The sequence below is a fragment of the Haemorhous mexicanus genome, chromosome 9, assembly GCF_027477595.1.
Source record: "Haemorhous mexicanus isolate bHaeMex1 chromosome 9, bHaeMex1.pri, whole genome shotgun sequence".
NCBI classification, from domain to species: domain Eukaryota; kingdom Metazoa; phylum Chordata; class Aves; order Passeriformes; family Fringillidae; genus Haemorhous; species Haemorhous mexicanus.
The window spans coordinates 24,401,407-24,544,890 of record NC_082349.1 but is presented as its reverse complement, the minus strand read 5'-3'; the positions used below and the strand labels follow the sequence as shown (position 1 = coordinate 24,544,890).

The 143,484-nt window shown below is 43.5% G+C and overlaps 4 protein-coding genes across 6 annotated transcripts; 2 read left to right on the top strand and 2 right to left on the bottom strand.

Moving 5' to 3' along the window:
* The first annotated feature begins 44,924 nt into the window (after positions 1-44,924).
* IVNS1ABP (influenza virus NS1A binding protein) lies at positions 44,925-61,530 on the top strand. Its single transcript, XM_059854546.1, has 15 exons — positions 44,925-45,064; positions 50,661-50,892; positions 52,046-52,172; positions 52,484-52,653; positions 52,741-52,816; positions 53,519-53,692; positions 54,084-54,209; positions 55,571-55,678; positions 57,748-57,874; positions 58,386-58,610; positions 58,688-58,809; positions 58,979-59,105; positions 59,188-59,319; positions 59,507-59,680; positions 60,106-61,530. Exons 3-15 carry the CDS (start codon positions 52,062-52,064, stop codon positions 60,357-60,359), a joined length of 1,926 nt encoding a protein of 641 aa, XP_059710529.1. The 5' UTR covers positions 44,925-45,064; positions 50,661-50,892; positions 52,046-52,061; the 3' UTR covers positions 60,360-61,530.
* A 648-nt stretch (positions 61,531-62,178) lies between these two features.
* Positions 62,179-87,897, bottom strand: SWT1 (SWT1 RNA endoribonuclease homolog). Its single transcript, XM_059854543.1, is given in 20 exon segments — positions 62,179-63,207; positions 64,462-64,526; positions 65,210-65,276; positions 72,622-72,750; positions 72,972-73,180; positions 74,300-74,445; positions 75,257-75,395; positions 76,648-76,796; positions 77,451-77,587; positions 78,790-78,883; positions 79,216-79,404; positions 80,930-81,031; positions 81,160-81,289; positions 81,882-81,938; positions 82,089-82,160; positions 83,149-83,890; positions 84,583-84,641; positions 86,738-86,812; positions 87,689-87,852; positions 87,855-87,897. Coding segments are annotated over 20 exon segments (2,874 nt in total). The 3' UTR covers positions 62,179-63,101.
* On the top strand, positions 87,896-102,450 carry TRMT1L (tRNA methyltransferase 1 like). Its single transcript, XM_059854544.1, has 16 exons — positions 87,896-88,034; positions 90,444-90,596; positions 91,445-91,507; positions 92,302-92,415; positions 93,377-93,441; positions 93,789-93,918; positions 95,370-95,493; positions 95,908-95,987; positions 96,254-96,500; positions 97,168-97,380; positions 98,174-98,364; positions 99,676-99,754; positions 100,202-100,368; positions 100,571-100,630; positions 100,982-101,108; positions 101,231-102,450. The coding sequence occupies exons 1-16, from the start codon at positions 87,896-87,898 to the stop codon at positions 101,598-101,600; spliced, it is 2,322 nt and encodes a 773-aa protein (XP_059710527.1). The 3' UTR covers positions 101,601-102,450.
* Positions 102,451-104,071: 1,621 nt separating this feature from the next.
* On the bottom strand, positions 104,072-122,445 carry RNF2 (ring finger protein 2). Of its 3 annotated transcripts, none has more exons than XM_059854548.1 (7): positions 122,226-122,445; positions 111,477-111,565; positions 110,669-110,829; positions 109,259-109,474; positions 108,219-108,491; positions 107,172-107,343; positions 104,072-106,475 (listed from the first exon to the last, which is right to left on the bottom strand). In XM_059854548.1, the coding sequence occupies exons 2-7, from the start codon at positions 111,561-111,563 to the stop codon at positions 106,374-106,376; spliced, it is 1,011 nt and encodes a 336-aa protein (XP_059710531.1). In that variant the 5' UTR covers positions 111,564-111,565; positions 122,226-122,445; the 3' UTR covers positions 104,072-106,373. The 3 variants fall into 3 exon arrangements, with proteins under 3 accessions (XP_059710531.1, XP_059710532.1, XP_059710530.1); XM_059854549.1 differs by lacking the exon at positions 122,226-122,445 and adding an exon at positions 121,356-121,589; XM_059854547.1 differs by lacking the exon at positions 122,226-122,445 and adding an exon at positions 121,313-121,334.
* Between the last annotated feature and the right edge of the window lie 21,039 nt (positions 122,446-143,484).

Sequence of the window (143,484 nt, the reverse complement as noted above, 5' to 3'; positions counted from 1 at the left end):
AAACAAATATGAGACAAGAAGGCAGCAAGTTATGTCAAAGCCACACACATTCTTGGTGCAGCAAGTGGCCCAGGGGCAGGAGGGGAAGCCACAGAGGTTTCTTCCCTTCCCTTCCCTTGGGGAGGCATATTGTCACAGGACATTCTGGGAAGGAACTATCACCTGGAGTGTAGCTACCAAACCACAGATGTGCAACTTGCTGAAAAAATTCCTCTCCAAATGTAGCCATCAGGAGAAGATTCACTGTCAGCCCCCGAGGGTGTTGCAACTGGGACTGTATCATTTGGAGTGAGCTTACAAGTCACATCTTCATGCAGTGACTGCAGTGAGAACAGAGAAACTTCATTTACAAAATTTGCAAAGCAATTGCAGATGCTCCGGAAGCCAGGATCAAAACTCAAAGTTGTCTTGACAAAATTAAAATTAGGTCAAAAAGCAAAGAAACAGGACCCTCAAGAGACTAGCTTATCTACCCTCTGACCATAGGATCAGTTCTGTTAATACAATTGATTCCAATAGTTTGTTCAACTTACTCCTAAAATCCTCTAGTGGTATTCCATGTGCTCCCTCTGTTTTTTGGGTTTGTTTCCGAGGTGTAAGTACATTTACTGCTTTTCCAAAATCAACCCAAATCTCCCTTAATGTAATTAGTCTTTTTTTTTTTTTTTTTGTCTTGTCTGCTTCTGGACATAGAAGACATACTATTTCCTTTCTTTTTGCAGCAGCTCTTTAAGACCTTCAGATTTATGTCCCACTCTCCTTCTTTCAATTGCTTTTAAAGTGAGAGAATAGGAGTTGTTTTAGCCTTGCCCTGAGAACTGTATTTCTTAAACCTCTGAGCTCCTTCAGTGCTTCCCTCCCAGTGCTCTCCAGTCAGCCCATGTCTCTCCTGAAATGTAGCATCAAAAGATGGACCAGGTCCTACTAATGCTGACTAGAGCAGACACATTACACTTTTTCAAATAATGCTCCTTCTTGCATACCCTCACATGATATTTACCTTCTCGACCCCAGCAGAGCATTATTGATCAGTACTTGATTGATTGGCTTTTAGACTCCCTCTCCCACCCTCAAGTCCTTCTCTGCAGAACAGCTGCCTTGGAGCACAGGGTCAAACTAAACCTCTTGGAATCAAACTAGAAGCTGAGAGCTCCAAAGCCAGATATCCATTTTTCCAGGGAAAGGCCAAATGACAGGAAAGTTATGAGCATGGTTGGTGGCACAGTTTGGATGTTTTACAGGATTGGCAAATACTGTTGGGTTTTGGATGCCAGTAGGCAGAACGAATTTTCTGTTTTACACACATGGATCCATCACTTTGATATGGAGTTGATTTCCCAAAATGCAGACAGTGCAAGACCAGCAAGATGCCCCCTCCCAGCACCTTCTTGAGCATGACATTTCCTTCTACCACCTGCACAAATGTGATCCTGATCCTGTTGGAATCAAAGTGACAAGTGACACCCTTCTTCCCAAGGAACTCTATTCAATCCCAACGTGTTACCTGACTGCAGTCCCTGACCTATCCCCTGGGGTCCTGCAGGGAGACCTTTGTGTAGGCAGTGCCTCCTTTGATCCCTGAGCTCTGGGCTCTGGCAAACCAGCTGTGTCACTGGGTCAGCTGAGGTGACCTGAACCTTTAGATCTGTTCCTTTGTTGTTGTTTCCAAGAGCATTGTTTGGGAGGCTCCTTTTTAGGCACTGCACTGCTGGCTGGGGCATTTCTTCCCTTTGCCCAGGCCCTGAACAAGCAAGGGAATGCACAAGATATTTCTCCCCATTTTGTCTTCCTTTCCTTACTTCAGTTCCTCTTTTCTTCCCCTCCTCTACTCATCTCTCACTTTCTTCCTCTTTCTCCCTTCCTATACACAGAATAATAGAATGGTTTGGGTTGGAAGGAACCTTAAAGATAATCTCATTCCACCCCCTGCCATTGGCAGGGACACCTTCCATGAGCCCAGCTTGCTCCAAACCCTGTCCAGCCTGGCCTTGGACACATCCAGGGATTCAGGGACAGCCACAGCTTCTCTGGGAACCTGTGGCCTGCCCATCCTCACAGGGTGTTCCTTCCTATACACCCTGCCCATTTCCAGCATACAGCCCAGCTACAGCTAACAAGCCTAAGCCCAGCCCATTAAAGACTCAGTTATTCAGATATTTTCCTTTCACCACAGCAAGCCAGCGTCCCATTTCCCATTTTCAGTGATGTCAGAAAGTCAATGCTTTAAAAGCCCACAGGCACTCTCAGCAAATACCATAATCCCATTACAGATGGGATTTCTATTTAATTGAAAATAAATAAACGGGCAAAATAGCCCAACAGCCCTCCCCTACCCCCAAGCCATGCTGTCACCTACCACTATTCCAGTTTAAAATCCATATCCATTATTAAAGACACTTGGGAAGTGTGACCATGCAAGGCTCCAATCCTACATTTACCCATGGAAAAGTGACATGGAGGAACAAAAGCTTTTCCTCATTGCCCTGCTATGGTCACAGGTAGAGAAGGAAGTCAGCCCCTGTCAGCTGGAGGGGTTTTTGTCAGGGAGAGCACTAAAGGCAGTGCCAATCCTGCTGGAGAAGGAAGGCTGGGATCAGTCACTCCCAGTAATCCCCACTGAGCTCTGCTGCTGACATCTGTCATGCTAAGTCACTGATGGCTGAGGAGATGGAAATTGTGCTGAAGTACCCATGGATGGGAACTGTGTCCAGCTGCCAAAGTGGAGAGAAAATACGTGATGTAAACCACAGAAAGAGCTGCTTCAGCTGGAAGCTTTCCGCCAGAAAAGCGGGATTCCAGACACTGCGAAATACACCAAGTTTTGCATCAAATAAGATGTTAGCAAATCTTCTATTTAAATTTTTTCTTGCCCTCAAAGATAATAAAAATGTCAGTTTGCCACTTTTTCATTTCCCTCTCTTTTCCCAAAAAGTCCTTGTCCAACTGTCTTTCCAATATTTTCTGTAAAAGTAATGATGTCAAAAGGAAAACACGCAAAGGAAAATATGTAAGAGATTTAAACATCATCCAGCAAGCCTCATCCAAAACAAACCAAAAAAAAAAAAAAAAGTAGAGGGAAGGCAAGGAAAAATGCAAGAACGCAAGAAATAGAATATTCAGAAAGTCAGATATATGAATATGAGACCCATAAGATAATTCAGTTCACTTTCAAACATAAATCATAAAAAGCTACACAGGAGAGTAAAAGGAGCACTTTATCCATGCTTCTGTAGATTTTTAAGGGTCCCTTAGCCCCAAGCTGCAATGCCCAAGAAGAGAGTTCATATAATAAATCCTCCCATCTTACTCCATCAGACACACTAAAGGTTTGAATTTTTTTCTTGGAAGCTTCCAAATCCTGCAGCACTGCCATTGCTCGTGTTGGGCTACACAATCTGAAATCAACAGCAGACAGCAAGAAGCACTACCGGTTTTATCTTCCTCTTCATTATAAGAAATCAGACAATAAATAGAGCCTATAAAAATTGAGCCAGGAGAATTCTGCAGCTCTGTGTCACCTAAAAAAAGTCAGGGGCATTGGCTCACAGAGCATCTCATAGAAAACTAAGGGAAAGTTGGAAGAGGAGTCAGGAAGCACAAATCGAGAAGGAGTTTTATAGCAACCTCCTTGCCAAACCTTTCACTTCTCCTTAAGTCTTTAGGCACTGAATCCTGTTTTCATCTATTTTATGATGCTCTTTTGGAACTGAAATAATTTATTTAAGCAAAATGGGGACAGAAGGTGATTTTAGTCTAGGAACAGTCATTAAAATTACTAAAAATACTCTAGGAAAGGTTAAAAACAAACCAAAGGTTAAAATCAAACAAACAAAAATCATGAGATTATCTTAAAGTACAGATCAGCAAGTGCTTGCCAGTGGTGAAATGTTTACAGGAGCTCCACTGAAATGGCAACATTTCTAGCAGCTTTTTTTATTTCTACTAACTGACCAGGATTCGCAAATATATTTGTTTGAAGTTGTAAAAAACTACATGCATTTATGGTTATTTGTATAAAAACAAAATAAGTAGGACCCTTAGCAAGACCCTTATTACTGAGATGAGGAATAAGCAACAACAAAAAGATCCTCTTCCCCAGCCTTTTGGTATTGTTTGTTTCAGTTGGATCCTAAAACACTGTGGACCTGTCAAAGGACAAATATTTTGTGCAGACATTTGAATTGTCTATAATAAGAATGCACTCAAACAACAGAACTGGTATTCTGCATTTAAATTCCCATGAGGACTCAGCCCTTGCTCATGGTAAGTACAGGACACCTTCCTCTGTGCTAGAGTCAAACTACCTAATGAATGGTTAAGAGTGTCCACGTGGTAAATTATTTGTCTTACTTCAGAGTAACTTTCCCACCTAGGGTTCACTCTGTTTGTTCTTCTCTGTGTGAGGGGTTTCAGTGGGGTCTGAAAAGATACCTGGAATAAAAAAACTGTTGTATTGTTTTATTTTATTGCTTGAGAATTGTTTAGAATTTGCTAGAGCAACTTTCCCCTTGAATACAACAAACTCATTTTCTAAGCATGGCAGCTACTCCTTTCCTTACCTGTGTTGCCTTGGAAACACAGACAAAGGTTAATTTTCTTAAGCAGGCCATAGATTTCCTCTCCTGTCTATACTTCCACTATATCACAGCTGCAAGAATTATGCTTCAGTGAAACTGAAAGCTTGCCTCAATGTCATCAAAACACTTGGTTAGCAGTAGGTGCTACTGGTGCTACTTCCTATGCTTCATCCATGCCTGGAATATTAGAACAGAAAAAAAGAGCAATATAAACATCCAAACCTTCACAAACTTGGGGAAAAAAATGAAGCTGAAAGAATTCAACTGCTTGATCCAGCCAGCATTTGCTGTTCCATTTGCCTTTTGCACTATCCTCTCCTTCCTCTAAATATGAACATGAAAAATAGAACAATCCAACCTTTAAGATTAAACTCCACAGATTTTCACGCTGAGTTGACTGAATCTTACCTAACACAAGAATCCACAGCAATTTGTGGATGACACTGACCGTGTTTCTATTTGCAACAGAAAGAGTGAAAGGCCTGGAAAAGGCCAGTATTTCTAGTTTCTCAGGCAGGAGCAAACAAAAGGTTCTTGTACATTACCAGGTCAGCAAACATGACTGAGCAACAGCATTTTAGAAAGCCTGGGATCCATTATCTGCCTGCTGACAGTTGGCCTGCAAAGGATTCCAAGGTTGTCTGCTCAGTGCAGAAGGGCTGCAGAGGAAAACCTCTGTAAATTAGATGAGCATCTACACAAAATATCTGAACAACATCAGCATTTGTTCTTCCTCAACCTTAGCACACTCAAGGCAGCAGAGTTAACCAAAATTTTGCACTGAATGTTTCCCAAAGATCACATCTTTAGTTTCATAGGGCTTGCAGCAAAGAATCACCAAATCTGTTCACAGTATCCTCACAGTAAATACTGGGGACTAAAGAGGAAAAAAGGGCTGTAGGAAAATGGCTGAGATTTAGCCCCTAGGGGCCACAGAACACGTGGGGTGCATGGAATCAAAATACAAAAGCTTTGCTTCTGATCTAGGGAGAGTAATATATAGATGAGCATTTACACCAAGACCTGTGGGCAACCTATGTCTGATCAGGGACGCCTGCAAGAATGAAGAGAAGCAAGGGTGAAGAAGACAAACGCCACTGCAAATCTAGTCCTCTAATCAGGTTTAAGCCCATCAGTGGAGCTCAGGAAGTTCTAAGTCAGTTTGCTATTTTTAACCATCCAACATTAAACAGCAATAAGAGACAGCATTCCAAGGAAACGTTTATCCATGTTAATCATTTCTCATGGAACCACTGACAATTTAGTAGGAAATAACAGTGCTATAGATACCTACGTGCTCACTCATTGCTCACCAGTCATGTATCTTAAGAGCCTTTAAGCAGGGACTCAAAGGGAAGCAAGGCAACTTGGAAATGTTTTAATCTGTCACTAAGAAATACTAATTTATCAAGAAATAAAAACCTGAAAATCATTGTGACTATTAAATTGAATCAATGTGATTATTAAGTGGAATCAATATGATTATTAAATGGTAGCAATGATTCTGTGATTTTTACAACATATCAAATTCTATGATTTTTGTGGGTCCCTTCCAACTCAGGATATTCTGTGATTCTGTGATTATACAATCCTTATAGTAATGTGATATTCATTTACTGGTGACTGGTGTTTAACTCCAATGGCACACAGGGAAACAGTGCTGCATTTTGGGCAAATAGGACTTCAACCATCCAAGGGAGTTTTTTATGAATGGCATTAGGTACTTTGAGAATTAATCTTCTCCAGGTCATTGTTCATCCCCTGAACATGCCCGGTGTCCTGTACCAGCTCCAAATATAGTTCCTGACGTGACAGGATCTCCAAGCCCCATGATGCCCCAGAGAATGGGGACACAGAAAATACCAGCATGTTTTTATTGATTTAGAGTCAGCAGTGGCAAACCAGCATTGACAGCTGGAGATAAATGTAACCTACATCTGGCAGGGGACACACTGGAAAAAGGAACTGGGGCAACAAAAGGCCAATCTCAATTAGCTTTTATTGACCCTGTTGCATAAACAGGCTAGACAGCAGCCTCAGTGCAGAGGTCTAGATGCATTTTTTTCTTCAATTGTTTTCCAAAAGATCTAAGGATATTCCATCCTAACTACATGTGGAGCACAGCATGGAGCAGCCTTAACACATTTGCACACAGAGCAGCCTGGAAAGTAGCTGAGTAATAGTCTGGCCACAGGGTTGAGCAGCTTCTGGGGAAAAATAACAACTACATATTCACAAATTAATCTCAGGAGAAAAGCTTTCATCAGTTCCACAATATTTTAAAATGCAAATTCTATTTTTACCATGTGTTCCCTTACTTCTTACTACAGTGAGTCCACTACCAATTCTGACAATAAAAATGGCATTTCTAAGCAGTTCTGGGTGCTATAGGAGGTAATTTTTTTTCAGAAGAGACTTGGAAAAAAAAAAAAGGGTTTAAAAAGGCACCAAGAAGAGGCTGACATTCATAGATTAATAGAAACATATAATCCTGGCATTATGGAATGGTTTGGGTTGGAAGGAACCATCTCATTCCCACCCCTGCCATGGGCAGGGACACCTTCCACTAGCCCAGGTTGCTCCAAGCCCCGTCCAACCTGGCCTTGGACACTACCAGGGATCCAGGAGCAGCCACAGCTTCTCTGGGCACCCTGTGCCAGGGCCTTCCCACCCTCACAGGGAAGAACTTCTTCCCAATATCCCATCTAACCCTGCCCTCTGGCAGTGGGAAGCCATTTCCCCTTGTCCTCTATTCCTTTCCAACCTGTCCCAAGTTCCTTTCCAGCTCTCCTGGAGCCCCTCTTGGTACTGGAAGGCTGCTAACTAAAACAATTCTAATTAAAAATAGTCCAAGAGGAGATGCAAACAGTGACTGGATGCTAAACTCATCATTATCTGAGGAGCAAACTTCATGACCAGCACAGACACACCATCAATTAATTTTGTCTAGCAAGGGAATGTTCATTGGTCAAAAATCATGCCGAACTGTCATTGAGACCCTCATCTGGCCAGGTGCTAGTGAAAAGCCAGGAGGAGAAGGGGTGATGGTATTTACTGTTCTAAATAGTGTCTGTAACAGATATTAAATAATAAATCTTAACATGGAGGCCGGCAAATAGAGCTGGGAAGAGTCACTGCCACTGCCTTACAGACTTTCTGTTCCATACCTGGAGAGAGCAGCACCCTTCACCTTGTCCACAAGTTCTTTGAGGAAGCTGAATTTTGCTTTCTAATTTTTTTAAGCAATCTTTTCCTGACCTTGCCCTCCTATTTCACAGTTTTTTCACCCTGCTGGTAGGAGGTGCCTTTCTGCTGACGTCCATTCTGACTCATCCACCCCTGACAATTACAGCAGTTGCCACGTTTCAGCTCAGGCACAAAGCCTAAGGTGAGGTATGTCAAGTGTGCTGCAGCCTTTCCCAAGGAGAAACAGCCATCCCTAATGTGCATTTTAAAGGGCACCTCTTTTTCCAGCCTGGCAAGGAATTCTCTTTGAAGCAGAGTTTTAAAACAAACAAAGATAGATTTTAGCCACATGACTATGGAAAATAAACATCTTTAGTAAACACACCTCACAGTTCTGAGTGTGTTAAACATGCCAACTGGCCTTTAATGGAGCTGCAGCACTGTCAGAACTTTGCCTCAGACAAAAGCTGGCCAATTCTAATTCCTTAATCATCTTAACTGAGATACTTTAAGCCTAAAGCCCTGATTTCTTGGCAATATTAGAATTTCTAGGTAATTGCAGTAATAGGTATTTGGAAATCAAATACAGACTTACACTATAGAGGAAGCAATTCTAGAGCCTGATTCTGATGTTGTACCAATAAAAATTACTCTGGCAATAGCTCTTTAATAGCTACTGACTGCTGAAGAACTGAAAATGACTCACACAAAGGACAAGATCAGAATTTAAATCAATTTCATGACCAGCCATAAGAATATCACTTATATGTAGCAGGCAGGTGATGTTTTGGCTCTCCAAAGTGCTTGACATACACATTAGATAATAAATACCATCATCCTGTAAGCAGTAGAAGCATTGTCCATCACATATTACAAGTGCAGAAAACAAATGCTGCAGTAAACCAAAGTTTACCCCAGCTGAAGCACCACAGGCAAGGCACAGTTCAGTCCTACCCTCTGCAAACCAGCCATTTTAACTGTGCCCTCAGCTGACAAATTCAGACAAGTTTAGGCCAGCAGGAGTAGGAAAACTCACCATTTTTCTAGTTTTAGGTCCTGTTATCAGGAAACAAAACCATATAGTTATTGCCACTGAATCTCAGTTGCTGATTCTTATACAGAAAGAAAGGTAAAACCTCCAAAAGCAAAATTGGGAAGGGAATCCAGTATTGGATATCTGTGATCATCTAACTCTGGAAGACACCGCTTTCCCAAATAAGAGCAGCAATAGAAACTAAAGGGCAAAAGAGGTATAAAAAAAAGAGGGGTTTCCTCACAAGTGCTGTGGTCACTACACACCTGCTTACACATTGGGAAATGTCTACCCCAGATGCATAAACCCCAGAAGGATCCCAGGAAGAACTCAGTGGAACTTCCAGAGATTCTTACAGAATTTTCCTTTTTTCAGTATGCATTTCAGAAAAGGTTGTAGTAAGATTTATATTTTTACATCCAGTGCCTCAAGACACCAAATTAAGCTGTGCATGAGCTTGTGCATTGTTACAGCCAAACAGGAAGTGAGACTTGCTCCACACATTTTCTGCTGTGTGTCTCTGCCATAGCACTAGAGGGGTTCATTAAGAGCCAATTTAAAAGCACATCACTTTCCATTAAACTCCTTGATTTTCACAGAAGCTCAATTGTTTCATCCTTATTAAATTCTTGAGAACTTGTCCGTGAGAGTATTCTAACAGAGGCTGACAAACTGTGATTTCAAAGATATTCTAAGCATTAGATTATTTACATCCTTAAGAACACTGTGCTCCAGACAGTGAAATTAATTCAAGCTGGCATGCCCTAAATTTTTTTCCAGCTCCTCAAGAGATTTTGCTACTGGGTTTAACAATATCAACCTGGTAAAGAACAAAGTACCACAAGATTTGTAGAACAATCTGTAAATCTCATGTAGAATAAAAGTTCATGGAATTAGATGTTTTTGAAATAAAGGAATTATAATTCCTTTATATTCAAAGAATAAAGTGGAAAAAAGAGTGATGTTCTTTCCACACAGTAAGTCCAGATATCTAATTGGGTTTCTTCTCTACAAAATATCTTTGGAAAGTATTATTTGACTACTTTTGCCAGCTACAGGTAAGGCTGAGAAAGTATACAAGAAACTTCACACAGCATTTGCTATTTGAAAGCCTGCAGAAGGGTGCCCCAGTATCAAATACATTTTAAACTTGCTCCTTTTTCACTAGGAAGAGCATATCAAAAATCTTTGACACTGAGAACTTCTCCTGGAGCAGCAGCAGCAGTCCTGGAGCCACCACTGCCACTGCAAGTTGCAGTGTCCAGCTGGGTGTTAGTTCCCTTTTTGGGAGATGCTGGAATTCCAGATGTTCTGAGGTTTTTACTGCACTTCTGACTCTCCAGCTGCTGCCTGGCCTCATATCAGGAATAACAGACCTTTCTTTCCAGAGCTCCATGGTGAAGACATGGCAGTTGCCCAGAAAATCTGCTGCAAACTTATTTTATCATGAAATGCACTATACATTTCATAGACAGGGAAAACAAGGTACTATCTTTGCCCTTTCCACAGCCTTTTAGTCCTCAGAAACTTAGGTTCTTCTTCAGTCTCCTTTTCCTTTCTCGTGCTTTTCTTCACAGAAAGGGTTGTAAAATATGGCACAGGCTGCCCAGGGCAGTGGTGGAGTGCCCATCTCCTGTTCAAAAACCATGTGGATGTGGCACCTGAGGACAAGGTTTAGTGGTGGACATGGTGCTGGTGCTGGGCTGATGGTGATCTTTAAAGGTCTTTTCCACCTTTAATGACTTCCTGATGCCTCAGATACCTTATTTACCATATCTCTGCTAACTCCCACCACTCAGCTGGGGCCTGCTGGCATCAGTCCACCTCCATCTCATTCTTGCAAGGCACATTTCAAACACTGAAAACTGAACAACTCCCTTGACCGAAGGCCTTGCCAAAGGAAAAAACTCCTTCCCTGAGACCACTAAGGAAGATTTTGCTATGGGAAAAAGAGACCCAGAGCTTGGGTTAGTAAGGCTGAAGTAAAGACATTATGGTCAGTTCTATAGTGAGAGAATGGCAAAAAAAAAAAAAAAAAGAAACACCAATATTACTTTTCAGCTGTAGATTTTGATGATTAGTTGTAAGTGTGTGAAGATGTTTTCAGTACTTGAAGGTACCTTGTTGATTATCCATTAGAAAGCATGTGGAAGTGCAGATGGCATGGCTCTGTTTCACATATTATGTTACACAACTATGATTGGAGTGACCCCAAACTGCCACAGCAAGACATTTAACCCTCATTTCAGGCCAAATGCAAAAAAAGATATTGAGATGCCTAAAGATGCAGATTGAAATCACTCAAATGATTAAAGCAAATTAAATTCAGCATGCATATACAAGTACGATTTTGTAAATAGTTGTAATGAAAACTGTTCATTAGTTTGGGAATTATTAAATCAACATTTTGAACAGCTTCAGGAAAATAGGCACAGCAAGAACTGAGCTTAGATGAAGACTTACATAAAATCACCAACTCAGTGGCTGGCAACTGTCAAAAAGTAAAGTCTCAGGAGTGGTTACAAAAGCAGTACAGCATGAAACAGGTAAGAAGATTGTACCATTATGTACATCTGTGGATCTTTCATACTGAGTGCTCTGGGAAGCTTTGGTGAAACACAAAACATGCGAAGTGGGAAAGGGTCAAAAGAGAGCCAAGGCAATGATGAAACATATGGACCAACTTCCATATGGGGATTGGCTGAGCAGAAACCCTGCAGCACAGGAAAGGTTTGACTTACAAGGGATATTTTAGGAGGTTATGTATTCTTCAATAGCCTGAAGGAGGTGAGTAAAAATCAACCATCCCTCTCATGCACCAGTTCTTGTGCTGGAAGAGGTAGGGAAGTTAGCAGAAGTCGGGTTCTGAACAAACCAAGGCTGTTGGTCTTTCCAAAGCACTTGTTCAGCTCTTTCAAAGTACTGTAAACTTGTGCATCTACAACATTCTTTGGTGAAGAGTTGTACAGGTCTACCACAAGCTACAACAATGTCTCCCTTTGTATTTTGGCTATGGAGTTCTGCCCAATCAAACCTCACATGGATGTTATTCTGCACCTTTGTTGTCCTTTCCATTTGCTGCCTTTTTCCATTTTTAATAAGTAGAAAGCTCCCAAAGCAACAGGACAAATTCTTAGCAAGGGCTGTCGTTGAATTATAAAAGTGACAAATCCCATCAGCCCTGCCTAAAAATATGGCTGGGAGATCACATGGGATTAGTCAGAGAAAAAAGGAAGAGGGAAAGGTATGATACACACTCTGTATTTTTACTTTTTTCTTGGCATCTATCTCCTTCTGGCCACTTGAGTCAGTCAAAGCAGTGGCCAACTTGGTCCCAGTCAGCATATGTGTACCTATGTTGGCTAAAATCAGAGTGAAATTTAAAAAACAAAATTATTTAATTAGTCTTTTATCCAATAAAGAACTAAACAGTATTTGTTGTTCTGCCTTGAGCTGTTATTTTTATAGCACTGTTAGCGAGGAATTAAGTAGTAGTAATTGGTGAACCCTTACTGTGAATCTTGCTGTAGAGTTTATTGTTTATCAAGATGTTCAGTGAAGGTGCATTCTCATGACTCAGATGTGAGGATAATGTTTTCCTTCAGGACTCCTGCGGGTTCCCTGCCATGACTCAGTGCTGTTATTTATTCTCCATGCTAAGGGCACAGCTGGTTTGTGAGAACAAATGCCCAGACTGATGGATTCTCATCACAACCAAAACCAGAGGGGATGGATGGCTTCAACCTCTCACACAGTTTTAATGCTATCACACAAAATGCCCATAAACTGAGCTAAAGACACAAACAAGTCACTCCAGATTTTGGAGTATGTCTAATCTTCTGACACATAGATGATGTGAAAACACCTTACTCCTTATCTTTGATAGGGCAGATGCCAGAAACCTGTGATTTTGTGTTATAAAAAGCTGATAAGCACACACAGATGCTTCCTGCTTGATATTGTAGGGTTCAGCAGAGCCCTCGATATCAACAGACATTGGCAAACAAACTCTTTTATCTTTGTTGGTATTTGGAGTCCTTTGATCCTCTTATTTCAAATCTGGATCCAAAAATTCCCAATTTATCTTTATTTTAGGCTCCTGAGAGAGAAAACAATCCTTTAAAACCCATGAAACTCCTGAGTAGCGATGAAACTCTGTATTTTGAAAACATTTTTCAATCCCAGCAGCATTCTGAGGGTAAGACTGGGCTCAAGAACAGAATTACTGTTTCTAAAGAAGAGGTGGTTCTCTGTTGTATCAATATAGGCTCAAAGCTTGTTGACCTTTTTTACCCCCTTCCCTGTACAGAAAAGGTTCACTTCAAGCATCAGGCAAGCCTTGGGGCTCCCCTGTCCACATTTACTCTGCCATTTACACACCAAAAATATCCACCTTCAAAAGAGGAGCGCGAACCAGTGCTTTGGTGTTTTTCTGTCAGGAACCCAAATAAAATAAATCAGTGCTTATATTTGCAAAGCCATTTGCTACATCAGATTACAGGCCAACATGCTGCATTTATAAATTCCTTTGCCTGACAATATTTGGGGAGCAGCAGGAAGAAAACTTTCAGTAGACAAACAAGCTCTGTGTAATCAGGAAGTTAGTAAACCCTGTTGTGGAACAGCAGCATAAGCTGCATAACACTTCTACATTTCATGACTGACAAACAAAAGAGAATTCCTAGATTTAAAAAGGGAACAGCTAACAGATCAAAGTGAATTGAAAATGCATTTGCTGCCTCCCCTTTGGAAGTTCCCTGTTTGTGAGCCTGCAGGCACAGCCACCAGCAATCACACACAGCCAGCCAGGTGCCACTATGGACCAGGCAACAGCAGCACCTCAGAAAACAGAGTAATTAAAACCTTACAAGGCTTCATAGATCCCTTTTTTCATAAGGAGACTACAAGAACTGAACCAACCCTTAAACCCATCAGCAGCAAGACCTTATTTTGAATATAAACATCAGCGAGTGACATCATGGAGGAGAGACTTCACCTCCAATGCAATTTGCATTGTCTGATCTGCTCCAGACACAAACGCTCTGAATTCCTGCAGGGGTAACCTCGGAGCAGGTTCCCAGGCTGATCAGCTTGCCTCTGTAGGCCAGGCCGGCTCTGCCTGCCCAGGAGCTGAGATACTGACCTTAGCTGGGCATTTGGGTCACTCCTGGTTGGCCTCGGTGACTCTGCACACAGGAGCCCCACAGGAGGGAGGAGCTGTAAAGCCTCTGTGAAGCTCAATGCTCAGCTTCTCAGCACTGAAGGTAGAGAACAATGTAGGCTGGCAACAGAACAGGCCTTAGCAGGAAAATACATTGGATGGGTTGAGATTTTTTTTTTCACAGAAAGCCTGACTAGTCTTTTTTTTACTTTTTCTTTTATTTTTGTTTTTTAGTGTCATGTGCTATTATAGAAACATAAAAGCTTAAATCTGATTTTTTCCTGAGCTGCAAATACAGTATTTCCCCACCCTTTTTTATTCAAAACTGTTGCTTGCTGTCAGAGACTTAGGAAACAGCAATTCCCAAAAGTCTATGGAAAAGTTTATTTTTACTTTGCCTACTCGGACAGTATTTCCCTTTAGCCCTGTCATACTGCTCTTTCCACCAGATGGTTTGCTGGTTCCTGTTCTAGTTAAGAGGGATTTAACCAGCTTGAATTAATCCTTACAGTTGTCATCGACTAAGTGTTAATGCTCTGACTGCTTTAATCCTTAGGGATTTCTTTCCCCTCTGCCCCCACCCTGCCGTGTGCCAAAGGCGGGAGGAGGAGGGCACTGGGGATGCTGAGCTGACAGAACACCCCCGTGCTCCAGTTCAGTAACAAGGTTACAGGCACTCCCCTGGATAATCCGTCCAGGGACATTCATAAGGGAGATAAACAACTACCAAGGAGCTTCGGTTACTGCAGGAAAACTCAATAATTTCAGTGATTAAATGTGAAGCAGGAGCACATGTACACATGTAAGATTTGGCTTGTCACTTTTTAGCTTATTCGGGGTATTTTGTGTCTTCCACACAGCGAATTTTTTTTAAATTTTCCACTTTAATGTATTCCCTGTTTTCTGAAAAGTAGAATCTGATACAAAGTAGCTTTCACCCTCGCAGGGGGGTTTCCTTCTAGAGTCCATATTTCCTGTTGTACTGCTGAACTCATGAACCCAGCACACCTGTATGCCCTCTGTGTGCATTAGGAACACCTCCTGGAATTTAGGTCATTAGCATATCACTAATCTCCATAAACTCATTATTATGTGCACACCCAATTCACACTGACCTTTTCACCCATCTGCACCAGTGACACACTCCCACCTTCCCCTTCCCACTGTCTCTCAAGAAATCGTGGATTACTGGGTGTTCCCAGGAGGTGCAGGGATCACCTGGCAGGCATTTACCATTCTGGAAGAGATGGTAATGTTTGCCACTTGGTTAGCAACAGAAGCAAATATTCAGGGGGAAAATTAATTCAATTAGAATTTAAGAAGCCTCTTTGCTGCCAATGATGCTCCTCTATGGCAAACCTTGCCTCCAGAAGACATCTGAGCTCCTTCTGCAGGGCTACAGACAGCAGTATGGGGAGCATCCATTGAAAGCTGGGTGGTTATTCAGGGGGCACTGTTCCCACTGTCCTTGCAGGAAAGCTACACACAACAAAGAAATTGTTTGGACTATTACATCAGAAACCATTTACTAAAGGAGTGATTTGAAACCATGAAGCACCAGGTCTAATTGTGACAAAACAAACAGTCAGCCTGCCACCCCTAGGTTTGAAAGTAGCTGTATTTGAATTCTTTTGAAAAATGCTTTGAGACGCTTATAAATTGTTTCAGCAGCACCCAGACAACCCTAGACATGCTACATTCAGTAAACTAAACATGAAGTAATTCAGGAGAACTTAGACCATGATCTCACATCCATTGAGTTTAATAAGCATTCACAAGTATGAAATTAATACCTTTAGACATTTGCAGGGAAAAGGTTTTAAATAAACATTTCCAGGTAGTGAACAATTTCAAAAGAAAATATATGCCTTCTCTGGTTAGGCTGGAATCCCAAAGGGGCCATTCATAGTTCCAATTTTATCTTTTCTGTGCTGGTTTTCTACTTTTTGCATTAGCATTTTAAGGAGCATAACCAAAGTGTTTTTACAACAGAAGTGTATACTTATTCAGTTTTATTCTACTTTTCTGCAGTGCTTTCAAGAAGCGGCAAAGGAATTTTTGCTCAGATTGTCTAAGCTTATTCTTCAAGCATCAACAGGGTGTACCGGAGTTTTACCCAAAAATGAAGCAGGTGGAGTCATGTAGGTATAATGGAAACCTTAGCAAGGCTGCAGCTGGCATGAGCAGCCTCCAGTGTTAGAGTTTGGGTTATATTAATGTTTGTCTGTGTATATAATTTCCAAAGTGCTTTCCTACCCCTCCACATGTTATACACTTTGTGCATTCCCTTTTTTCCATATGCCCAACTTTACCTGGACCACTTTTCTTCCCCAGTGCACATCTGGGCTCTGGCCTCTCAATCTTTCCACAGAGAAGAAGATGAATAAACACAACTTCTCAATCCACTTCTGTGAATCATGGTTCCAGAATTTATACCTCATGTTATTTTAAAGCAAACTCTTGAACAGGGATACTGGAAGATAAAATGTATGTAAAATGCAATTAGAAATGGGGGGGAAGGTTTAGTGTGTTGGGACCGCTTTTATTTTCCATTTTCACACTACACCAAAGCTGCTTGTGTACTTTTGATTGACTGACTTTTCTTCCTCCTGTTTCTCTGTTCCACATAATGATAGAAACATGGAATTATAGAAAGGTTTGGGTTGGAAGGGGCATTGAAGCTCATCTCTTTCCATGCCCCTGCCATGGGCAGAGACACCTTCCAGTAGCCCAGGCTGCTCCAAGCCCTGTCCAGCCTGGCCTTGGACACTTCCAGGGATGGGTCAGCCACAGCTTCTCTGGGCACCCTGTACCAGTGTCTCACCATAATATATAATTATGAATATTATTAAATACATGTTGTAATATCTACAAAATGCAAGGGTCCCAGCACAGCAAAGCAGGACTGATGACTGATGTTAGTGTCTCAGAAGGCCCAGTTTAAACTGATTCACAGCACTGTGGGATGTCTGCGGTGTCTGCATGAGGCACAGAAATCATGAGTCACCTCCTCTCATCATACTGATCCCAGGTTCCTAAAACTGAAAGTATAAATTGAAACATTAAAGGAAAAATTGAGGTTTCAGTCTGCCCTCCAGTTTGCATACACAAAGTTCCCACTATTCTGGGGACAGCAGTGGCACTGCAGCAGTGCCTGTCCTCACCCACCTGCAGCAAGAAACCCGGTTTGACTCAAACTACTGCAGACTGATCCTAAAAGGGACTCATGTCCCAGGTATCAGGCAGCCAGTCAAAGGATTCCCACTTTGGATCAGTTTAATAACACTGACATTTTGCTTGCTCAAAGACACAAAGCCATGTGGGAATGTGAGTTTCACAGATATTCACTGTACATCCTGCCACTGAATTCCCCATTCCATTAAATACTGTAAGATTCTAAATAAAAATTAAACAGTAGCAAATAATCACATTATAAATAATCACAAGAATCGGTGCTACAAAAGTTATCATTTCTACATGAAACCCTTTTTAGTGGTCCTCAGCCAGACAAAAATGTCACAGGTAAATTAAAATGTGTGGTTATTCTATATCCCAATGCAGAAAGCCAGCTCAAGTCTTGGTGGCAATAGTTGAGTCTAATAAAAGTGTTGAACTACTGATTGATTTATGGGCATCTAATATTTAGGATTTCTCCAAAGTGCTTATGGGAATACCTCCCCTGTAGGAGGACTATCCCTCTCTAAAAATGACCTATCTCCTCAGGCAGAGTTCCTGACCCTTGCTCCTCTCTGCTGTGCTCAAGAGGTTGAGCAGATTTATTTTGATTATGTGTAATACCTTTACTTGCTTTTAAAATTATGGCCATGATTCTTATCCCCTAAAGACAGTTAATTAAAAAAAATCCATTCATGGCAGCATTATTTTGCATGATGTCAGTGATTACCTCTGCTCTTACTCAGGACAACATCTTGTGCAAACTTGTGCCCCACAATTAGTAAGACAGTACTCCCAGTCAAAAAAAAAAAAAGGGAGGCAGCAATTGTTTTAATCACATCCTTCAGTGAATTTAAGCCCTGACACATACATCTGCTTATGCTAAATACCCCTGGTTATTGTCTCTTCATAAATTTAAATATGAATGTCTATTACTCTAACCCAACAAAAGCTCTGAGTAGAACATGTAGCAACTAAGATTCTTGGTCATGTTGTGACCTGTAATGATCGCCATATTTTCCATCAGTCTGGTTTAAGGTTTGCTTTGATGAATATTTTCCCCTCCGCTCACCAGTTAAAAGAGCAGGAGAGTTTCCCTGGCCCAGTGGGTGCACGTGGTCTGCACACTGCCTGTCCTCCATGGAGAGGGACAAAGGAGCACACAGCAGGGTTGTTCCACAAGAAAAGCTATTCCCCCATGCGGCAACCTCCCCATCAAGCAGCCTCTGACAGAAAGGAGGAAGAAAGGCTTCACAGAGCAGTTCCCTCCCCTGCAGAGAGGACAGGGATAAAGAAAAAGCAGCAGCAGAGCTGTTCTTGCACTGAGGGGACTTAAAGCCTGTTCCTCTCAACTGGACCTTGTAAATGGAATTTCTGGAGAAGACAAGGGACAGCTGATGTCTTCTCCACTAAACCCACCTGCCTGACCTTTACATATTGATGTAATGGATGCTATCAGGAAGGAAACAGGAATTCTGCACTTGATAGCATAAGCCCCTGTCTGGAAAGTCCCTGTGCCTGGAGTAGCTGGCAGAGCTCCAGGGCAGCCCAGCACACCATTCCCTTCTGCTCAAAGAATTCCAGTGGACTCAGCCAATACTGTTTGATTCAAACTCTTCCCCAGATCTCACCCCATAAGGTTTCAAAGTCTCACAGCCCCAGGGTCTGTTTGGGCTGGCAAGTCCCACATGGCTCTGGACTAAACAGGAACTCACAACTACCCAGAGCCCTTTATAGAGCTCCCCAGGAAAAAAAAAAAATCCCAGGTAAATTAAAATTATGGTTATTCTATATCCCACTGCAGGTACTGCTGGAGAACTGCAAATATAATCTGGTGAAATGTGCTGTGATTAAACTGTGCCAGATTCCTTGTTCTGTCAAGTTAACAACAGGCCTTTCCATCCATGGTTTTATTGCAGGAATTCAGAGCTCTGCTTTCAAAGGAAATAGCTTTAGGCTGCATCACATGTTCTACCTCCATATGGGGAATAGATATAAAACTCTTTTTTTTCAACATATCCAGGAAAACTGAGTTGCTGTCAAGGCTGACATAACAGTCTGCTTTATCTCCTCAGTGGATGAGCAGACTAAAATAGCCTTTTCCTCGCAGAATGCTAACACAGTTCTGTTTCTATATATAAGCCTATGGATTTATTGCAAATCTACTGATAAAACTAGCACTACAGTAACTTATACAGACTACATGGGGATTTTTTCCTCTTTAGAAAATTTGAATATACTAGTATTTTTTTCCTTTTAAATCTTCTAATAAGTTCCTTTAGGAAGACAACTTTATTTCAGTGCATTTCCTAATTTGACAAGATCTCAGAAAGCAAACATGAACCAAACAATGCTAACTCATGTCTTTGAGGTGCCTCTGTCAGCTTGGAAGGGACCTTGAAAATAATCTCATTCCACTCTCTTTATCATACCTTCCACCAGAGCAGGTGAAATTAAATATATGCCTTAACTTATCAAATGTCCATCTAACAATATTGTGGCCAGGTGAATTCCAGCTTTGTTGGCAGTGGTAATGTCTGACCCTGCCTGCTCAGATCTGACCTGGTGGCAAGTTTTTGGGAGGCTGCATTCCACTGCCAGTCACATGCACCCTGCCAGCTCCCAAACACCTTCCTGTTCTTTATGGCTTTGCCTGAAGCAGTAGGGATTCTTCCTTTTAGTCACACATTCTGTATACTGTTAGTAGCTGATGGTATGCCAGCCCCTCTTCTCCTCACCTATTTCCAGTTCTCCATACAAACATTTATGCAAATCTTTTTTAGTAGCCTGCAATTGACCTTAAAGGTGTATTCCAGACTAAATGAGTATATGAAAAAAAGAAAGCAAAATTTATTATTTAGGTAAGCATTCAGCAGTTTTTCTTGTACTTTGGAACTTTTTTCTCTCTGCTATAGTTACTGGCAGGTTTCAACTACTTGTGGATTCAAGTTCAAGACCTGATGTAATTCTGACAACAACAGACCACACCTTTTTAAGGTTTCTAAGAAAGGTGTGGTCTAGACAGTTTCTAAGTTGTGGTAACTATTTGTGTGTCTTGTGCTTGGAGGAATGAGTAAAGGGGTGAAAGGCAGCTGCACTGGGAAGTGCTATTATATAATGCCCCCAGCTTGAGCTCCAATTATCCAGTAATGCAGTTATTTTTTTGTTTTCTTAAAGTTCCTCTTTTTTCTGCTGTTAAATCAACATGGGCTTTAAATGTGAGAATTTTCCTTTAACACTTTTCAGCAACTGGTTTCCATTTCCTGGTAATTAGTAAGTGCTGGCCTAGATATGCCAGAGCTATAGAACAAAGGAGACAGAATCCTTGGATGAAGCCAGAGGGGAGGGGGGACTGGGTCTTGTATTCTAACTCAGCAGCTTGCTCATGCTGCTCCCTTCTTTGCAGTTTCTAAGGGAGATTTTTTTTTTCTTTTAATGACTTGATTTTCCCTAAATGCAGTCAGTCATGCAATGATATTCACAAGCAGCTATGCTGGCCATCAGCTCTCCATGCTCACAGCAGGTGGAAGCCTGCACAGAAAGCCTGAAGACCCAGACATCTGAAGCAGATGGAGATCCAGGGGGAGGTGAGGTGGGAGGGGTCAGATCTGATACAGTGACACTTGCACCCTCCTTTATTACTCACACACTGACTGCCTAGAAATCCTTCCTAAATGGGATAATTATACTGCTCTTCAGTTCTGGTGTTTTCATTTAAATGCTCCTATGTCTTGCTCACCTTCATTTACTGAGATGTCACAGGTTTTTTAAGAAGGTAAATTAAAAATCTGTCACAGAAACTGAAGCTGAGCCACCCAGGAAAGTTCAAGATATTCCCTTCCCTGGGAAACATGAAGCAGAACAAAACTGAAAAACAGATCTTGCAGCACAGTTGGTATTTCCCATTATTATTATTTGCATGTTGGGTACTGGAAGGGAAAATAAACAGCTCTGAAACATCTCTTCATTGCTCCTGAACAGTCTAGCTGGTCTCATTAGTCAGCCAGACACTCCTACTATTTTCACCTCCTTGCTTTGTTTACCCATGATAGCATGATTGAATACATTTCTCCCTTACCATGCAAGTAGGTTTTATAATTTATGCTTTGTTTTCTTAAATAACCTCCTACAACAGATTCCTTCCTCTTCAAAATATAATCTCCAGTGCACTTCTACTTTTTCACAGGCACCAGCTGAGGTCCCACTCATGTTGTCATTGCTGTAACCCCTGAAGTCTGATCCCAACACAAGAAAGATGTAAACCCTTTGGAATGAGTCCAAAGGAGGCCACAAAGTTGATCCCAGGGCTGGAGCCAGGCTGGAAGAGCTGGGAGTGTTCACCTGGAGAAGAGAAGGCTCCAAGAACACCTTAGAGCCCCTTCCAATGCCTAAAGGAGCTCCAGGAGAGCTGGAGAGGGACTTGCGACAAGGGATGGAGGGACAGGACACAGGGAATGGCTTCTCACTGCCAGAGGGCAGGGTTAGATGGGATACAGGGAAGGAATTGTTCCCTGTGAGGGTGGGGAGGCCCTGGCACAGGGTGCCCAGAGAAGCTGTGGCTGCCTCTGGATCCCTGGTAGTGTCCAAGGCCAGGTTGGATAGGGCTTGGAGCAACCTGGGCTAGTGGAAGGTGTCCCTGCCCATGGCAGGGATGGGACTGGATGGGCTTTAATGTCCCTTCCAACCCAAACCATCTTGTGATTCTGTGATTCTGTAAGCGAGGCAGCCTTGCTAGAACTGTGCAGGACTTTTTCAGGGCTCACTGAGAGCTGCCTGTCAGCCTGCCAGCCAAACCTTGATGTAAGAAGCACATTGAGAGGCTGTGGGGAGACAGGAAGAGTTCGGTCTTCAAATGTCTTCCACCCTTGTCCTTTCTATTGAACCTTTTAGGAGAAGAAATCCATGTCTGTCTGGAATAGAACAGAAATCACATCTATCTGCCAGCCCAAATTGTATGGTTTTTAGCCCATTCCAAACCTGAGTGTGCACTGACAAGTTTATAGAGGAAAATAATAAAATGTCATCCTTCAAACCAATGATTCTTTACCACTGAATGCTACACAGAATTAAATCATTGTGCTCTGCACATGTCTGCTCACAATAACTTCAGGTTGGTAGCATTAATGCTGATCTGTGATTCTACTGTTTTACAAGTCAAAATTACAAAAATCTTCATGATACATTACAAGAATTTCCAAACCAGCTAAAAATTATGGACCTTTATAGAAGAAAAAATGTTACTTCAGAAAATCATTACTTACTTGACAATTACTGCTGAATAAAGCAGAGTAAATAGAGGAGGCTTGGTACACTGTACTCACTATTGGATACACAATTCTCAGTCAGGTCTGCTATTTCCCAAATACATGGATAGTATTTACATTACAGATTAACTATCCTTAGAGTGAAAACATTGTCACTAGGTAAATATCTTTAAGCTAAATGTTCAAGGTAAATTTCAAACTCCTTTGTCCAGTTCATTATGTCCTACTGGGCAATGTTTTGCTCTTAAATATCCTTCCGATTTGGTTTTGCTCTGGTTCATTATTCCTAAACAATCTCTTGAGGAAGTTCACAGGATAAGGACTTAGCAGGTCTTTCCAAATGCAAATGCCTCTCTTAAACTGTGCTGTCATAAGAGTCACAAGGTCTCCCAGCCCTGTTAGTGTGCATGTGGTGAGAAACAAGAAAAATATTGTACTTATGAGTTTTGGAACTTAAAAACAGAAGCATAGCTGATCACAGGCTCTCTTAATTCAATTACCCCACAGAGCCTGCCTAGAAAAGACCTGCTCTGCCACAAGACAGTGCAGAGACCTCTGTCAGAAGCAGACATATAGTACTTCTAGTTCCCTTCATCTTCAAATGGAGTCACTTGACCTCCTCAAGAGGGCACTTAATACTCCTTGTGTATAAAATATGTTCAGGTTTACCCAGCGTTGCTGTCTTGTAATGTAACCTCCTCAGCACATTCAAAGAATGAAAAAAAAATGTTGCCATAATAAGTCAGAATCCTTTTTCTCTGACAGAAAGACCTAGCAAGTTTACATTTCTTCATCAATATAAAATAGCCTGGACTCAGCTAAAATTTTTGTAACCCAATCTGTAACAGATCTGTTTTATCAACATAAAATGCCATTAATAATTGGGCACCTCACTCTTCTGACCATGGGAATGAAATTATGTGTACCACATAACATCCTTCTTGCTTCAGAAATCTTTTCATCTCTGTGTTAGTTATCTTTTCATGACTGTCATTATAAAAATGGATGTGGATTTGAAAATGGGTCACACAAAATGAAAATATTCCAGAAATGATGCCCCAAGACATAATCAGAACCCTTACATCTTTATATTTTACTGGGTTCAGTGGAGCTATAGTGACTTAAGTAATTCTTTTCATGGTAGTCAGTGATCAGAAAATACTTCTGCAAATTCAGTAATGCTTCATCACTCATTCTTTACACACTATAGTAGTTTATTTTTCAATTTATACTCACGAGCTTGGTCTCAGGAGGTTAGTGGCAATTTCACATATTCATATAAGCTCTCAGTTTCATAAATGTAGTGTCATGAATAATTGCCATCACCCAAGAGGGATGTAAAGCCTACCAAGATTTTTAAAAAAAATTGAATAATCCTTATCTCACACCAGGGATTTCTTGGTTTTAAGTGTCTCCAATTAATTACTGCTGCCTCATAGATTAATAAGCTATCCAATATTTCCTGGAGAGACACAGAGGCAGAATTCCTTCAGAGAAGCACATCCAGAAAATATCACTCACTCACTTAGGAGAATGCTCCCAACTGACTGTGCTAACAGATAATGTTTCTTACATCTTCAACAGCTACAGTCTTGAAAATATTTACAACTTTTTTATCTTTTCCCTTTCTCATGGTGTCATATGAGATCTAACTGTGTATCATTAACTTTTTGAAGTGTCCTGCATATCATTTGGAGCTGGACTGTTCACATGTGAAATCATTTTAATTCAATTTGAGTAAGAAGCTCTTATTCCATCTACTAAATCTGGTTTGTTTTAGCTTCACTTTTCAAACTGCCCAAATGCATGACATCTCCCAAAAATGTACAGTGTATATACTATGAGGTGATACCCAACTTAGTTTGTGCTATTGAAGTCTGATTATTTGCCATAGAAATAAATTTAAAACATTGTGTTAGTGAAAACTGATTTTGGCCCTAGAAGAGTGAGACTCTGCTTATATGAACTCAGAGAATAAGGTATTTCTTTTACTGTTTAAAGAGAGAATGAAAATTCAGGAGTCTCTTATTAGAGAGAAGGAGAGAGATAAGGACATAATTCCAGTGAAGTCAGCAGAGATAAACTGATAGAACTGCTTTCAGATGAAATCTGATGAATGATGCAAAACCAGAGTAGCTGTTACAGCCTCAGGTTAAAACCAAGACACAAAATAGAGATGTTTCACAAGATAGAGACAGTGCTGTGTTTATGAACATAAAGACATATATTCAGCTCAGCATTTTCATATTTTTCCTTTCATACTTGCATTTATGATCTCATCTGGGTTTCCTGCCCTTGATTTCTTAGCAGTCATAACATGCAGTACTCTGAGCTTAGGGACTCTGTGAGTTGCCCTGGATTGTTTCAGCACCAGTGGGGCACTGCAGCAGCACTGTCACCTGGACTTTTTAAGCTGTTATGCTACAGCTTTCATATTTTGCAAACCATACCTCACGTAGGGCTAAAGAGTTCCCTGAAAAACAAGCTTACCCACCTCAGTCAAGGTTCAGAGGTCTTCCTGTGCTCTGATAGTCTTCCTGAAGTTTCTATGTGCTTTGGCTCCCTTGGATCTTCCAGAGGGAAGGATAGCAGCTGAAAAAGCTGAATTAGTCTGTGTGTGACTGGGCTTTTTGAGGTTCCTGCAGTGAGCTCTGAAACCCTTTCTGGAGGCTGCCATAGAGCAGGGATCAGACTGAAGCTGTTAGCACCTGGTGGGTGTGAAGTAAAGGGGCACCCACTGCTTCCCTGCTTATCTAAAAATTGGCAGCATTCATCTCTAGTAGGAGAATTCCTCTGTATCTGCACCAACCCTGGAACAGAGCTTGGCCTTCAGACGTGACCAATCACCACTGATGAAGTGCTGAAGTAGCAATTCTAAAAGCTTTAAATTCTTTTATACTTAAAAAAGAGCTGTATTCTCACACAGAATCTGGAGTTTTGGAAAAACAGAGTCATAAAGTGGTTTCTGTTGGAAGGTCATGTCATTCCACCCCCTGCCATGGGCAGGGACACCTTCCACTATCCCAGGTTGCTCCAAGCCCTGTCTAAACTGGCCTTGGACACTTCCAGGGATCAAGAGGCTGACACAGCTTTTCTGGGCAACCTGAAATTCTGCCTAAAGATGAGTAACTTTCACTACTGAAAGTAAAGTAGCTGGGCCTCCAGCCACATTAAATGCTTTGTCTCTTTAATTGATCTGGTTTTGCAAGTGAAAAAGTGTATTGGATGTTAAAGCCCAGCTGCCTTTTGGTGGGACAGTTTCCATAACTGGGAAAGAGAGAAAAAAAAATTCCCATGTTCATTTCAACACTGACGTTCTTCATTAAAACAAAAAATACATTAAGTATGGAATATAAATACTAATTTTAGAAGAAAGGGCAAATAAGGCACTGTTAATAAAGACAGTGAGTAAGGAAACATAGCTGAGATGCATTTGATTAATACATTAGGAATGACAAAATAACCCAAGCAATGTTCAGTTTCCCAGCATTAAGTAACCTTAATTACTTTCTACTTCTCTAATATGTGTTTGCCACAGGGCATCAACCTACCATGTTGAACACTAAATTTATGTATTTCTTTATGTGAGTCTCAGTATCAGCAGCCTCTTTTAAAAAGCAAAGTTAAGGTCATGCAATGTTCTATATTTGCAGTCTACAGCCCACTGGAGCCAGATTCAGTCTCCCACTGAATCCCCAGCCACCAGCCTGAGCCTAGTTAATGTGAGATTTTTTACCCTGGGGAGTGTAATTGCTGTTTGGTCTGTCTGTCACCCACTGAAAGAGTGCATTTACCACTTGCTCTAGGTGAGAAAGTGGGTACTAAGATTATGAATCAAGGTCTCTACCAGGTTTTACAGCTGTATGTATTTTTATATATGAACTTTTATCTGCCTTTTCCAGGGGTAGGTAGTGATAGAATGAGGGAAATGACTTTAAACTGAATGAAGTAGATTGGATATTAGGATGGAATTCTTCCCTCTGAGTTTGGTGAGGCCCTGGCACAGGTGCCCAGAGAAGCTGTGGCTGCTCCTAGATCCCTGGCAGTGCCCAAGGCCAGGTTGGATGGGGCTTGGAGCAAGCTGGGCTAGTGGAAGGTGTCCCTGCCCATGGCAGGGGTGTCACTGGATGATCTTTAAGGTCCCTTCCCACCCAAACCATTCTGGGATTCTGTGACATTGCCAGGAGGTTGTGGAGAGCAGCAGTGACAAGGGAAGATGTGCTGCTGCCCAACCCTCATCAGCCCAATCTCAGCCAAACCTGAAGCCAGGGCAAAGTGCTCTGAATTCCCCCCCTTGCCTATGGCTGGCACTGATTTTTTTTGCCCCTGAATGCCTAGTGCAGAGGAGCCAAGGGCTGCACTCGTGCTCCCCAGCTGTGCTGTGTCTTTTCCCCCTTCCCAGGAGAAGGGTGGCCAGCCCAACACTGCTGTCAGAGCTTCTGCCATGGCTCTTTAGACACAGCCTGCTGCCAGGTGGCCAAAGACCCCCAATGAACTCTGAAAGGATAAAGAGGGATAAAGGAAGAGTTAACATGAAACATCTGAAACCACATTCCCCTATTTTCAAATTCTCCATATATTTCTCTCATTGTAAATTATCTGTAGAAAGAAAGAGATAATGGCTGTTTATAGAAGTGCCAATATTTGTTATCACTATGAAATAGCAGCAAATTCTGAAAAAAGTAAAATTATCTAAATTATGAGAGAGGTAGTTAAACCTCACAGCGGTGACATTTCAAACTGTAAATATTGGAATGAAGCAAGCAAGTGAATAATCCCTTTCCATAAAGCATTGCCCATAATAGCTGACATTTTCCAGGCCCTATTTTAGCCCCTTGCTATATGTCAAATACTACTGCCATATTAAAATATAAATTTCAACTTTGAAATGCTACAGAAATAACTCCTCAGTAACCTGAGGAAAGATGTCACTGTCAAATCAAACCAAACTAATTCACTAGCATAAACCAGCTTGTCTTCTGGTATGAATGGACTGCAAAGAAATAGGGTGACATTTGTAAAAAGACAAACAGAATTGGAGTAAGGGGCCAGAGTAGCTTTCTGGAGGAATCTGATGGATTATTATTTTACATTACATTTTATCTGTGTTGTATTGAGCCTATCAATCGCTGTGCATCCAGTTCTGGGCAGGGAACATCTGAGTTTTATTCATCAGAAGCACTTTTAATATTTACTGTCCTACAACCAAAAGCAGTTTTGCATTTCAAAGGGATTGCTTGTGTTTATTCCCTCATTAAACAACCTATTTTTCAGCTGGAGACAGGTTTCATATAGTGAAGTGTTAATATTTAAAACTAACATCTTGTCATGTTGAGCATGCTACCTGCTGATTAAACCAGGGTTTCAGCTCAGCTGGGAAAGTTACTTCACATCTCTGAGATGCCAGCACTCATGGGATCAGATTGATAGCCTCTCCTCTGTGGAAAGATGGGGCAAGGTTTATTAGGGCTTTGTAAAGTTTAAATGAAGGATATTGATCCTGAGATGTGAGGAAGATCTTGCTCTTCCTCCCGAGCCAGCATAAAATTTAGGTTTCACAGTCTGAGCCTGGGGTGGCTGGGCTGTGGCCTGTTGACCCACTGATAAGCAGCATGTAGGTGAGCATTTAAACATCAAAGCCCTGACTGGGAAGGGTGAGATGATCCAGGTTAAGCAGCTTCCATGAAGTTTAGCTTTTGGGCTGCACAATGCCCCTTACATACATGGCAGAGAAGCTCAGCTGGATTTTGGCAGTCAAGGACCCTGAAGGTCAAGGTCCTGCTACTCTGATGCTTTCAGGGCTTAGGAGAATATTTTATTTTTGCATTTGTTCTCAGGAAGAATTTGCTTAAGAGGTTATGAGCACAGAAGTGTACAAGAAATGTCTGGATTTCAGTGCTCTGAGCTGGGTGACATGGTAGGGGATCAGTCACAGACTGGAACTCCATAACTCCATAACTTTGGAGGCCTTTTCCAACCTGAATGATTCTGGGATTCTGTGACAAGACAAGACAAGGTGTGTGAGTTTATTCTCAAATTGCTTTTGAGCTTAGGAGACCTCCTCATGCTCACCAGTTATATCTGAGCTACAGTCCCAATCCCAAGCTCAAGCAGAACAAGCTAATTGCTAAGAGACTTGCTGTACACAGAACTACTAATTGCAATTAGAGTATAACACACAAGAAGATTGACATTAAATTTTGCCATCTGGCCTCCATCAGCTCACATGGACTGGGGTTGTACACTTCATTTCCCATCACATGACTTCCCTGTGTATTCCATGGTAGTCAGCTTTGAAAGACACCAGTTATAATCTACAAGCCCCATTAAATTTTCATAAATATTCAGCTTTGGTGGTGACCTCCTGAACACCCTGTAGTTGATGTTGTCTTTCACCAGGAAATAATTTCCCTTGATATACATTGATGAAAATGAATTCAAAGTTAATTGATACAATTTCCATTTTTCACTCTGAGCATAGTTACACTCAAGTTTGCTCTGTTTACACATGCCAAGGATCAGTTGTCTTAGAGAGGGACTTACTATGCCTGAGTAACTACAGCATCTTCCCACAGGCATTTGTGTGACAGTCTCCTCCAGTCAGCCAGAAGTCTTTTGCCAGCCATTTTCAGTCTCAAGGATAGCATCAATCTTGTGGGGGGAAACCTTATGAAACTGAAAGCTGCTGTCACCAGCAGCAATCCAGATACCCTCCCTCCCTCCCTTTCACACAACAGTGCGATTTCTCCCTGAAGACATGTTTCCCAGAAAACAGATGTTTCTCTTTGAACCAGAATTATTTTAAAAGGTACTTTTTAGAAGTTTAATTTATCTTTTAGGGGCAGTGGTATCAGGAGCATCTTCGTGAAGTCTGGCAGTGTTCCATGTCTCCTAGGCGGAACTGATAGCACTGAACTCCCTCTAATCAAAGCTCACTTGATATTTAGTGACAAAACCACCTTAACTTAAAAATAACAGCACAAATTCATCAAGGCTTTTACAACATTTGATATCATTGGCTCAAAACAGGAAGAGAAACGGCAAACATAGATGTGGTTTTGTATTGCTTTTTGCTTCTGATGGCATCATGTCCACAGACTGCTTTCTGCAGACATGCCTCCATCCTACAGATCATTTCCTTGCTCAAAGCTCTCCAAAGATTAGTGACTATGTCAACATGGGTTTGTACAAGAGCAGCCCTCAGGGCCAGAGCAGGATAGTTGTAAAGTTGGAAATGCTAAAGCAAAAATGCCTTAACTTCCACTATAAAAAGCACCATCATTATATTAAGAATTACAAGTGTTTTCCGTTCCCTGCTGATTTACAGGAAAATCGTCACCCAGGTCCTAAAGATTCAGTGATTGCCAAAAGCTTCTCTGCAAAATTTCCAATTTTGTTCTTGTCCATTTGCCAGGTACCTTTGCTGTTTCCCTTTTCCTGTTCTTGCTGTAGCTGGAGAAGCCAACCTGCTGCATTTACTTTGCATGAACAAGACTGTGCAGAGGGAATCAGACACACAAACCTGCTGGGGAATGGGCAGGGTCAGGGAGCATCGGGAAGATCTGAGGATTCAGTTACCTGATCTCATCTTCCAGCTCATGGATTGCTCCAAGGCCAGCTCTGCTGATCTCCTCCTGCTTTGGGAATTAGGATGTCTGGGCACCTCACATCACTGGGCTCATCATGTGTAGGTTACCTGTGATCAAACTGTAAGGGAAATCAGCTCTGATGCACATAAAGGGAACTAAAAAGACAATTTATCTTTTCATTCTTGTTACTGGAATTGTACAGCAAACTAACCCATTCCCTATTCTTTGCTGTGAGGGTGGGCAGGCCCTGGCACAGGGTGCCCAGAGAAGCTGTGGCTGCCTCTGGATCCCTAGCAGTGTCCAAGGCCAGGTTGGATGGGGCTTGGAGCAGACAGAGATAGTGGAAAGTGTCCCTGCCCATGGCAGGGGAGTTAGTTGGGTGAGGTGATCTTTAAGATCCCTTCCAACCCAGACCAGTTTGGGATTTTGTGATTCTATTGATGGGATTTTGAAAGCAAAGCCACAATTTTAGCATCCAAAGTTGAATTATTTACAATTAAGTCCTTAATACCAGGTGTTTGGAAGTATTTAAGCCTTGAACAAAAACAAAAGCTTCAGGTGCTTATGAAAGGGCTGTATTTTTCACAAGTTGTCCATCGGCCTTTTTCCTTGGAAAAGGCACAGAGTTCAGTCTCTTTGTCCTAAAATTTCCAGATCAGGATATGCAAATAGTGAGGCTTGGCTGTCTTGTTCATCATTTGGGGAGAATTTATACTACTTTACATGGATACTGGGCCATGATGAAGTATATTGCACTCAAAAAATATAGAGAGATCCACAGAAAGAGATCAGTCCCTAGGGATTTACTCTATAAACAGACTGGGATGTCAGTTAGATGCCTAATGGGATTTTCAAAAGTACTTTCATAGATTCAGTATCCAGTTGCACTGAGATTTAGGCATCTCATTTTCTTTTCATTAGATTTTCCTTTGAAAATGTGATGTCTGAGTGCCAACTGCATTTCTAGGGACACAACAATCTCTGGAAATTGGGCATCAATGTATTTGCCAGGCAGCACATGGAATGTCAGAGAGCAAGTGCAAGAGCTCTCCAGGCTGCTAGCTGTGGCTCTGTTAGAGGCTCATCCTTGGGCACTGAAGACATTTCAGTACATGACAACATCTGACTGACATGAACAAAAATACCTGTAAATAAAGACATTGAACTATACCCTTATAGAGCTATATTATGAAATAAATATATATATCTAATACGGATACATTGAAAAATATATCCTAGGCCTCTCCATTCCACATTAAGTGGAAGAAATAACATGTATTTGTAATTCCACCCATGGAGGAAAAAAAGGGAAAATTGTAAATTAACTTAAATTTTGGCTCTAAAAGACCGAATTAAATTATTTTTACCTCCTCTCCAGATCTTATTTGTTTCCTATAGTGGCTGAACTCTTCCTGTGCATTATATTATTTCCTATTTATTTCTTTTTAAATCCCTCTTTTAGGGCTCTGCATCCTACACTCCCTCTTTTTTTTCATGGAAATTTTTACCATGAAAAAAAAGAGGAGCAGACAGAGTTGGGTAAAGAATACTTTATTTAACTTGGCCTCTTCCTGGACCTACATATTTGTTTATGATTTGCAAGATTCCTGCTTTCATCCAGGCAGAAAATAGTTGCTAAGAAGCAACACTGCTTTATAAAAGGCAGAGGCAGGGCTTGATCCTGCCCTGACTTGTGCTTGTGGCTACTCCCTCCTCAAGGGAGGGAACTTGGATATACCTCCCACCTATGCACTAATCTATGTCTCTCTACAGCTCACAGTGTCCTGGTTTGGGCTTGGATAAAATTTGGACACATGGCTATATATGTGTAAATACACACACACACAAATATATATACAGAGATAAAAAGAAATTATATTTATGTTCTTGTGTGTATTTCTGGGTGCGCTGGTACAAATCAACTTAAAACTTAGTGACTGCCTTCTTAAATGCATGTATTTACCTAAACTGTGCTGGTAAATAAAGCTGGTCCACTGATTTTTGTCTTGGAAAAATCCATCTTAAAAACCTTGCATCAGATTTTTGAGTTTCTTGCCAGATTTCAAACACAAAAGTGAAAAGCTTTGAAACAAAGCAGAGAGCTTTGTAATACATACAAAAACTGTCAAATAATGTCTCAGCCTTTCTTGCATTGTCATGCCTCTGCCATTATTTTTACTAAAAACAAGTCTTTCATTGAAATTTATGCAAGTGTGTGAGGTACATAAAACTCTAGAAATGTTTGGACGTTTTGTTCATTAACTCTCACTGTATTTTTATATTTGATCTTGGACACAGCAGCCAGTAGGTTGCTTGTTGCTTCTCAGCTCATAAAACAGACCAAAAGCCTCAGAGGAGATGAGTGCAAATATATGGAGTTTATAAATTTATCATACAAATGTAATAGGATATGAAACGTGTATATTGTCTAATCAGTAATGTGAATTCATCTAAACTGCTGTAAACATCCCACACAGACCCAGAACTTAGACTCACAGAATCCTTCATGCTGAAAAATTCTCTTAAGATGATCATTCCCCCAGCACAAGGCCACCACTAACCCACGTCCCCAAGTTCCACATTCACACATGTTCTGAACTCTCCCAGGGACAGTGACTCTACCTCTTCCCTGGGCAGCCTATTCCAACACTTGATCAGCCTTTCCATGAAGTAATTTTTCCTAAACTGGGGTGCTCTTACTCTTCAGAGTGCTTTACACAGGTTACCTGATTCCTAGTATTGCTCCTGAGACAAGTCCAGTATCTGGGTGCTGGGACCACATGTGGGAGGCCACCCAAAGCACTGCAAGAGCTTTCTTAAATCCATAAGAATGAGCTGGATTGAGGAGAAGTGCCATAAATTTCTGACTTGATAAGCCCCTGACGGTAAATAGGCTGAACTTCAACCCCTAAAACTTAACTCCTGAAACTCCCCGGGCATGGCACAGATTGCCAGGTGTCTTGGGGCAATTTGCAGGGATTCTCCACACTCTGTGTGTAATGCAGAGGTCTGGCTCAGCTGGGAGATGCTATGATCACAAATGGGACAAGAGACACATGCCCAGCTGCTCCTCCTTGGGATCATGGCAGAGACCCAGGAGGGAAATGAGAGGATGTGGCTTCAGGAGAACACAGAGTTCCCCTTGGAGGCACAGCTGGCCCAGGCTAGATCCCTGGCACACAAAGTCAGGGCAAAACAAAACAAGGTTCAAAAGCAAGTACATGGAGACCAGGTTGTTACAGTTCTGAAACACCACAGAGAGGCCAAGGAAAAACTGGGTTTAGTCATCAGTGGTTGTTTTGCTGATCCAGCTGGGATTACACAAGGTACTGCAATGAGAATTCCAGTCGCACCCTCTACCTGTGTTTTTTTTTTTTTTTTTGTCTTACCCACTTTCATAGGCCTTAATATTTAATTGATTAGAAATTAACACAATTCCCAAAGAATGAGAGTGTAGCCAGTGTTTCTCAATTTTTCCCACTGCTGCTAACACTAATTTGTTTCACTCTTGATTAAATAAGACAATTCTAGTACCTTCAACATGAACTTTAGATGTATATAATCAGATGTATATCTCCCATATTCTATAATATCAGGTCAATACCAGAGTTTAACACAACTTCTCAGCACAATGAGAAGTTTCTTAGCATATGAAAACTTAATGTTTTGCCCAAATCTCCAGTTCTCAGGAAAACTTACTCCTTTTTCTCTTCAGTGTTGAAAAGCAAAACTGATTGAAAGTGTATTTTTAAAAAGCCAGTGGGAAGCTAAAAAGAGAAGTCGCACATGACTCGTGGTCCTGGAAACAGCTGTGCTGCTTTTGGTGACAAAGGGCTGGCTTAGGCCTTATATAACTCCAGGAAAATCAATATGCAGCAAACGTACTGAGCCAGAAAGGAATCTGAGCCTAAATTTTAAAAATCATACAAGCTGTCTCCTCTCATGTCTTTATTTTGTCCCCCAAATACCTTACTTGCTGTCATGAGTGATGCATTGGCAGTAGATTTGGTCACTTGTAGGTGACAGGTTCAACATTAATCACTGCTGTATCTTAACAAAAGGAGGAGTATGTTGATCCGTAAAAAATTGCCAAAATCCAAGCTGCACTCTGCCTAACTGCAGGCATCTTCAGAAGAGATAAAAAGGGCTGCATGGTACAGTCATATCATTCCCCTGGAAAGTCAGTCTCCAGAGATCTCTGCAAGTCCTCACAAAACTGTTCCTTTCCACACCTCAAAAATATCCAGGAAACTAGAGTAAGAATGCTAGGCATCTCTTTAAGGCACAAATTCTATTTGATACCAAAAGTGCTAGACCTTGAAAGAGTAAACTCCTCCTCAGCACGTACTTGAAATGGATATTGTTGTGCCTCCAATATTTGCTTCCCAATATTCCTGACAATGTTTTATCTGGTGTTTATGTTCACACTAGTCTGTTCACAAGTTTTTGGTTATTTACTACTCAAAGGTAAAGTAAATCCAAATATCTGGGATACATATTTAGCAACCCCAGGACTATTTATATAGTGCCCTTAGGGCACTGGTCCATCTCAGACAACTGAGAACAGAAAATGATGTCTCAGGCAAGCCCCTGAGCCACTTCCTGTGGCTCTCCTAATGCCCCTAATGAGAGGATCCACCTCTGTATCACTGCACACAGCACTGCAATCCTCACCCCATGGCCCATTGGCTGTAGTAGCAAAAGTAGGTGCAAGAATCACCAGTGCCTGCCCATTCCCATGCAAAATCAACCTGCTGAATTATTCAGGTTGAAAAAAAGAAAAAACTCCTCAGAAAGTTGATTCCTGGGTTTGTTGATTTCATTGTACATTAGACCCTGTCCCAGCACATAACTGCAGTTGTGTGAGGGGTGATAAAAAGCATGGTAGGGCTGTAGGGGTTGCTCTTCCCAACCCTTTGTTTCTTCAGCTGCATTTGCAGAACTACAGAAACAGTGCTAACATGTAGTGTCTGTCATACTTCTATTTTCATAGAAACAGACCTAAATCCTCCTAAAAAACTCTCTCCTTTCTCTGTTATGAACAGAATTACAAGTGACTGTAGAATACATCCACTTTGCTCCCTTTTAACCCTAATCTGCAGAACCCTGTAAATCTGAGTCTAATTGAGATGTGTCTCGAAGTGATTGCCCCATCAACCTTCCAAAGTTACTGCAGGTTTTGGATTTTTTTTTTCCCTCTGGTTTGGCTTGGCTTTTTAATTCTGAAGTTCAAAATCCTGGAAAGCTTGAGAATGTTTCCTCCTTTCATTTGTTTCACCACACTTTTCACTATGAGCATGCCATTACCTATTCTTTCCTCAAATATACAGTTTCTCAGTCCTAACATTTAATTTTTCAGAGAGGTATCTAGGAAATATAGGAAGATACCTGCACAGCAATACCTGCAGCCAGCCAGTTATTTTGGCCATCAGCCTCTATTGATGACTTTACAAAGCTGAAGTTTTTAATGTTATCTAAATCATAATAATCTTTCTAGATATTTCCTCCCTAAAATCATATAGTAGATCATATGGTTAATCATATTCATAAGGTGGTCCTCTTCCAAATGGTCATACAGAAAAGACATGTTACATGCATGAGTCATATTGTTCTGTCCCTCACAACAGAACAGCTTTAGGGTGAAAGTGTTAATACAGGACTTGGATGATTCAGATTTAATTCACAGTTTTGCTCTTGTAACTCAAATCAATGATGTGGCCTTTTTGAGTCTCAGCTTCTTAAGCTGCAAAATAAGGTCTATAAATCTCTCCAAGTTGCTATGAGACTACAACCATTCATCTTGGTGATGGGATCAGAGATTGCACTGGGGAAATATCAAAGAAAATAACTACAGTAGAATTCCAAATAACAACAGGGCATAATCCTGATTCACTCATAAAAAGGAAGTGATCACAAACCCAAGAGGGATTCAGGTTTCACTTACAGATTTTAAACTGGAGTTTGTAAATGGTTCTGCCATTTCCCCTTTCCCATCAAACACAATGAGATACCCTTCATGTATATGTAAAAGGAAAGATAAGGCATCCCACAAAAGTGTCACAAGGTAAAGACACTGGAGATTGTTCTCTCTACTGAAAAGCTGGTAATTTACCAGCTTGGAGTGTGCCAAGTGGCATAAAAGCAGGCAATGGAAATTACTGAAGAAAGGACATTGAGAAGACAAAGCCATTAATGAACAAGAGGCAAAAATTCAAGAGATGAATTCTTCATCCCTTGAATTTTCTCACTTCATCTTCAAGACAGGAAGAGAGATTATCAGTTTTGGGGAAAAGCAAGATAACATTCTCAGTTTCTTTTTAGTACTTTGGGCCTCAGCAATACAAAGTGGACTGATATAAAATGAATATCTGTTTTGTTTGCTCTAGTGCCTACCAGAATTGACAAAAGCTGAATACATTCTCTATTTTTTGGAGTGGCTGTGTGACTTTTTGGTTTGTGACAGAACAATATGACTCATGCATGGCAGAAAACCACTAATGCCTTTTTCTCTTTTCCCTAAATGTATATCAGTCCTAATATAGGAGACCTGCATGGTAATTAAGATTGTAAAACTGTAAGTAAAATGTGCTGCAATTACCTGAGTAATTTGGTCCAAATCAACTCAGAGATTAATGAAGTAAATGCTTCTGCAGTCAATTATTTCCCACAGCTCCACACTGGGCCAGTTCTTGCTCCAACCAAGTTCAAAGGAAGACATGCCTTTAACTCTGACAAGAGCAGAAATTTGCTGTTGACTGGAAGGGATAACAAAACACACAAGGACATCACACACCAGCAATTGTCTTGGCACCACAAACATTTACATATCAGCATGCTACATACTCTTCATTTTATGTGTGACAGTAAAATAACTGACACCTTCATGTGAGGGTCAATGTAGAGGAGTTTATCTTAATAAAAATGGAGTTTATTGTTTAACTTCCTCTCCTGACTATCCTGGTATGTACAAAATGTAAGAAGGGCACAATGAAATGCACAGATACAGATGCTTGAGCATGTCCAGAGGAGGGCAGCTACGTTGGTGAGGGGCTGGGAACACAAACCCTGTGAGGAACAGCTGAGGCAGCTGGGGTTGTTTAGCCTGGAGAAGAGGAGACTCAGGGGGTGTCCTTATCACTCTCTACAGCTCCCTGAAAGGTACCTGTAGTCAGGTAGGGTTGGTCTCTTTCTCCAGGCAGCAACTGGCAGAACCAGAGGGCACAGCCTCAAGCTGCGTTAAGGGAAATATAGGTTGGATAATAGGAAAAAGTTTTTCACAGAAAGGGTGATAAAGTTCTGGAATGGTCTGCCCAGGGAGGTGGTGGAGTCACCATCCCTGGATGTGTTTAAAAAAAGACCAGATGTGGCACTCAATGCCATGGTTTAGTTGAGGTGTTGGGGCATGGGTTGGACTCGATGATCTTTAAGGTCTCTTCCAACCCAGTCATTCTGTGAATATATATTTAAAGAAATAAGCTGGGCATTTCCCCACAGTGTTTGGTCAGCCAACAGCACTATTAATACTCCAGTGTAACATGAGGCAGCCTGTGATAGTTCTCCCTCTCTGTGCTAAAAGGATGGGGCCAGAAAGTCAGATGCATGACCTTATAGTGGAATTTGCAGTCCTTGGGAGAGCAGATGAATTGCACGTGTGTCAAATACTCTTGTTGCATCTAGTCCATCCCCACTGGCAGCCATCAGGCTGAAATTTTAAATCTCTCCCCTCTTCCCTCTCAAGGCTGGGTAGTAATTTAGATTCTGGAAGGGACACTGGTTCTGCAGGAAAAGTATTTCCCACTCCAAATGGGTTCCTTTACACTTTTCCCCTGTGCTGCTCTACCTTCCATAACCCTTCCAGTGCTCATCCTGTTTGCACTCATGTGCATATCTTCAAAGCGCACTGCATTTTCATTATGAAGATGCTCTGTGCCTGCATTACAAGGTGTTGCAACTTGAGTTTGCTTCTATGTAATTAGTGATTCCTGATCCTATAAAAATATGCACTGACTAGCTCTAAAATAAGACCACTTTGTTCCTGTTTACTTGTTTTTAAATTGAATATTCTTGTTAAGGAGAAACTTGCAATTACTCGTGTCCTTTTATTTTAATTATGATGATTTCCTTAGTATAAACAGGTCATACTACAGATATTATACACAAACCTCTCCCCCTTAAATTGTCAGAGATTTGCTCGAATTAGCATTGCAACCAGAAGCTCCCAACAGAATATGAAACAGGAGCTGGAAGCAGTGACGTGCTCTGTTTCCAAAGGCAGCATGCACACAGAGCGGCCTCAGCTGCCCCTGCTCTCCTTTCACCCAACCATTAAAGCAAATCCTGCTGCAATAGGGAGTAAAATAAAGTTCTTCTCGCATTCCTTACATAGCCCCTGTCCCCCGACCCCTTCTGGTGAGCGCTAGCCTCTTCCAGGCTCCAAGGAGAGCAGGCACAGGCAGTTACCTCCCTGCACTGAGGGGGAGAGGTAGGCACTGAACATCTACCTCCACACAGATCTCATGAGGGAGCACTTGGGTTGAAGCAGTTCAGCTAAAAATCAGGTAATTCTGTAACCTGCCCTTAAATAGCATTCACATTATCTGCTTTCTGCTGCAGCTCCCTCTCTTTACTCCCTCCCACGTATCACGATCATCCCACGCATCAGACACACACCATATGCTGCACTTGCAGAAGTCCCCCAAAAATTCTGATGAGTGTAGACTTCCCTCATCTTCCTTTCACCATATTCTCTCTAGATTCAAGAGCTGGAAAACTTCATTTCTGTCAGCAATGCCAGTCCTTGCACTTCGGTGGCATCAACCAGGTCAGACAGCTCTCTCCATGCAGTCCACTCAGCTGTGGAAACAAACACCACTGAAAAGTGAAACATAAATATTAAATAGTTATCATCTCCTATGCATTTTTTTGTGACAGAATTAATTTACATATAGCTTTGAGGTCTTCAAACAGAAAGGGTTACAGAAATGCAAGGTACTGTGAGTATGTGAAAGAAATAATTTCAACACAAACTCTACCTTCAGTTGAAAGAACTCATTTCCATGGAAGCTTTCCTCAGCTCTATCGAAACCTACACTATGATAGGCCAGGTGTGGCACTCACTGATGCTTCTGGAAACAAATCACAGCAATAAAAGACACCTGCCCCAAATGTTAAACATAACCCCACATCAGTGCAGAATGTCCTCCTGATATTGGTGAAATCAAAGAGGATCCATGTATCAGAAGGTTTATTTTTTCAGACACTGCAAACTGCATCATAATACAGAGTGTGCACACAGTTACTATAAATTTCTGTGTTCTTTGGAATAAATTATGAGGTTGAAGATTAATTCATTTCTCTTGATCAAGAAACAGCACAGTTCATCTTTGGCTTGCTCCTGTGCTCATTGGAAAACCAACCCTCAAGGCAGGGTTCTCATTAATCTGCCTTTGTGCAGAGCTAGCAGGGCTATACAGTGGGAAAAGCTTTCCTTTCATGGGACATAAAGGTTCTTCTACTCTTTTTTCTTCTCTTTTTAAAATTAAATTACTCAAAACATTACTATGGCTGGAACACATAAGCAGAGTTAAAGTGACATCAAATCTATTCTTCTGCTTGTGCAGAGATTAAAAATGCACAGTCCAACTCTTAAATAATTTTGTTTGTGTTAGTACTAATTAAAAAAGCAAATTTGAAGGATGCTGGGTTCTTCTGTAAAAGCAGAAATAAGAGTTCTGTCTGAAAAAAAAAAGGCCTCATCACAGGAACTATGGACCTCTCAGTATAAATTTTCAGTTATTTTCTGGCACATTTTCTGAGCTGATGATAGAACAGGATACTTCATTCTCTTTAACTTTCTCAGCAGAGCAGCTAAATCCCTACATGGTCACCCTTTATGTTATTTTAAAAGCTCACCGGTCTCGCAGCAGGGAGGACAGGAAGTGCATCCCTCACAGCCAGGGATGTGTGGGAGCAAGCCTGTCCCCCAGGCTATTGGTGCCCTCAGGCTGCTGATGATGCTGTGTTCTGGTGTTCCTGATTACAGCCATCCCTTAATGACCACAGCAGGGATGCAGGAGGCTGAAGAACACACTGTTGCCAAGGAGCAGCCTCTTCCAGCTGCGGTGGCCTAGCAGCAATTCCTGATGCTTCATCACAAGAGGATTTCCAGGTCTCCCTTTCCTCCTCTGGCATGACCCAGCACAGTTCTTTGGGATAGAGGCAATCAGGTCTCTGTTCATTTGTCTGGAAGATTTCCCACTGTTACCATTCTTTACTAACATTCTGATTTTTCACTAGGACCAAGAGTGAAAGTAATCATGCAGCTTCAGAGGGAGAAAACTAAAAAGAAGAAAAAGCAGACTGGGAGCTACCAGGCTCCAGTACAGCCAGTGAACACTCAGTGAATGCAGCCCCAAGGACAAATAGTACAAAGCTCTTACTTGCATGCACAGTCAGAAGCTGGCAGAAAGCTGAGGGGTCAGGAAGGCAAAGAATTCAAGTGCAAAGTGTTTTATTGTAACCCTCTGAACAGGATGTTTGAGCCAAAGAAGCTATTGTCCTTATGGAAGCAAGAAAGACATTCAGGTGTATGAAATGAGTCAGCGTTTTTGTAATGTACAACTAGAATATATTTGCAAATATCACTGCCCAGCAACCATAAATTAATATAGCTGAGAAGCTTTTAATTTTAACTAGGCTTCATGTCCTAAGGAATCAATAAAAAAATTTCAAGTTCTATAGGAAAGCTACAAACTAGAGAATTTTTTAAAGGCTTATTCCAGATCAGGAGCTCTTGAGCATACATGCAAAGTCTAAAGGATTAGACTTTAGACCGCTCTCCTAAAAATCACAGAATCCCAGAATGGTTTGGGTTGGAAGGGAACCTCATCTTGTTACAACCCCTTCCACTATCCCAGGCTGCTCCAAGCCCTGTCCAACCTGGCCTTGAACACTTCCAGGGAGGGGCATTCACAAATGTGCCTCCACAAATGTTAGGAATCAGATCTGAATATCAACTTTGGATTTGTTTGCTTCAAGAATGAGGACAGGACAAGTACTGCTTTGTGAACACATCCATAGTTCTGGACTGATGTTACATCTTGGTTAAATACTGTCCCGGGCCAAGGAAAAATAACTTTTAATAAAAATAAAGGTAGTATCTCCATGCCTAGAATGGATCTGCTGACAGTTGCCTGGGGAGAATTGTCTTGGAAGAGTTATGGAAGCTGTAATTTTTTCTAAAATTGTAACTGTTTTCTCTGTGCAAGATATATCTGCAGCTGGGAGTTCACATGAGGCTTCATCCTAAAAGCTGTGTCTTTGAGATGGAAAGATTGTTCCTTCAAGGATAGGTAGTCAGAAGAATGGATTTTTTAATGACCTTAATTAGTGGCTCTATCAGAATCCTCTGAACATTTCCTATGGACTTCATCCAATGGAATTAATTAAGGAGACTTCTGTTTGCTTAATGGAAATAAGACAATTTATAGCCTTGGTATGGCAGACAGTCTCTGGCTTTCTGTCCAACACAAATCAAGGAAGGTGACTGTGGTGGAAGAATGGTGTCTCCTGAAATGAAGGAGATAAATTGTTTACATTGCTCAAGAAAGATGAACAAAGATTTGATAGAGAACCTAGCATTAAAATCTAAGGCCGTGGCTATTAAACCTGTGTCTTTTAATACTCCTTCATAGTGCTTATAAATGTCCTACATTCTTTGCTCCTATGTAAAGAATTTGTCCAAGACTATCACTGCTTTGCCACAGGGAAGGAAAGGAGATTAACTGCCCCGCTCAGAGCGACTCTTATCAGCCAGCCAGATGGCAAATGATGTGCCAGAATGTACAGGGAAGAGTCCAACATGGACCACTAATTCCAACCCGGCCCAAACACCATTAAAATGTCACTGCTAACGACTCTGGGAGCCAAGGCACTGACAAAACATGTTCTACACAAGTACTTTTGCAACCAGAATGAATTATCAAAAATCCTTCTGAAGTACAGGAAGGAAAAGTTATGGAATGACTATATTGGTGGAAGTTATAATTACACAGAACACAAACAAACTTCAACTACAATACATATCTCTCTTTATATATTTTTTAAATATATACATGATAAAGCATATTGAACTAAATAGTATTTGGTTTCACAAAGCAATTTTCTATTTAAAATAAGAGCAGGGACTGGATTCTCTGGCTGGTGATGCTGCACTGCACTGAGCTGTGCTAGTTCATGTCCATGGAGAAACACTACATGACTCTGAATTTAAAGACATTTTGCAGAGCAGCTTATGAAGAGAAAAAAAATGCCTTATTCTCACTTCTAAGAGTGACATATTTTTTCTATACTTCCTCCATTTTCAGTGCAGCAATCCAAGCCACATATTTTGCTCTAACCAAATACAGTATTTTCCCCCTCAGGTGGTTTTAATGACAAAGCTCTATAGGAAGCAGAGTTTGATGTTATAACATTAACCCTTTGCAATACCCAGAGACATCAGATCTTCGGATGAGACATGGTGGAAACCAGCAAAAGAGCCACATCAGGGACACCTTCAAACACCTGACTAAGGGGGAACACACCATTTAGATGACAAGCAAGAGGGCTTTCCGGGCATTAGATTGTATTTTCCATGTCAGGAGACAACAGGTATGCAGAACACCCAGAACCTCCACACACATAACAATTAGCTCTGATTCAGCTCCTGGTAACTCAGTCACTAGTCCCTTTCATTAACGTGTTCTTCTTTACAAATCAATTAAGATTTAGCACAAGTTGCATTGGGAAGTTTTGCAAAGTTTCTAGCCATTTGAAATGAAGGTATTTGCATGTCACAGAAGTACCTTCCATCAGCACAGGATTTCATCCAGAGTAAGGGTGTTTTAATGATTTAAAATAATATGATGTTAATTGCAAGGAGCAGAGGAAAAAAAAAAACATTTTTTTTAGTGGGAGTGAGTTTGGATGATCAGAACACAGTTGGGCCAAAGGACAGCTGAGCTCCTGGCCTAGCTCTGCACAAGCGTCCACGGGAAAAGAACAGGGAACACTCATCTGCTACTGTGCTGTAGGGAAGCTGTGGCTCCTGCTCTCTGACATGACATGCGGTGGCTGACAATAAAAATTGATGGTGATTCATAAAGGCATCTCCATCCCTAAGAAAACTGGAAGAACAGCTTGCATAATCTTGAGATTTACTTAATTAAGTAACATCCCAGCACCGGTCTATTTGATCATCATTCCTTTACCTCCTGCCCCCTCCCAGCTTTGCCTTTGATTAACACAGCCCTGATAAGAAACTTCATTCAAAAAGAAAGCAGAGTGGGAAGGCAGCCCTGAGGTGTGGCTGGTGATTTAAAAGCTGAAAAGAAGCAGTAAGAATGTCTCAGGTGGGAAGTTGGGATTGCCGATTGCTGCAGGCGAGGTGAGAAACTGGGGAGGGCTCAGCTGCAGCCGAGATATATATGCTGGTGAGGAATACACCTACAGCTTAATTCCTCTGCCTGCTTCTGATAAGACAAGATCATTATTGTCAGTATTTTAAAGCACTTTATGCATGAAACCTCTGAGTGGCTCAACTTCAGTGTTTTGAAACATGCTTTTCCATTGAGATTCTTGAAGAGTGTTAGAGAAATGGGTAAATTTTACAATATATGACAAAATATCACGTACATTGCACAGTTGAGACACTGAAGGTGTATCTAACGTCATCTACAGGCTTCCTATTGCTGGACCAAGGCAGCCTCTGAATCTGGAGGAAGCACTCAGGGAAGTTGCACAGGGAAGTGTACACTGCCTTCCAGGTGACCTTGGCACTTTAAATCAGGAAGCAAACATGGATCCTCAGACTTTACCCAGCCCATGGATTATTTATGATGATCTTGCAGCAGCTCTCAGGCTCAGCCATGAATCAGGAGTTTGCACGCAAACACTTAACAAACAGACAGGGCTTCACATACTCCCCGTTTATCAGCAGGGATGTTTAAAAATCAATTTCCCTGGAAAGACAGAATTTATCCTGAAGTGTGTGGGTGAATTCCTCATCCAGCTGTTCATCTGGAAGATGGCTTTCCAGAGGGACTCCAGGGTGATGGGGTGAGGTGGGATGAAGCTGTCATGGTCTCACACAGAGAGCAAGCTCCCAGGGAGAGCTCCTTACATTAAACACTGTAATTTTTGGGTCAAACGGATACAACGCCTTGAACTACAGCTCAGATTGATGAGGGAGTGTTGTGGCTGAGGGGGAGCAATGGCTGAGGGGGTTTGTGACTGAGAGGGAGCCATGGCTGAGAGGGCAGCTATGGCTGAGGGGGCAGCCATGGCTGAGGGGGCAGCCATGGCTGAGGGGGCAAGCATGGCTGAGGGGGCAAGCATGGCTGAGGGGGCAAGCATGGCTGAGGGGGCAAGCATGGCTGAGGGGGTCAAACGGGTGAAGGAGAACCGTGGCTGAGGAGGAGTAATGACGAGGGAGACCTGTAGCTGAGGTGCTGACATGGCTATGGGAGAGTCACGGCTGAGGGAGGGTCACGGCAAGGAGGATCTCATGGCTGAGGAGAACAGGCAGCGCTAGGTCAGAAAGAGAAAGCCTACTGAACCAGTTGTGCTCGTGGCTGAGTGCTGCAACCAACACTCACGGCAGCAGCCGGTACGGGCAGAAACGGGCACGGCGCTCCCGCCGCACCGCTTCTTCCGCCCCAGCCCCGACGGGCACGGCGCCTCTTCCCGCCGGCCCTGAGGCGGAGGGGCCGCGGAGGGCGGGGCAGCCGGACTCGTTTCACGTCCGAGCGGAGCACATCGTGGCCGCCCCAGCACCGCCTCCTCCCCTCCCCGCTCTCCTCCCGCCTCCCGGAGGAGGAGGGTCCGGGGCGCAGCGCTCTGCGTGTGTCCGCAGCTCGCGTGGCCTCGTTTACCCACTCCGCTCCCGCCTTCCCTCGGCAGCGCCTCGCCCTCCGCTCTCCGCTCCCTCTGTTCCTCCGCTGCTCCTTCCCGGCCAGTCGGGATTGCGCCTGCGAGTCTTCTTTCCCCGCATTCTGGAGGCTCCCAATATGTTCAGCGCCGTCCGCGCCCAGAGGCACCAGGTACGGCGGGCGGGGGCCGGGCAGGGGCTATGCTGCCGTGCTTTGTTCGGCTCTGGGTAGCGGGCGGAGGCGGCGGCCCGGGCGACCGCCCCGCGCTCGGGGAACCGCAGCCCCTGCGGCGCCGGCGCTTTTGTTGCTTGTTCGGGGCCCGTTTTCTTGGGCCGTGGAGTTGCCCGCATGGCCTGAAGGGCGTGAGGCCGCTCCTCCGTGCCGGGGGAACGGGCGGGCCCCGGCGGCCGGGGTAGCTCCCGGTGTAGCCCCCGGCCGGGAATTCCCGGGTTCCCCATGCATACGGGTGCAGGGCCAAGGTCAGGCGCTGCCTCTTCCAGCGCCACGCTGCAGTTGCGGGGAGGCATCTTCCTAATCCCGTACCGTGAATGGCGGGGGGCGGAAAAAGAATCGCGGGAATCCTGGACTTTGGAGGAAATAGCCGCTCTGGGATGAGCAACGTGTGCTGATAGCTGTTTGCGAATGCCGTGACCCTCCCTGTCACCTATACCAGTTCTAGGAAGTGGGAGATAATAAAGCAAAACCGTGGCTGTCAGCTCATATTAGTGCTGGTGAAAGCTGATGAGGGTGAATGACCAGAGCGGTTTGTTTTGGGGTTTTCTTAGGGTTTTTTGTGGGGTGGCTGGGGAGGTGTACAGTATTTTCTGCCTGCATACACCACTTTCTAGAGTTTTTTAGAATTTTTAGAGGCGCTTCAAGGTAGAAAATGCCTTTGCATTGGCACTTTTGCTGTTTTTTCACCCAGCATTCCCACAGATAATAAAACCTGAATTGGCTGTAATTTCATGCAGGGTAGAAAAATACTGGCAGTGAGAGGCGAAACATCCGAGTTATTTCCTAAGGAGATGTGTGGTGATAGACTAATGGAAATACAATCTCATGTCACTCCTTCTTTGTGTGGTTTGTGAAGGGAGGACTTTTTTTTTTTTTTTCTTGTTTGCAGTGATGGGTGTGTAGACACCACATCTGTTCCTTTCTGTCAGAGAGCTAGAAAATAAGAAAGCAAGCAGGATGTGGTGCTTTGATGGTGAGATCGGTTTAATTTTCAAAAGCAGATTTTTGTAGCCACAAGCCTGACTCCTGAAGCGCAGGATGCAACAGTCAGGGAATACTTTCCAGTTGGGAAGCTGTGGGTTAGCTGCTGTAATTAAGTCTGATTTTATTTTCATCAGCTTGAATTCTTAAGGAGCAGGAGATGGTAAGAAAGGCAGAAACTGCTCAGAATGGGGGTGGAAGACAAGGAGGACATATAAACAAAACTCAGTGATTTGGTTGTGTGACTGATGTTTGGAGAACTGTGGGAAGTCTGTGTTAATAGAAAAAATAGACACAGGGGGTAGGCAAAGGGCAGGAAATAACTCAGATTTTAGTAGAGTGAATGTGAGGCAGAAGGTTGAAAAAGAGATGTAGATAAGGACTGTGACAACAACAGCAAAAGTATAAAGTGGGAAGGGAGAGGGAAAGCAGAACCAGTTTAATTCCCTTTTCAATGACCAGAGTTAGGGCTTAGCAGCGTGGGAGACCAGTCCTGGAAGCCAGTGCTGAATGAGCAGCCAGAGTGTTACAGCTGAGGGTTGTCGCTGGAGCAGCAGTAACATTGAAGCATGAAGCCTGCTGCTTATAAATTTTTAAAGTCTGCATGCATAAATGTGTTTGGAAGAGCTCTCTGGGCTTGCTTTCTATAGAGGGCAGTCCAAGCATTGCACCTTCCCAGGCTGCATGTAAGAGATTTTGGAAAATGTCCACAGCACTCTTGTCATTCCTCTTCAATTCCTAACCAGTGATAGCAAATATTCCATCTTCTCTCTTCCTGTCCTCACTGTTGGCATGGGAGCATGACTAAGGTTGATGTGCAGTGAAATAGAACAATTTTGTCGACAAGTCATAGTTATCAGCGAGACTAAATCTTTAGTGGAAAGCAACTGAAAATTGTTGTAAATGTTGAGTCTTATTGTAGATTACTGGTGTAAAGACGTTGGGCCTCTTCAGTGGTGTAAAGTATGTTAATAAATGTGTTGTCTTTGGTGTTCTGCCCAAATGCAGACTCAGACATGAAAAGATGATGTGGTTTTACCATAAATAAATGCAATGTGTGAAATAAATGTTTTGAAGACCTTTAGTTTTATATTATGATACAGATAATGGACTGTGAGCAGTCGTAGGTGTGACCTACATTTCTTCTGAGCTGGGCTGTCACAAGCCAGAAAGCTCCAGCTGGGTGTTAAATTCCATTTTTGTTTCACAAGTGTCAATCAAGTGTCTGTCATTACATCAGCAAGTATTGATGTTAAATCAAAAGATTATCAAGTATCTCCCCCAAAGTAGGGCTTTACCTGTGAGTTGAAGAAGTAGTACATTAATTTGACTAAAAGTTTGTGCAGAATTGGCATAGCAAATACTGCACGTGGAAAGTGGGCTCTCTTAAAGATGAGAGGTAAAATAGATGGTCCCTGTGTTGTTAGGTCGTGGGCAAGGTGACTGCCTCTGGGACTTGTTATCTTGGTGGTCACCTGAGGCGACAGCTCCTGCAGGAGGCTCTGCGGGGGAGATGCCCGGGGCAGCACTGAGGATCACTGTGTCTCAGCATCATTGCTATTTAAATGGGTTTTCTTAAATGTATTTTTAAATGGGCAGCAGTGAAATAGAGGAGTTTAAAAGGAGGGAATCTCCCTTCTGGAAGTCAGGATGTGCATTTAGTTTATCTCTGAGTGCATGATGAGCTGTGACTCGCTCACGGTCCAGTGGTACACGTACATGGCAAAGGAAAATCTCAGTCTATGCACAACATGAGGCATTCAGGAAACACAGCTACTACAACAAGGTTGTGTTTAAAATCCAGCAGCTGGGCAGACATTTGAGTCCTTGCATTCCTGTGCCTGGGAACAGCTGGGGTGTCAGAACATACCATGTGGATGTTCCGTGACTTCAGGCCTGCCTGAGCCCGGTGTGATCGGCTCTTGATCCAAGGGCGTCTCAGCACCAGTACCAGTCCTTACTGTTAAAATTACAACAAAAATCCAGGGTTTATGCATTACTCTTTAGTTTTTTGCATAATTTTAGAAGTAAGGGAACAGCTGCTCTCAAGTAGGAGTTTTCTCCAGTGGAATGTATTGTTCCCATTCTGGGATGATAATTCTGTAGTTTTAATGTGTTTATAGAAGTGCATTTGGATGGAGCTTGAGCAGTCATGGTGTCAAAGGCACCAGGCTTTACCTGGCTGACAGTCATCTGGGAACATTTCACTTGGCATAAAAAAATTTAAAATCCTGGATAATTATAAAAACAGTCACAGAATTCTTCTTGTGCTGAGCTAAAAGGGAGTATAAGCAAGGAGGGGGAAGTAATGACAAAGTGATTTTGATTAAAAAAAAAAAATTAAAGGAAAGAGTTTTTGCAGTACCTGTTCATGACCTTTAATGCAGAATAGGCAGTGTTCTTGACTTTGCAGTGAATTTTGGCTGATAGTTTGGGTTATGTTCTAGCAGAAGAACTCCAAACCAAAATGAGGAAAATTGTGAATTTGCTTGTGCTATTTAATGCTGTTTTGAGTAATAATATTAGCCATGACACACACAACAGCACTGAAACTCTGTGGCAGTAATTAAGATGTTCAAATTCCAAAATGTTCATATTCCTAGATAGTCAGATTGGACAATACCATTAGGGACATAAATGCATCTGCATGGGATTGGTGTCTCACACAAAGGAGGGTTTTAACAGACAAGTCTTCCATTTCAATCCAGAACTATTTTAGATGACTTCTTAGGTCTTCAAGGTCCCAAGCAAGTACATGTGGCAGAGTTAGAACATTGGAACTAAAACTGATGCGTTACAGCAGAATGTGACAACTCACTCCCAGAGGTGTAAACTGAGCTAGGTTGATTGTGGGATTTAGTTAGAATAGTTTGACTAGCTGTCCTGTGACTTGAAATGTTTTGGTTGAGGTGAATTTTTGGGGAAGGTGTGGACATCAGGCTGTTGGTTCTGTTTTGAGAAGTTTGCTTGCTTTAAAAATTGCAGTGATTATGCCAGTTGTACCATCGGGGGTAGTATTGACTCCCAATTAATGCTTAATTAAACAATATTTGTTAAATAGAGCTTGGTGTCAGCTTTTTAACTTGCCTGTAGGATTACAAGAAGAATATACCTTAATTTATTATTATTTAATCTCACCTCTATGTGAGATTTCTTTTCCCAGTGAAGCATGCTGGCATTGCGGTGTGTTGACAGAATTTGTGTGCGGGGGTGCTGCTCCTGCAGTGCCCAGCATTCCGGGTGCTGTGTTCCCGTGATGTGGGACACTGCTGTGCTCGGGAGCAGCTGTTCCCTTCTCCAGGCTGCATGGCTGTGCCTGCTCCAGAGCCAAGCTCTGCGAGTGTTTGCTCTGCCTGCACGGTTCTCTGCTGGCTGGAATCTTCTGTGTGCCCAGCTGTGGGAATGGAGGTAGTGTCCGTGGAGCTGGTACATGGTGGGATAATGCCCTCTGCTGCTCCCAGGAATCAGCCTCCTGCTGGAGCTACTGGGCTGCACCAGGCACCAGGCAGGTACCACTCCTGCCAAAGTCACCCTGGGCTGAGCGCTGGCCATGCACCACGGTCACAAGGTTCTCTTCCCTGAAACGGAGGGCGCTTTTAGTTTTTGACAAGGAGAAATGAGCTGCACCTATTTTTAGGAAACCCAGTTCCGAATGTGGCATTTATTCTGTGGATACAAATATAGTGTTGGAACTGAAGTGATTGATGTTTTCCTGAGGTGGCACCAGGGTCATGGAAAGTTCCAGAGTGAGTGTTTGTTGCCTGTTCCCTCCCTGCTGCTGCTCCTCCTTCTCTTCTCCCCTCCCCAAAAAATCCTCACATAAAGAGCCCATCAGCATGTGAATTCCCAGCAAAGCCACCCAAGTCTGCACTGCCAGTGCTGAGCTCAACCAGAACCCAGCAGGGTCTGTTCCAGCAGAGAGACCTTTTACCAAAGAAAGCTGTCATACAGATTCCTGACTTTATAATTTCTGGAAGTAGCGGAGACTGGAGACATGCCCAGTCATTTCAGACATGTCCTTAATCCATCTTCAGACAATTTTAGACATTCAGTAGAAGAAGGCTATAAGTAGATAAGCACAAGAAGAGCAGAAGGTAGGAGGCTTGTGGATTGTGTTCTTTTATAAAATGGAGTAATTTCTGTTGCGTTGTGTGAGTTACCTACTTGTGGAAGCAATAATGATAATGGGATGTGCTGAAGGACAGAGTTGGTAAGGGATTGGCTAAAAATGGGATTCAGCTGTTCTGAGTATTTTCCTAAGCACTAATTTAGCTCTTTTCTTGTCTCTGGGGGCGTAACGATGATGTGGTTGATTTCTTATTAGGCACGAGGACATATTGGTGTCAATATGGAATTTGTCAGGCTGTTTGCTTTTTGTGGGGAAAAAAAAAAAACCAAAACCCCCCCAGAAAAACAACAGCCACAATAAAACAACCCCAACTTGTTTGTGAAGAAAAACTTGTTAGTTTGGGTCAGGACCGTGAATCAAGTTTTATGTGAAATACGTGGCAGCACTATTTGTTGTCGTTACTTGATACCTTCTTTATTGCAGGTTATGATGCATGATTATCACAGAAGAAATTCATGTCTATAGCTCATAAGGACTATATTACATCATCTTCAAGCCTGATAGTTTTGGAATCCATATTGCAGCTGCAAACACACGTCTGTTTTTGCACTTCCATAAACATCTTCTCTGTCAGGAGATCCTGAAACTCAAGTGCTCTGTTCTAACACAGTGATACCATTGGGCTATTTTAAATTTACAGTCATATATTTGCTTGGTAAGTTGTACATTAATGTGTATACAGTAGTTAATACTTCTGCTGAAATTATGTAAATTTAAAATCTTGGTGTCTTTTCTTTAATAAAACACAACAGATGGATGTTTGTAAGTAAGATTATTGTTGCCAGTTTAGGGTTGAATACTCGCAGTATAGTAAGTGAATTTAAAATAGATGGATTAACAGTAGAAGTATTTTATGGGAGCTTTAGTATTTTCATTACTGATTTTTGCAATCCACTACTTCTGGTTTGGAGTTTTCTTATTTAGTGTGATCTTCAGAATTTTCTTAAGGTGGAAATAAAAATTGTTGCTGGTAACATTAATATAATCCTACATATACTCTAAGATTTTTTAGGTAACTGTACTTCTGTGTATGTTAACAGCTCAAACTTAGAAATCTGTTTTTTGTTTTAAATTACTATCTCAAATTCGTTAGGTTGTGTAAGGGTAATAGTTAAGTGTTCTTAATTAGCTTCTTATTTGGAAAGTGCTTAACTAAATAAGAATAAATTAAAGGAACTAAGAAATAGCTTCCAGATAAAAAAAATTAAAGTTTCCTGAAGTTATTTTTCCAGTCTTGGACTGATCTCCCTGAGGTGGAATCTTTGTATATGGCTGAGGTCTTCAAAGGAAGTTGTTCTAGCTTTGAGATGATTTAAAATACATGATTGTTGTTCAGAATTTATTAAATTATGTCTGTTTTGTTGGTCATAATGTTTTCATGACTTCCAGCTGCTCTAAAATACTGAGTCATTACTCATAAAATTAAACAGAAAATGTTTATCTTTCTGTTCTACTTCACAAGCTACTTTAAATTCTCAGTTCTTATTTTTTCAGTGTGGCAGAGTTTTGTGTCTGCAAAAAATTCAGCTGGACCAGAGTGCTAGGGAGCGGAAAGTGGTGATGAATAATGTTAGCTGGGGATGGATCTATCTACCAAAAAAGTTCTTTAGGGAAGGAAATCCACGTAATCCAGTGGTTCCCAGCTTGCTCCCACAGTACCCAGTACCTGCTGAAGGGATGCAGCCTCAATCTCTGAAAATCATTAATCCATTAATGCCCCCTGCATGTTTGTTTGCAAACAGTGTTGCTAGCACTGCTGCACTGAAGCAACATGCTGTGTGTGTAACCTTTGCCCATTGCATGTGCAGCCAGACCAACACCAGAATGATTCCCAACGGATATTTGATGTTTGAGGATGAGAACTTCATTGAGTCATCTGTTGCCAAACTCAATGCCTTACGGAAGAGTGGTCAGTTCTGCGACGTCCGCCTCCAGGTACCTGTGCCCTGCCCCAGTGGGGTGCCTGGGGGGATGTGGGGGTTACACCACATGAAGCTGTTGCTTCACAGATTGGGAGATGTGAGATTTTAGAAGCCCATTTTTCTGAAAAATGCATACTAAAAAAAATCCAAATGGGGTGCACATTGAGAGAAGTGATGCTAACTTTCAGCTGGAGACTGTTGATTTGAAAAATTGAATTGAAGTGGGGCACTCCCCTGAGTCCGCCCTGATATTGTGAAAATACAAAGGTAATTACAAAAAATCCTCATCAGCACATGGGCTTCTTGTTTGTGTTTGACATAAAGGTGTGTGGACACGAGATGCTGGCACACCGAGCCGTGCTGGCATGCTGCAGTCCCTACCTGTTTGAAATCTTCAACACTGACAGCGACTGTCATGGAGTTTCCCATGTGAAATTTGATGATCTCAACCCAGAAGCTGTTGAAGTTCTGTTGAATTATGCCTATACTGCTCAGTAAGTAGTTCTTATGGTAACTAGAGAGAGGATAGGCTTTGATTTGAAAAATCAGAATAATAAGAGGTAAATTTCTGTATTTAATAGGTTAAAAGCTGATAAAGACCTGGTGAAAGATGTATACTCTGCAGCAAAGAAGTTAAAGATGGAGAGGGTTAAGCAGGTATGGTTCTCAGATCTCTGGAAGTCCTTTCTGCCTTCCCAGGCTGACAGCATTGCACCTTTTGGTGTTAGTGAGCCAAAACCTGATGCTTCTGTGGAAGAGGTGCCCAGCACAAAGCTGCTGTAGATGTTCCTTGGCACTGTATTGATTTGGTGCCAGCTGGATGTGTTGCTTCCACTTGAGCTGTCTTGGTGCCAGGGTGTTCCTTGAAGTAATGTTTTGTATTTGTGCACCTATGTAAGAAAAACAGCTTTAAATCTTGGCTGATTCCTTACCTTCAGGTCTGTGGCAGCAGTGCTGTGCTTGGTTGTGTTGGGAGCATGAACAAACCTGTAAATATGTCAGAAAAAGAGTAATTGACACACTCCTGAACATAAATTTTGTTGTGCTTGACTTTGGAAATACCCTTAGCCGCAGATAGGGGTACCCTTAAAAAGGGAATTGGGATCATTAGCTCACCTGACTGAGAAGCAGTTTTGAATAGGTGTTCAGTAGAAAAGCATGGGGTCAATGCAGATGTCAGTAGCTTCCAAATGCTTCTTGAGTTTTTCATTTAAGATGTGCATATTCCTGTGGAAGGCAACATTCCCTTTACAGCACTGGCATGGGGATGACAGCAGAGTCACTACTCTGCAGTTAGAAAACAGCTGCTGTATGTTGGGATAGATAATTTAAACGTATAAAAACTGCTTGTATTGCCAGGTTTGTGGTGACTATTTGCTCTCCAAGATGGACGCGCAGAGCTGCATCTCTTACCGGAACTTTGCCAGCTGCATGGGAGACTCCCGGTTGTTGAACAAGATCGATGGCTACATTCAGGAACACCTTGTAGAGATTTCAGAACAGGAGGAATTTCTCAAGCTCCCACGGTTAAAGGTTAGCTTCAGTTTGTAGAATTCCTTCTGGTACAGGATTTCCAAAAAGCAACCTGAGGAGCAACTAGGATTTCCTTCCCTTTTGAGGGCCGGAAAGCTTGGTGTCCTGACTGCTGCCAGTAATGTGACAATTTTGGATCTGTGTCCTATTCTTAGTGCTGTGAACCTTAACTGTAGAGAACACGTGCTGTCACCCTTTCCAGGTGTAAAAGGTGATTGTATTTAAATGTGCTTCTTAGTTCCATAGGCTGAAAGCTCCTTGTGGTGTTTTCTGGCTCTCTGTGGTAAAGAGAGAGTTGTGCTCACCTTGTGAAGTACAGCATGCTACAGGGAAAGAGTAAATTCCTAGAGAATTCCTAGAGAGTAAATAATCTTTTCTCTTCTCCTTCAAGCTTGAAATAATGCTGGAAGACAATGTTGGCCTACCCAGCAATGGCAAATTGTACACAAAGGTAATCAACTGGGTACAGCGCAGCATCTGGGAGAACGGAGGCAACCTGGAAGATCTAATGGAAGAGGTTAGTCTTTAAGAAAATGGGATTTTGGGAATATTCATTAAAAAAACCCCAAAAAAAGCCAATATGAAGGATTATTCCTTTTTTTTTTCTTTTTTTTTCCCCCTTCACTTTTTTAACTGACCCTAAAGAATTTAAATTTTGCTGTAGGTACCCCTAAGCTGAGAAACTGGGGGGGTGTTCAGGTGAGCTGAATGCACTGTTCAGTCTGGTCTTCACTTTCCTTTTTGCTCCCCGTTGCTGTATAGTAGCCTCAGAGTGGCCTGTATCTGCTTTAGTTTGGGGAGGTGGTACTGAGACTTGCCATAGATTGGTGATGTTTTCCTTTGCAGGTTTTGCTTGTAAATGCACAGTAGGTAAAAGCTTCTAATGGTTGTTCCTCCCCATTGGTTTATCTCCCCATAGGTTTATTAACAAAACTAGGATACCAAGGCTGAAGAACCAAGAAGAGCCTCAAGTGTATTGACACGTACAGAAGCAGCAGTCCTGCCCCAGTGCTCCTAAGAAAATCCGCTGTGGGCAGAGAACGATCATGATGATTTAATGGTGTTTACTTACTCCTTTACAGGATGCATTATTTTGAAACTTGTGTGTTGTTAAATGGCTTTTCTCATGAATACTAATGGTAGATGTAGCCTGGGCAGTGTTTAATGGCAAAATTAGCGGGGAGATAAAATTTTTAATTGGCTCCAGCAAACTGACTTTACCAAATCATGTGACATTCTTCAAATTTTTCAAAATTGCTATTACAAGCACAAAAGATCCCCAGAAACACTTGTCTAGGCAAAAGTACATGTTGATGCTGTCGTATAATCTCAAGTGTATATTTCCTCTTGGAGAAACTAATTTAAAACATCATGTTGAAATTAAGATGCGTTTCATTGAAACAGCTGCATCTGGTTTCAGTGGTGGACAACAGTTTCTTCCAGAACTTAAATTTGTGTTGTCTTCCCTCATTCCCATACCTTTCTTTTAGAGTCTGTTGGCTTCTCTTGGCCTTTTTTGATGGAGATAAATATGTGTATTTTTCATAGCAGAAAACTTGTGTGCAGGGATAAGGAAAATGCATGAGACTGTGTATTTGTGTAACTCTGCAAATTAATGTGCCTTTTGGTTGTCAAATGTTTCTGTGCTGGGAAAACAGCAGAAGCCCATGGAAAATGAAGATTTCTCTCAAGCTGAGAAAGTAAGGAACCTTCACTCCCTATTTGAAGATTGCCACCATGACATCTGCTTCCTTTTAGTTTTGCCACTGTGCGAGCTTGAGATGAGCTGACGAGCAGTGTGGTGCCTGGGGTAATGTGCCTGTAGCTGAGGAGCACAGAGACAGCAGCCACATGGGTGTTCTGTTGTTGTTTTTGCAGGTGCAAACGCTGTACTACTCAGCTGATCACAAGCTGCTTGATGGAAATCTGCTAGATGGACAGGCTGAGGTGTATGGCAGTGATGATGACCACATTCAGTTTGTGCAGGTACCAATTGCAGACAGTCTCAGGTAACCCCAGGTAGACTGGAGCAGTTTGCAGCACATCTGAAGTCCTGTGTTCTGCTGGCAGAGAAGGCAGCAGGTGCTGTAGTGGAGAAATGCAGCAGGTGAGGGTGTCTGGCTGGGAGTTGCGGCAGGCCATGATGTGCTCTCAGCTTCTGTCTCTTTGGCAGGCTGGGCTGACTCTCAGCCTTTGCACAACAGAGTGCTCTAATTCTGACTTCAAAATCAATCCTGGCTGTTTCCTGAAAGAAGAGGCAGACAAGCACTCAGCTGTAGGAAGTCAGCTGAGGCCTTGTAGAGTTCCCAGAGACTGTAGAGAAACACTGACTGCTTGGCTTGCAGTGGGGAATGTGTCTGGTAAATTTGGGCCCAGAAAAAGATTCCAGGTCCAAGTTCTAATCCTTCAGTTGCCAGCGTCTGCTTCTTTTGTTCAGCTGCACTGGTGGTGTAGCTGCCAAATCTCTCTGATGCTTTGACTGAGTGCAAATCACTCCTGTGTTTTTTGAGAAGTCTTTTGTTATGGTTTTATTTTTTATTTCTTACCAGGTGTAATCCTTCTGAACTCCAGAAAACCACATGGCTTAGTACAAATGTAGGCTAAGATAGAATAAAAAAGGACTAACAATTGTAAATTATCAGCTGCTTTATGCAAATGAACTTGGTTTAAATTTATGAATTTGAAGCAAATACATTTTAATATTTTATAACAGTGAAGCATGTTCATAGAAAAAGTTTCCTTCATGAAATTCTTAGCTAATGTGTAAAAACACTGTCCATCCCAGAATATGGATTTTAGAAGTGAAATGCAAGGAAAAGGAAAAGCCAGCTAATTTTCCAGTTTGTTAATTGTTTTCAGAAGGCCTTCACAGGTTCTCCACCTCTGGATACCATTTGTAATGCTTAGAAGCAGAGAGGTGAATGTTAAGAAAGTTCATTTTCAGAACAAAGACCAGGACTTCTTAATGTTTTTCCATAAATCCTTTCTAATAAGAAAAGTCACCAACTTCAGCCATCCTAAACAGTTGAGGGAACTAACACTAAAAATCCCCTAAATGCCAGTCCTAGAAAAATGGTCGCTTCTACATTTTTAAATTACAAAACGTTGTATTTTCTGTTGCGGTTGAGGCAATTTAAAGATAAGAGCTTAAGTGGTTAATTGGATGAAGGTTCAGAAATAAAAAAAATGCTTTCTACAAGTGTGCTGCTTGTCATGGTGAGCTGAGCTTAGCAATCCAGCTCCTCTGTGTGAGGTTATCTGAGATAGGTGATGTGTTTCTGAAGTCTTGTGACAGTTTCCATGGAGATGAGGTTCCAGGGAACTGTGCAGGCATTGCAGACTTGGGACTGTGGTCATAAACTCTGCTACTGAACAGTATAGACAGCATGGTAACTTCCTGTGCTTCAGGAAGAGCCTCAACCACCTAGTCAACTGTGCTGAAACTGGGGATTTTCAGTTTTTTCATAATAGAGTAAAATAATCTAAGCTACAGTATAAATTTAATAGGAGATTAAAAGAAAGCAGAAATTTCTTGTTAGCGGGAAGTATCAAGGGAGTAAAATCCAAGAAACAGCTAATCTGAGCACAGAGGGTAACTGAGGTGAAATTAGTTTGTCTTCAGGGAATGAAGAGAATAGTATATTCACTTCCAAAAAGCATTATATAATTAAGTCAAGTTCCAGAAGCAGAGCTTGGGAGTGAGGCTCCTATGTGGTAGCTCAGTTCTCTCCAGCTTTGTGTAGCTTTTTCCTTATATTTGTAAATCCTGCTAGAAATGCTCACTCACTTCAGGGATTTGCAGTCCAGCACCAGCAGTATAAAGCTGCAGTCACAGGATAAAGTGAGTTCCAGGACAATAGCGTAGGGTGGTTTTTGGCCACTGTTGCTGGGCAGGCAGGATGTTCTGCTGAAAATATAGGTGTGCTATAAATGCTGCTCTGCGGAGGTGGTAGACAAGTGTGCTCTGGAGTAGCTGCGCAGTGTCTCAGAGAAGCAGAGGTAGAAGGAGCTGTAGTCTCTGGCTAGGTTTCTGTAGCTGCCTTTTGATTTTGCAGAAGAGGCCACCACGTGAGAATGATCACAAGCAGATCAGTAGCAGCTCCTCTGGAAGTCTTTCTCCAAATGCTACTGTTCAGAGTCCTAAACACGAGTGGAAAATCATTGCTTCAGAGAAGACTTCGAGTGAGTAACAGGGGCAGGGGTTGTCTAACAGATGTGTCTCGTCTCGGGTACCTGCCACTTTCTGCTCCTTGGGGATTTCCTTCACATCTCAAAGGAATGCTGAGGTGTTTCTTCTTACTGATGATACAATTTGTAGGGTGCTTCTGATGTACCTGGGCCAAACTGGGATGACATACATTTCAGTTCCTTATCAGCTAAATCCACAGTGTGTCATCATTTTCCCAGAAAATCCTAAGGAGACAGTCCATAGTTAATTAACAAAGCTGTTTGCACAGTGTGTGCAAGGAGACTCCCAGCACACGTTTAAGTTGCTGTTGTATGTCCTTCAAGCACTCTTAGTGTATAAAGCATAGTTCTCAATAACTAACACTTTTGAAACCTGTAACCTGAAAAAAACAAAGTTTCTGTGCTGCCAAGGGGAGTGGCACAAACAGCAGAGCCCATTTGGCATCCAGCTCAGTGCCCCTTCCCATGGCACTGCGCTTAGGGTGGTGGTGTGCTGTCCCCGCAGGTAACACGTACCTGTGCCTGGCTGTGCTGGATGGGGTTCTTTGTGTCATCTTCCTGCACGGCCGCAACAGCCCCCAGAGCTCCCCCTCGAGCACCCCGCGGCTGCTGAAGAGCCTGAGCTTCGAGCTGCAGCCCAGTGACCTCATCGAGAAGCCCATGTCCCCCATGCAGTATGCGCGCTCGGGGCTGGGCACGGCCGAGCTCAACGGCAAGCTCATCGCTGCGGGTGAGCTGGGGCAGGGGTGCTGGGCTAGGGGTGCACTGGTGCCTCTGAATGCGGGGCCAGTAACCTCTCGCTTGCAGGGGGCTACAACAGGGAGGAGTGCCTGCGCACCGTGGAGTGCTACGACCCCGAAAAGGACACCTGGACGTTCATAGCACCCATGAGGACGCCGAGGGCCCGGTTCCAGATGGCGGTGCTGATGGTGTGTGGGGTGGGGAGCAAGCCTGTGGGACCCCGCCTGGGCTGAACCGAACAGGGCACACTGAACAGGATGGCTCTAGAAGTTGTTTCTCTGTAGTTCCATGGTTACCGAGTGCTCACAAGCTGACTGGTGTGCTGAAAGGTGACGGGTGTTGGTTTGTTCCTCTCAGGGGCAGCTGTACGTCGTGGGTGGGTCAAACGGCCACTCGGATGACTTGAGCTGTGGAGAGATGTACGAGCCCGAGATTGATGACTGGACCCCTGTTCCCGAGCTGCGGACCAACCGCTGCAACGCAGGTGAAGCCTCTGCGGTGCCTGGACTGGGGGGTGGAGCCTCAGCCAGTTCTTACTCACTTGCCATTCTTTGCTGTACCAACAGGAGTATGTGCCCTGAATGGAAAGCTGTACATTGTGGGTGGTTCTGATCCCTATGGCCAGAAAGGACTGAAGAATTGTGATGTGTTTGATCCCGTAACAAAGGCTTGGACAAGCTGTGCTCCCCTTAACATCCGTAAGTTCGGTTGGGAGCTGGGCAGGGATGGGGAGAAAAGGGCAACTGCAGAACTGCACCAAACCAAAAACTACCCTAAAGCAAAGCTCCTTTGAGTCGCCCAAAAACTACCCTAAAGCAAAGCCCCTTTGAGTCGCTGCTGCTGTGGGCTGGTGCTGGTGGCTGACTGTGCCGGCTTTGGTTGCAGGGAGGCACCAGTCGGCCGTGTGTGAGCTGGGGGGGTACCTGTACATCATCGGTGGGGCCGAGTCTTGGAACTGCCTCAACAGCGTGGAGCGCTACAACCCCGAGAACAACACCTGGACCCTGATGGCGCCCATGAACGTGGCACGGCGCGGCGCTGGCGCGGCTGTCCATGATGGTAGGGCTGGGGCTGCTGCTTCGGGGCCTTTCATGTCTGCTCTGATGCGAGTAGAATACAAAGCTGTGCTCCTTTCTGGGCAGGAAACAATACAGTAGGAGCCTGATTAAATGCCCAGTTTTAATTAAAAAGAAAAACCTCTTGGTTGTGGGGCATTCACTCCACGCCTATGTTCTGAAAGTGTCACTGTGCAGCTTCTAGAGCTGCATCTGTTTGAATTCGGACTTTGCTCTTACTTTGAATCCAATTCCTGTCACCTGTCATGGGCAGGAGACCCAAAGCAGATCGCTCCTGTAAGTGCAGACCTTGACCAGGCCAAGGTCTGCGACACCACCTGGGTCTCTTGGGGCTTTGTTGAGCCTCCTGGTGGTAGCACAGGGCCAGCTGGTCCTGGGCAGTGAGCATGGCTCCCTTTCCTCACACAGGCAAGCTCTTTGTGGCTGGAGGATTTGATGGCACGCATGCGGTGAGCTGCGTGGAGATGTACGACCCTGCCAGGAACGAGTGGAAGATGATGGGCAGCATGACCACGCCCAGGAGCAACGCTGGCATCACCACTGTGGCCAACACCATTTATGCTGTGGGGGGCTTTGATGGCAATGAGTTCTTGAACACACTTGAAGTCTACAATCCAGAGTCAAACGAGTGGAGTCCCTACACCAAAATTTACAAGTTTTAAGTGAATTAAATTCCCTTTTCAAACTAACAGGCTTAGTGATGTAATTGTGTTTCAGTTAGAGGTACACCTGTGAATAGGGGTGGGGAGGGCATATAGATGTTGCCAACAGCAACACAGAGCTTTTGCATATTGCATATTAACATGCTGTATATATTTGTTTTGGAAAAAATATTGAGATGAAGGGGTTTTTTGTGTATTTTAGAACTTTAAAGGTTTTGGTTTTGTTTTAAGATTTTGACGATAATGCAAGAGAAACTAGACTGGGCATATCATTTCAGGAGCTTCCCCCAGTATTTGTCACTTTGAACATTGGATGACTTCTTGGAGGTGTGTTCTTGGGGCACGAAGGGTAAAATTTGTGGGGGGATATTTTTTCTTTCATCAGGCCTTGGTTTCCTTCAGTAACTGGAACAATCTGTAACAAGAAGCCTTATTTAAATAGATATAATGGCTATTTTTTTTATTAAAAAAGCTGACATGCCTCTGCTAATACCTTATCTTTTACAATTGCCTTTTTATAACAGTTTTTATATACTCAGCAGAGAATTTTGTCTGTTGAAATGCAAATGGCAGATAAATGGTTATTGAAACAGAGACACAGCCTTAGAGTTTCTAGAGCCTGAGTGGGACAGTGGATTGCCCCCACAGGTGAGCTGCTGCCTCTGCTGCAATAGTGTGAGTTAGTCTGCACCACCTTCCTTAGAGCTGCATGGGGTTTCTGGACATGACACACCCAGACTTTCTAGGCTGGGAAAAGGTTTCTGCCTCCAAGTGTTTTGGGGAGAATGCAGAGCATGCTTTCTGTACAGCAGTTTTGTTACTCTGGGTGAGCTGATCTTTGTACAACAATAACAGTTTGGGGAGGGGGGTTCTCATGGGTTTTAAATTCTTGCCAGCTGGCAAAGAAAATGTGTTGTAGTACCTGTCTTAAGTTTATTTTTCTATTACCAGCTGGAAGTATGATAGAACACAAATAACTTGATTTTGTATGTGCTCATAGTCCTGTTTTAGTTCACTTTCTCTGTTCCTATGGATCAAACGTTGGGGTGGGATGACTTGGTGTCTAATGTGTAGTGCTGCACATCTAACTCTGGGTGCCAAAACTAGCACTGACTGCTTGCTGCTGCTGCAAACACATTAAAGGTACCTTTTGGGAAACCCTTGCACCACAGGCGTGCCCTGACCTCGCTGTGTGTCCTTTTCTTCAAGGAGGCGGTGTCCAGAGATACAAAAAGTGACATTTCAGATGGGTGTAGGCACAGGACAGGGGCTGGAGTGTCCCATGTCCCTCATGCCTGCAGTGGAGCCAGGCTCACTGCAGGGGTGCCCCACAAACTTGCAAATGCACAACAGGGGTGCAAAGCTGCACCTGGAGCTGCTCCTTCACCTGGGCAGCTTTAGGGATGAGCTACACTGGAGCCAGGCCAGGTCCGGTGCAGTGGGGCAGGCGCTGGCTGCTCCAGCTTCCCATGGCAGTAGGAAAACACACCAGGCCCAGGAAATTCACTGGCCCCTGCAGGCTGGTGAAGCTGGTCCAGCTGAGCAGGGAGAGCCAGAAAGAGTGGGAAACAGAAGACTTATCCTCCACAACAGCCTTTCCCAGCCAGCTGCTCACAGAGCACAGCCAGCATGTGCTGCAGCTGCCCCCATCAACACCTTTGTGCCAACATCCCCACGCCACTCCCAGGGTTGGAGAACCCCCCCATGGGAACAGCCCTACACAGTCACTGCTCCAACAGGAATTCCACCCCACTCCCTGGCACAGGGTCTTGGGCAGGACTGTGCTGCACTTGAAACCAGAGGGACTGGGCAGAGCCACTCAGAATTAACCACTGTTTTATGTAACAATAAATTACATTTTTACAATCAAGAATTTACAAATACATCCAAAAGTTAGTATCAAAATAGACACTTCAGAACTTTGCCAGTCAGCTCATCTCTGTACAAATACATACAAGAAGAGGTAGCGTTAAACGCCTTAGAAAATGGCTTTTGGAAAGTTTCATGGACTTAAAGCAGTTTGGAAAGCAACCAGCAGTGCAGCCACAGAGGGATGTCACCTGGAGAGCAGGGAGGACCCAGGCCTACCTTCCAGAAGGATATGGCAAGAGCAGGATGAGGAGTCTCCCCAAGAGCACTGCTAGCTGGTTTCTGCTGTATGAATATAAAATGCCTGCTTAAACAAAGGAGAAAAGCCCTTGTGTGAGGATGGGGATTCTGTCTTTAAGGAAAAACAGGCATCAATCTGCTCCTTTGCCCATTCTACATCCTCTCTGAAGCTTTCACTGCATAGGACACACACGGTGTGTCTGTGGGTCAGTCCTTCATTCCTGGCCTTGCACTCAGCTACTTCCTACCCTCAGGTCACACAATAGATTCTCTCACTTGTGACTTGTAAACTACCAACAAAACAGAGGGGTTTTCCTATACAACCATTAACAGCTCAGTTCCTCACAGGAACTGGATGCTCAGAGCAGCACAGCACAGCTGCTGCATCCCAAACCAGCCCTGCTTCTCCTGGTTCTCCAGCAGCACCCTCACTCAAGACAGAACATTCTAGTACTGAATAGAATTCTCAGCAGAAATCCCAACATTTAATGTCCATGTGAAACTGTTTTTCCTTCAACTCCAACCCAAACCAGCACCTTCGAGACGAAAAGCCAGCAGGGTTTTGGCTCCTCCAGCACTTCCCTTTTCCTCTCCTCCCCTTGAGGAGGCGGAGCTTGCACGGCTGAGCCCGGGTCAGAGCCAGCCCCGGCTCTCGGCCTCCCTGTGCACGGACGCCTGGCACTGCTCCAGCGTCTGCTCCAGCTGTGCCAGCTGGCAGCAGCCCACTTCCAGCCTCTCCCTGGGAGACAGGAGAGAAAGGTTAGCAGGACACAGCAGAACAGGAATCTTTACAAATACTCCTTAAATTTTCAAGGACGTTTTCATCAAGCTCAAGCAGTGGCAGTGACTTTTGCACTACAGCTGCTACGTCAGAGGATTTCACTTGAGCTCCTTCCAACAGCCAACCCACAGCTGCCACAGGCAGAGCTCCTGTTCTCTTCTAGGGCAGGTAAAGGGGAACAATTGTCAGGAGAGGTCACTGACATCAACCTTGTGCAGAGATCTGGGATTCTGGAAGGCTCAGTTCAACCATCCTTCACACAGACATAGCCTGTACTCACACTCAGTAAGGATCTGGATACACCCCCTTACAACTTGGACCCTTTCAAAAGAGTAATCTCAACCTGATCACATATAAACATGCCCTAACTTGGAATCTTTTGCAAACCTTTCTCAAAAGACTATTTAAAAGCTGCTCCTCAAAAATGAAGAAAACCCCAATCACTGAGTTCCCCAAGCACAGCCTGAGGGCTGCCAGGGAAGTCTCCAAAGCACGTGCTTTACTCTGCTGAGCACAAATTTCCACACACTCTTTTCTTTATGCCTGTATCAATATAGGTCTAGAGCTATCAACCTGTGGGAGTGAAGCTTTCAAACTACTTTTTATTACTTTTTACCATCTCCCTCCCTGAATAACTTTGTCTCCTGATCTTGCAACCTGCACACTGAACTTCACAGAAGATTCAGGGACCCAGAATGAATCCAGGCAAAGGGAAGCTTTTTAGAGTAATTCAACCTCCAGCCTTTCACTCAGCTGATCCTGGCCAGTGACAGCTCATTCATATCCCCACAACAGCAAAATCCAGTTACCTGTCCTTTATTAGCCAGCTCAGAATTATTAAAAATCCATGATGGCATTTTAGAAACCTCCCAGAGCCTGGATTCACAAACCTTCAGTAACACAAATTCATAAAGAAATGAGCCAGAAACCACTGGCAGAGGAGAGAGGGCTCAATACCTCCCCTCCAGGGGCTGAAAATCTCAATGTAGGCACTGATGCCTCAAGTCCAATTTAATTTCTGTCCTCTCCAGCTCTGTGTTAATCAGGCATTAAAATTAAAAAGGGAATTCTAAAAATCTCCCGTTTATTTTCCCTACACTATTCCTACAAAGGGGGATTTTTATTGACCCAGATGATTCCTCTCTGGTACCTCGGTTAATACAGGTGAAAAAGCTGCCTCAACTCCCCCAATGGGGTCAGTAACTGGCTCACCTGTAAAGCTCCTGTGAAACACACTCATACAGCTCCTCAGCAGTGAATTTCAGACTGTTATTGATCTAAAACAAAGAAGAAAGAATTAATATAGTCATTTATCAAGTATCACGTCTTTTACAATTATACAGTAGGAACAGCACATACAGCCCATGTATTCCCTAAGAGGCTCTCAAGTTGAGACAGTACATTAAAAAAGTCATCCTATATTTTGTAATTAAATCTAATATTACTAATTCCAGCTCCATTTTCTAACCACTTCTGCACAAATCTAAAAGACTTTCAAGAATGCTTCCTCCCCTCTTAAGTTACCCTATAGATTTATTTACATATACATATATAGAGATATATGTGTGTGTATCTCAAATGAAATAAGCTCTGACTTGCATCAATTCCAAAAATATATGCAATGGCCTAAACCCCAAATATATTTCCCTGCACAACAGAGCACTGCAAGCCTGAAATATGTAACATATTAAACAGAAATATTTCACTAAAAACATTCATTTTGAGGCTTTTTTACTCTCAACAGCAAGTTATTCACACCAAGTGAGCAGTCAGCAAATCACATGAACAATTCAAATACCTGTTGAAATCCAACCTAAATCCATCTTTATGTTCAACAACTAATAAATAAGAGCAGAGAATCAAAATTCTTAATAGAAATACAGTGATGAGACATGACTTCAGAGCTTCTTGAAATAAAAGCTGTAAGTGGAGTGATCTAACACCAAAGAAAATGTCATACCTCATGTCTTCTGAGGAAGCTATAGAGGGTCCAAATATCTTGGAAACTGCTGGTTGGGGTTAAAATTCTGAAAAAGAAAGGTTTGGGGATGCTTTAAAGCAAGTAGAAAAGGAGTCTATGAAAGAGTTAAAAAAATAAGTCAGAAATCTACAAGGGAAAAAAAATTACTTGAACAAAAAAGAAATTATGAACTGTGAAGAATTCTCCCTTCCACTACTCTAAAAGAATTAAAGAGCTTATTATTTCTGGGAGGACTTTTCTGGAGGCCTTTTCTAATTAAAAATTCCCTCCATGTTTTCATGAGCCATTTCTGAATGAGGGAGGAGGGAGGAAATCCAGCACAAACTGAAAGCCCCTTGGTGCCCACCAGTGAGGCCCATGGGCTCATACACAACATTCCCACTCCAGTTTTAACTCATTCCCTCCAGATTCCCATGTGCAGCTCAAAGGCTGCAACTCACTTCCTATTTTTGTTACTTCTAATAAGCACCAATTCCCACCCAATAAAGCCAAGGGCCAGTGGGATGTAGCAGCTGAAGAGAGGTGGCTTTAATGAAGCACCTTGATGGACACCCTTTTTCACAAGGCTCCAAAGCCAACTGTTCTGGATTGCAAGGCAGGATGTATTCTATTACCATCTGTATTGCAGTTGTCTAGGTGTTAAGTGGGCAATTTCCCCTTATCTCTCTCCCTGAGAGATCACAATCACTCCTCCCTCAGCAGGGGGCATCCCGTGATAAGAGGCTATTGAATGTCACTGCATGGCTGATAAGAACTGTAACATCCCATTGTGAGATGCTCCGCCCAGAGGGAGGAGCCGAGCATTGCTATCCAGATATAATCAGGAGATTCTGACACACCAGCACAGCTTCTCCACTGGATTCACCAGAGGAACAGCAGCTGCTTCTACTTCCACGGATCTGCGGAGGAAGAATCACCCTTTTTCTACAGGACCCCCTGCTCCAACAGAACCACACCTGACACCTCAGGAGGACTGCAGCCACTTTTCCAATTGGACTGCTGCCAGCACCCTGACCAACAGGGTGTCAGGTTGAGTTCTGACTCTGTCATTTTAGTGTACTGCATTGTTTCTATTTTATCATTTTATGTTTTTTCCCCCCTTCCCTAGTAAAGAACTGTTATTTCCTGCTCCCGTATTTTTTTGTTGCCTGAGAGCCCCTTAATTTAAAATTCATAGCAATTTGGAGGGGTGGGGAGGGTTTGCATTCTCCATTTCAGGGGAAGCTCCTGCCTTCTTTAGCAGGCACCTGTCTTATCCAAACCAAGACACCAACCCAGTAAAGAAGTTGTTTTATAACAAAATTATTATCCTCATCTATTCAGGCAGACACAATTCAATTCCACCTCAGTGTAACTCCATTTGCATTCACCAGGAAAAGCAGAACCCCCTTAAATGCTGCAAAATGTACCTTAAAATCAGCACAAAGTTACAACACAAGTAACACCTTATAGATATTAAGAAACACTGAGAAAATTCTGGATTTTTAAGTCTTACATAGTTAAATCATGATTAAGATAATGACTGGACTTGGAAAAAGAAAATCTTTTGGGGAAAGCTCTATTTACTTTCCCATGGGAAAGTGCCCAAATTCTCTCCCTCCTCTTGCAAGCTGTAAGCTTCATTTATAAATGAATTAATTAGGAATTGAAAAAAAAACCAGGAAAGTAACAGAGTAAGTTTAAAAATACCAGTTAAAGGAGCCTGTGTTTGAAGCAGGCTGGAAGACCATGACACAGCACAGGATTTATTGTTGAGTCCCCTCTAAAAGCACTGCTTTTTCTCATCATTCTTCATAGGAATTATCACCAAAAATTAGTCATGCATTCTTCCCCCGCTTCCTAAGAAGCAGTACCCAAAACGTTTGCCTTAAACCTGCCAACTACAAGTCAGGAAGGGAACCAACTGGCTGCACTGCCTAAAAACACCTCAGAACCTTCCCCGGGCACCTCAGCAACAATCGGCTTTGACAGCAGAAAACCCCAGCAGGTAGAAGCTGCCAGCAACACTCCATGGAAACACTGGGAATCCTGGCAGCTGCAACTGCACAGCAGCTCCCATTGCCCCAGCAGCTCCCACTGCCCCAGCAGCTCCCACTGCCCACCCCAGCAGCTCCCACTGCCCACCCCAGCAGCTCCCATTCCCCACCCCAGCAGCTCCAGGCTATCCAGCCCTGCCTATCACACCCAGCACCTGCAGCAGCAGAAGCACATCCAGCACCTGCAGCAGCAGAAGCACAGCATCCCGAGCCTGGAGAGGCTGATTCCTCATGGAATCACTTCCTCCAGTCCAGGCAGAACCTGTCTGACTGCTGCCAACAGCCTGGAAGCACAAGTGGACACAACATAAAAGCTGAGGTGTTATGAATAATCTCACCCCAAGGCCATCACAAAATTCTGGGGCAAAATCTCTCCATCCCCGTTCTTCCTGCTGTGCCAAGGACACCCATGGATAAGTGACAGAGCTGCCAGTGGAAAACCTGGCCATGGGAACTCTCCAGAGGAAGGATGGAGGGAACACTCAAGTGTACCTCTGCAAGACCTCAGGTGTACGGACAAACCCACTGTGCCTCCAGCTCTTTGGGGAAAAAAACCCAAATTGTGTAATTAATCATCCAAGTAACCTAATGTTAAATCCTGTACCTCATTTTATGGCCTTTGCTTGGATGATGCCAATGGTTTCTGGGTTTGTACTGTGGAATGAGAAGTCTGACATTTGGCTCCAATTTTATAGCAAGCTCCAAACGCAAGAGATTTGTTGTTCTGAGGGGAGAGCCCTCACTCCATACAGAGCCCTGGGAAGCTGCTGAGAGAAGAGCCTGCACCATAACTCCCCTCACAGATTGCCAACAGGTCAGCATTCACAAAACAGCCTGGTGCTGTCTGCAGCCAAACAGGGGCTGCAATACCAGTTCCAGTCTGGGAATATATTCTTCTGTACAAAACTGACACATTCCTGTCTGCAGAGTAATGATTTCGCAGCTCCATACTGCTTTTCAATCACTTCATGTTCCTTTCATCACCTCTAGCCACCCCGCTGTGCTATGGAAAATGGACATTTTAAGGGAATGGGAAGCACTGGGAAATCTGGACCTGTCTGTATGAGCATTGACTCAGCCTTCATTACTTCATCAAATCAAGTTGCCCTCGTTTCCATGGAAGTTTCTCAGTGATAAAATGCCTGCCTCAACTACAGAACTATGTCTAGAGAACTGTCTGTAAATCAGTAATCCATGAAGCAAAGGGCTTTTACATCCAACTGTTCTAAGCAGCCATGAGAACCTCAGCACTACAACACCAACTACTGCTGCCGCTCCTCGCCCCACACTGGTTCAAAAGCAGAGGGTAGAAATCCATGGAATCACTTGGCCTTTCCATCAGCACAGCCTTGCAGAGCCACACTACAACATCCCCCATTCTGTACTTCAGCTTCAACCTAAGAACTGCAGGGTGGTTCTACACAGTTTTCTGGAAATATTGAGCATGTGAGGTAAAGAAGGGAATGCCACAGAAAGACCCAAGAAATGACTGTGGATACCTGCCACCAATTGGAGGTTAAATCCTGTCTTGGGATACAGGAGGGAGAAAGGATACAGTCAGACTTGATGATTTCATCTCAAGTGCTTCCCAAACAACTCCCAATGTTTATCTCCTGTGCTGTCACTCATCTGATGCCAAGCACAAGGCGTAAGATACAAAAATAAATAGAAATGGATAAGAAATAGATCAAAATGTCTCAGCTGTCAGCCCCTGCTGGCACCCCTGGCTCTGCAGGCTCCAAGCACCATGGCTTTTACAGCCCCATGTTTGAAACCTTTCTGCTTTTCAGACTGCTCTAAAGGCACCACGGTGTGAGCAGCTGCACAGCACCACCTCTGCCCTGCCCCTTGGGGAGCACTGCCCACCTCCAGCTCTATTTGAGCTTTGTTTCTTACAGCTGTCATTAAAATTGGCACAACAGAACATTTCAATTTGGGCCTGGCAGCAGAGAAGGCTGCAGGTAAGTTCAGTTTCAGGTTTCACTTAAATGCATAAAACCATAAAGATCAAACAAGTAGTGATTGGAATGTCTGATACTTTTTGAACAGGGAGTTAATTTCCATTTTACTTCTAAAAAAGAGACTGTGTGCAGAGAAGATTAAAGGCAGAGCTCTTCATCTAGAGACTTTATTGAGACTTTATGGCAGAAATTATTAACTGACACCAGAGCCTAAGGGAATGAAGACAATTCTCTATTGAGACACCAAGGAGAAAAGACCTCACTGGCCAGCTGAAAAAATAAAGAGGACACAGTTTCTCTGCATCTGAGGTATTCTGTACTAAAACTAGTAACACTGCAGAATTGTTTTTAAATTATTTCAATTCAGTGATCAGTTCTGTATAGTAACACTCTCCTGCACTACTGAAATCTTAAGAAATTACACTTTTAATTCAAAATTGTTTATAGAGTCCTGGACTAAACCACATTTTTTTCAAACCATTGAGAGAGATTCAATTTAGATAAAATACTAGAAAAGCAGAACTCAGGCTCCTTATGCAGTCAGTAACAGACAAATATTTTACAGGTGACAGCATATTAGTATAAATATTTAGGAGGCCTGTATCTAAGTGTATATGCTATAAGATGGGAGTGATTTTTAAGTTGGCATATGAACAAAAAAATTCTTTTTTAGCCAAGAGATGAAAAGAAAAAATCCAACTTGAAATAACTGCATCAATTCATCCAAGACTGAATTTTCTTTCTTTCCTATGAACAAGGATTTCTTATCTAAAAGAAACCTGGCAGGAAACAGGAAGACAATGTCCAATTCCCAAGGGCTGCATATAGAAGGTTAGAATCACAAGTTCAACTCAGCTAAGGGCAAACATCAGCTAATCTAAACCCCTATTTTATTTTAAAGAGTTAATTTAAGAGACCTTAAATAAGGTGCCCCAATTAACTGATTCCAAATAATACCCAACCCAAATACAAACATAAACCACCAGTGAGAACACTCACAAATCCTCAATTCAAAATTATTTACAATGATGTAATGGTTTCACAATTTTACTGGATGCTTAAATTTCAGAGGTTTCATACCCTCTGCCCATTACCAATAGTAAAGGAATATAGTTAGAAATGCTAACTGTACTGATTATTCCTAATTTCAGAGCTGAAGGCTGTCATTGCTGGCAAGCAGAATTGTGCAAGACAAACACACTCTGCTATCAATGCTGCTAGAGGAAGAAATCAAGACAAAATAAAAAAACCTGCATGGTGTTACAGAAATTACCAGAACAGGGTAACATGCCAAAGCTGTTACTGACACATCTTCAATGAAACAGCTTTTTCTTTTTTTTTTATTTTTTTATTTCTGTATTTGTCATTAACATGTTCTGGCCGTCAAGCCTGAATAGCTAGGGTAGTGCCACTGACGCAGTATTTTTTTTATGATTAAGGGTATCATTACATTTATCTCAAAAAGCATAATCCTGTTTTTCTAATTGTTTTTAACAATCTGAAAATCTACACTGTTAATGCAATTGAACTTTCAACATAATTTACTGGTAAAGCTTCCAAGCTTTCACAAGACATTTTCTCTCTTGTTTGTTCTGGATAGCAGGGATCAGGAGGTACCACAGAATCAGCTGTATTTGATCACTAAAAGCTGTGTTACCTCCAAATATTCAAGACAGAACTTTCTCACTGTTTTTTCTCCAGTGCCTCCTTTTCTGCAATCATGCCATTGGATTAAGTCACAGAGAGGCATTTTTTTCAAAAATCAAGAAATATAAATACACTGCAAGGTCAGTTTTAGGGCAAAATGAAAGTGAGGTGTCTCTGCTCATGGTAGGAAAACAGATGAGCTTTAAGATCCCTTCCAACCCCAGCCATTCTGATTCTATGAAAGCTTCTGAATTTTTGCTTTAATACTCTGTAATATTCATAAAACTGGAAAAGCTCCTCTAAACTCTCAGATTCCCTTAAATCCCTCCACTCAAGGCCAATGCAGCAAATGCTTGGCTCAAATTCTCCCCATTTCTTGCTCCATGATGCCACCTACTGCAAACCTGCACATCAGAGCAGGCATTTCCAGTGTCCAGCAAAACTACTCCATTCCAACAATCAGCCTGTGAATTTTTATTCATTATTGGGAGTTTTTATTTTTACAGAGCTCTCCCACAAAGAAAACCAACAGTTTTAAATGAAACACCTCTGCAACACAAAAATAACCATTCTGAATACTCCATATTCCCATTTAATCTCATCCACCACATTTGTAAACTGGTACCACAGGATCTGTTGCAAAACCTTTAGCATCAGACAGAAAAGAGCAAAGTTTAGCAGTAACCTACTTTATTGAAACAATTTCTTAGAGGGGAAAATTGAAGCCATCAGCACTCAGCTGCTCAAGTTCACATTTCCACCCATATTTTTCTGCTTCTAATTTTATAATATTTTGATCATTTATATTTGAAAGAGAGACTATAATTCTTTGAATAGATCTATATTTCAGTGCCATGAAAAAAGGACTAAGCCAAGACAACACAGGAGATTCCTTATTCTTCCTGAAACTTCCAATTTTTTGTGCTGTAAAAAAAGACAGTGGAGGGATGGGGCTCCCCCTGCCAGAGGGCAGGGTCAGATGGGATATGGGGGAAGAATTGTTCCCTGTGAGGGTGGTGAGGCCCTGGCACAGGGTGCCCAGAGAAGCTGTGGCTGCCCCTGGATCCCTGGCAGTGTCCCAGGCTGGACAGGGTTTGGAGCAAGCTGGGCTAGTGGAAGGTGTCCCTGCCCATGGAAGGGGTGGACTGGATGGGCTTTGAGGTCTCTCCCAACTCAAACCACTCTGGGATTCTGTGGTTCTATGAAGACAGAGGGAATATTATCCTGCCTAAAGAGAGAATGAAGTTGATTGTTGTTATGGCTGCCATGAAGAGCACTCGAACTGTTAACAGCAAAGCCCCACAACTTTAAATCCTTCACTCTACTGGAACTTTGCCCCCATCTGAGTGGGCCTCACAAAAAAGCAGAGGGAATCCTGCTTTCAATTTTTTTCAACTTTTTGAAACAAAAATGCCCTGAATTATTCAAAGTTCCTGCCCTCAAAACTGATGTATTAATCATAATCATTAATAGCTCCAGTTACACCTGAGCAGAGGCAACTTGCTAGTCAAACACAGGAAAACAAATCCCAGACATCAAAGGCAATTCCCTGCAAGAGATCTCCATGTCTGCAACACTTCCATGATCTTTTGCTACCAATGGTTCAAGGCAGCCTTGACAGCAGGATTTTTACTGCAAATCATGCCACCAAGCACACAGAATAAAGAGTGGCTGGGTGCTGAAATATTTCAGACTTTTGTGACTTCAGGTGCCTGTCACACACTTGGTGCCCAGCTGCAGTGCTCACCTGCCAATGCTCTCACGGATGTCCTTCACTGCTGCCAACAGCTTCTGCAGGCCCAAAAAAGCCTCCTCAAACGAGGCCTTGCCAGCCATGGTCACTGCACTGGGGTCCAGCTTCTGGAATAACTCAATACTGAAATTCAAAAGAAATAAGGAAGGGACAGAAAAGCAGTTAATTAAAAAGCTCTGACTGACATAACAATTTGCATGCTCCCAACTATTGTGTGATTTTTTTTTTTTGAGGGTCAATTTAGATTAATTACAGGGTAAAAAAAAGCACAGTTTCTAAAGTGTGTTTGTTTAAAAGTTATCTAAGGTTATGTATTAGTTCTGAGCCCCTTTAGCAGGCTGTACCTGTACAAGTTCATGGTGTTCCAAACACCTTCCAGGACTGACCAGATTTCCTGGTGCCTGTTTTCCTGAGCCACATGAAAGCTGGGCTGTAGCTCTTTTTCCTCAGTGCTTTGCAGATTGGGCATCGTGGCTTCCATTTTTTCACAAGCAGCATTTTCTGAAAGAACCATGATGTCTTCTGATAAATCCTGCTCACTGTCTGCCCTCACCTTATAAAACAGTTCAGCAAACAAATAATCAATGTATTTGGTTCCTAACTTCAGAAAACCAGAATCTACACACTTCTACAGATCTTTTTTTAAGCAATGCTGAAGAAATCAAGGCTGAACTCTGAGTCACCTTGGTTACATTCTCTGCATCTAAAGCCTCTCTTGATAATTTGGGTTGGAAGGGACCTTAAAGCCCATCCAGTGCCACCCCTGCCATGGGCAGGGACACCTTCCACTAGCCCAGCTTGCTCCAAACCCTGTCCAACCTGGCCTTGGACACTGCCAGGGATCCCGGGGCAGCCACAGCTTCTCTGGGCACCCTGTGCCAGGGCCTCACCATCCTGACAGGGAGCAATTTCCTTCCTGACAAGTTTTCAGACAGAGCCTGATTTTCATTACACAGAACATCAGGTTCAGGGCTGACTGCATTGCACAGAGGTCCCAGCACAGGTGACTCCTGACCTTTCTTTCCCTTTCATCCTTTTCCAAAGACACCAAGAACTCTTTACAGCTGTTCTGACCTATCTTCTTTCCCATAAATCCAAATATTTCATCCATGCTCATGACTCCAGTTTTTACGTCATTACATACAGAACTGACAGTAACCATAAACCAAGATAGTTGGAATTTCCTCCTCAGAGCTGAGCTGGGAGTGAAGACCAACTTCTGAGAACACAAAAGGGGCCAGGACAACCCCAGTAACCACCACAAACCACATGAAACAAGGGAGTCCCTTCTTCAGCTACAAAGACAATGAAAGCTGAAATAACACACTTAAGAACAGCAGTATGGGACCCATGTCAGAAGGAGAAACAGCAAGTTTAACTTCTAAGGCTCATCAGATACCAATGCAATAGAAAACTAAGACAAAATAATGGTTTTCAGTCACCCTTCAGATACTAACACATTGATATTAGGGAAAAAAAATGTATCTGCAGATATTTACTGCATGAAAATAAAAGTTAAAGTCAGGGTCTCTTCATTATGAAAACACCCCAGCAACATTTCCTGGAGTAATCAGTGGAAATGATGGCAATAATTAAGAAATCTAAGCCAGGTTTGGAACATGGAACAACTTGAGGATGTGGTGAGGTGGACAAACACCAAAGCTGCCCTTACCCCCCCGAGGGTCTCACACAGTTTTGCCACTTCAGCATAAGCCTGGGGCAGGACACCGTTGTAGTCTGACCTGCAGCTGAAAGCATGGAGCAATTTTTTGGATTCCTGGAGTAGGACACGCACTGTTGAGGAGTCAAATGGTTTATCTGATGTTTAGACATTAATGTAAGAGAGAGGAAAAAAACAAGTTAGGATTTAACAGTCTTGGCAAGCAAATTTAATACTCAAATACCTAGATTAACAGAAGCACTTGAAAAGCCTAGGAAAATGGTTCAGAAGCATTGGGTACAACAATCTCAGATAAACATGCATGAGATTGCTCACTCCTTAACCAAGTTTATCCTGGGATCTTACACAAGGATCAACTGGCATATCTAAAATAATATTCTGCAGAACAGCAGAATATCCCCAAGAGGTAGAACCAAGAAATCCCAGGATATCCTGAGTGGGAAGAGACCCACAGGGATCAGAGAGTCCAACCCCTGTCCCTGCACAGACACCCCAACAATGCCACCCTGGATCCTTGGGAGCTTTGTCCAAACGCTCCTGGGGCTCTGACAGCCTTGGGGCTGTGCCCATTCCCTTGGGAGCCTGGGCAGTGCCCAGCACCCTCCAGGGGAGTTCACCAGCTCTGTCTGTCAAAATCAAATGCTCAAAGACATCTTTAAACAAATGGAAGGTTTGTAGGGGTTTTATTTTAGTTGGTTTCTTTTTAAAACAAACCTCCCTGCTCTCACACATCGCATTAAATAACCTTTGCTCCTCCATAACTTTTTTGGTACATGCAGATCATTTGGTCACATGTAACATGGAGGCAAAGGAGGGAAAATGATTATTTGCTTTTTAAAAATAATTCAGACCTAGGTGACCATTAATACACATAGTCAGTTCCATAACTCAAACCAGAACACAGAGGCTTTTTACAAGTTTACAATTAACTTTCTCAGGGACTGTTACCTGCATAAAGGTGTTTCGAAAGACATTCAATGGTTGAAAGTAAACTCCTTGGCACCACATAACCAAAAACAGCCATCCAGTGTTTTTTATAACATTTCAGCAGGTTTGCTAAGGTCCAAGGTGGCTTCAAATACAGGATCTGGAAGAGAGTATGTTTTAAATTCAAAGGCTGATTTTCATTTAGACATATTCCTAGACATCCCACAACTGCTCTGTTCTTCAAGAATGTGATGATTTGTGACTGCTGAAGGAGAAATTCAGTGATTCCTCAGAAATAAGACCATGTTCAGATTTAAACAAGTTTATTTATTAATAAAGATGTGATTCAGCAGCACCATGGGTTAAACAGTGATGCTCATTCAGAAGAAATGCACAATCAGTCTCATGATTTGTGGTTCCCCTTGCCTCAAAAACCCTTAAGACTTTTGATTTATGTCAAAACTGATCAAATGAGTTACTTGTGCACAAAAGCCAACAGTAACAAGAACAAAAAGAACAACAGTAAATATGTCTTTGCTTTTCCAGTACTGTTACAAAGTAAAAATAAACACTGTGACTATTTATATATGAAGGAAAATACGTGTATTGCAAAAAAACTGAGAATTCGCTACTATCAAGCGAAACCAGTGTCTGAAGATCTGTTTAAAGAAGTTAACTAAGTGAATAGAGAAGTGATTGAAAGTTTAGCAGCTAATCAGGGCAGCTTGGGAAACAACAGTCACCCCACGATTTCGATTTCGGGGATTTTTAAAACGACAGAGGCTTATATGCAATAAATTTAAACTTAACAAGCCCCACCAGCTATAAAATGGAATCTAAAGTAAAGCATGGACAATTTGAAAGTGCCTTGTATGTGAGTACTTCTGCAAACCATACTTCTGCAAGCATGTTTAGAGGTTCTCATTAGTACCCTTGTCATTCTGCATCTGCACTGGAATCAATTTAGCTGTGAAGTTTTATCCACATCTGTTCTAGTGGGGAAGAAATGCCTGCAACAAATGCCCTGATACTATACAGAACATGTTGGAATGATTTCTTGCAGGATATACTTACAGGGCAGAGTTTCACTTGAGTAGAAAAACTGAAATAGAATTTTAATGCCACTAATAAAAAGAACTCTGGAACTTTACTCTGAGAAACCTGCAGCCCTGTTACTGCATTATTAAAATGCTATTAAAATACTGCACGTGTTGCACACTAGGGATCAAACAGGATAATCTTGCTATAAAATGAAATATTAGAAGTGAACACTGAGCTGTTCCCTGTCAATGATATCAGGGACCTGGATGACTTGGGTTTGGCTTGGCACAGGTATTAATAGCAATAAAATACCAAGGACATTCAAACCTTTCAATAATCAAAATAGCAAACAAAATCATGTAAGAAACCACCTCCATCCACAGGTTTCCAAATGCAAGTTTCATTTCAGTCTCCAAAATACAAGACAAAGCTTCTCCTAAGTTCTTTTCAAGATCTGGAAGCACATTTGGGAATTGTGCAGTAAAACCAGCATCACCTCTTGTCTTTCCAAATTCTGTATCTGTCAAACCAATGACATAAAAGGCATTTATTGAAACTGGGTTTACATCTAATTCATGTTGATGGCACATGAAGAACTTATCCCCATAAACAAAGACAGACTGCACTTTGGTTTATGAAGCAGATGTGCTTCACCTGATTAAGTTTCAATTATTTCTAGTTATACCCACTTATAGTGTATGTATTTTTAATTAAGAGCTACTAACCAAGAAGGTTAATGTCCCCAGAGTATTACTCATTAGTGATCTTACTCCACATTTCTTTTTTCATTAAATAACTTAAGATCATATACAGCCAGCAGGGTTATCAGCAAGCACAAGAGGACCTCTGTAAGCTGTACCTGTATCTCTGGAATAATGAAAAAACCTCCTTCAGTCCCAAAAAGTTCTTTTAAATTACTCTAAACACAGGAAACTAATGCAGTGCTTTTTTCTATAGAATAAAAACATGACATATTTGAATTTCCTAGAACTCTGAGAGAGATGGTTTAATTAACATATCAAACTTTCAGAAAACCTTTGAAAAAACCTTCCCCAAACAAAAAACATTCCTAAGGATTCAAAGCATAGGAAAACTGAAGGTATAGTAGCAACTGTTCTTCCTCTACCCCACTGATTTTTACAAACTCACAAACCACCATATTCCACAGACTCACCCTGCTTTGGCTGCTGCAGCTCCTCAGAGTTCTGGGGTCTGTTTGCATTCACGTTCTGCAGAGCAGCGACCAGATCAGCTTTGCAGAATGCCTTGACCTCACTCACAATGGCTTTATTACACAGATTTTTATCATCTCTAGAAAATAACTAATTGTTGTCAACAAAGGAATAAAAGCAGCACACTGTATTTGGAAAACTTATTTTGTGAACTTCACTATACAGACAAAGTTCTCTTTCTCAAGCAATTAGAAGCAGTTCAAAAAATTAAACCAGAAAATTAAGTAAAAATGAGAAACATAGTGAGAAGTGTTTCAGGGTCTAGGTTTAAGAAAACGATAGCTATAATGACTACAGCAGTGATTACAGCAGTGATGCTTAGTTGCTATGATCTCAGAAAGCAAACCAGGCAATAATTCTAAGACAGTACTATCTTATTGGATGGCTACAGTTAATTCTCCTTGTTGGGACTCTTTTTAACTATTCTGCTGGCCAAATCTTTATCCCAAATGCCACTGTGAGGTTCTGCTCCAGTAGAACTACTCTAAAAATCCAGGACAAACTTGCATCCCAGTACTTTCTCAAAAATTTCCACTGCTTATATTGGTAGAGGATAAAGAGATTTTTGGATGAAAACCAGTTCTGAAGTCACCTCCTGTTTTTTGATCAGTGAGACCTAAAATCACCATCATGACCCCATGAACACTGTGACTGAAATGGCATTTTCAGCAGCCACCTGTGTCAACTTGAACAATCCAAATGGTGCACAGAGTTTTAATCCCAGTCACTGAACCATGCAGGAACTGGTTCTAGCCAAGACCAGAGCAAGTAGAGCCAAGGAGTATTAGTCATTTGAGCTGGCTTCACCTGCTTCTATCAAATTCACAATCAATACCCAGAGGTCAGCTGTTATCCTCACAAACAGGAACAGCAGCAAATCCATCCCCAGCTTCCCTCTTTCTAAGATTAACCCCTCCTTGCTTCTGCTTGGCTGGCTCGGAACAGGGATGAAGTCTCTAACTGGATCTCAATCCTTAATTCACATCTTTTTTTCAATTTTGTAACTTCAGAAATATTTTTTATGAGAAACCAGAATAAAATCTGAGAAACCTATGCTATAACAACTGTTAAAATTGAATATATAGTAAGCTGAATTCTATTTCAGGCCTCAAGCTCATGAAGGTGATTTCATCTCCAATTGTAGTGGCATATTATATCCTTTTACTCTAGCTTTTAAGAGGGTGATTGTCCTTCCAAGAGCTTACTTCAGAAAGTGCTCTTTCTTTAAGCCCTGATTTGAAAGCAGTGTGGCAGGAGAGCTAAAGGCAGCCAGGAACTCACGTGCAGAGGACAACAAGAGCTTGTGGGAAGAGCTTCTGGTACTGCAGGCAGCACTGCAGGACACGGTCGTCATTGTTCTCGTCACTCAGCCCATCTGCAAAGGCAAGGCAGACACAGCTGAGGGATGTGGGCACAACTCAGCCTCACAAATACCTCAGTACACTCATGGTGCTCTTTGTACATTTAACACTCCCCACACAAGGACACAAGTGTAAGGTGAAAGTGAGAAACAACTGGTAAAACAATAGATAGTGGAGACATTTGCCACAGCCTTGGATACACTGTGAAGGCTGCTGTAAGAAATTAGCTGATGTTAATTAGTGAACATCAGAGTGAAGAAACTCATTAAACTCAGAATTCTAAGGTTGCCACTAGGTGAAGTGCAAGGATGAAGTACCCAGCACAAATGGATTGCACATGTATTACACATTTTTTGAGAAGCCAGCTGCATGGATTGCCCCCACAGTTTGGAATCCTGGTTCTTGAGACACTTGTAGATGAACTGCACTGCAGGGATAGCTTTGTCCCGAACATGCTGCAACATTTTCCCCTTCTTCAAATTGTCCAGCTCTTGTAGGACGACCCAGGGAATGATTAATGCAAGTCTGTCAACTCCTGGAAGGAAAAAAAAAATAAACAATGGTATTTGCAGGAGCAACACAATACAGAGAACTTTCAATTGAAGCATCATATTTATGCAAGTTCACACCTTTTTGCCAGTAGTTTTCATAGTCCTTGCTCAAGAGATTCTAGCATTGGAAAAAAAGCTGGAAAAGGCTGACTTCCCTCTTTCTAATCTAACCTCAATCTGGCACTACGCTGATTACATAGAAAAGTGACAGTACCAGGCAAACAAAAGGGAGACACAATTTTAATCAGCACAATACTTTGACAACATTAATAGTCCATATTTGCACCAGTTATCTTGGCACACACCTGCTGTAAGATGTTGCAGCAAGGTGAAACAGCAGCTGGAATACTAGGCTGCACACACTCGAGTGACCACACCAGTCACTGTGCCAAAGAAAGCAGCAAAAGAAAGCAGCAAGGGCTTGTGCTCATTGCCAACCAGCACTCCTAAACCAGGAACAGAAAGCGTGGCTATTGGACCATGGCTTTATTTGTAGGTAAATTTGGGCTGAACTTTAAAGCTTTTATATGAAATACAGGGTTAAATCCGAAGTTTAACAACTGTTCTGTTGGTCTCCCCATGACAAATACTTCAACTGTTTTCTTTCTAATTCACATAATGAGAACAGAATTTTGAAAAAATGCATTAATAACCATCTGCTTTACAATAAATAGGCTGGGAATCAGTAGCCTTCTCAATATAGTGGGTCTGGAGCAGGACCAGACTCTGGGAGTTGCAGTATTCTAAAAAGGCATCTCAGCATACATAAGACAGCAGCATTCCTAACCTGAGAGAAGAATTACAGTCTGACACACTCCTGAAAATCACACAGGCCCTAAGGAAAGGTAATTTCCAATTGGCTGGAATAATGTATTCATTAGCTGAAAGCGTCAAAGCACCCTAGGCATTCTGACAAACTCCAGATGTGCCTACCAAGAACTGACATGCACGATCCCAATCCTGCAAACATTAAATAACCAACAGCTTCCCAGAATATTACAAGCAAATATTAAAGCCAGGGTCTGCACTCTGAATTCCTGAGAAATTGTTCAGCTCTGCCACCTTTACCAAAACAGAAACAAAGCACTGACTGACTGCCTAACACTTTTTAGATTGTTTTATATTTTTAGAAAAAGAAATGCTAAAAGGAGACGAGAAAATAAGAGTTATAACTAGCAAGGGGTTAAATGCTTAAATTATGTTTTTAGAAAGGGTTAAGACTTATTTACTGCTAAGAATTCAAGCATATTCCTGGGAATATCTGCCATGATTCTCTACAGGTACATGGGCTGTAAGCACAGTAGGTTCTGCTTCCACAGCTGAGGTTTCCTTCAGATGCAGCTTGTCTGGGTTCACAGAACCAGGATCTCAAGTGTGTGCTTTCTGCCCCTGCATGAAACCTGCTGCCTTTTTAAGGAGCCCAGGGCTTGGTTTCCTTCAGGTATCCTGAAGCTCTTACAGCATCTGTTTTCCTTACAATGTCTTACTCATCAGAACATATTTACATACCTGGTATAGCCTCAGATTTCAGGGATCTCACAAACTCAAGGTGACTAATCATTATATTTGTGTCAATCACCACTAGGATGTTCAGACCAGAACTAAAAGCCCCTAGGGGAAAAGAAGAGAAAAAAGAGAAAACAGACGAAATAATCAGTTGTGTGCTCACTACTCAGACCATCAATAACTGTACTTATTTGTTCCAACTAGAGAGCAAAGCAGATCCAATCATGACATACCAGCAGAGGTATTTAAATCCTGTTCTGGAAGATCTATCTCCATGCTTGTAAGTTCTCCACAGGTTTGTACTACAGACAGGGCCATCCTCTTCTCCACACGAGCAACGTGCAAGTCTTCAACTATCTGCATCTACAGTGAGAAAATGAGCATGTGTGCAATCCACTGGAAGGAATCACTTCATAATTATTCCCCCAAAAGACACTTTTGCATTAAAGCTGTTAAAATTGCCTCAAAATGATGTCTGAAAAATTTTAAGTCAGTACAGGAAATGTAAATCCATGAGAATTTCTACATATTCTCCAGTAAAGACATCCAAAATATGGCCTAGAAAGATTTCTGACCCTTCTACATGGTATTCAAAAACTTTGCTGCATTTTTTTGCTACATAAACTGCAAGTTTCCTAACAGGTACTTCTTAAAAAATATGTCTCTCTTCCAACTAAAAAGTTAGAGGATGAAACATGAGATAGCTGTGAGTAACTATGAAGGCCCTTTTGTTGCACGCGGTAATAGAAAGACACTCTTTATCTCAGAAAGTTCCTGATTAGCAACACTTCAGCAAGTTTGCTTAGTTTTTTAAATAAATGTTCCACATTTGAGTGTAGATCATGAGTCAACAATGCCAAATACCAGGAAAGGTCACAGAATTGTCCAGTTAAACAGCCTTGGTGCCCTTGGTCTTTAAGGCAACACAGAAGCGTTAAAAGAAAGCATTACCAACCTCTTGGTCTGTCTCTGTATTCTGACTGTCTTGAAGGGGTGGAAAGTCTTCAGAGCTCTGTAAGGGAGAATTAAAAACACCACAAACACACACCCTACCAACATGACAAAATATCAAGGAATAAAATAAAAAATAAAAATAAAAGGGATTCCCACATCAGGAGTTTTGGAATGAAGCCCTACAGAGTTAAACGAGTCCCTCACTCACCTGTGGGACAGGCACAGGCTTTCTGACCTCACCTCCCTGGTAGGAGTTAGATGTGCAGGGGTCCTCAACATTCTAGAAACAAGCAGGAACAGAAGAACAACACATGTCTTAGAGGGCTTTTTAGAGAACACTGGGTACTCCCAAGGGAACAGGGAACATAAACCACAGTTATTAGCATCTACTGGTATCATTTTAATATGGCTTAGATGCATGGCTTTCTTTTAAATAAATAACCGGATTACACAGCAAATTCCATCTGAACATTAACCCCCCACCTTTTTTACACGGAAGGTGCTTGACCAGGCTACCTTGAGAGGTTGTGGAGTCTCTATCCTTGGTCCTGGGCAATGAGCTCTGGCTGACCCTGCTTGCAAAGGGGCTGGACTGGATGGTCCCCAGAGGTGCCTTCCAACCTCAATGACTCCCCAGCTTTGCATGTAATACCTCTTAGCATACACACAAAATGCTCACACTACTGTAACGCAAACTGGAATCTCCAAAGTTGCTGGGCATTTTCACCAGAAGAACAGCAAAAAAACCCCATGCTCAAGATCCAGCTTGTGTTTGGCTCTGCACCACAACCTGAGCTTAGAAATAAACCTGTCACAGATAAAAAGGAAGTTCTGCAGCACACATACCAATTTAGTCCCACATCCACCCCAAGCTCTCCAGGCATCATTCCGCTAGCAATGCTCTCTGGCAGCAAGTTTTCATTGCTTCAGTTTATTCATTCAAAAAATGAAATAACCATATCAGCTTAAAACAAAAGAATCAGCTGACTTATACATAAACTAAAGTATTCCACACCCCCAGCAGCAAAGCAAAGCCATGGAAGCATCTGTGCAGACAGTCCCAACATCCAAGACCTTTACTCTTCTGGTCTGTTTAACATTTAGCTGAGGAACATGGAAACAAGGTTTACATTAGGATCAGAAAAATCCACCTAGTTAGCTATGAAACCTGGCTGGATTCTGTAAGAAGACAGTCTACTCATATTAATCTGCCATTAAGAAACCATCCTGAAACATCTACGTAACACAAAGAACAGGGTTCTGATTACCTGCTTAAAACACAGTGCTGTGGCTTCCAAGTCTCCTTCTTTAGTTCCTGAGTGCTCAGGAGCTTTAGGAGAACCAGGGCTGTGTTTCTTGCGTTTCCGAGAGTCCCGTCGTGGCGGAATTTCAGATGAGGAGTGTGATGATCTGTGTTTACTCGTGTGCCTCTTTTTCTCAGCAAAGTCCTTATATTCTTCTTCCTCCTCCTCTTCTTCCCAGAAGCTAGATAATGCACTTGGCTCCTTACTGGCAGGTCTGTCACCATGCCCAGTTCCTGTAGAGCTGCCAGGTGGCTTTTTGGGTATTCTGACATCTTCACTTCGCTTTTTTGAGCCCTCTGCCTTTTTATGTGGTACCTCATACACAGAGGACTTAAACTTTTCTATCATAGCTTGTTCTGTTTTTAGCTTGAGTTTACAGAGTTCGGCTTTCTCTCTCTTTTTCTTCAGTGCCTTGTCCCTCTGAAGTTCAAAGCTGTGCCAGAGCCTTTTCCCTTCTCTTCCATCAAAGCGACTTCTTTCCTTGCTGGAGGTAACCACATCAGGAGTGCGGGTGGTTTTGCCATGTTTGATTTCTTTGGCTTTAAACTGGATCACTATTTTCTCCTGCCTTTCAGTATGAACTGAAGAACCATCTGGGGTTTTGCTTCTCTTTGGAGATTTTTCCTGGGATCTTCCATCTGCATCGTGAAAAGCACGAGAACTTCGGTGTTTCTTCTTTTCATGCCCATCTTTCTCCGGTTTGGACCTACAGAAACATGATCAAGAAAGTAATGTAATTTAGCTCAGTTAATGGAAAAGAGCAACAAAAAAGGCACCTGTATTTGACTGAGACAGAGCTAAACATTTATGAGCATCATATTCCTAAATATGAACTCGAAGCAACAGTTGTCCTTCAAAATAGTTTGATACGGCATTTTTTGGATTTACCTTTCTCCACTGTACAGCCATTTTAGCTTTCAGAAAATGGAGAAAAAGCTTTTTCTGCATTCACTGCTGGTTTGAGAGACACCCTACACAGACGAGTTTCTTCTTATCACACAGATAAGTTTTAACAGCAGTTCAGTGATAAAGGAGGTGTGTTACCTAAAAGGTCAGCTTGGTCACACAGTGCCAAAACACACACAGCTTTCAAACTGTTTATCCTGCACTGCTGCACTGACTGGGGAACTTGGAAAGGGAACAACGGAGGGGAAAATAATGCCATTCTAGAGAAATCATGAATTATATGAAAAATTATTAGGAAACTTTCTTATAAGAGCAGAGAAAATATTCAGTAATTATATTAACTGTACACTAGGTTTAAAATATCCAAAGAAAGACTGGTTAAAACACCACATTTTATTTGGTGAACAGGTCAAAAAAATGTCTTCAGCATTAAATGGTCTGTGATTGTTATATTTTTAAGTAGTTCTATTTAATGACAGATTGAGAATTTACCTTTGGAGTTCTGTTTCTTCTTTTGCAGTGTGCTTGTAAGATCTTGTGTCTTCAGAGTTCTGAAAAAAAATTAAATTCAGGGGCTTACAGAGGAAACTGCAGTTGAAAAAAAAGCCTTCATAAGTCAAAACTGGGTGGTTTGGCTGCTTAGAGAAACACTAAGGTCAAAGGGTGCCAAGGATGTGCATGCAAAGATAAGGGTGCAAAGGGTTTAGCAGCACTTCATGATTTAATCATGAAGCACTTTAATGCTTACAAAGTGATTCAACAGGGTCCACTACAGCAGTGACAGCTACAGACCTGACATAGTAACATTCCTACCATGATCAATTCACAGGAACTCACTCAGGTAAAACCAAGTGTCCACATGTAGTTTTTATACATCTCTGGGTTATAGGACTCAGTTTTCCCCAAAAAACAGCAGGGTGTAGGAAGTTACAACAGAGAACGGTAACACATGGATTATTTTGGGTAAGGAAACTCCAGACAGTTCATCCTTTCACAAATAATTCACTCCTTCAATAACTGGGGCCTGCTGACTCAGTGAGGCCACCAGGTCACTGCTGCAGTGATTTTTCCTACCTAGAGAGGTCTTAGCTGGTTTACTCCCACACTAGGGAGCACTTAATGGAAAAATCAAAGGCTTGCAGAAACCAGGGGAGTCCAAAATTAAGGCAGTTCTGAGAAACTCTGCCTGTGGCTGGTTCTGGAGCTGCAGGACCATATCAGCAATGCAGAGAACAAACAGAATGACAGACAATTTCAAAGGCTCCCCCAGGGTCACATGCACCCCCCTGCTGTTCCCAGCAGCTGGAAAGCACTGAAGGAGCTCCCTTGGGGTAGGTGGAGCTCATAATGTTGCTGGGACAACTTCTGGTGATAATAAACTCACTTCCAGCTGCTCATTTCTCTCTTCAAGGCCTATTCCCTGACAACCATGAGTTTTCATTACATTTTTAATATTTCTTTTCAACCTACCCCCTCCTTTTTTCAAACGTCTTCATTTAATTTAATTATCGAAAGCAAATTTTCTTACTGTTCCCCTCCTCCCAGCACAATCAGTTTGGGGTATAAGACACTTCCCACCCATGCTGGAATCACACTGCAGGACACTTGCTCCTGTTAGAGACTTCATCTTTTTGCTGTTAAAGCTGTATTCTTTAAACTGGTGAGGCATTAGCAATGGCAATAAGCCACAGCATGAAGTTTTAAGGCAAGTGTTTACAATTTGTATTACAGAAGGAAAAAAACCCAAAACAATAAGGCATCTTAGGATAAGTTATTTTTAAAAGACAAATTGAATAATAGTAAGGAAATTGGGGCAAGAAATAATAGTTACAAACATCTGACTTTGAACAACATTTCCTCTATGATCAGAAAGCTTTTAACATGAATAATTCAGTTTACAAGGCCACAATCATGCTTATTTATTAACAGTTGCAAAAATTCTTTGAGAAGACAGGTAAAAGCTCTCTTACTTTATACATATTCCTTGCAAACTCCAGCAGGAAAAAAAATGTAGCAAATTGAAGTGTGGAATTATTAAACTACTGATTTATCAACTATGTATTGCACTTCTGAAAGTAAATAACTTGTCAGAAGTTGGACACAAACAATAAAAAACAATAGGAAGCTACACATAAGTATGACCAAAAGGTGACAACTCCTGTAGCATCTGCATTTTACAAGTGATGCAGTGAAAGCTGACTCACTAGATATAAGTATGTACTAGAATATGCTGAGAATTTTGGTCATTAATTTATGTCTCAGGGGCTAGAAGGAAATCTTTGAGAGTCACTCACCAAAATGCTGTGAAGTACAACTTGTGGTTAATCAGAAAATTACAATATATGATCCAACATACAGAACAGTCCAAGAAAACAGCACTGATTTCAGCACCAGTACTAAACCCAATTCTTCTCAAACAGAAAGACACACTAAAATGAAAAAGTTTCTTATTTTCTGATACCCATACTACTCACAGCCTCTGAAGAAAAACACATTTATCTGCCCAACTCAACCCTCCTGCTGTTCTTTATGACTCTGTCTTTAAATTGGATTCATCCTTCTACCACAAGGCTGCTAAACAATTAATATTCTCTTGAATGTAGGAGGTTGAATAAAGATATAAAAATAATAATATTTCTGCTCCTACTTTGTCATCCTGGCCATCCAAAGAGACTTCCTTTCCAGATAGTTTCTTCAGCTTCTTTTTAGACATCTTCAAATCCTGTGAAAAGAGTATGTTGTCTTTACTACTTGTTTAAAGTTTTCAGATCCAGATGAGCTAAAAATAAGTTTTAACTGCACAGAGAAAAATACTTTATAATAGTCTTCTTTCGTTTTCTCACTCCAGAGATACAGCAGGTCTCAACAGGGTTAATAATTATTCACATCTGAGGGCACGCCAGAGCAGAAAAGACAGCAATTACACCTCCCCAGAGACACCTATTTTGTACCACCAAACAAACAAAAGCTACCATCCTTCAACACTGAGTCGTATTACTAAGTTTTAAGACCATCGGACATTGGAAGGGGCTGCGCAGGGCGGTGCTGGAGTCCCCATCCCTGCCGGTGTCCCAGGAAGGCCTGGACGTGGCACCCAGTGCTTTGGGCTGCTGTCACGGTGGGGATCGGGCACTGCTTGGGCTCGCTGGGCTTGGAGAGCTTTTCCAACCCAGCCGAAGCTGTGACTGTCTAAGGCAGTCCCGGCTGTGCGACTGCCGTCTTCGGCCCCTCCCGAGGATGGAGGAATTACAGTGACACCCCGCAGCAGCCCCTCCACTCCACACAAACAGCGCACACCACCAGGAAGTTCAGGGCAGCTGTGGAAAGCTTCACCCGGAGCTCCCAACGCGGCGATCCCAGACCCGAGCAGGGCAGCCCGGGACCGGCTCCGCCCTGAGGCGCGGGCAGCACCGGGCTCTGAAGGAGGCTCTCACGGGGGGCTGAGGGGCGACAGCTCCTGCCTCACTCCCTCCCAGGGGACAGCCCGGGGGCCCGCAAAGCACCCGGGGCATTGCCAACACACACAGCTCCCCTTCCCTTCCGTCTATTTCCCTTCCCTTCCTCCCTCCTCATAGGACGCCGTGCGGCGCCGCCTCACCCCGCTCGGCCGCTCCCCGGCGGGCCCCGCGGCAGCTGTCGGGGCCGTTAGGGCGGCTCGGGCCGTGCCCGGCGCGGCTGCCCCGGCCCCGGCGCGGCTCCTCCTCTGCCGCGGTGCGCGCCGGGCTGGCCCGGGCGCAGCTGGGAAGTGTAGGCGGAGGGGGCCGCCCTCGGCGTGCGGGCTCCGCGGCGGCTCCGCGCCGGGAACATGGCAGCGCTAGAGGCGGCGGAGGCAGCGCTAGAGGCTGCGAAGGCCGCGCTGGGGCGGCGGCAGGAGCAGCAGGAGGAAGAAGAGGAGGAAAACCACAACCATGACCATGAAGGCGGCGGCGAGCCGGCGGCGTTCAGTGAGAGCGGGCAGGGATCGGGCGGGTAGGGGGAGCCGGGCCTCCGTGCCGGGGCTGAGGGCGGGCGGGCGCCATGCGGAGCCCGGGCGGGTTTGAATTTGCAGCCCGGGGCCGGTTTGAATTTACAGCCTGGGCCGGTTTGAGTTTACACCCCGGGGCCGCTCGCCGTCCCCGTCCTCCCGCGCCGGGGAGCCCTGGGAGGCGCAGGCTCCCGGTTCTCCCGTTTTCCCAGCGCAGTGCGGGGCCACACGTGTTCCCGCCAGGCCTCGCTACGCTTGAACCCGCGCTCCTGTCGCTTCTTTCTTCCCCAAACCTACTGATACTTTAGGGATAAATTATTGTTCCATGAGGTCCCTTGGGGAGCCCAAAGTGCGGCGTGGGCCGCGCGGGCTCAGCCGCGCGTCTTTGGTTTTTTAAACCAAAACGTGTTTGCGCCATGTGCTCCGGAAGGAGCCTGCTGGGAGCAGGGAGGTTGGACCACCGTGGTCCTTCCGACCTGGTCCGCTCTAGGATTCTGTAAATTGGTTTTGCTGGACTTCAGATCCTCAACTGAGCCCTTGCTGCCAGCCCTTTGCTGCTGCAGCCTTACGGTTGGAGTGAAGTGACTCTTCTAATTAATTTTTTTTTTTTTTTGTGTAAGTGTACTTTAGGCTCTCTGAAGAAGCCTTATTCTGTTTGTGTGTCAGCAGTGGTTCGCGGTGGGCATTTAAAAAATCCTGACGTCTTGGTTCGATAGCAGCCTGCTTTCCTTCATCATTCAGTGTAAAAGTTTACCTCTCTCTTTGTACATTTATATATTAACTAGCTTTTACATACGTAGTATCCTTTTCAATCATTTTAACTTCTCCACGTGCTCTGAAAATGCAGACTGTCCAACTCTGCTGGTTTTTTGTCACTGCTGTGCTCCCACTATATATTTTTATAACTGTTTCCACTTTTGCCGCAACTAATCAATAGTTTTTAGGGATGTCTTACCAAACATGCTTTTAGTTACTCTTTTTCTGTCTGTCTTTGTATTAATAACGTATGTAGAAACTATAACCAAGAATCCTGCAACTTTTAAATGGAGCAGTAGGCTCCATGCAAATCTTTCTTAGATGAGTTATCATCTTAAAACAGGTCTATGAGGAGCTCAGCAACAATCTTTTTGTAGCAGTGCACGTCCTGATAGATTGTAAGATAGGTAGAATAATTTTACTCTGTGCTTCTGTTTTTTCGGGTTTTTGAGCCCCTGTCTTGAGGCATTCCTGCCATTTTCTCTTTCTGTCAGTTTTCATAATAACAGATATTTTTACCCAACAGCAATGTTTAAAAGAAAACAAACAAAAGTAGCCCTGGGGAATCTGAAGAACTGCTGTAAGATCCTTCCAGACTAGGTGGATAGGGAAGACCAGAAATCAGAGAATCATGGAATGGTTTGGGTTGGAAGGAACCCTAAAGCCCATCCTGTTCCAGCCCCTGCTGTGGGCAGGGAGACCTCCCACTATCACAGGTTGTTCTCTCCACATCCAGAGAACAACCGTCCATTCCTGCATCCCGGTTTCTGTGTTGGGACAGGCAGCCCACGGTTGCCTTTTGAGCCCTCTCTGCACCTTCTGTCTGTCCCATCCTGGCTGAAAAGCCTTGGCCAGCTCTGTTGCTTCTCAGTAGTTGCAAAGTGATGCCAGAGCTTTATTTGTTGTTACCCATGGTTGAAACTTCACTTAGTCCCACCTGTCCCCTGGAATCTTGCTGGGAGCAGGACAATATTTATAAATTTATTTGGCTTTCTGAATCCTTTCCTTGTGCTTTCTTATATTCCTTGGACAGGGGTTACACCATGCCTTCTGGAGATTTCGACCTCTTCTTTCAGTTATTTTCTCCGGGTTTGACTATTCTCATCATTTTATCTCTCCATCTCTCAGCCTCTTTAAATGCTTGAAATTCTTCACCAGGCCCATCTGTGCTGCCCCAGGAAGCAATTCATTTGCAAATGCTGAAGTCACCAGCACTTACCCACATCCCTGCCTCTGCTGATAGCAAATTCCTGCATTAGTCCCTTCTTTCATATTGTTTGATCCATGAACTATACTGTTATCACACTTGTCTGGGGAATTTGGAGCTCCTCCTTGCCTGCTTTGGCTTGCTTCACTGCATCCTGCCAGAAAAAAACGTGTAAATGTTATTTTGTTCACCTGAAACATCTGATACTGATGTGTGAATAGTCATTTCAGATGTCCAGGATTACATTATTCCACAGCGATTTCCAAGGATAATTGGAGTGAAAATTCATCTGGTACTATTCTCCTACATAATATTTTGACTCTTTCATGCTTGTAGTCAGCACCAGATTATTGGAAACAAATGAACATGTTTGTATCCTTCAGTTACATCAATGACATTTTTACTGTGTTTTTGTTTGGTTTTAAGATGGTTTGGTGGTCTCTGAAAACATGAAAGGCAACAACGCTGATGTGAAAATTCCCAAGTCAGAATTGGAAGCTGAAGACAGAGGAGCAGAGGAAGAGCGCCCAAGGGAATCTGATAGCAACATTTTGGATCTATCATCTGATTACCCCCGAGGTTTGTTAATAAACTCTTAATATTTGTGCCATGTGCTGGAGGACAGGTAGAAATACTAGGGAGGAAAGGTAAAGGGAGTGTGTGAAATCTCATTTTAAAACTCACCTCTGGATACTGACCACGTGGATCAGTTGCTTTGTCTGGTATAAGAAAACCTGAAGATTTATCCTGTGAAAATGTTGTAAAGCTTAAAGTTGCTACAGAGTCTGTGTTACAGTGTACTGGGAAGTTCTGTGTGCTGGAATCAATAAAGCAGATTTCAACCTAATTTTCTTGGTATTAGCAAAATCTGACTGAAAAGTTGAAAAATCAGGTGGTAGATTTAAAGGTTAAATTGTTTACTAAGGGAAAGAAAAAAAAAAGCTAGCATTTAATGTATCCTGACTCCACAGTGAATAATTATTCTTAAATTTGGTCCACTTACAGTTATTATTTAGTTTTGCCAGTGAGTTCATATGATGTTTTTGTACTGCTTTTGTGCATGATTTGCATTCACTAACAGTGCTGGGCAGTAAAACCAGGTGTAAAGGGAATGTGACTTGATCTTTTCAGCTGTTTTTTTTTAAATAGGGTATTTCTGTCTTAGAAAGTTTGTGTGTCAGTATTAAAAGGAAATAGAAATATATGAAAATATATGGATCTTATTAAACAGCTATTCTGGGGATAATATTTGCAGTCATTTGTGCTGCCATGGAAGTAAAAGGACAAAAACAAGCATTTCAGTCCCTCATGCAGTCATTCTTACAGTGCTAGATTTGATATGTTGCACAGAAAAGTAGCAGTAAACTAAAAGCCATTTTTAAACTAAGAATGTTTAATTTATAAATATTTCTGGTGGTTTTTTTTAGACAAACATATTTCAATTCAGAGACACCTTGCTGATCTAGAGAAATTGGCTGACCTGAGAGAAGGTGAGTTGTTCACTGCAGTGTCCCTGAATACAGATCTTTGTGTTACAGGTATTTACATTTTTCTTTAGATTTTATCTTTATTACACTTACATATATTTATGATATTTAAAGATTAGGGGTTTTGTAAAAAAAGGCTTTATGATTTATTCTCTTCTTCTTCTCCCAAATTCTGCCTCAGAGGTTGTTTGACATTCAGCTAGTTTTTATGTAGGTTACTGCTTCAAGGGCTTCAACACCTTTGTATTCAGCCTTGCCTTTGCTTTTTGTGTCTCACGTGGAGGATTTTCAAGAATTATTTTGTTTTCCTAAATTACTTTACACAGGGTATATTGCCTTATTTTGCAGCTTAAATAGATATCAGCTGCTTGTTTTGTCCAAAAGATGCAGGAGTTAGAACAATAAAATCTTGTTTTAACCTCCTGATTTTTTGGGGGTTTTGGTTTGGTGGTTTCAAGTCTTTGCAAGTCATCTGTAAAGTTTTGTTGTCCCTCAGTACTTTTCAGAAGTTTCATTAGCCTCATGTTGCTGGAGTAAAAAATACTAGAAACCAAAATCCAAAGGTTGTAGAAGTTAATAATTTTTAAAGTTATAGTGATTTTGGTCTATATTCTTTGGAGCAGAAAGAGGCAACCCATAAATTTGGAGTTTGTGCATGAAATAGAATGTTCCCTGAGGATTTCAACTTTAGCTAGTGTTGATTTTCCCTTCAGCCTTTTTTCTCTTGGCCTGCATCTCAGCTAACACAAGTGATAACTGCATTTCATGTTTCTCATAGTTTTTAATTGTATTTTCAGATGAAAGGAAGCCTTGTCCATTGTGTCCTGAGGAGAAATTCAAAGCTTGCTATAGCCACAAACTCCATCGTCACTTGCAGAATTTGCACTGGAAGGTGTCTGTTGAATTTGAAGGTAATGGCGATTGGGTTTGAATAGTAAATACTAAAAGAAATTGTGGGTATGTTCTGTGTTTTATATTTCAAAATTTCACTTTACTTAAGCATTTTGTTACTAGCTGTGAATTAGAACCGTATTTTGACAGAATGAATTTTGAGGTGGCATGGAAAATGTAAATGTGAAAGAATTCTAATCTTCTCCAGCCAGAATGGTTACAATTATGTATTTTCTCTTTAGAAAATCACCAATAATTGCATGGCATGTCATAAAAATTAAAATAAAATTTAAAATACGTGTGCAATGAAAACTACTTCAACAAAAGTTTTATTTATGTATTAATAATAATCAGACACACATGGATGATCAATTTTGGTGGATCATAAAGATTCCGTGGGTTCTGACAAACACTTGAAGTCTTTATGTAGTATCAGTACTTAGTGGCTTTAATTGTTTTGTAATGAACTCTGTGATCTGCTCCTGACATGCGTTAAAATCCCTGCAAGAAGTTTAGGAAGGAAAATTAAGTGAGCAGTGTGTGTTTTTTAAAAATCCAGGTGTATGGGTTTGTGGGAAATCAGGTGACTATTTAGAGGATGGGCAAGATAAAGTTGAACTATGAATGTTCCAACTGGAGTATCAGGTATCTCATTTCAGTTTTCTTGAACTGTGCAACTTATGTTTACAGATAAAGTCTTCACACCAGTCTTTTAGCCAGGTAACAATATTTTTGTGAAAGACTCATAGGTACTTTTGAACTGAAGACTTGAGACTTATTTTAATAAACTTTAAATTCTTTGCATTTTAAAGTTTAAAATATGTAATTTGCTGATAAATTTCCCTTGTGCAGAGAGGGAATGTCCCAGATAATTGATGATCTTCTCTTGTTGCTGTCTGGTGAAATCTGAAGTGAGAGCATGTGGTGCAGGCCACAGACATGCTTCTCATTTCCTGTTTTGGGATGGCATTTGTTTTCCAGGGTACAGAATGTGCATCTGTCACTTACCCTGTCGGCCAGTAAAACCCAACCTTGTTGGAGACCAGGTAAAAATGCTGAATCCCAGAAATTCTTGTTACTGTACAAAGTAGGGGAATTGGGTGACTGAGGGGAACTTTTGAGATCTCCTTAGTCTCCAAATACATCTTGGTGTTCTGTGTGATTCCAAAAGCTTGTTGGTCCAGGATGTGTGGTAGCATCCTTGGCTAGCTGCATGGGGTTGTACCTCTGTCACTGTGGGGGGCAGCTGCCTAGCTCAGCTCTGGCTGTAGATTCCAGATATTTTGTGTGCTCTAGAGGTATCAGACAGATGACTTCTCATATGCCTGTGTTCAGTTCTACTTCAAGCATGTTTTATGTATTCTGAAACTACATAAAAGGCTCTATTTTACAGACATTGTCAAAGATGGGAGCTCATTACCACTGTATCATCTGCTCAGCAACAATAGTACGAAGAACTGACATGATCGGTCACATTAATCGTCACGTGAATAAAGGAGAGTCTGAGTCCAGGTTTATCACAGGTGAGCTCTGACTGATAGGAAACCTTCAGTCTTTTTCTGTCATATACCACCTGCAGTAACACAGAAAAAAATCAGAAACAGAGTTAGCCTTTCTAATGAAAAATCTGCCCTTAAAATTTCAGAACTTTTGTTTCATCAAAGTTGTGATTTAGTCTTGCACTGACCAGTTCCTGTGTTCTTATTGAGATAACTAGTACTCCCCTCACCCTTAATGTTGTAAGCTTGTGTGTCTCCAAAGAGTGAGGGACATGGCATCCACAAAAAAAAAAGTCTAGAGTAAATCTTTCTGCAATGAAAAATTCATAGCTTTTTATCCAGACTGAACCAGCCTGGGTTCCCAAAACAAGATGATGTTTTTTCAGTCTCAGAAAGTCATGATCGAGGTGTCAGTAGTTTTTTGGTAAATTGCAATCCTACCTGACTTTGTCCAGAAGGAGACTTTGGTTTCTAAACTTGCATAAACTAGATTAAAGACCTAGTTAAAGGTTATTTTAAATAATTGGAATGCCAGTAGTTTGATGCCTGGGCATCAGTTTGGATGTCTGAAAAGCAATAGTGGTACCACATTCCGTATCTTTATAGATTTTGTGCTGTGAAATACATTGATCTCTGTGTGCTTCCCTTCAGAGCTGTGAGTAAAGAATAGCCCATTTTTTAACAAAATGCATGAGGCAGTTTTTCCTCACAGAGGGAGGAGAAATCCAGAGGTTTTGTGATCTGTAGGCACTTGGCAGCTCTTGGGGCCCTTGAAGGTGGAGCAGATCCACCATGTGTGTGTTTGAAAGCCCTGAGAGAGGCAGGGTGAGCACTGGAAGGTATCCAGTTGGTACAAATTTTTCCTGGTTGTTCCTAGGTACATTTGAGACTGTGGATGAATTGCTCAGAGGAACGGCAGCCTGTGTTTACAGCTGTCAGATCTGAAAGCTTGTTTTGCCACAGGCAGTCTGCACAGAGCTCTGGTGCTGGAATTGTCCGTGTGCTTGTGCTGTTTATGCACATTTCATGGGGCTGTTCAATAACTTAAAATAGATGAAGGATTTTCAGGGATTTTTGCAGTTTATTGAGACACATTTAGAACTTTGATAACAGGATTTTAATTAATTAGCAATGTATTATGTTTAAACATAATGTGCTAAGTCTCAGGCTCGGGGGCTGGCTTTCTTAAACTGGAGTGGATACATAAGAGCCCAACTGAGAAACAAATCTGATGTTTTATGAGAGCAAAATTGCGGTAGAGTGTGATCCTTATTTGCCACTTCTGAGATTAGAAGTTAAATTATTGCCTGCCTCTCCCCTCATCCTTGTAAACTGGTCCATGTGCTGGTTGGCTTGCAGCATAACCCAGACTTCTTGCTTTATGGGAGCAATTTTTTAGTGTAATTTACCAACTGTGTTAATATTAATTTCAGTTCTCACCAATTCTTCCCTTCTGCCTCAATTACTTGTTTCAGTTGGTGCTCCGAAATCATCTTATGAAGTGGTGAAGGAGTCAGCCACAGATGTGCAGGTTCTTCCCAACCACTCCACACCCCAAAAAACAGATTCCTATTTTAATCCTAAAATGAAGCTCAACAGGTGAGAGAGCAGGGAGTGGGAGGATGCATCAGAGGGGTAGGGAGTTTATAGTGAAAAATCTGTGTTTTGAAAAGCAACCCTGCAAAACTTCTGTTCAGAGGGCAGGAGAAAGGAGTTTCTCATCAGAAAACTCTTCTTGACAAATGGTATTTATTCCCAAGAACACTGTATGTGAAATAGTGTCATTTCTTAAGTAATCAAGTATTTTCCTGTAATTAGTAGATATTACTTTAAGAATTCTCTGCTGTAGAATTCAGGTTTTCAGCATAGCTAAGGTTTTTATTTACAGTTCTTCCCTATAAAAAGTGGACTTTAGCTTAAATATCCCACTGTTAGTTTAAAGGGAGAAAAATAAGGAAAAGGAAGCAAAACTGTTCTCTCAACTTACAGGCTGTGGCCATTTTTATCTTCCAGGCAGTTGATATTCTGTGCACTGGCTGTGCTTGCTGGGGAGCGCAAACCCATTGAATGTTTGGATGCTTTTGGTGCCACTGGTAAAGTCCATTTCTTTAATATTTTGGTTAATATCCAATAGGAGGGAGCAGCAGAAATTCATAACTGACATCACATACTCAAAAGTAATGTGAGGTACACAATAATTTTCTTTCTTAGGCAGGGAGTCCTGAGCTTCCATACAAAAAGACAGCTGTCAAAAGCTGTATTAAGGCTTTTTAAAAAGGCTGTAAATGCTATTAAAATTCAGTGGTCTTCTTAAAATCAACCACTTGTCTTACTGTCCTTAAATTCTCTTTTTCTGCAGGAATCATGGGATTGCAGTGGGCAAAGCATCTTAGTAGTTCTGTGAAAGTTACAATTAATGATTGTAATGAAAATTCTGTGACAATGATTAAGGAAAATTGTCATTTAAACAAAATGAAGGTGAAACTGAACATTAAGGAAGAAGACGATGGTGAAACTGTGGGAAATGGAGAAGAAAACAGTGACACCATTGAGGTGACAAAAATGGATGCCAATGTTGTCATGCATTTGAGATCATTTGATTTTATGTAAGTGTTGAATATTTCTGTCAATTTTCTGGTTTGGTAATGACACACCCCACTCCACTTCCTAGTATATGATTATTTGGAGAAATTGGAATGATAAAAGAATCAACCAGCAGTCACTTGAAATGTAATTTTGTTGTCCCAGAAATAGTGTGGGGACAGAACTTAAATGTTTTAGAAAGTGCTGGAAAAATACTAGTCTTTCTGGCATTCAGAATGGGTAACAAATATACATGAAAATTTTAACCCAGGCTGAGCTTTTAAATAATTTCATTGTCTGTTTGCTGAAGGGAAATACCAAATCAGTTTTGGGGTTTGTTTTTTTTTTTTTTTTTAATTTCTGTTAGCTTAAAATGCTGTTTGTTGTATCTCTTGTTTTTATCTATTTTGCAGCATATTAACTTTGAATTAAAGCAGGCTGATTCTTCCAGGTTGGGTATATAGATGCATGCATTTAAACCCTATGCAGATACCAAAATAAGTGATGGGATTTTTTTGTGTTACTAATGACTAACATTCTGATCTAAGCATTGCTGGAAGTTTTAGTTCTGTTCCTTCTTTCTGTTTTAAATGTGATCATAGATGAAGGTTATGAAATAGTGTGTTCCTCAGTGTAAAGCCAGACTCTGGAGCATTTATAGACACTCAGTGGTACATCCTTTCTTTTCAGCCATTTGGACCCCTTTGGAACTGCTGTGAATTACCTGGACTCTGCCTTTAGAAACGTGAGAAACCTTGGGATTGTGTCACTGACATCCACAGACATCAGCTCCCTCTATGCCAAGGCTCAGCACGTGGCCCTGCGTCACTATGGCTGCAATATTGTCAGAACAGAGTACTACAAGGAGCTGGCAGCCAGGGCTGTAATTGCTGCTGTCACCAGGTACTGCTAAACCAGTTCCAGTTAGGGTAAAAAATTATTAGGTAATTATTAGGAATAATTAGGGACTGGGCAAGGCAAAAATGCATCAGTAGGGTAGGGGGGTGGGATAGTAATGTGAAAAAAAATACCCAGACTTGTAAACTCTTCTATTTCTCTATTATTTTTGCCATTCTAGAACTCCATAGGACTTCCTAAATACAAAATAAACTGCTGGAATGGCTTCTAGCTAAGCCTTTCAGTTAAGACTTGCTTCACTGGAACCTCATGTTAACTACAGGTCCTCATACTTAAGGTTAAAAAGATGGATGTGATTGCTGACTTGTGAAATCAGTTATTTGCATATAGATAGATACCCTAACTAAACTCAGTCTGTTAAATTAAGACCTGAAACCTAATTGGAGAAAAAAGGTACAGGCAAGAGGAGGGGACAACTGCTTGGGAAAGATGAGGAGGAAATGAAATCACCAGAGGTTTTGAGAATGCCAGAGCACAAATGCTGAGCTGAATATGTTTAGATTTCCCTTGTCCTCTCCCTGCACATGTGATGATGCAGGTGGCAGACCACTATTTCTAGCTATGATAAGAAGTAAAATTAGATTTGCTTGGCCTGCCAGGAAGGCCACAAAATGAGGCACTTCAGAAAGAACACTTCCTCCTGCTCTCTCAAATCTTCAGTACCCCTCTCTAGGAAGTGGACGAGCTCCAGAACTGGGCAGCAGGTTCAGGTGTCCATGGCAGTGTTTGCCTGCTGAATTCAGTACAATTTGGTTTTTGTGTGTGTTTCTCCCCCCAGAGCTGCAGCTCGCTGTAACAAAGGCATTGAAGTGCTGCTGGCAGTGGCTCTGGAACACTTTGTTCTGGTGGTGGTCAGGGTTTTACGGGGTCCAACCCCTGCGGATGACTCGGCAAAGAAGGTCCGATACCTCATCCACTGCCAGTGGTGTGAAGAGAGGGTTTTCCAGAAAGAGGGCAATATGGTGGAAGGTAAATGGCATTTCTTTTGTAGTTTGTCTCTCTGTTCTGGGCCTTGTTTATATTTACATCCCATTAGTAGCAATTCCCTTGTATGTAACAGTGAGTAGTATGTGCGAGGTGGAGAGGGCACTGTGCTTCATGGCCATGGGCTGGATCAGTTGTCTGGATGGATTTTCCTGTAAATGGACTGGATTTGTGGCACAAATTGCTCAGCTTCATGGCTGCCCCATCCTTGGAGGTGTCCAAGGCCAGGTTAGACAGGGCTTGGAGCAACCTGGGCTAGTGAAAGGTGTCCCTACCCATGGCAGGGAGTGGCACTGGATGGGCTTTAAGGTTTCTTCCAACCCAAACCATTCTGAGACTTGTTTCTACACAGGACATCCTCCCAGCCTGCTCTAGCTCCTGGAGCTGCCAGGATGCCTGGTATGTCCATGGATCTGCCACTTCAGGAAAAGCCCTAGGATAGGGATAGCCTTTTATACTATTGGGTTCCTTCAGATGGCAGCAGCTGGATAACTTTTGGTGTCAGATTGCTTTTCTGCTGCATTTCAGTTCCTTAAAATGCAGTGGACTGAGCAGTCTGATTTTCCCCTGCTGTTGTTAATGGGCTGTCCCCATACATAGGTTAGGAAAGACAGGAGACAAAAATTGCACTCCTGGAGATGCTGGTTTGAAAACATTAATATAAACCCTAAAACCTTGTTTCCAAGTTGGAGGCTCTTGCATAGCTTGCTGTCAGCCTATGGTGTCTTTGCCCTGCTCAAAGTCAGATGCAATGAGCATGCAATGAGCATGCAATGAGCCTGGTATTAAAAAGTTGTTAAAAAATCAGATAAAAGTTTTAAGGTTGGGGTTGAGCAGCTGAGTACAGTGTTATGGTAGAGATCTTAATTGTAAGTAAACTATTTGCTTGATGCATTAGTTGCACAGGGCTTACAAGACTTGTAGGTGGACTGTGTCTTGCAGATGCAAAATCTGATGTTTCGGATTTTGTAGCTGGCACTTACTGTTAACCTGGACAGCTGCTTATGTAACAGTAGGAAGGCAGACACTTTCCTTCCTTGTTTCTTGAAAGAAACATAGGGAAGTTATGTTGGTTTTTTTTTTCTTCAGTGTTTTAACACTGATTACAGATGAAGTCATCAATCACTAAATCTCACCATGAGCTGCTTGGCAGAAGTGAAAATAGTGTCACACTTCTGCTGTTCCCCTTCCAAATACCTCACTGAAGTGAGCTCCCACTGCATCTCTCTGTCTGTGCAGTAACACAGGTATGGCTGGCTATTGCCAAACAATTTAACTGCTGTTTTTCTGCTGCAGAAAACCCTTACCAGCAGCTGCCCTGTGACTGCCATGGCAGCATGCCTGGGAAGACAGCAGTGCTTCTTGGTCCTCTCTGGTAAGTTCACATCACAGGACACATTTGGAGAGTCACTGGTCCAGAAGCTCTGAAGCTCAGCTGTTCATATCATAACAGTTTTTATTTAGGAGGTACAGCAGTCAGCAGGAGCTCAGGAAACAGAGTATGGATTTAAATTTAGTGGGGTATTCAGTTTCTTCTTTTGTTCAAACCAGTTAATAAATAGTAACACATTTTAAATTTCACATTCAGTGCACTTATGGAATATGTCCTGCACAGGAGAACCTGCCTCTTCTCTTGGGGGAGAAATAAAATTACTGTTTTTGAGATCTTGATTTTTAAATTATTTTTTAAACAAGACCAGTGTTGTTGTCATTGCAAAAAATTCAATTCAGTGTGACATAATTGCTGATCAATTTGGGCAGAGAATTTTGGAGCAGCTTCTATTAAAAAGCCTTAACTTTTGACTTCTCTTGTGTTTCATAGGTCAGGAGCTCTCTTTAACACTGGATTCCTCAGGAGGATGCTCCTGGAGGCTGTGCAGTATGGCTTGGATGAAGCTCAGCCACTTCTGAAGACATTAGTTTGTGAAGCAGAATGCACAGCTCCCAAACATTTTCTTACCCACAGTCCTGGTGACGAGAACAAACAAGGCAAGAAAAGGGGCAGCCTGTTCACAGAGAGGACTGGCTTTGTGGTGATTTTTAGAGATGCTGATCTCTGATAAGTTACTTAACAGCAGTGTATCCATAGAGTTGAATGCATTATTGAATAATGGAATTATTTCATTCTGTGTAGTTAAAGCATTTTGCCACTTTACAGTAGAATTAATTTTGCCTTCTAATTGTATTCTAGAAGAGTGTGGCGTATATATTAGAACACCAAGTACTTTTGCAGAATCCTACTTAGTACATGGTAAGTGGAGCATTTTGGTGTAGCTTTTTTTATATTTAACAGTATTGCACTCTGGAGTTTTTTCCCACCCAGTAGCGATTTTATTTTATCTTTATCCAGAATCATATTTATTGGTAAAAGCAGAATGCCAAATACTCTATGAAGCCACTTTAATTTACTTGTTACTACTGAAATGGCCTGTTGATTAAATTCAGGCCCGATTTTACCTCTGCAGACACCAGCTTAGACAAGCAGGCACACAGCTGAAGTTGCTGCATGGCTTTGTTTTTGTGTGTACTGTCTGAGGCTTTGCTGGTGTCTTTGGGGTGCCTGTGAGTGCTGAGTGGTTTCTGTGGCCTTCTTGTGGTGCAGGCAAGAGGAAAAGTGAGGAGGTGCTGCGCGGCACGGCGAAGCGGCAGCGGGCCGAGCACAGCGCCGAGCACCCCCCGTTCTACTACAACATCCACCGGCACAGCATCAAGGGCATGAACATGCCAAAGTAAGTGTGGGTTCGCCTTCCAGCTCGGTCTGACATAGACACACAGCTTGTTCTGAGTCAGCCCTGTCAGCCCCACGTCCGTTCTCAATGCGGGGTTTTGGTTTTGCTGCCTTTCTTCCCAGGTTAAATAAGTTCCTGAATTATCTGTCAGAGGCCGGATACCGCGTGAGCCGAACCCACTTCGACCCCATGGGAGTCCGCACCAATGCGCCCCTGGCACAGTTCAAGACTGTTCTCATGAAGTACAGCACTCCTACCTACGTGGGGGCACAGGCAGAGGGCCCTGTGCATCTCCCTGGAGAGATCCAGGTGGGAGAAGAGGTTCCACCTGCTGCAGTGATCAAGGTGGAGGAGGCTGAGTTAGCGGAAGATGATAAATCAGCTACTGCAGTGATCAAGGTGGAGAAGGCCGAGTTAGCGGAAGATGATAAATCTGCAGTCGCCGCCGCCGTGTTCACAGAGTCCTACCCCACTCACTGTGCTGCTGAATAATGCAGATGGGTTTGTTCATCAGGATGTTACAGACTTCCAGCACGCCCTATTCCAGTAAGCCACTCCTTCCTCCCAAGCTGGAGTTTGACCGTTTTGAGCTGCCTGTTGTACTTGGAAGGGACAGTTTAGACTTAGGTAACAGAACTTAGCCCTGATCCCAGCATGGCTGTGGTCACAGAACCAGCTCTGTGGCATGGCTGTGGAGTTACCTGCTTTTATGATCACCTCCTTTTCACACTGAGGCATGGAGGCTGCTTCCCAGTCTGTCCAAGCCTTACTGCCAGCACTGCATCCAGGAGGGGGGACAGGGCCGACAGTGTTTAGCATTTTGGAATATGACATCATTGTGAAACAGCCTGTTCCTAAAATGCATCATTCCTAAAACCTAGCCAGCTATGATCTAGAGAGAGGGCATGTTAAGGTAAGAAAATAGCACAGGATAAAATGCCCTCTGAGTTAAAGCCAGGCAGTCCTGCCTGGGTGCAGTTGTTGCTCCAGGTTGCACATGTAACTCTGCATTCAGGTCTGTTTCCAGGGTTCTGCATCCAGGCAGGAGCTGATCCCAGGAGAACAGGAAGGAGCGGTGACACAGCTGCTAGCGAACTTCAGTTTGTACCCGAATCGTAGTGAATTGTGTAGTCACTCTAGGTAGTTGTCTGATCAGAGCTTACATTGGTTGTGTGCTGCAGAAAGGTACAGGGACAAGGGACCACAGTGGACCTTCAGATGAAGTTTGTGGTGAGTTGTCAATAGTAACTCTGAGCTAAGATCTCTTCTGTGAAGGAGCAAAGCTGCCAGGTGTTGGCAGTTCTGGTTTCCTTAAATACATGGCAGCATTCCAGCCAAATAAGCTTGCCTTTGTCCTTTCTTTCCCCCACACTTAGTTCTGGTATCTCTGTGTATTCCACTTGAACAGCTGTCAGCAGTGGTTGCCATTTCTCACAAGTTTGGTGTTCAGTCTGGCCCCCAGTGTTGGGTTTATCTAAGAGCAGAATATGAGGGGTTATTATCCTTGCCCATCTCTGAAACTTTACTATAGAAGTAACAGGACTAATACACTCCTGATGATGCAAAACATCCTATGCTCCTGTCAGGCCAGACAGAAGTTGATGCCTCTTCTACTCTCAATTCCAGATTACTTTGGTGGAGAGTTATTCTCAATTTTCAAAAAGGAAGAACCTACTGAAGGGTTCTTAAATCAGTGATGCAGCGATGTTTCCTTCAAAATTGTAGTGCTTACAAGTTCTTTTCCAAAGATCACCTGGGAGCACATTGGAAAGCTAAATGAAAGGAGAGAATTTCACGTTCCCTAGTGGCACTTTAGGGTTTTTAAGTGCATAGTGTTGGCAGACGTTCCTTGCAGGTAACACTCTTCAGTGTTCGTAGGATAAAAGCAGTCCTAAAGTCAGTTACCTGGGGCAAAGGATTGTTCTGATTACAGTAAATTAGGCTAAAAAGAAAGTTGAACTGAAGCCCCTTGTGGGAAATACTTTTGATTACTCTTGCAGCTCCTTTTAAGGAGCCAAAGGTATTGAATACCTTTTCTAAGCCAAGGCAACTATTCCCAGGCATCTGGAAGGGCAGTGAAACTCAGACTTGTCTCTACAGTCTGGGCTCTTTTCCTCTGCCAGACAGGCAGAAGCTGTTGTAATGTGGGGTGGGGTTTTGCCTGTAGTCAGGGACCAGCTGAAGGGGTGTTTGAACTCAGGCCTCTGGGAATTCTTTTCCTATCCAGCAGTTGTGGCTGCTGTTGACCAGGTAGGGTCAGCCCTGCCATAATCAGCTGACAGAACATTACTGCAGGTTGAGTCTGGAGCTTGGGACATCTTGTTCCTCTTTGCACAGATCCACATGGCCAGGAAGCTTTCTGGGAGTTTGAAGCTATTCAGAGGCAATTTGGGTAACCAATGGTGGCCCAGGGAGCAGCAGGATTTCTTCAGTCAGGGACTGTTCATTTTCAGTGCATCTCAAGAAACCTAACACTGGGCATACTCAAGCACTGCCTCTTAACTCAACGTGCATCCTCTGGTTAAAAGTTTTGGTGAATGTAGAGAGAAAACAAAAGAAACAAAATTTGATCTCTCTAAATACTGCACCTCAGCTGAAGGGGGTTCATTACAGTTGGTCTCTGCTGCTATTGACTGAAGCTGCCTACTAGTTAAATGCACCCAAAGTTGCTGGGCTTAACCTGAGTGCTGTGAAAATCCTTCATCCCCTTCCTCAGGCTGCAGGATCTGGTTGAAACAGCAGCACCTGTGACAGGTCAGCGGAAGAGCTGATAACTTCTGTGTGTCCCTTTTTCTCACTCAAGGCTCAGGAGCTGAGCTGCTCTCAGGGGACTGTAAAAGCCACCACTGGTGGAGCTGAGCTGCACCTGCACAGCCCCAGGCGTGGCAGCATGAACAAAAACACTACCCAGAGGGGGTCCTTCATCAACCAGAAGAGGAAGCAGCACTGCAATTCCCAACAGGTTGTTGATAACATTTTTGCTTTTATTGTCAATTTGAGCATTTCAGTGGGACTTTAGTTTGATAGGAGATACTTTAGTTGGATATTAGGCTTACCCGTACGTAACACACATTATGTACTTACAAAAGAACATGGCTTTAAAAAGGGGAAGAATAATGGCATTTTGAAAATAAAATAGTTTATAGCACTAAAGAGTCACAGTGCAATCAATGGTTTAATCAAACAACTACATTATATATATAATATTTAAAGAACATAAATATTCAGGAAATTCACTACAACATGAAAATAAAAGCTTCACATTCTCTCACGCTTTTCAAAAGAACTGGAGACAAAGTGACAGCTCCTAGACAGACTGCTCAGCTTCACACAATCTCTCTTGCTTAAGGGACTGTCCCTCCCCTCAGCTCCCCCCAGGAGGGATGCTGGCACTAATCTAGAAGTTCTCCCCAGTAAGTTTAAAGCATTTAGCACAGCCACTCCCCCACCCCCCGTTATAGTCCATGGACATGCACTACAGTCTATACAGCAACGCTTCACAAACTCAGCAAAAACAGGTCCCTAATAGCTGCCCCTCTGTGCTCTGGGGGCCTGAACTCTTCATGTCACGGAAGCCCAAGGCTCTCCAGACAGAGGAAATAATTAAGTTACTCAAAGAAGCCTGTGTAGTTTCCACAGCCGGATAAAGATGATCTGAACAGCAGCCAGCAGGGACACCATTTACAAGTGCTAGGAAAGCCCAGAGCCAGGGAAGGGCAAGTCCTTCCCAGGAGAATTCCCGAGCAGCAGAATACTTTTGTATCACATGCCAAAGCCAGTGGGAGTCCAGGCAGGACACAGGAGGAGTGTAAACCACACACTGTGGAGTAAAGCCTGGTGCTTCCCACTTGCCACCAACTCTTTTGCTTCAAGCCTCAGGGGCAAACGGGAGGGTTCATCAGCAAGTCTTAGAGCAAAGGGAACCAACCTCGTGGTGACAGCTTCCATTCAGACAGGATGTGGAACAGGTCAATCTGCCCCCTCAGAGCCACAGCAAGGTCCAGAACCAGGGTACAGGGGCTGTACATGCAAATGATCAGCAGCTACTGGGCCTTACAGCATAGCCCACTGCCAAGTTGGAAAACTTGAGCCTAAAAGTAAGACACCAAATGGTAAACTTTGTCAAGTACTGAAGTTGTCTTCCAAAGTGCTAAGCCATGTTTGCTAAAGCTATGGCAAAGTAACAAAAGTAGAATCTTGAAGCAGCTTACAACTGAAGTCTTCCCTACTCACGCTGACACTGGGAAAGGTCCCTGCTGGGGTGGTACAATTCCCCAAAGCAAAGCATTTTGATGGCTGTGTGCTGGAATTTGGGGAATTTGCTTTAACAAAAAAGTTTTCTGGACAGTTCTTTACAGAACATTCACAACTGAGATCCTACTCTAGGGAAAAGAGCAGGGCTATGAAACATGCAGATTTCCTTCAGTTCAGCTGTGAGGACAGGGCAACATTGCAGGAAGGGCCAGGCAGGAATCAAGACTGGCATGTCTTGCGTGGGGAAGAGTTATGGGTTTGGGCTGTTTGGGTGGTTTTTGACTGAAATAGCCATTAAAAACAAAACCAGTAAACAGCAAGGTTTTAAAGTGTCAGTTTTCTCACTGCAGCTCTCTTTGGAATCCCAGAATCCCAGGATGGTTGGACTTGGAATGAACCTTAAACACCATCTCGGTCCAAGCCCCTGCCATGGGCAGCAATACCTCTCACAAGATGCAAAATTCACCTTTGTTCACACGAGAATGTCTTAATGAACCTTTCCTAGGGAATCAGATTACCTCTAGCTGCAAGACTATTCCAAATCCATTCTCTACCAATCAATTCTTCAGATGGATAACAATCACCAAATTCCAACATTTAACACATTCCTTGGCATATGCTACTATTGAACAGACTTCCTTGGCCAGCCAACACTCCACACTTCACAGAGGCTACTGTAACTGTGTCTGATGGAGCAGAAATCCAGATTTACCTGGACAAAACGAAACCATTCCAAACTGGAACACTGGATCAGATATCATGCATTAGGAACAAAAAAGCATCTCAAACACTGGAATGCACTGGAGGTCATTTAGTCTCCTAGGGAAAATCAAAAAACCCAACCCAAAGACTAAATTAAATACAGCCCAGAATACTGTCTAGTCATATTACTGAGTAGAGTGCCTGAAGGCACCATGTGTGCTGTCCATGAAGATACTGGTGGTGCCTTATTTTAATATTAAAGAAGTCATAGCTATAAAAAGAGTTAGTTCTATCCCAGTTTCCCAGCACTTATTTGTGCTCCTTGGTGGGAGCATAGTACAGTTCCATGGGTTTGTTCACTTTCCAGTACTTCTCACTGACCAGTTCCAGGGAAAAGGACCCATTTAGCACCTAGAAGAGAACAGCAAAACAGGAATAAATTAGGTTATCTGGTGTTGTGCTGTGAAACAGGCCACTTAAATCAATGCTTCTATGTGTTGACTTGGAGTCACCAGTAATGTGGCACAAGTTGTGGGGGGATAGAATGTAAGAAAATAAAGATGGTGCAGAAGGTAGTCTCACCCCTGACGAGCTGCAGCTGCACTAATTACCAAAGATTAGGAACAGGCCTGCCCTTAACAGGCCACAGCTGTGTCCAATAAGGATGAGTGCTATAAAAGAGTGGGTTAGGTGGGTGAGAAGGGAGTTGTTGAAGTTTGTTGGCTGTGCTGTGAGGAAGAAGTAGTCAGTGCTGCAAGGAGCTACCCACGAGAAATCACTGAGAAGGTATGGGAGCTTTGCAATAAGATGACAGCAACAAGTTATAAGCTAAAAAACACAAAGATTCTCAAATGAAGTAATATTTTTCCCCCTCTTCAATTTTAATTGGAGAAGAATGGCGTAAGCTAGGTCGTGGTTGGTGCAATCGCTGCACCTTCCCCAATTAAATTCTATGCCTCCTTTTCTACCAACCAAGCTTTTTCCCAAAAAGCAACTGCTGTGTTGCTCAGTAAGCTGGTGCCATGAATCTTCCTGTGAGGCCAGCTGAGTGTGTTTTGAGCAGGAGTGCGGGCAGGGCTGGGGCCGGCCGGGTGGCACGGTGCTTACGGTGAACTGGCCGGCAGCGGTGGCGATGTAGATGGTGTACTGCTTCTCACTGGCCGTGTCCAGGTTCATCTGGTTGGACTCGCCTTTGCTCCGCAGCTCCTCCAAGGCCAGCCTCACTGCCAGGTACTTGGACAGGTGATCAACTGTAGCATTGCCCGAGGTCTTGATGTACCTGTGACAGCAGCCAAGGGAAGCGCAAGAATTTCCACGGATTGTCAATAATGACTGAGCAGCAGCTGTGGGAAAAGCCATCTGCAACGCCCCAAACATTAAAGGTCAGCTGTGAAAAGGCCTTTTAGAGACAGTTCCCAGCTGAAGCTTTGCATAGATTTACACACACATCACAGAGAGATGTCTCATCAGCAGACAAAGCCAAGAAAAGACCTGAGGAAACACCATAAAACAACTCACTGCTGTGAGCCAAAACTTGCAATCTGTGCTTGGACTGGATTATGAACAAAAAAAGTCAGGAAAAGCTGCCAGCCTGCAAATCCTGCTGACACAAAACTGCTCTGGAAACTGCTGACACTTATAGAAGGTTTGTTTATTCCCAAAGAATCTTAGAGTAAGTAAAAAGAGGCTGATTTAACACCATCATTCCACTACTGAACTGCAACTTAAGGTTTTAAGAAGAACCTTAAAAACATCTTTATTTGTGATCAAAGGCTTAAAATAGCTTGTGACAGTTTTTTTTATAATAGTTGAGCAGTACCATCAACCTGACTTGGAACAGAAAGAAGGGAAGAGTGCTTACTTGCATCTGGCCTTGGCAAAGGTTGCCCAGAGAACCTGTGGCTACCCCTGGATCTCTGGAAGTGTCCAAGGACAGGGCTTGGAGCAAGTGGGGACAGTGGAAGGTGTCCCTTCCATGGCAGGGGGTAGCACTGGATGGGCTTTAAGGTCCCTGCCACTTCATCCTGTGATACAGTTAAACAGGATGTGGTATGACTGAAATAAATTGATGTTCAGAAGCCCCAGGAAGTGATGGAAAACCGAATCACCAGGAAATGGCAGCAGAATACCTGGAGATGGCAAGGGATCACTGACCTTGTCTGTGCACTGTCATCGTTCTCCATGAGGGTGGGGTGAGGCCTGAACACCAGCTCGATCTCACTGGCCCCGTCCATCACGGGATCTATGGCCACAGTGGTGGTGTTGTTGTCCAGCTCCAGCCCAGAGTCATCTGAAGTTTTGGTCCTCTTGTTGCTGGGCCCAGCTTCCTGGTTGCTGTGTGTGGAGGCATTGCTGCAGTGGGAGCTGTCACCGTTGTCCTCGGCCCCGCTGCCATTCTCAATCTGCTGCTTCTTGCCCCGCTGCAACCTGGCCACAAACAGGCAGAGATACAGCCTGACCCATCCAGAATCCAGCCAGGTCACAACACACCTCCTCCCTAAGTGAGGCACGTGGCACACACAAGCACTGAACATTTCAGAGACATTTAAAGTTAAAAAAATTACTAGTATTAATTCTTTAGTAGATGAAAGGTACTCATAGACAGAAGTATTCATTTTTTCATGTCCCTCAAACACTTTTTAGCTACGTTTTAAGACTGTTTTAACTTCACACAGGTGTTTTTCATCCAAGCACGGATGAAATTAGATTAGGTTTGATTATGATAATCATTAGAATTATTAAATCATACCATGCTTTATCATTAAAAGTTTGGAGTCTCTCTCCCAGCTGCCTCTCTTAGGTTTAAAGGCACATCTGGAATTTCACCATAGTGTAAACACCACATATTCAAGCCTGTGAATTAAGTCACAACTAAGCCTCAAGTCCTGGTATTCTGTGCATTTACTGGCATGTAAGGGTAGCATTTTGGTACAGGATTTATGGTGTTATGGTTTCTTATCTAAGACATGACAGCCATAATTGGGTAAAGCTAAGTTCAAGTTTCTATCAGGCTGCCACAGAAGTTGCAGGGAATGATACAGAGATTTCTGATAGTAGACAAATTGTTAAAAATCCTTTTGCCAAAGGTTAAAAATTGTTTGGGCAGATATCAGAGGAGAAAATTCTCAAGCTCCAGAGGGCATGAGGTCAGGCATTGTATTTTTAGCCTAAAGGCAAATAAGGTGATTATGTACCTGTTCATAGCCTGAATCTTTAATCCCTCCTCGATGCTGTGACTCAGGGCTTGCTGGTTGTTGTGCTTGCTGATCCTGGCCAGCACCCTCTCCTGATGAGCCTCGTACTCATCCCGGCTGGGGTAAATCTTACTGATGAGAGCGTCGAAATTGGGGTCTGGCCGCAGGGATCTTTTGGAAACGAGCTTTTTGCGACATGTGGGACATTCTTTGTTCCTGGACGTAGGCAAGAAGGAAGCAAACAACACTTAACTTACCAGCAGTAACAAAACTCTGCCCTTCTGCTTCCATTCTTGGTCAAGGTGCTCACTAAGACTCAGTATTTATAGTAAATCTGGATGGGGGCTTCTGTCTCTTGACACATCAGGTAGTTGCAGATATTTAAACAAAGATCCCAAACATATCTCTCCCTGCTGCTCTTTTATTTTAAACTGTGTTTGAGCAAACTATTTAGACTGAAGAGATCAGAAGTCCCAAGTTCCCTTCTTCTCTTCATTTTCTGGATGGATATTTACCTAGAAAAAATGGATGTCTAATGGAAATTATACTGAGGCAGAGTCTTAGGAGGAAATTCTTCCCTGTGAGGGTGGTGAGGCCCTGGTACAGGGTGCCCATGGAAGCTGTGGCTGCCCCTGGATCCCTGGAAGTGTCCAAGGCCAGGCTGGACAGGGCTTGGAGCAACCAGGGATAGTGGAAGGGGTGGGACTGAATGGGCTATAAAGTTCCTTCCAAGACAAACCATCCTGGGATTCTATGATGCCATGATTTCCAACACTCACAGGACACATAATTTGAAATGGCTGAAGGCCACATAATTTGAAATTTATTGTTAGGAAAAGGAAGAATAAGGGAAATGAAACACAGTTTTGTCAGTAATGTGTATTTTTGTTTTATTGCTACTGGATCTAAGGGATGGAAAGAACAGAAAAAAGGACTTCAACTCCTTGTAAGAAACAGAATTATGAAATGATTTTTCATGAGGAAGCAATTGGATCTGTCTTTCAGGGATGGCTGAGCATGGAAAAACAGGATTTGAAAGGTGTACTGCACATTCAGAAACTCCCAGTGCACAGTGACTGTCCCACATCAACCCCCTGCAAAGGACACTTCCACCTGAAGTGAAATGGACTGTCCAAGCCTTCTTTCCCCCACGGTGTTCATCCCTACCCCTGGCAGCATCCCCTTCTTGTCCTCTGGCAGCGTCCCATCCCTCTTCCCAGCAGTGTCACATCCTTGGCAGCATCCCCTCCACATGGCTTGGCAGTGTCCCATTCCTATGCCTTGGCAGTGTCCCAATTCCCATGCCCTGGCAATGTCCCCTCCCCATGCCTTGGCAGTGTTGTCCCCACCGCATCCTGGCAGTGTCCCTCCCCTGTGCCCCGGCCATGCCCCCTGGCTGTGCTCACGTACCCGCTCCTGAGGGCAGTGATGATGCAGTCGGCGCAGAAGCGATGCAGACACTCCTTGGTGGTCATGGTGTTCTTGAGCATGTCCAGGCAGATGGGACACATGAGCTCGCTGTGCAGGCTCCGGGGGGACACCACGATCTCCAGGCCATCTGTGATGGCTTCCTGGCAGCAAAGAAGGGAAAGGTTCTTTCCTGGGATTGAGTCCCTTCCTCATGGAGACAATGTGTTTTACCCCAGGGAATACATAAAGAGACACGACACACAAACACATCGAGCACACAAAACCTCAGTGCTGCCAGCCCTGCAACACACAATAAACATAAGGAGCTGCTGGAGAGGGTCTAGGGCAGGCAAGGAAGCTGCCCTGGGGGATGAGGGGTCTGGAGCATCTCCCTGATGATGAGAGACTGTGGGAGTTGGGCCTGGTCAGTCTGGAGGAGAGAGGACTGAGAGGGGAGTCTCAGCAATATCTCCAAGGGGTGTCAGAGAACAGTGCCAGACTTTGTTCAGAGCTGCCAGTGGGTAAAGCTCTGATATTTGTAAGGATGTAAAGGATGAGGAAAAATGGCCATACACTAAAACACAACAAACTCCACCTCAACACATGGAAGAACTTCTTTCCTTGGAAGGTGCAGAGCCCTGGAACAGCTGCCCGGGGAGTGGAGTCCCCTTCTCTGGAGATATCTCAAACTGCCCTGGATGTGACCCTGTGTCACCTGCTCTGGGTGACCCTGCCTGGGCAGGGGGTTGGGCTGGGTGAGCTCCAGAGGTGCCTCCCAAGCCCAGCAGTCCCAGAGCTCTGTGATTACCTGGGGTGTTCTCTGCAGCTCGTACAGACTGAGTTCCCAGGTCTTGCTCAGAGGCTGTGTCCCGTTGGTCTGCACGGCCTGAGACATGGCTGGGGAAAGAAAGGACAGGGGCTGAGCACTCAGGTGAGTCTGGCTCAGGATCCTCTCCCCTCCCAAGCCACAGCAGCGTGTGTTCAGCCCAGCAGAGGCTCCAGGGAACACCAGTCCCCCCACGTACCAGGCTCTGCTGTGTCACACAAGGATAATCCCCTGCTTGTACCACTCCAGGAGAACTGGGAGAGCTGCTCAGCCATGAACACTTGGCAAAAATCAATTCAGTTGTTAAACAAAAGTGACACAGAACTGAAGCCCAGAGAACACGGGCCACAAATGCCACCTGATGCGGAAAATATTCCTCAAACATCCACTTCCAAACATGCACATGGGTCAAGCAGGGTCTGCTTCCTACACCCAGGGGAAGAGCAAAATGAGACAGGACACAGCACACCAGTCAAATGTGCTCACTGGAGCACACCACGAGGGCTTTTCCTTCTTCAAAACACATCCGATGCATGGGCTTTCCCAGCAGAAGTTTTAAGGATACTGAAAGGTCAAGAGAAACTCAGTCACTATAATGATGATGATAATAATAATAATAATTAATTTTGAAAACCCAAAGAGAAACTGCACTGTTGTTCCATCAAAATTTCACTGTTATTGTATGAGATGAGGCAAAATTACCACACAGAGTCACTGCAGATGTGAAAAAGTCTACAAAGTGACAGAAGAAATTATGTTTCTGAACAGAAAATACTTTTATGCTGGGTGAGAGGAGGCATTGCTTCCCATTACTCCAAAAATGCCTGCCTTGAGCAGGAAAACTTATCCCAGACAGTGCAATGTTTAAAAAAATAATTTTAATAATATATGTGGCAAGACTGCAGTTGCAGACCTTTTTTGAAGGTGGAAGAAGTAGAAGTGCTTTCATTCCTTCTTTAAATCTGCGTTTCCAGACCCTTCAGTTCAGCAGCCAAATGCATTTTCTATTGGCATCTACCACATACATTATAATCTATTTTCCAACTCATTAAGTTCTCTATGAAAAGGCCCAAACTCTCTGGAGAACAAGGTTACTATATAAGCTTTAATTAATTGTAAAGGGAAAAGCAAGATAAGCTGTGCAGAGTATTAGATCTACTTTCATCCAGGCACAGAAATCAGAGTTTTCTCACTTGGTACTTTGCTTCTTTTTGAGGAAGGAGGGAAAAAAAGCCTGACCTAAAAAAACAACATCCACTATTATGTCTATTAAGTGGAATCACAGAATCCTGGAATACTTTGGGTTTGAAGGAAGCTTTAAGACCATCCAGTTCCACCTCTTGCCATGGGTAGGGACACCTTCTACTAGCCCAGGCTGCTCCAAGCCCCATCCAACCTGGCCTGGGACACTTGCAGGGATCCAGGGGCAGCCACAGCTTCTCTGGGCACCCTGTGCCAGGGCCTGCCCACCCTCACAGGGAAGGATTTCTTCCAATACCCAATGCAAACGTACCCCCTGTCAGTCTGAAGCCCTTCTCCCTTTTTATGTCACTCCAATTCCTCTCAGAGTCCAACTCCAATTTCCTGTGTAAACATTGTGCCCTATAACCACAGTTTACTTGTCACAAGAGACATGCTTCTCTGTGGGGATCACAGAAGTCCCATGTCCAGTTAAGACCTCTCCAGCCCAGTAGAGCTGAGAAGCCACCACATCCCCAGCTGCAGACTGAAGCACTGGGCTGTCCTGTCAGTGGTTTATTTCACTTATTCAGTGGTATGAATTTAATGATGGTATTAAGTAACACATCTCAGCAAAGAAGGGAAACACTGATTCTCTGTGTTCTGATTTCCACTAATATTTAAGGCAATTCCAGGTGTACAGGAAGCTAAATGCTCAGGGATAAGGATTTTTTTATATTGTTCTAACAGAGGCCAAACATCATTCTGTGTCTGCACTGGATACCATTCTTGTGTGCTTTTAAACCTGAGACATTCAATTAACCATCATTTCAGCTGCTGAAAGAAACTCATGAAGCTGCTCACCACAACCCTTGCCAAAACCTGTTGGAGCTCATGGACCAAGACAGCAGAGCCCCAGAGGATGCAGCCTGTCCTAGACATGAGCCGCTCTCCACATCTGAGTGAAGAGCTCATCCCAGCATCCCCTGTGTGTACAGGTAATTCCTCATGTGCTGGCTAACACAGAGCAGCAGCTCTGGGGGCCAGGCCATCACCAAACCCGTCCATTGCAGAGCAACCACATTAACACCAGCATTTCTTCCTGGAAAGAGTGGTCATGCACTGAAGGGACTGCCCAGGGGGGTGTGGAGTCCCCATCCCTGGAGGTGTCCAAGGAAGGCCTGGACATGGCACTCAGTGCTCTGGTGGTGGGGACACAGCAGGGATCTGGCACATCTTGGACTTGGAAGATATTAGAGGTGTTTTCCAGCCTCAATGAGCCTGGAATTTATCCTGCAGCCATACCTACAAGCCCGAGGCTACACTGCACAGGACTCTGTACAGCTGTCTTGATGAGTAAATGAGCAGCTTTACTCAAAATCCTTCTCATCTGAGATGCCAAGTGCTTCACTCTCACCCTAAGGGCTGCAGTGATAGTACTTTCAAATTTTAAGAAGAAAACCAGTGGCCTTAAAGCTAGCTGAAAGCTGCAGAGATCCACACAGCCTATCCTGTCACTACCAAACACCTTCTCTGCCTCTGGCAAGGGAAATCTGAGGAAACATGTCAATTCAAACAGGCTGGATCAACAACACAAATTATACTCCATGGAGTTTTTACTCTTCTTGATGACCAGTAAGTAAGGCTGCTCAGCTTTTCCCCTGATCCCCTACAATCTCCCTATCTGTATCATCCCTGAGAAATGCAAGTGAACGAGGCCTGACTTCTCTTCCCTCTGGCACTGGTGACTCTCAGATTGGATTGTGTTTCCTCACACTGCTGAAATCTAACCCAACAACACCCACAGCTGGCACCAGGATCAAACATCCATCTCCAAAGTCAGGAGAGGCATTTTGACACAAAACTGCACTGACCATGTAACAGCCACCAAGTACCAACCAGCAGTCACAAACAAAAACCAGTGAACCATTGCTTCAGGTCTTGCATCAGTGAATGATCTCCATTTGTTTGGGGAAGTGAGGTGGGAAGCACCTCTGCATTTAGCTGACTCTTCAGTTTCCTTTTAGGACAGCCCACTGCTACTAGATTTGAAGCAGGAAATCATGCATGGCTCAGGTCACACTGACTGATTGTTTCTAGAGCTATAGAAGTAGGAAGTTTTTCATGAGCTGAAGGAAGATTATCTTCCTGTTCTTGACACTGTGTTCAAAGGGAAAAATACGAAGTGTAAAGTTTCTACACCGGAGGTACAACAGACCTTTTATTAACTACTGGCAAAGGGACAGAAGATTGAGAAACAAATGTCAAACTTTACATTTGTTCTTCAGTCTGGAAATTTAGTCCAGTGAAATTCCACATTCCTAACATCACTGGCATAGTTCACTCTTCCTCTGCATCCCTTTTGGCATTTTTTTTCAAAAAAGTCTTACATGACATGTTTCGCACACTCATTTTCCCAGTTCAAACTATGTAACAGATTTCACATCAACAATACCCACTTTTCACCTGTTCAACATTTCACATCTTTTCCACTTCATAAGGAAGGTGAGATCGCTTCTTCACAGTCACACATGCAAGCACCAGGAACAACGTGGTCAGACACCCCTATGAGCCTTTCTTGAAAAAACTTCTAACACACCACAACCTTAGACTTTTTATCATCTTTTTACCTTTATGACTTGCCTGTTCCCTCTGGATATAAGAGAAAAGCAACCAGTCACACAACAACGGGCTAACTGGGGTGAAACCACATTTACAGAATGACAAAACAATTTGGATTGGAAGGGATCTAAATGATCGTCCAGTTTCAACCCCCTGCCATGGGCAGGGACACCTTCCACTATCCCAGGTTGCTCCAAGTCCTGTCCAACTGGCCTTGGACATCCCCAGGGATGGGGCAGCCACAGCTTCTCTGGGTAATTTGTGCCAGGGCCTCCCCACCCTCACAGGCAGAAATTTCTTCCCAATATCCCATCTAACCCTGCCCTCTGGCAGACCAAACCTCTCTCTCTCTCTCAGAGCCACCAACAAGCAGTAGTTGTTTGGATTAATGCTGTGGACAGAGGGCCATTCTTGTCAATAATTAAGAAAACCACCTTAATATTATATGCACCCCTGCAACCCTTCAGACTGACTCAGTCTTCAGGCACAGCAAAAACCCTAGGCACAAACTCCCTAATTACAGGGTACACACATCTGTCACTATCAAAGCCAGAGATGACTGATAAACCAACATATTACACCTCTACAAATCTGAAGAAAACCAGTTGGGATTTAAAAATTTAAGAAAGTAAGTCTTGTTCCTGAAATGTTGGAAAACAGGTAGTTACAGGAAAAAATAACAGTAAGGATCTACACCCTGTCTGAAAGGTCCTTGGATCTCCTGCCTGCTCACTGGCTGGGGAATTTATGCTGGGATGTCCTTCTTCTTCCAAATGTGTTTGGATAAAAAACTCCAGCACACTTGTAACACACCACATCCACTCCACAACCTCTCTTACACTGAAATACACCTAATTATTTACTCCAACATAGTCGTGACTGAAGTAGAGTGGGCATTTGTATATCCCACTCCTGAAGCTGTCCAGTAAAAATAAAATCCAGCTGACAGCACTTAGAGCAGTCAGATCTGTGGGCAGCCAGAGGAGGAGCTCAGCACCACCACTTCTCTGCTCCTGCCCTTCCCAGCTTATTTTTCACAGGTTTCCACCCTCAGATCCACCAGTAAGTAACAGCTCCTTAGTCCTATTGCTGAAAATGTGTCAGTTCTGAATATACAACATTTGCTGAGCTCTAGCCCAGCACTAACCTTGATGGTGGTCCTGCTTTAAACAGGGAGCAAGAGATGCCATCAGGGATCCCTCACAACCTGGATTATGCTCCAAAATGCTCTGCAGGGCCTGTTTTAGCCCAGACAAAGGCTAGAGAGCATCTGCAGTGTGATTGTGTCAGCACACCTTGAGATCAGAGAAAGGCTGGAATGGTACCAAGCAGCTGGAGAGAGAACCCACAAACCCAGATCAGGTGTTATTATAACCACACCACCCCCATTCAACTTTCTGTGATACTTTCATGAAAAAAAAAAAAAACAAACACTTATGAGGAAAAAAATTGCATCAGGCTCTTTAAAAAAAAAAAAAAAAATTACACATATTTTTAGAGATTATTAAAATCTTAGAAATAACTGATTTCTGTTCCAAGTTGTAAAAGGTAAATATTTAGACTTAAAACAGTAAGACAGTTAGACCTCTATTCAGTGTGCCAAATTCAACAGCACCTTCAACCATTTCAGGTTTTTCTTCCTAAGAATTAATTCCTTTAAAAACAGGTATTCATAGTGCAGTTACTTGGAAGTTTAACAGGTTTAGAGCTTTAAGTTTTACTCTCTCTCACATTATGACTAGTATTGGGAACAGACCACGTTTTCACAGAGTACTCAACTCAATCATTCATTTCAAATTATTCAATTAAAGCATTCTGAAATTTAAGGTTTTTTCTGGTCTTACCTGTTGGCTTAGAGCTTGATTTGAAAAAAAATCCACACAATCTGGAAGACATTATCTGAAGGAATTAACCTTCCCTGCACTTCCCTGGCAGTTCGGATAGCTTTACATCCAGCTGTAATCCAGGACAACTGGTAGTGGATTATAATCTAGTATGTTTAGTATCCACTCTGAAGTTATGTGATGACATCTGACTGAGGGAAAAAATAATACTGGCATTTCTGAAACCCATGGGCTTGGAAGCACATGGTCTTTTACAGCTTCTCAGCTGTTATTTACTCTCCTAAGAAAAGGAGTTTTGCCTTTGAGATATGGAATCTTCCAGCTAACAGCCACTCACAATTCCCTGGCCCTGAGATGGATCAATCCATGGAGTTGGGCAGCATTTCCAATCTGGCTGTCAAGCTGCTGCTCCTGCCCTGGAGATACTGGAGTGTGACCTCACACAAACCATCTGCTGTGCATCTGGACACCTCTGGAAGGGCTCTATGAATCCCATGCTGACATAAGTGTCCAAAGGGACATAATCCCCCTGGTTTAGATGTCAAGGGCAACAGGGGAAAATAAAGTACCAAATTAAACTGTTGATCAAACTCCAGGCTGTTTTATGAGTGTCAGGAACAGCCATGTACTTCTGGACATGACACAAAGATGTGACTGATTTTAGGTTGGTGCTTCTCTGCATATTTACAGCAGGAAAGTATAGCAGCACTGAAGCACCCTGAGTCCAGGTACATCCCCCTCCTGTGGAGCTGAGGCTCAAATTTCAGTTTATTCTAACAAGGTCTGTACTCTGCATGTATCTGGCTTCTTCATACCACCTCCCAGATCACTCCATTCCTGTCAATAAGCTTCACTCCTCAGTGACAGCTCCTCATTCCCAGTTCTGTACCCTACTCTCTGAGATATCTGCTCAGCTAGAAAAACTGGAATACATAAAAATACCATGACATTTCCAGAGAACCATCTATATCATCAGTTGCCTCTAAGGTGTCCAGAATTCACCTGAACTCATCACATGTCAAACCCAGGCTATTCCTAAATTATAAAGCTTAGATTTCTTTCCTTTTTTTAAAGGATTAATTTGAAAACTTTTCAGGTTTCACATGCACACATAAAAGCAAACACTGCCCACTGTTCTAATGCATCAGGGAGTAAGATTATTTTAATGATTATAGCTCAAATCTTGGAACTTAGCCTTTCACATCACCTATATCTCATCCAAAGTAGGATGAAAATATGTTACAACATTAATGCCTTCTGCCAGGAGTAGAAACAAAACCCAGAACTGTTACAGGAACAGCAACTTTTCACTGTTGATGTGGGTCAATAGATCAGGCAAACACTTGACCTCAAATGTGCCAAAGAACTTTGCCAAGAACTCATATAAAAAGGAAAAAGGCCAAGCTATAATTTAGCCCTGTGAAGCAACAATACTAAGCAGAACTCTGGGGGAATGAGTAGAATTGTGATTTTATCTCCTGCTTGTTAAATTTTACGCCAAGTTTTTCGTATTATCAAGCATGGTACTGTATAGTATGTGTGTGACTACCCAGGTGAGTTTCAAAAATGAAGTTCTTTATCTCTTAAATTAACCTTGGACTTCAGAATTAATCACCAGCTGGGAAGGAGAAAAGCCAAAGTTCCTTTCTAAAATTCATTTCAGTGCTGTACCAGATCAGAACAGGAGGGATAAAGGACTGAAAACTTTTGGGAGCAAACAAAAGTAAAGCTTCAAACTCCAGAAAGTTGAATCCGTCACAGCAACTAAATTGAACAAACAATTCATTATATGGGTTGCCTTAGGATATTTGTAATGAGATTTAGTTTTTAATTTTTCCTTGCCCTGCTTTGCTGGCACATTTCTTTGTCGCTAACCACTCTCTTGTTGTGTCCTTGAACTAACAGCTGCCAAAGGCAAGATCTGAACACTTCAATCAGTAAGGTGAAGTTTAATTATTTCAGTACCTCTGTTGCGGCCTTTAAATTTTCTGTACATTTTAACAAAAATTCTATGAACATCCATGCACCACAATTCAGAATCTTTTCCATCTTCACAAATGCTGTGACTGGTTCTGCCAGAAGTATGCGCAGGATTCCAGGTTCCTTCCAAGAGCTATGTTAGAGAGCCATAAGGATTGCTCTCCCACTTGGCAGTGAAGCCACAACCAACAGTGATAGAATTTTCTTGATGAGAACAAAAAGACAGCTTGGTTATTAATAAACAGAAAATAAACTCCCCCACAACAATTGAGAGACAAAAAGACTCAAGCAATTTTATGTCTGATTGACTTAATAGCTGCAATAAATATATAAAAGCAAAACAGAGAACTTGGCAAGCAGGCAGCTCTCACCTAAAGCTGGGCAACAGCAAAGAACAGTTTGTGTTTCAAGGACTCCCCCACAAGTAAGACTGTCCATTTTGTAAACAGTACTGCAGGAGCAATATTTAACACAGTTTAAACCAATACTTACACAAAAGAGTGCAATGTTATCCCCAAGAGGTGAACAGTAAAGAATGATTAGGTTTTAATTAGTTAGCAGAACACTACTGCTAACTCCCCGCTGTCTGCAAGAGAGCTCCAGGATCCACAAGTGGGGGGAAAGCAGACAGGGGTAATTCCTAAAATATTTCTCCATTGCAACAAGTCTAAACAGCTCCACAACATCAAATGCTGCTCATTCCTTCGAAAATTAAGAATTTAAGGTCAGCTCTGACAGCCAGTTATTTGAATCAACAGAAAACCAAGGAGAAGCAAGCTGAGGCTCAACAGCATCTCTTCACCAATCTCTTTACTCTCTGTCCGCATCATTATTAAACTGCTGACCTATTCAGAAAAAAAATAGGTAAAAGGTATTTAAGGAAAAAAAAAGTGCAAGGAATTCCTTTACTCCAATGCTTCTTTCATGCATGTTCCTAGAGCTGGTGCTTCAGTAAGAAGAGATCCTGTGCTCCTAAGAAAAGTACAACTGAGCAGTCACAGACTGGAATCTCATTTTTAAAGCTCCTTTCCCTACCCCATTACATTTTTTTTTAAGCAAGGGAAGGAGTTAAAAGAAAGATGAAGAAATTCAGTTAGCCCAACATCTATTTCACATATAAGACTGATGGCGTTCCTGTAGCCTGTATTTCTATTCAACAACAGCAGAGCACTGAAAATGCCAGAATTCTACTCCAATCACCCAAGCTGTCCAACCAAGTCTTTATACTCAACCCATTACCACTCAACACTCCTAAACCACAAAGCATCATTGACCAAGGGAAACCTATGCAATTTATTTTGTTGGCACCTGCAAATTATTTCACCTCTAAGACGTGACAGAAAGTGCTTTTCTTGGCTGTTGCAGCAAAGCTGGTGCTTCAAAGCTTTGAAGCCAAAGGCCAGTAATTTTAGCCACTGAAGTGAAAAAATACCTCCAATGTCTGTGTCCCTCTATTATCATAAATTTGAATGCAGACAATAATATTATTAAACGTTGTGAGTGTGCAGTTATTTTTTAATTAAACACTGTGACAATTAAACACTGTGACAATTCATAAGGGCTCTCGATTTGTCTGTCATTGCTGAAAGGCACTGTCACAGTCACACCCAGCCACAACCTTGTACCTGACACTGCAGCTCGTGCTGTCCAGAGAAAATTCCTCCCTCTCCAAAAAAGTTAATCCTTCCAACAAATATTTTTAATGCAAAATATACTGCTTATCCATATCTGCTGCTGTCACAGGGAGCACCTCTGTCTTTGCTGACAGTTGAATGTCAGCTCTGAGCTTGACATGATGTATAAGAAAGTCAAATTATCTCATTACACAAGTTTTTAATGGAAACACAGATGAATACAAATCAGAGCACCTCTGCAGGGAACTCCTATGACAAATCGAGTCTTTGTCACTGAATGAATGACACTTGATCAAAGAATTCTCCCCAAGCAATAATAATTTCACCTGCACACCCGTCACAGTTTTTCAAATGCAAGCAATTCCCTTTAATCCTTAAAAGCCCATGTGCAGTGCACAGTTATCACACAGAGCTACAACCACTTCCAAACAGGGCTGGATTATGAATTATCATACTGCAAATAATCTTTCTCCCCTAGCTGTCCTCTGGATTTCTGTGGAATTAGGCACTTGATCCAATTACTTTCCATAGAAGAGGGTCTGAAAAACAAACAGCTTACAAAAATCCCGTGAAGAATATTGCTCGGTGCTTTTTTCACATACATACGGCGCCATAGGGTTGGTGCAAGGAAGGCAAGCGATCCAGAAGAGCTACTGCAGAACGCAAAACTTGGCAAGAAGCAAGTGCTAAATTCGTACGGGAAGCAGCGGGAGCGATGTGGAGGGAGGAGACACATCCTCAGCTCCCGGCACAGCGTCCTTCTGCACCTGCTGCCCTGTGGGAAGCGACATTTTCCCGGGAGCAGCCGGGTGGCTCCCAGCCCCAGTTCGCCAGCATCACGCCCCGCCAGCACCGCTCGGCACGGGCTCCGGGACAGACAAAAGACCGGGAAGGCGGAGCTGTAAATCACACCCAGGATCGCACTGCTTAGAGGGGCGATGCGCAGGGCCACGGGAGCGGCTTGGGGCCGTGTCCGTGAGCTGTCCCTTGCCGGGGATGGCAGCGGCGGTGCCGCGCTCGCCGGCTGCTGCTGCGGTACTGCGGCTGCGATGGAGCCGCGTTCTACCTCTGCCTGCAGCTCCCAAGCGGCACACATGCACTACATATGCATCCCTACGTGCATGCATAGGGAGACAGCTGCGTGCATATAGGTATGTGTGTACAACTGGATACCCGGCTGCTCCGGGCTCGGCAGCCCCACGCCGGTCCTGGGGGCGGCTCGGTGCCCCACGGCCCTGCCGCACGGCCGGGCTGGGGGCAACGGGGGTTCCAGACTGCCATGGGGCCGCTGGCCACGGCTCCTCCCGGACACGATGACCCCCACCCCGCCGGAATACCCCGGCAGCCGCCCCGCCACCTCCCCGCCCGGGGTCAGCCCCACTCGGACACCGCGCCCAGGCACCCGCGGCTCCGCACCCGCCCCGGTCCCGCAGGGACAGAGAGCCCCGGGCACCGCCCGGCCCCGCGCTCACCGCCCGCCGCTGCCGCCTCGGTCCGTGGCCGGCGGTGCCGCCGCAGCCCCCGCAGCACAATATGGCGAGCGGCGGCTCCGCAATGGAGCTCGGGAAATAGAGGGGAGTTACATATTCATGGCCGGGGCTGGGCAGGGGGAGCGCGGACGGGGCCGCCGTGCCCGGGCTGCCCCGCGCCCTCCTCCGCCTCCTTCACGGTCGGGGCGCGGCGGCCGCCGGGGCTGCTCGCTGCTTCCCCGCCCTGCCCACACCTCCTGCCCCACCGCCAGGGATCCATATCCTTTTCCCTTCCCTTTCCTCTCCCGTTCCCGGGATGCGGCACCGCGTCCTGCGGGGCTCCCTCCGCACCACTGCCCAGCTCTATTGACCGCCCTGCCCGGACGGGGGCGGCTGAGCTGCGCCAGGAGAGGCTCAGGTCGCACATCTGGAGGAATTCCTTCCCGGAAATGGGGATTAGGCATTGGAAAGGGCTGCCCACCCAGGGGGGCGGTGGAGTCACTGTCCCTGGAGGTGTTTAAGGAAAGGCTGGCTGCTGCGCTTGTGCCACGGCCTGGTTGACAGGGTGGCGTTGGGCACAGGTTGCCCTCGATGGTGCCAGAGGTGTTTTCCAGCCCGGTGACTCTGTGGTTCCCTCAGCCAAGCCCGGGGCTGGAGGGCGGGCGGGCGGCGGTGGCGGTGCCGGGCCGGAGCGGGGCCGGCCCGAGCAGCCCTCGGTGTCCCCGAGGACCCGGGTGAGCGTGCGGGCCGCAGGAATTGGGCGATTGCCGCCTCATTCCCGGCTCCGCCACCGCGCTGCCCCGAGGATGAATGCACGGCCTCTGCTGGCTCTGCTCCCGGAGCTCCAGGGCGCTCGCACACCGCTCCCAGAGGGACGTGCCCGGAGCCCGAAGGATGAGGGAAGCGCTGAGCCCGGGCAGGGAGGCACCGAGCCCAGCGCCATCCCCACACCCCTCGGACAAGGGACAGAAGCTGAAGCGGGACTTGGGGTGTTTCTGTTAACGATACACCTTCAGGTGTTCTCCAGCATCTCCAGCCCGCTCTGCGGTCCTAACGTGAAATAAACGTTTGTCTTCCTGTGTCTGCCTTTTAACGTTTGGTTAATTAAAATTGGGTTTATGAGCTTTGGGTCTTCAGAAGTGCCTTTATTGGTCTTGGCATTAACTGCTTTTTAGCGATAGCAAGGCAGCGCACTTAGTGTAATTAAATCTGGTGTGAGTAAAAAGTGAACAGAGATCAGACGTGAGTTTGAATTAATACTTCAGTCTTTAATCATGGAGCAACATAATTAAGATTATTCGATATGGAGTATTTAGAGCAATTCAATATGGAGTATTCGAGGCAATTCAGTGTGGAGTATGGTAAGTTTTCCTAGAGTGTCATAGTTAGTGTTCTCATAATTAAAATATTTTAAAAGTCCTGATTTGGACCTTCACCTCTCCTTGCAAAACTTCGCATATTTTTGAGACATTCCAGCCTAAGTCAGGTTATTCCTAAGTAACTATTTTTATGGAGTAGCTTTCACTCCCTCACACCCCTTATGACCTATACTGCAGCCTATATAAATTGATCCTTACAAGACATCGATAAGTTAGTCAGGGATAACATCTTTGTTTTCTAAAAGTGATCAAATACCTCAGAAAAATCTCAGAGGGAGTCAGCTATGGACAGGATTTAACAGTCCTTGCTCTTGATTAGGTTTCTTAAAGAATTATTTTTCTGAAGTGGGTTGTGTTGAGCTCTTTCAGTGTTAAAATTCAAAGCTGGTACAGAGTAGAATAAGAGATTCTCATACATTCCTCTCTATAGAATGACACTAGTCAGAACTAATGACTGAAATTTTCCTGAAGTTTCAGCTATTCATCAGTGCCAAGGAAAGGAAAATGTTGTCTGGCAAGTTATTGTGGTACCAGAAGTGCCCTTTGGTAAAAATTGCTTCTCTTGTTAATTGCCAGCAGCACTGAGGTGAGTGAAGACATTCTGATACTAATGTACCACTGTTAGTAAAATTTGTTCTATGTGAGAAAAGCTTAATGCTGCAAAAATAAGAATTGCAAAATGAGAGCATGCAGTTGTCAGGAAGGCAGATCTCCAAAGGCAGATGGAGTGCAAGTGTTGGAATCCCAGAATCCCAGAATGGTTTAGGTTGGAAGGGACCCTAAATTCATCTCATTCCAGCCCCTGCCATGGGCAGGGACACCTTCCACTAGCCCAGGCTACTCCAAGCCCCATCCAGCCTGGCCTTGGGCAGGGACACCTTCCACTAGCCCAGGCTACTCCAAGCCCCATCCAGCCTGGCCTTGGACACTTTCACGGACAGGAAGGACTTTTTCAGGGACAGCCACAGCTTTTCTGGGCACCCTGTGTCAGGGCCTTCCCACCCTCACAGGAAGAAATCTGGTAAAGTGCAAAACTATACACTGGCATGTAAATTAACAAACTGTAAACATTTCTAGGAACCTTTTGCTGAAAGAGACGCAAAAAGAAATTCAACATATTTAAGCTGCACTAATGGTGTCCAGCTCACTGTATTTCTAAGAATGATTCTGTTTTATATTTCCTGCATGATTGAATAATGGCACCACAGATCTCCTCTGCAGTGTGGTGTTCTTGCTGCTTTTAAGGATGTGAGAAAAGGCTGCCAAGTACTTTCCAAGTGCAGGCTGTCCTCCTGCCAAGCCATCAGCATGAGGGTTTGTGCTCAGGGCAGCTGTGGTGCAGATGCAGAGCTGTGCTCCCCAGCAGGAGCCCTGTTGACACAGGGACACTGCTGTCATGCCCAGGGGATTGGGGACTGTGTCCCTCATGCTCAGCACTCCCTAGATCATACCCAGATACTCTGCCCAGTTTGGGGCTCTCCCTGCAGGAAAGGCATTGATAGACTGGAGAAAGGGAAGGCAAGGGAGGACCCCAGGATGGCTGGGGCTGGGGAACTTCCCCTGAGAGGAAAGGCTATGGGAGCAGGGCTTGGTCAGCCTGGGGCAGGCAAGGCTTTGGGAACCCTACACATCTAGCCCTTCCTGTGAGGTTACTGAGCCAAGGTGAGAGGTGACAAGAAGCCAAAACAAGAAAGTTCTAGATGAATATAGGGAAGACCTCTTCCACATGAGGACACTCTACAGTAGCACAGTTGTCCAGCAAAGTTGTGCCATCTCAATCCTTGGAAGTTTTCCAAATGCAGGCAGTTCAAAGCCCTCAGTAGCCTGCTCTGACTCCAGAGCTGACCTGCCCTGAGCTGGAGCTTGGACAGGGACCTCTGAGGGCCCCTCCAGCCCAAGATATCCCATCATCCTGTGATTTTGCACTTGGGTGCAAGACAAGAAAGCCTGGGAGATGGATAATAGTGTATTTCAATACAATGCTCTGTGTTGGGAGCATTTTTGTTCTCTGCAGCAGGTAGCAAAACTGTGCAGCATGAGAGCTGAGAGAGCTTTCATCAGCTCCTGCTTTCCACTGCTCCTGCTGTAATGGAAATAATTCTTCTGCTCCTTGCAGCAGCAAAATAATAGTAAAGAAAATTACTCCAGTATACTGAGACATGTTTTTTCCATGTCGTCCTTTCAAATAAAATATTTATTACCTGTTAAAGTGATTGAAGGTCACCTGTTCATTTCCTTTCAGAAACCAGCATAGAGAGGGAAGGAAGAGAAAATACTCATGTTGTAAAAATCTGAAGGCAGAGAACTGTAAATAGGAGGCAAAATATGAGGCAAATCAGGAGAAAATGTCCATGTTGGTGCATAAATCCACTGTAACATTACAGTACATTACAGTGAAGCAAGATAAGGGTATTAATAAATGATAGCAAAGGAAAACTAAATGGGCATTGGTAGGATGAGGTAAGGTCTGCCCTAGCAGTAGTAAAAGAATCCTTTTCCCATGCCAAGTGTCCCTGTCAAACAGAGCAGGAGGGATTTCTGAGGCATTTTGTGCAGGGTACAAACTGTGCAGAGCAGCTTTGCTCAGGATCAACTCAGGTACAGTGGGGCAGGAGGAAAAGGCACTGAGGTTGTTCTGAAACAACACTGGCTTGGGACCAATGGCTTTGCTACAGTTTAAGATTTAGATTCTTTAAAAATAAAGCAGAGCAAGCAAGCTGCATGATCTTTAGGGGAAAATGTTTGATGTTATGAATGGGAAAGAAGGGAAATTAACCAAGATTGCTCAGCACAGAATGGTATTGTGGTGGTAACTGTGATGTGCCTCTTCCTCCTGCCAGAGCTGTAGCAGTCTGGTCAGAATGCCCAGTGGCAGTCAAGGGGAAAAGCCCTTTTCTGGATCATGAGAGACCTGAAAGATAATACCCCAGTGATATATCTGCAGAACTTTGCAGATTGTGGCTTTATTTTGAGGCTTGTAGGCAAAATAAGTGAGAGGGAGAGAGTTGGGGCAGATTAACTACTCACAGAGGTAACATGAATAAAGGCAAATTGTAACAGAATCCATGTTCTCAAGGATCAAGATGTACAAATTAGGGATTCTATTGGCTGTATTCCTCTGGAAAAGAAGCATGGCATGAGACATTACAGGCTCTTCAGTATTCAGGCCCTGCCATTAACTACTTGCTTTTAAAAAAGTCACTTAAAATCAGAATATTGTAGCCAGAATTTGGACAGTCAGTGGTGACCCTAGAGGGAAAGATATTGCTAAAAACAGCAGTTGGTAAATCCAGTATGAGCTGGGAGTGGAACAGATAGGAGCAGGTAGTAAAAGAGTGGATCTCATTTAGGAAGGGTCAAAGACTTATTTTTATCCCTCCCGTGTATCCCAAAAATTTCAATGCACTTGATCCCAGTAGAGCTTTAGTGGAGAAATGCACTGCTCAGGCAGTGAGCAAGCAGGGACACCAAATCTTCCACTTTTGATGGGAACCGTGCCAGGCAAAGTTCTTTGATGTAAATTGCTTATAAAAAGGCAGGGGAAAAATATCTCAAATATCTCAACTCTAAACTTGCACTATAACAATATATTAATAATATAATAATATTTTAATAATAATAATAATTTTTGGCAGCTTCAGGGGCAGGAAGCATTCCAGTGTAGGCACAAGCAGAACAATCCCACAACCACAGCTGAGGAAAAACAGCAGGACACTGCTATCAGTGACTGGCAGTAATTCAGAAGTGTTTCCATAGGAGCATTCAACTGCAGGGTTCAGAAAGTGATTGTATCAGCAAAGTAAAAACAGAGGTCAAAATTGGCCAAGAATTGGAGGAGTAGCTCCAAGATACTATTTATTATCTCCTTCATAAAGTGAAGTTTCAGGCAGTGATCAAAGGGGCTTGCCAGTTTAATAAATGAAGGATAGTTCCAAGTAGCACATCCTCAAATCACAGAAATGGCCATGCAACTGAAAAAGTATCTGAAATTCACATTCTTCAACATTTCAGGAGGCAAAACCCCAAACTCACTTAGACTGAAAAAAACCCCGTGTTTACAAAATCAATAGCCTTAGGGCTTAGATCAGAAATTCACTATGTTTTCAGAGTATGGTTCTTTGAGAAGACATTTTATGTCTCCTTAGCTTTGGAAGTGTCTCCAAGGCACATTAAGACATTTGACTGAAATAGAAGAGGTGGATAATTAGTGGCATCATTTGTAAACACATGCTTAATTGGGCTTTTGGAGAGGGGTAGCATGCACTTAATGCCTGGTATTAATTCTGCATTTGATACTTACAATAGTGTATTAGCAGGTGTAGGATGACAGAGCATGTAATCACTTAATCAGATAATTAGCTTATTATAAATATTTTTGTTTGTTTGGATTTTTATTTTAGGCTTTACCTAAATATCCCTTTTATGCAGCAAGAGAATTAATTCCACTAATCTAAAACTTGTTGTACAGCCACTACAAAACCAAAGGTACTAATTGTTTCTGCTAGAGAGAGAGGCTCTGTCTGCCCAAAGTGACACCTTTGTGCAGGTGTTCAGAGCCACCCAGGTCCCCTGACACAGGTGGGACTTCCCAGCCATGAAATAGGTCCAGCTTGTTCCATAGGGTGGGAGTAGCACACTGAGCACGTGGCTGCCTTCTCCCTGAGGGGTGCTGGGTGCATGGTCTGTCCCCTGTAGCCAGTGGATATTCCAAATTCAGGCTGCAAATGTTAAGCTCATTTCTTCCATTCCCAGAAGTCCAGGGCCCAGAGGTAAAGGCCAAAGAGTGGGATCTCATTCTAAGTAGCTTGAGGAAAGCAAGAAAATGTTGTTTCTGTGCTCTTCAAAGGGGCCAGTGAGTAAGACAGATCCCAGCTTTGGTATCAAACTGCAGCTGGTTTTCCTTGTAACTCCTCCTTTACTACTTTTATTACAGTAAGTGGATTGAAGGGAAAGAAATCTTGGTTTTTGCCTTGCTTCCTCAGAAGATTTTGCACATCCTTTCAGAAGGGTTTAAGTAGTGTCAGGGCAAAGAAAACAGAATCCTACACCTCTGGTGCCTAGCAGAGGTAGTTTGAACTGAAATAGGGACACGATTAAACCCTGTTTACAACTTTTTATTCAGCAAACAACATCCTGCTCTCTGCAGTAAAGAAACAAGGGTATTTAAAGCCTGGCAAATGAAGGGAAGTTCTGTATGCAATGTTTGGAAATAGTTTTAAAGCAATAAGTACATAGAAAGTGTTGCAAAGATGAAGTCAAAGATTTATGAGGTGTATAAGGTGTTTGTGGGATGAACTGCAGGCAGAGATGAACCCACAGTAAAGCTATTTCTTGCGCTGATGAACACATTTCAGTTGTGGTGAAAAGAATGTGGTGTACCCTGGAGAACAAATTTAGCACTGTTAGGCTGTTCTCATCCTAGGGCTGCGGGCAATATTTTACATATGTGCAATATTTTAGGTGTGTGACACAAGACAGCACAGCAGCAGGGTTAGAAACAGGAGAGTTTTGGGAGGGAGAAGCAATACCTGCACACAACTTTTTGGGACCCAAATAGGAGCTGGAGGCTGACTGTAGATGGAAACCGAGTGTTTCTGTATTGAGGCCTGACTTGTAGTTTATTAATACATCTACTGATCACTAATTAGGTGCAATTAACAGCCTGCACACAACAGCCGCCTGGGTGATATTTAAGATAATTATCTGGTGCCCTCTAGTGGAGCACGAGACAGATATAAGCAGACTTTTTTTTTTTTTTTTTTTTTTTTTTTTGAAAAGACAGATTTGTTTTTCTTCCAGTGAATGGCCCAACCAAGAACCTTTCCTGGAATCATTGAAGCCTTGTGCTTGCACTGAAAATCATGCAAAAGGTAAATAAGTGTGAGGATGACTTGGTCTGTTGTGCTGATCTTTACAAGTAAAGATCAAAATTTAAAAAGCAGTGACCAAAAGCATATTTTTAAAGAGTCAAGGATAAGGAGAAGGCAAAAAGACAAGAGGGTGGGAGGATTAACAAAAAAAGGGGGAAAATACTAAGAAAAAAATCAGGATATGTTTTAATGATTCTTGGCTTAAGCATCAGTTACAGGAAATGAATAACTATTCCTTCTCTATTTAATATCTTATTTTGGAAGATTTCCTGTAACTCAGACTTACCTTGTTTTGTAGCTGGGCAAAACCTGCAACCCTCAACCCGACTGTTTCCCTGAGTGGAGAAGCTCAGGGGATGATTGTGCCACACTTTCCAGAGGCTGCTTAAATTGTGCAAGGCTATCCCTGAGCTGTGTGTTTCAAATATAGCTTAGGGAGGCTTGCTTTTAACTCATCTGTTTTTCCATTACTTGAACTTCAGTAGTGACCTCAAGAAAGGATGGAAAATAGGTGTTTGCCAGCTGGGTCCTCGCTCCAAACTCACATGTGTCTCACTGGAGCAGCTGTGCCCATTTCTACATAACACAGCTCTGCTCCCCAAATGCTGGGAGTTCCCTGACTTTGCTGCTCCAGCCTGGACAGCACTTGGCTTCTGTAGATCTGAGATCTGATTTATTTGGAGGTGCTGGAGCATATTGAACACACATTTCAGCCCAGCGTATTAGGTAGGACTTTGCATTTGGAGTTTCTTTCCAAGATCACAGTTGCCAGCCTTATGAATTAGGGATCTGCAGTGGATTTTGGTAGGTGCTGGGGTGTAAAATAAAAAGAAGCCACCGGGGCTAGCTTCTTAGCCGGATAGCTGATCCCTCGTAGGGTAAGTGCCCCAGGCAAGCAGTCTCAAGGCCGGATACCTCAGCCCTCTGGAGGCTGGGGTTCCCTAGGCCAGACTGCAGCACAGCCATGACCCCTAGCAAGCTTAGTGATTGTCAGCTCTTAGTGAAAATCAGCTCTTTTATGATTTCAGCTCTTAGCTTGCTCGTAGGGGCTGTGGCTGGCCGTGGCTTCTGGAAGGCAGAGGAAAGAGAGAGGAGAAGGCGGCCAAGGGTTCCACGATGGTTTATTCTGAGGGTCTCGCGAAGGGTCTTGAAGCTGCTCTTCTAAAGAAATGGGCCAAGACAGCCTCTTTTATAGGGTTAGGGAGGATTGAAAACTGACCAATTGTAAGGGTTAGGGAAACTAGCCTATGGGGTCACAGAGAGATAAGCAGGCCTGGAGGACCAGAGTGAGGACTCCTGGTTCAATTCCTATGACTCAGCAAATACCTATCTCTAAACACCCCTCCAGGAGCTGTAGCCGGCCCTGCGCCTGCTACACTGGGGACAGGCATTATGTTAGGGTAGAGGTCTAAAAAAGAACTAATTTCTCCTTTTGGGTTCTACTTCCACTCTTCTTTGATTATTTTCAGGCCAAGGGATGGAAAAGCGAGAGTGTGGCTGTATGTTGTTACTTGTTTCTAAAGTCTCTGGTTCTGCTATTTGGCAAATTGCTGCCTTCTGAACAGCAGCAAGAACACATTTTGGAGAAATACAGCTTACACCTCTTTTCTGCAGCCTCACACATCTGCTTCAGATTTGCAGCAGGAGGAGAAATGGGATGTGCAATGCTAGTTTATGGACACAGCAGATGTTCATGTATCAGCATACACACACACACACTCTGAATAAAGAAGATTTAACCTTTTGGGATTCACTGCAATGAGGCACAGGGCTGGCAAGACGTACAGAACCATCTGCAATAATGGTTTCCACAGCACTTGTACAGAACCTGGATTTGTGAAGTCCTAATTCTCCACAGGGTCTACAATGAGGAAAGCTTCGTTGCTGAGTGTCTCTGTACAGTAAGACAAGAACAGCAGTTCAGGTCTTATTTCTACACTGTTTTTTGTTCCTCAGAAGAAATCTGTCAGAATATGGATTTAGGAGTTAATGGCCTGGAAGCAAAATCCCACAGAACTGTCTATGTTAAAAGCTGTCAGAATTTACTGCTATCTTTAAAACCATTAGTGGAAAGGATATAACCCATTCCAGGCAAAGAGGGAAAAATGGAATAAGCCATTTTTTTTCCCAGACAAAGAAAATTATGAGTATTAATGTGTGGTCATTTTAGATTTCTGGCCAGACCCCTCTCCTGACAATATTTGTCTTGTGTAGTTAAAAATGGCAGCATTAATACATTCTGCTTCCATGAGCCCCTTCGTGGTAGCTGATTGGAAAGATCAATAATGTGCCTCAGGTTGTGAGTCATTAGAAGCTTATTTTCTAGTGTTGATTATTACAATGTATGTGAGCAAGTGTGATCAAAGCAGATTATCTACAATACACAGCAGTGTGGTCTATTGGAGTAGCACGTTTCCAAAACTGTGGAAAGCGGTTTCAGAGAGAGCTGACAGATTACTACAATGTTTATCATTGTTACAGCCTCAGTGGGAGTCTGGTTTAATCTAATGAACATAACAGTGGGAGCACAATGACAATAAAAATTAGAAGCACTGAAGAACTCTATTATGTGGCTGGTGTGACTGGGAATGACAGACATTACAAAGAGTGCACAACAGGAGGATGTTAAAGGGTGACTACTGCTCAAAGAATCCTTTTTTTGTACTCATTATATTAAGCTGAGATTTTTTTTTTTTTCCCTGCGCTGTCTGCTGTGAGCACCCACTCCAGGTGTTCTTCATTGCCTTCTCTGTTCTCTGAACTGGCTCTGCTGGGAAGATAGCTCTGGTCAGAGAATCCCAGACTGGTTTGGGGTGGAAGAGACCTTAAAGCTATCCCAGTCCCACCCCCTTCCATGGCCAGGGACACCTTCCACTATCCTGGGCTGCTCCAAGCCTTGTCCAACCTGGCCTTGGACTCTTCCAGAGATCCAGGGGCAGCCACAGCTTCTCTGGGCACCCTGTGCCAGGGCCTGCCCCCCACCATTGAAAAAAACTTCTTCTTAAATTAGATCTAAATGTCTTAATTTTTCCAGGAGCTAAAAGAAAATCATGGGTTTTGGTGATAATTTAGCAACAATAGAAAACACTACCTTGAAAAAATGAGTTTAAAACAAGCCTGCTTCAAACTTTGGAAGCAATTTAAGCAGTACTGTTTGAAAGGAGTTCCAGGCATCTCTGGTGATAAGGTAAGGGGCAGTGGGATGAAACTGTCAATAGATACCAAAGCTTTGACTACCATAAAAAGCAGGCATTTTTGGGAGCTTGTTCCACACTTCTGTGTTCTTTAGAGGACTACCTGTTGTGTTCCAGGAACAGGTATGCTCAAGTAAATCTCACAGGAGGCAGTTTCAATTCATGAAACCTGGTGGGTTCCTTTTCCCACTGCTTTCAGTGATTGATTTTGCAGAAGTCTGGTGGGTTGGTGTGCAAGGAGAGGGAGGACCTAAATCCACAAGGTCCACAAGTGGAGGAGCAACTTTCACAAACTTCAGGCCTGGCACATGCCCTGGTCCTGAACACCTCCAGCAGGAACAGAAGAAAGAAAATCATCTGTGTCTGAACAGTCAGGGAAACAGAGCTGTTGGACAATGAAACTGTAGAGTACACACCTGATTTCACAAAGCAACCAAACCCAGATTTTTAATGTCCTTTCTTGTGAAATAAATGACAGCAGTACTGTGTAGCCATTGATCAGAGAAGACTCAAACAGGCCACCCTGCAGAAGGATTTGTCAAAGGCACCTACAGACCATGAACAGAGACTATCTATGAAATTTTACCGAAAACAGGCATCTACTTCTCATCCCCAACATACAATAAAAAGTCTTCTAAAACATATGCATCAAATAACATAAACATTGCAGCAGAGCATTGGCCTAAAGTCAAAGATCTCTCTGCTGTTTTCTAGGACATAATTTCTCTTCATTTCTGGCAGTTTTTTGGTGATAAACTAGGAAAATATAAAGAGAAGTCTTGGAACAGAGAGTGGGGATGAGGAAGCTGTGTGAACAACTTGAGAGAGTGTAAAAAAAGACAAGAAGAAGGCAGGAAGCAGGAGAGAAAGTGGTTTGGTTATCAGCCCGTGAGAGGAGGATGCAGAAGTGTGGTGACTCAGTGTTAGCCCCACACTGTTTCCTCTGGTAGAAATTCTTAAATTTCTCAGGGTTTGTTCCCTTTTCTTTGCCTTTTGTAGGAGTTGGTACCTAGATTTTCTTCTCCAGATGAAAAGGTGGGTTATCTCTGTCACAGCAGGGCAAGAGGACTCACACCTGGAGCAGATTTCCAGAGCTGCTGGTGGTGATTGTGATGGCTTCAGCTGGATAAGCTGAGCTGCTGCTGGCAGGAGGCAAAGGCCACATCCCACCTCCCTGAACTCCCTTGGGGCCAGAACACTGAGATTTGGAACTGACACACCAAATCTCCTGCTCCTTCTTGCCTCTCCAGGGTGCAGGGACAGTCACTGACACGTAGTTACTATGGGGAGCAGCAAGAAGGCTGGAAGGGACATGGTGGGGTGGGGTAGTTTGACACTGCCCAAAAGCCAGGCACCCACAAAAGCTGCTCCCTCACCCTCCTCTGCCACAGCTGGGCAAATGAGGGAAATAATGAATAAAGGGTGCATGAGTTGAGATAAGGACTGGGAGAAAACACTCTGAGGGCAAAACAGGCTCAAAGGTACAAAGTGAATTTCATTGCTAACAGAATCAAAGGAGGATAATGAGAAGTAATATAAGCCCTGAAAACACCTTTTCCCCCCAGCCCCTCCCTCCTTCCCACTGACAGCACAGGGAGACAGGGCAGGGGGGTTTTGGTCAGCTCATCACTGAGATTTTCTCCTGCTGCTAAGGAGAGGAGCCCTTTCCCTGTGAGACCATGGGGTCCCTCCCACAGGAGACAGTTCCCTGTGAACTTCTCCAGCTGCTTGAGTAGCAGCCAAACCACACCTGCCACAAGGTGAGTCCCTCCCATGGGCACACAGCCCTCCCAAAACTGCTGCGGCGTGGGGCTCTCTTTCCATGGGGTGCAGTCCTCCAGGGGCAGGCTGCTCCAGCCTGGGAGCAGATTCCCCTCTCTCCACTGAGTCTCCCACTGGAACACCGCCTTCTCCAGGGATGGGCACCTCCCCCAGGGGCTCTGGGTGGATCTCTACATTCCCCACGGATCCCCATGAAGGGGCACAGCTGCTTCACCCTGGTCTCCCCATGGCTGCAGACTAACCTCTGCTCTGGCTCCTGGAGCACCTCCCACCCCTCCTTCTCCACTGACCTTGGGGTCTCCATGTTGTTTCCCTCTCATGTTCTCCCCTCCTCTTCTTCTCTGACTAGGAAAAAGCTGTGACCACATTGTTCTGATTTTCTTCTTAAATCTGATGTCCCAGAGGTATTACCAGCCTCTGCCATTGGCCCAGTTTTGGCCAGCAGCATGTCCATCTCCAGAGCCATCAGGGATTGGCTCTGCTGGACATAGCAGAAGCTTCCAGGAGCTTCTCACAGAAGCCACCCCTGTGGCCCCCCACTACCAAAAACCAGACTGTGCAAAACCAACACATGGGCCCACAGAGGTGAGTAGAGTGGAACACCTCTCCTGTGAGAAAAGGCTGGGAGAGCTGGGGGTGTTCACCTGGTTAGATGGATCCTGGGAAGAAATTCTTCCCTGTGAGGGTGGTGAGAAGCTGTGGCTGCCCCATCCTTGGAAGGTTGCTTCAAGGATTGGAGCAACCTGACTTTAGCAGAAGGCGTCCCTGCCCGTGGTAGAGGGTGGAATAAGATGATCCTTAAGGTCCTTCCCAACCCAAACCAGTCTGGAATTCTGTGATTTAAAGTTGAGGATACTTGAAATTAATTTGCTTTGTAAAGAAAACTAATTTCCTGGTGACTCTTTATTAGCAAAGCTAAGATTGCCTGGGAGCTTTCTGGAGTGTAGTGAGCAGCCACAAGTTGGGTATCTGAAAACCGGGGAGGTGTGCGGGGTCAGGAGGGACTTTAGTGTGGAAGGATTTTACCGGAGGAGGAGGAGAGTCTCTGTCACCAGAACAGCTACAGAGATGAACGTGCAGGAGAGGGCGCCCGACAGCAAGGAGTAACTTCTGGTGTGAAAACATCTCATTAAAACAGGGGGAGAACAGCTGGTTTAAAGCTTTGGTTGAGGTTATATTTTGCATAACCTCCAAGAGTCAGAGCGGCCAACTGAGCATCCGTGGTTTTGGTAGCTAATGCATTCAACAGGAGTGAAAATCTGATTGCTGTCACTCATGTCAGCAACTCCAGCCTTCAGTCAGTGAGGAGTGTACTCTTTATAGTCCTCTCTAATTAGATGTGTGAGAGCACACTGGTTAGGAAGTGTAGAGCTTCCTTTCTTTCTCGTGTCACACCACTGCCTCAATCCCAGCCAAGGATACCAGCCCCCACAGTGAGCTGGTTCCTTGTTAAACCAGAAAATCCCCTTACAAAGCCTCCACATTGCTCCACTTTGTGTTGGTTGCCTGTGCTCCCAGAATGCTGGATGAGGTTTCAGCTTGGGCTGTGTTTATTTTCAGGGCTGTGGCCATGCAAGGCTTTTGCAGACAGCACAAACATTCAGAAGCCTGGACACTGGAGCACTGTCAGGATCTACCAAGTCATTTTTCCATGGCAAATCCAGCATTTAGAGGAGCTGCACTGAGTGGCAGCTACTTCTACCCATGCTGTCCTCAAACAGAGTGTTCTTTCTTCCTAAGTACCTTCCACCTGCTGGTGCAGGTGCTCACTTGAGGCCAAGCTGCCACTGGGCTCTCTTTAAACTGAAAATTCACACTCTAATCCTGTTTCACTGCTGTGAGAGCTCACTGGCAAGTAGAGCCCTGTGCACCACCAGTGAGAAGGTTCATAACCCCTCTTGGTGCCTCTCCTGCAGCTGCCTCACCCACAGCTGCAGTTACAGCCCTGCCCAGTTGCTTCTCCTCACCCTCCTTTGCAGATACACCTAATACAGACACAGCTGTGGTTTGGGCAGCTCGTTCTAGTGACACTTGTCATCTGTTGTGACCACACTTGGGGCTGGTGCTTCATGGGCTCCACCTGGAGAACTGCATCCAGCTCTGGGACCACAGCTCAGGGAAGATGGGGTCCTCTTGGAGCCTGATGAGGCCACAGAGATGTTCTCAGGGCTGGAGCCCCTCAGGCTGGGAGAGCTGGGGGAGTTCACCTGAAGAAAAGAAGGCTCTGGGGACACCTCAAAGCCCCTTCCAGTGCCTAAAGGGGTTCCCGGAGAGCTGGAGAGGGACTTGGAACAAGGGATGGAGGGACAGGACACAGTCTTCATACTGCCAGAGGGCAGGGACAGATGGGATATAGGGCAGAAATTCTCTTCGTCCCTGGTAGTGTCCAAGCCAAAGTTGGATGGGGCTTGGAGCAATCTGGAATAGTGGAAGGTGTCCCTGCCCATGGCAGGGCATGGAACTGGATGGGCTCACTGCCCAAACGATCCCATGATCCTATGATTCCACACGAATTTCAGTTCATTTCTCCTTCTTTTCAGAGGATTTTCGCTTTGCACAAGGCAGAACTCTGGAAAGGCTCAAGTTATCAGTAAGCTCTGCCAGCCTTTGCTGTGGTGCATTGTTCTTGTCCATGGACTAACAATACAGGCAGTGCCTTCAGCTGGGAGCCAGGAGCCAAGTGGAGACCAGCGATAAAGAGAAGGAAGGAGGAGCAAGGGAGAGTTTGACCTCACAGCTTTTGTTCAAATTGCTGGTTCTTTTTAGTATTTCCTCTTGTTATTCTTTAGGTATTTGGGGAAAGAGAAGGGGACCGTAGCCAGACCATTATGTATGCTTAGTCCATAATCTGCACATCTTTATAATCTCTTTTTTTCCTTTATTTTATTGGTTGTTGAAATAGCTACAGAAATATACCAGAGAAATGGAGACTAAAATTTTGCAAGGTTTTAATTCTGGGCAGTGTGCCAAGTAAAAGGTAATTGTTGGCAAGACTCCAAGGTGTGCTTTGCATGCTGCTTTCAGTCCACAGCAGGGATCCTTGCAGCTCAATTATTCTGTACAGACAAAATGCTCAAAAAGCTTCATTTTCAAATGGTCTGAGCAGCTGTTAGAGAACTTTAACACCCCCAGTTTCAGCCTCCTGCCCACTTCTGTGTTCCTGGGCTCTCTGGTCCTTGACAGACCCCCCCAGTTCTATCCAGCAGTTACTGCAAGATGTGGCAAAAGCCAGGCTTAAGGTAGCTCAACTGCTGGATATCCAGTGTGCCATCTGAAATGAAGCAAGGCCACTGCTGCTTCTTCTGCTGGTTATTTAGACAGGCAAGAGCTAATTTGTGCATCTGAACACGTCAAGGCAAAACACATTAAGGCTAATACAAACAACTTGCCCCAAGGAGAAATTCTGTCTGGGTTTAAGTGGAAGAAAATCACTGTGAGAACAATTAAATGTTGCACTAGGTTGCCAGGGAAGTGGTAAAATTTCCCTCACTGGAAATATTCAAGGTTTGGCTTGACAGAGCCCTGGACAGCCTAACACAAACTTCCAGCAGAAGTTTGGAGCAGATGGCCTCCAGAAGTCCCTTCCAAACTGGATTTTTCTGTGATCTATGATAATACTCTTAATCATCATGTTTCAAAGTTGGGATAACAGAAGAATGTTGTTATTTTCTCTCATGTAAGGTAAATGAGGATTCCAGTGTCTACGGAAATACTAAGTTTATTATGAAATAGAAAAGGAAGGAAAAGCAATAGTTGCATTTCACTTACAAGCATTAGTGCAACTGACTGTGGTCAAAACCAGTCTGGTAAAGTTCAACAGAGTAGGTAACCAGGAGAACATAGGTTTCTGCTAAACATCATCAAAGAAAGCAATAAAATCATCTCTTTTGATCTGCAGAGAGCAGTTTTAATTCAGTAAATATGACAGTGTGTTCAGTACTGCACAGCAAAACAGCTGGGACTGTGATGGTGGATGTGTCTGAAAGCAAGCAAGTTTTTAAATCAGTATTATGCTTTCCTATAGCAGCCAAACAAGCACTGGCATTTAAGATGCTTTGAAAAACCCCACAGAATTACTAGAGTAATTTGATAGAGTTTATCAGTTCTATCAATTCTCAATAGCACTAGAGATTTTATAGAGTTTATCAATTCTCAGTAGATCGTTGCTACATAATCAAGGCCACTGCTGTTTCTTCTGTTGCTTATTTAGAGAGGCAAGAGTGAACCCAAGGCAGGAACTGTGCTGGAAAAGCAGGTTTATTGTTACCCATATTGACAACTGGAGAAGCAACAGAGTGTAAGAAAATTACTAGTACACTAGTTCACTACATCTGTACTCCTAAAGGATACTGAAAGGCCTTGTGCCCAGGTTTTATCACACAAATAAGTCATGGTAATAATTAATTGGAAAGATTTCTGCTGGCTGCTCCAGCACGAGGATATGCTGGTGCTGCAGAGGAGGTGATGTCCTGCTCCTGTCCAGGCACACTTTGGGTGAGTGTAGGTGAGCTGGAGAGGAGCAGAGGCTGACAGGATCCCAGGGATGGGGGTGCCTCGCCCACTGATGGGATCAGTGTGGGTGGGTTTGCTGTCAGGCTGCTCGCTGGGTGGCTTTCCCAGCCCAGCAGCCAGCCTTGGGTGCATGGACTTGTGCTCTCAGCATCCACACCAAGTGAACAGAAAAACTTGTAAACACTTTGTGATCCATCTACTGCAAGTCCAAAACCTCAGAGGGATAAGTTTTTTGTAAAATCATCTGGAACGAAAATGAAGCAGATGAGACGATCACTTCAGAGAGGGGAAAATACATCAAAAATCCAAACTATTCTGCTCTCCTTTGTGTGTCTCCTTTTGAACTTTTGCAGCCCCTTCAGTGTGCAGGATGGTTTAGCAAATCCCACTTTATTTGTTACACATGCCTTCCTGGAGAGGGTCCTGAGGTGAAGCTCCTCCATGGAAAATGGAGATTTGGAACAGGAAAGCTGTGTTTAAACCCCTTGCTTGGTCCTAACAAATATACTTGAAATAAAAAGCAACCAAAACCATCTGTGTCCAGAAGAAGCAAATCCAGATGTTGTGGGGATTTAGTCCTCTCCTTCATTAATCATGTCTGCAGGATCATTCAGCTGCTGCAGCCTACGCCTGCTGGACTTTTGAGGGGTTGTTATTAATACAGGAACAGCAGCTCACTTGGGAAGAAAGCTTCACTCACATCTTTGATAATCAAATGGAAGTAGAATTTCTTACTCCTCTAAGCAGAGTCACCATGATTTCCTTAGTTAAGATGGGAAAATGACAGATTTAATTTCTGGATTTGGCATCTTGCCTCACTAAACGCTGTTCAGAGGCAGTGAGACGCCTCAGCCTTCCCTTCTTACCAGGCTGCCTCCTACAAAAACCTCCCTATAAACTTATTTCTACCACTCAGGAAGGTTTTGGTCTTCCCAGGCAGGTGTGGCTGCCCATTTGAAGCAGTAAAGAACCCACTGGATCTCCACCAGATGGCTTTTTATTCTTGATTTTCTGCTGAGATCAGCAGATTGGGCAGTGCCTCCTTGTTTGTGGGAGCAGCGGGCAGTGGGCAGGGCATTCAGCTGTGCTTTATCCCTGGCTCCCTGAGCACCACCTCTGTGTTCACGTGAGGGAATAAACCCATGAGTCTTGTTTGACAATGAGGGAACTCCAGCAATGGATCTGTGAGGGCCTGTGCATTAGTTGTTTTGACATGAATGTCCCAGCTAATTAAATTACAGCCTCTAATGGCAGCTGAGCAGGAATGATCACCTCATTTGTCATTTAACAGGTTACATAACTAGTGACTAAGCAGAGAAGGAAATGGTGTTTGAGTTTACCAAACACATTTTGTGTGTTTAAAAAACAGGAAAGTTCAATGCTTGTATTTTATTTTAATTTACATTTACACAAAACCATGCCATTTCTTGGCCAGTGGGGCAGGCAAATGGAGTGTGCCACAGCTGGACGTGATTCTTAACTCTATAATTCCTTACTTTATAGGACATAAAATCCAGAACCATATCGTCAAGTTTCTGAGTTTTGCATCCCTATTCAGGGTTTTTATTCCTGTCCCAGATGTTTATTCCTGTCCCTCAGTCCCATGGCATGTCCTCACACTCCATTTCGCTCCCTTAGCCATTCCCAGGGGTGCTGGGTTTGCTGCACTCCTTTCCTTTCCTGTTCTTCTAGATCCAACATTGCCCCCCAGCCTTCCAGAGGGAGACTTCAACTTCAAAGAGCCGCAGGGCTGACATCAAAAGAACAGCAAACAAGCTTGAAACTGTGTTCCCATCAGGTTCCTGACATGGCAATGACAGGGCCAGCAGCACTGCCCCAGGAAAGCTGGGGAGGGGAGGAGACAGGTCCAGGGGAGCTTTTCACCACAGGGCTGAAAGAGAAATTACTTCACATTAAGGTAAGGCAAAGAGAGAAATGACTTCACATTCAGGTAAGGCAGAGTCTCTTGTTCTTGAAAGAGAACAAAATCCTCTTGAGAGGATTTTTCACTCCAGGTGTGCAGTGCTTTCCCCTCTCCACAGCTGCTGCTTGGAGCTGTACGTGGGACAATCTGTTTATTTGTAATAAATCAATTTTAGACTCTGTTTTAAAAAGCAGCCTTGACATGCCAGTTGGTAATATGCCCTAAGGACTAACAGACTGTGTGTTTGGTTGTAAGGAGTATGGCTCGCTCAGGGTGTATTTGCAGGGGTTTGGTTGTACTCCGTGAGAACTGGGAACCTGAGAGCCACTGAAGGGCCCTTGTGGACAGAAACCAAAAGAGCAGAGCCCTCTGGAGTGAGCACCGTGAACACTGTGCTGCTCTCCTCAGCTCTGAGAAGGAATTCTAGGGGAGCAGCATTCTTTTGTTGGGCTGACCTGGTGTCTTAAAGGCCCAGCTGCTCCAGAACCTCAGGGGTCAGAAGAGAGAGAAACTTCTCGTTGTGATTACTGGGAAGTTTTCACCACCCCACCACACTCTTGGACAACAAAGAAAAAAGAGCTTTTTAACCTCGAGTTTTCCACCTTTCCACTCAAAAGTATTTAGTGTTTGAGGAACAAGATGTGTGTTGTTTGGATAGTGAGGATGGAAATGCTCAATTTGTAGCAATGCTGATGTCTAGCTGAGCCCTGCTGTGGGCTAGGGCTATGTTTGTGTGTGTGTGTGTATATATATATATATATATATATATATTAAATGCAAGTAGAGAACTACAGAACTCTGCCGTGTCACCATGAATGCATTATCAGAACATACTCTGGCAGGAGTTTCAAAAACCTCTCAGATTATGTATCATGTTCAATTCTGTGGGCAAAATTGACATACCTAAACAATTTGCAACCAAGCAGGGTAGAGTAATGAGTGTCATTTATAATTTGTTTTTTTAATGAGCCCTGTTTTTCAATGAGTAGTCTGATGAATGCTGCTCACATGTTGAATGTGAGCAACGTAATAAAACATAATTGAGAAGAAAATAAGGAGTTAGAAAGGCAACCAGCAACACCTACTCCTGCTTTGAACTGTGCACTCAGCAGCTTGATTGCATTTTGATCTACATAACCTTTGAAAGGTAGAAGTAAACAAAAAATTATATAATTTTACCACCATTTACTACTGAAATATTCCTTTGCCTTCCTTTTCTCCTTCATGAGTGGTTAAGGCTGTCATCCATACTTTTCAGTTACAAAGTCGAAACGACGACGTCGAAGCAACGACGTAGAAGCGAACGTTGAGGAACTGTCAATGATGACGCGACGACATTGAAGCAAGCATCGCCGAAGCATCGCCGACAACGCAACAACATCAAAGCGATGACGTCAACACGAACATCGTTGAAGCGACGACATCAAAGCGAATGTCGACGAAGCAACAACGTTGATGCGATGACATTGATGTGACAACAATGAAGCGACGATGTCAAAGTGACGACGTTGAAGCGTCGACGACGACGATGAAGTGAACATCGATGAAGCATCGATGACGAAGCGATGACATCGAAGTGAACATTGACAAAGCATCGATGACGACGCAACGATGTCAAAGCGATGACGTCGACGCAGACGTTGACGAAGCATCGACAACGACGCGACGACGTCGAAGCGATGAAGTCGACGCGAATGTCGTCAAAGCGAGAGCGTCGAAGCGATGACGTCGCAGCGAAGACATCGACGCGAATGACAATGAAGTGACGACGTCGAAGCGACGACGACGACGCAGATGTCGATGAAGCGACTACGTTGAAGCGACGATGTCGAAGCGAACATCGACGAAGCGTCGAAAATGAAGCGATGACATCGAAGTGACGTCGACAAAGCGTCGACGACGACACAACGACATAAAAGCGATGAGGTCGACGCGAACGTCGTCGAAGCGACAGCGTCAAAGTGACGACGTTGAAGCGACGACGATGACGTGAACGACGTTGAGGCGATGACGTCGAAGCGACAACATCGAAGCGTCGCCGCCGCCGCCGAAGCAAATGTCGATGAAGCGTCAACAACAGCGCTACGACGTCGAAGCGAAGATGTCGATGCAAATGTTGACGAAGCAACGATGTCGAAGCGACGACGTCAAAGCGGACGTCCACGAAGCGTCAACGATGACGTGATGACGTCGAAGTGACGACGTCGAAGCAAACGTCGACAAAGCGACGACGTCAAAGTGAACGTCGATGAAGCGACGACGTTGAAGCGAACGTCGACGAAGCGACACAGTCGAAGCAACGACAAACGAACGTTGATGAAGCGACAACGTCGAAGCATCGACGATGAAGTGACGACGTCGAAGCGACGAAGTTGACGCAACGACGTCTAAGCGACAACGTTGAAACGTCGGCGACGACGTCGAAGCGAACGTCGACTAAGCATGAACGACAATGCCACGACGTCGAAGTGGACATCGATGCGAACGTTGGCGAAGCAATGTCGTCGAAGCGACGACTTTGACACGAACGTCGACGAAGCGACGACATCGTCACGAGCGTTGTTGAAGCGATGACGTCGAAGCTTTGACAACGATGAAGTG

Coding starts and splice junctions, on each gene's coding strand:
- IVNS1ABP (XM_059854546.1), top strand. CDS start 52,062: ATGATTCCCAACGGATATTTGATGTTTGAGGATGAGAACTTCATTGAG. Junction 52,817..53,518: donor AGATGGAGAGGGTTAAGCAG/GTATGGTTCTCA, acceptor TTGTATTGCCAG/GTTTGTGGTGACTATTTGCT. Junction 55,679..57,747: donor ACCACATTCAGTTTGTGCAG/GTACCAATTGCA, acceptor TTGATTTTGCAG/AAGAGGCCACCACGTGAGAA.
- TRMT1L (XM_059854544.1), top strand. CDS start 87,896: ATGGCAGCGCTAGAGGCGGCGGAGGCAGCGCTAGAGGCTGCGAAGGCC. Junction 93,919..95,369: donor TGAGTCCAGGTTTATCACAG/GTGAGCTCTGAC, acceptor TACTTGTTTCAG/TTGGTGCTCCGAAATCATCT. Junction 98,365..99,675: donor AGAGGGCAATATGGTGGAAG/GTAAATGGCATT, acceptor TTTCTGCTGCAG/AAAACCCTTACCAGCAGCTG.
- RNF2 (XM_059854548.1), bottom strand. CDS start 111,563: ATGTCTCAGGCCGTGCAGACCAACGGGACACAGCCTCTGAGCAAGACC. Junction 110,830..111,476: donor AGCTGCAGAGAACACCCCAG/GTAATCACAGAG, acceptor CTTTGCTGCCAG/GAAGCCATCACAGATGGCCT. Junction 106,476..107,171: donor CCGCTGCCGGCCAGTTCACC/GTAAGCACCGTG, acceptor GTTCTCTTCTAG/GTGCTAAATGGGTCCTTTTC.